This window comes from Phodopus roborovskii, unplaced genomic scaffold (assembly GCF_943737965.1).
Source record: "Phodopus roborovskii unplaced genomic scaffold, PHOROB, whole genome shotgun sequence".
In the NCBI taxonomy this organism is placed as follows: domain Eukaryota; kingdom Metazoa; phylum Chordata; class Mammalia; order Rodentia; family Cricetidae; genus Phodopus; species Phodopus roborovskii.
The window spans coordinates 3,384,363-3,506,258 of record NW_026126638.1 but is presented as its reverse complement, the minus strand read 5'-3'; the positions used below and the strand labels follow the sequence as shown (position 1 = coordinate 3,506,258).

Below are 121,896 nucleotides of genomic sequence, written 5' to 3'. Positions count from 1 at the left end.
TGTATGGAAAGAGATCCATAGTCGGACATCAAAATCCGTGAAAGACAAAGAACTTCGAAAGCACAAAGAGAAAAGTGACATCTTGTCTAAGGGATCCTCAGTGGGGCTAAGCTAATTTCATACCAGGAACTACAGGGCGGGCACCCGACACAGTGGGATGCCACAGTCATAGTGCTGAAAGAGAAAAGGAAGTCAACTAAAATGTTTATGTCTGGCCAAACTATACCCCCCCCAATAGAGTAAACTAAGACATTTCCAGATAATAGAACCTGAAAGACTCACTCTAGCAGGTAGGTCCTTCTGAGAATCACTAAAGGGAGGCCTTTAGGTGAACAGAGAGAGAACCAATAATATGAAAAACATGAAGGAATAAAGCGAACTGGTAGAATTATACAGTTAAATATGAAAGAGAATATAAATGCATTTTTTACGTTATATGCCTTTAAAATAAATATTTTTTATTAATTTTTGATGATTTCATACATACATATATTTTGATCATAATCACTCCAACTGCTCCCAAACCTACTCCCCTCTCAATACTCTTTCCCGAAGGATCCCAGGCATAGCCCGTTTGCTCTATGAAATCCATCCAGTTCCATCTCTTCTCAGAAACAGAGAGGCTGGCTGCCTCCCCATGGTCATCCTCCCTTGTGCCTGCCCCCAGAGAGAGAGAGAGAGAGAGAGAGAGAGAGAGAGAGAGAGAGAGAGAGAGAGAGAGGCAGAGAAAGAGAGAGAGACAGAGAGACAGAGGCAGAGATAGAGACAGAGAGAGACAGAGGCAGAGACAGAAAGACAGAGACAGAGAGAACGCACCACCTCTGGCTGGCTGCCATCCCCCTTCTGCCTGCTCCAAGCCACAAATGTAACCACCACCAACACCCTTCTGCTAGGAAAAGGAGTTTCTGGGGAGTTGTCTCCAATCTGACTGAGAGCTGGGGCCAGCCTATGAAGGAAATGACTTTGTCATCAGAGTCATCACAAGTCATCCTATGTACTGGAGCAGAAAGCTGCCCAGCCTCAAATAACCCATCCTATCTTTAACTGGTAGGGTCTGGGGTGGGAGCTGTCCTGCTGAGATCATGGCACATAGGGGTAGATTCTGTTAAGCATCCTGCATGGGCTCTCTGGTCCCTGCAAATGCTAGATCAGAAAAGGAAAAAAGCCTGCCAAGAGCAGGTGGGCACATGCCTGATAACTACCAGGGCTCTTTGGTAGTGGGGGGGGGGGTCTGAGGAAGGGGCTGTAAACCATGCCTAGGAACTCTAGCTTGCTGTTTCTCCCTGCTTTTTTGGCTGTGTGGAGTTGTCCCTAATACTCTATCCTCTTAATGAGTCACACCTGTTGGGCCACCCACTTTCCCTGGAGCTGGTCCCCAGCTCTTTGGCTGTAGACTTGGAATGTCAGTCACTTGCAAAAGAGACCTCTGTGATCTTCTGGGCAGGACAAGGATGGACTTTTTAGCACTCAGACAATCAGCACTGACCAGCAGCAGGGTGACAGTCAGCGCTGACCAGCAGCAGGGCCCTTGCAGGTTTCAGATCATCCCTGAGGCCAAGCATCCTCTGCTGAAGTCAGTAGCTACAGGCAGCTCACTTCTCAAGTACCGGAAAATGTCAACATCACAGCTGCATTTTAAAGAGTACAATCTCCCAGAATAAAGGAAAATGAAATACAATTAAGCCACTAATTATGGACCTAGTATTGGGACCTCCTCCCTTACCTAGCTGTCAATCCACCCTGTCAATAATCAAATGTGATTTTCCAAAGGGGTATTTAGAGAAACCCACAGAAAACACCCTTTATGCAGTGATACATATCTTACTAAGACCCTACAGAAATGGCCACCCTTCTTCAGCCATACATGGCTTCCTCTTTTGGTTTTCTTTTGGTTTTTCTGTCAAAGTTAAGTAGGAAGCACACCTGTTGTGTGATTCCAGGCATGGAGTTGGCACCCACTATTGACCCTGCAGTCAGAGTTGAGGTTCATCAGGAGCCACACTGCAGAGACCCCAAGCACAGATCCAGTGGCTGTAGCGGTTGCTGGGAGAAGTTGTGATGCCTGTCATTCAGGGACTCAGGAAGAAGCAGGGAGACACTCCAGTGTCTCAAGGTCCCCGACATGTGTGCCAAGAGCAGCTCTCTGGTTTCTGGAGAGCAGGGGCCAAGCAAGACAGTCTACCCCAGTGTCACTCAAATGGAACATCTTTGGCCTTCAAGAAGCATCAGGTTGCCCCTGCGCAGTTGCCGTGGCAACCACAGCGCTCAGAGACTTTTGAGGGCATGGAGAGAGGAGAAAGGAGGTGGAGAAGGCATGTGGTGGTTTTTCTGGAAAAGCCCATCTGCTCCTTTCCACATTGCTGGAGGGGCAGAAGGAGGGAGGAATAGGTATTGGGATACAGATGAGAAGGGGGAGCCGATCTGAAGGTACAGAAAACGGCAGCTTTCTGGCTACAGGTGCTTCCTTCCATTAGGGGAGGCAAATCACCAACAAGGACAAGGCAGGGTGGGTCTTGCCAGGTGTAGCTGCACAGGACTCCAAGTTCTAGGTCAAGTGGCCATGTGATCTTGGCCTTTGCAGAACTGCTGGCTGAAGACGACTGTGGCCTGGTTAGGATGGCTGGGGAGGGTCTACTGTCAACCACAACAGGATTTCTTCTTGGCAGGGGGGCCAACCTGAATGATGTCCTTCCTCACTGTGTCCTCTTGCTCTTTGAGTAACCTTGGCAGTGGGAGATTGGGAGAGAGGAAGAGATGGTGTTAGCAGCAGAGAAACTGCTAGGCTGGGGGCTGGCTCCGGAGACCAGCAACCTTCACCTGAGCACCAATGTTTAACCTCTGACCACACAGGCGCATGACTATAATCACAAGGACAGAGAGATCAGTCACCATGGACTCTTCCTTCATGTCATGGCACCTCCGTAACCAAACCGCCCTTGAGCATCTGTCCCTACCAGCAGCTGTGTGACTGTATCAGTCAGAGCCGCATGCACTTGCTTAAGGACCGAGACTGTGTCTCTGTCTTGGTGACCCCTGCAGCCAGCAGGGTAACAAACACATCTGAAGCTCAGCAAATGCCCATGACTGGTTGCCAACTCTGCAGAGATGGCGCCTGTGGTGGTGGCTGCAGGTTAAACATGGGAGGTGAGAGGTGACAATGACAGGGAAGACCTCCCTCCCTCTGTGCTTTCCAAGCCCTCTCACCAACTGTGCCTCCTTTGATTTTTCACACCCTGTTAGTTAGGCAGGGAAGGTGTGACTAATTCCACCCCCAACCCTCCCAGGCAGGGCTTCTCTGTAGCTTTGGAGCCTGTCCTAGAACTCATTCTGTAGACCAGGCTGGCCTTGAACTCACAGAGAACTGCCTGTCTCTGCCTCCCAAGAGCTGGGATTAAAGGAGTGCACCACCACCACCGCCCAGCATGACTGATTTTCTTACACTCCCAGTGTAGTCAGTGAGTCAGTATCAGAGCAAGGTCTAGAACTTTCCCCCTCAGTATATGCCATAACCCATAGCCTCTCTAATATGTAAAAGACTTGTTCTGGGGTTTTGAATTACTCAAAGTCAGGTACTTTCGGATGCCCCAGTGTGAGTGCTGAGTATAACAGGGCAGCGTTGGCTGGAGGAATGGACAGAAGCTTGAGTGTTGAACACCCCCCCTCCCCCGTGTAGTTTGGTTTCCCTTATGTTTGGTATAGTCAGGCGCTTGGGGCCTTTTTACATGGCCAGGCCTTCCAGCCCCATTCCTGCCTCGATGAGAGTCCTGCTTGTTTTACTTTTACAGAGCCCCATGGTTCCTCACTCTCCAACCAAGAGCCCATAATGTGAACTCCACTTGTTCCAAAGATTGCTCTCAGCCAGTCTCATTGTAGCATCAGCCAGTGCTAAGGGGGGCTTCTGATAGGACACTATGCAGGTGCATTTTCTGGGCAAATGGCAGCCTCTGAGACGGAAGGGGACTGACCACAGTAGAGGCGACAGGCAGCCGTGATTTCTTCCCATCACTACTGTTTCAGAAGGCTGCTGTTGACTCCCAACATTCCCCTATAAAGTCCTAGTTATGCCTGCACTCAGGGGCTCAGGAAGACATAAAAGGGGGCTCAGATAAAGCCTGAACGGGTGCTGGGGAGGGAAGGCAGGCGACAGCTGGGCTAACTGCAGCTGGGCTCAGCAGTGTGTTTCACTGACTGGGTGCCCTTCGTACCTGGCCAGGTGGAGCAAGGACTCTTGGGTGTTGTGACCGGAACAGGCGCTGCATTCATAGAAGATCAAATTGTTGTCCTGGAATCACAGAGCAGAGAGGGCATGTGGAGGGAACTGGAGGAGTGTGGGACAAGAGGAAGCCGAGGAGAAGGCCCAGCCTCCTCTCCTGACCTGGCTGGTTTCTTTCTCCTTAGGTTCCTAATGGGTGCTGGTTCCATATGGCGATATGGGCAAACCATAACAAAGCTATGACAAGAACCTGGTGTGGGCTTGTGCCTTACACTTTCTTGAAGCTGTGACAAGGGTGTACTTGTTTGTTTCAGGTTCACACCAGCCTTTGAAGCAGGTGGAAAGGCCAGGGTAGATAACGCTTTTTACCATTTTCCAGGCAGGGAAACTGAGTCTAGAGAGGCAATGTGGCACATTAGTGCCTGCTCAAGTCAGGCACTTACTGAGCAGAAGGGCTCCCCTAAAGCTGCTGTAACAGCACACGGCTCCTCTGTGGACCTTGGATAGATGTCACGGGGCTCCAGTAAGATTGTACTCTGGCTGTCCAGGCTGTGAGTATAGGTATATGGGGCAACTGTCAATCACTCATTAGGCAGAGGGGGCTCTTGACCAAGGACCCCATGTCTGCTGATCGCTTCCATTGATGGGTTGCTTACTTCACAACAACAGTGCTAATGGATCCTAGCTCTGGTTTGGATGCTCTCCCTGCGGAGGGTGGTGTCTGTGGTGACTGGGGCCAGGTGACTGAGGCACTCGGAAGTTGAGCTCAGGAGGCTTTGAAAACAGTGGCTTCTAGCTCAGCTCTCCTTGCTCACACCAGAGATCCAGCTCCAGTCTATGCCTTGTGCCCTGCATGCTTTATTCTTCCTACTTTGTCCCAGTGCTGACTCTGGAGAAGGCTATAAGAGAAGCCACTTCAAGGATGGAGGTGCAAGCTAAACCTGGAACACACAACTTGTCTTCCAGCTTCAACTGCTCACCCTACCACACTTGGGGCGAGTCAGTCATTCAGCTTTTGTCTGCATGTTTTTTTTTTTTTTTTTTTTTTTTTTACCAATTGAAAATCTGAAAAGTTATATGGACTGTGGGGCTTAGCTATATGGTAGAGTCCCTGTCTAGTTCATATGAAGCTCGGAGTGTGGTCCCCAGCACTGCACAAATAGAGCATGCTGGCACACATCCAGAATCCCAGCACTTGAAGGTAGAAGCAGAAAGATAGAGTTCAAGGTCAGCCTGGGATATAGGAAACTTTGTCTCAATACAAAATTAGAATCAACAAAGAAAGAGGGAGAACATAAAAGAAAATGGGATAATAATCATAATTCAGGACTATAATCTTCAGCTCAAGTGTTTTTACCTACATGTATTTGGAAATTCAGAGTTTCTAATTTCAGAAAGGTAATGCATATATGCTACATATTATATAACACCCTCAGCAGGTCTGGGACAGCACTCTGTAATCAAATGTATTAATGGTTCTTCAATGAGACACTTGGATATTCACTAGACGTGAGATAAAGTCCACAAACAGCTTCTTGTCAGTTCCAGGCAGATTTCTTGCTAGGTGGAATGCAGAAACAAAACAAAACGAACAAATAAACAGACAGATAGACAAAACCCCTCCTATCGTCAAAGCATTTGGATGTCAGAAGTGTGGAGGTGCCCAGTGACCGTCAGACCTTCACCCTTCATTGATTCTTACCATCTGTGCTCTTTTCGGGCTCTGAGATTAAGTCCTGTTTTGAGTCAGCAGCTCAAGAATTGTACATCCCTGTGTGGTGGGCATTGCTCCTTCCAGGTATACAGTTCCATGAAACCAGAGGCAAGAAAGGAGCACAGGGGAGCCTTTCTGCACCCCCACTTTCCACTGAGCCCTGCTGCCCCAATGGCTGATGCTTATTTAGATACCTTTCAGACTTTCCAGCACCCTTGAGTTTTCTTCAGATCTCAGCCTTGAGGCTCCTTATGTCAAAAACATCTCACAGCAAACACATTCTGCAGCAAAGTGGTCCACACTGCTGCCTGGTGGGTGGTGAGGTTTTCAATCTCAATGGTGATCAAGTGGGGATGCAGATGATGGAATTCCGGTATCGGAACAAGATTAGATGAACAGTCTCCTGCTTTCTTAGAACTTGTAATTCCATGTTCCACATAAAAGGGTTTAGGACAATTCTCCTACCTGGTGTCCCCCAAGCAGTTCCATCTTAGGACCTCACCTCTCTTCCCACTTATAAACATATAGGAACTGAGTCATTCCCAAGATGCCAAGATACCCATTTGCTCAATTGCTTCCCTTCAACGGGGCTTCCAGAAGTTCCTACCAAGGCTCTTGAGCTTATTCCTGAATACTGGGCAGGGGTGGGGTGGGGTCCTTGTCCAGAAAGAGGGAAATATGGACTTTTTACCTTGGCCAGTTGTTCCCCCAGGCCTCGGGGGACTTCCCGCTCCTTCTCATTGTCAAGTTTATTGCCCAGCAGCAGAACAGGAATTCGGTCTCCCACAGCCTCCTGCAGAATAGATCCATCCCTCCATTGAGAGAAGCCTCCCTGGATGATGCCAGACAGCAGGCTCACAGGGCTGCCTAGAACGATCCAGGCTCGTGTGAGAGCCCAGCAATGCAGAGTGAGATTGGAGTCACCTGAAGGTCTCTATTAACCACGCTTCTGCAAAGTGTCGGGCCTGTTCCCCCACCTCCCCCCACTCCCCAGCCACGCAATGACCCTTTCTCTTTTCACCTTCCTTTTGGCTCTTGTATAAAGCTCATTGACTCCCCACTTGTGCTGAGGAGGTAGCAGGATGGAGTGGGGGGGGGCAGTGCATGGACACCAAGGGATTACTATGACTTTCTCCTGTATCACTGGGGCCTTTGCTAAGTGCCCAGACCCAGTCTAACAAAGCAGAACAAACCTAGGAAATATATCAATGCAGGTTGAAGCTGGTCTGTGGTTGCTTTGAGGAGAGGTGGCATCTTTGAGCCTCTCTGATATTTAAGTACTTGTCCCTCACAGCTCTCTTCCTCCCCACCCAGCTGTAGAGCTCCCATGCTCTCGAGGTTGATCAAACAAGGTTGTTCTCATAACTTTCCGGTGCGCAGTGCCTGTGCCTTGACCCCAGGTGTGGGTGGTGCATGACTTCCTCCCATGCTTAGCTGGTCCCCTGGCTTGGGTATATAAGCCCATCACTCTCTGTAATAAAAGGCAGCAGCTTCCTCTTCACTTCTCGTGTTGGTCTGTTAAGTGTTTCAATCCCAACACCCTCCGCCAGCTCGGTACTCTGGCCACACGGGTGCAGCAGACATCCAAATCTGAATCATCGTCCTGGGCCAAAGAGCTCCTTAAGTGGCTGCTGGTAGGCTAACTGGGGGAAGGCACTAAGGACTCACATTACTGGGCAGATTTAAGGAGGAGCTATTTGTCATAGCAGCTGCACTGCTATGTCCAGAAGTGATGACTTCACACAAAGTGACACCATGTTTATTCTTGTAGTGGCTGTGGCATATCAGCCATATCCTGGGGGCTCTGCCCTATATGCAAAAAGGGGTGCTACATGTATGTCCTCAGAGGCAGAGCACTGTGGAACACACAGTCACACAGTGAGTAAATTCAGTAATGTTCACATTTAAGAAGGTTGTTTTTACTTTGTGAAATACTTAATTAGAGGCTTTTAATCATAATTTGGTAACTAAGTTACTCACCATAGCTAAATGGTTTGCTCAACAGAGGGGCTGCGGGAGAATAGTCAGTTATAAACCTAAGTTATGGCTGTGCCAAGAGTTTCACCACCCTCCCTCAGCACCCCTGATCAGAACACCTGATCTAAAGCTTAAGTGCTGTTAGCTCTGACATTCAATCCCCTCAATCTGCACATTCATGTGTTACTGCAGTTCAGTGGGAGAAAGTAACCCTCAGTTGCTAAGTGGGGACATTAGGTTCAGAGGACCACAAAAGCCTATACAGCCAGGAGATGAGACCTACGAAGGCCACTTAGTATGTGGCTCCATCATTCACTGAACTTTTTGTCTAGATTCATATTTCTAGGGAACACTCTGCAGCTTGGTATGTTACTAAATAGAATGCTCTAGAAACAGTACCCACCAGCAAGAGAGTGGTTTACGTTCACAGTGATGTCTCCTGTCTTCTGACCCACTAAAATAAATCACCTGCGTAGTTGACAAGAATCATACCACCCTTCAATCATTCTAAAGTGAGAAAACCAGCTAACAGCATGCACAGACTATTGTGGCTCCCTATTAGCTGAGGGTTAGTTAATGGGAATACCCCACTCCATCTTGACTGCACAGGCAACAGAGTACTTATGCAAAGAGTTTTTCACATAAAAGGAGGAAAGAGGAAGATTCGGGGAACTGGGCCAAAAGACTTGCTGTTTAGAGCACACGAGAAAGATATATTTGTAGACTTATGTGTGAGGAATGACTAAGGTTTGTGGGATTTCTTGACATGGAAACTCTGAAAATATGAGCATCAGACCTAAAATCTTGGCATAAAACTCCAACCCGGATTTTATTAGTAGATGGAATGGGTCATGGCTGCAACTTGCTTGCAAAGGGGAGGGTGGACACTTAGGGTCTGAGTAGGATGGGGTGAGGCCCGTGTCTTGTGCCTGATATGTACCTTCTGCAGAGCATCAACACAAGAGCTCTCAGGGAAAAGGACTAATTCGTTTGAGAGCTATTCCTAGACAGAGAAAGGGGAGAGTTTAGAAAGAGCAGAGAAACAAGCCAAGCTCCCAGCTGCATTCCATTCCCATCTTTTGCTTGCTCGTCCCTGGCACAAACACGCAGGGCAACTCACTTCCCCTCTGAGGGCTGCCCTCAATACAGACAACAAGGACCCAGCTCCAAGATAAATGAGATCACATAAGGCCAGAGGACGTGCTAACTGTGACAGCAGCAGCCCTCATGACCTCGGCCCCATCACCCATAGAGTGATAGGAAGGGCTGGCTTGGATGTCAGTCTTGGGATCCTCCCTGACCCCTGAACTATCTCCCTGAAGTCTATGCCTTCCTTATTTCTAAACAGGTTCTCAGCTTGTCTGATACTACTTGGTACAAAGAGACACATAATTAACTATTAGATGTTGCAACACTTTTCATTTTAAATTTATCATTATTTAATTTATCATCACTTCTCATAATTATTTTGGTACTGGATATGGAATGCAGGGCCTTTCCCATGCAAGGCTGTCTCTCTCCCACTGAGCCACGCCTCTAGCCTGACATCTCCTTTTCAAAGTGCAAAGTGCACTTCTACTAAGCCTGGGAGACTTGGTGAACAGCTCTCCTTACCCTCTATTGTTGTTAATGCTCTAGAATCCCAGAATATGCACCACAGGCCAGTTTGATGTCTCTTAATCCATTGGCCAGGCACACAGTCTGTCCTTAGGAGGCTGGGCGCTGCCACCTTCCCTCTGGATGAATCCTCCAGTAGTTCCTGTTCTCTGAATCACTAGTCTCGGATCCTTAAAATAGTCTATGTTCTAGAATGTTCTAACAGAAGTCTCTCTACACCTTTGATTGCCACAGCTGCCTTTCTCTACATTTGAGTGTGATGAAAGATAGATTTGTTGAAATTTAAGATCATCCAGCTCGAATTTTACAGAACAACAGAACAAGAGCTGTCAACTAGGAGCAGAGGACTGTCACTCAGCCCTGGGTGCACAGCTGCTGAGTTGAGCTGGTGTGTGTGTGTGTGTGTGTGTGTGTGTGTGTGTGTGTGCACGCGCGCGCGCACACGCATGCATGCAGGTGCATGCCTGAATGTGTATGTGTGAAAATCGGTTTGCTGGAGGCATGAAAAAGCACTTAGCTAGTAGGATGTTGCTATTTCTCTGAAGCCAGAAAGAAAATTTTCTCATCACATTAAAGCATGCCGTGATACTAAGAAAAAAAATGACTGCAAAATTATATCTTGAGGGTTTCCATATTTATCCACCCCCTGGACTATGAGTCAAAACAAGATTTATTTGTATAGTTTGTTTTAAACTGTCAGCGCTTCAAGTTCAACTTGGAATGGGGGGGGGGAATCAAACTGCTATTTTTGTTCCCTGCTGTACATTGTCACCAAGGACAAAGATCACAGACTGAGAGAGGGAAGTGGATCAGAGCCTCTCCAGATGGAAACCCTGTTCTGCTTGGAGACCAGAGCAACAAGGCCTGGAGAAGAGACCAATGCCCCTATGTTTCAGGAGATCCTAGCATGGCCAAATGAAGAAAGAAGCGCAATGCAGTGGCAGAGATAGGGCTCCAGTAACTGCCTCACAAGCTGTGGGTACCTTTGGACAAATCACTTCTTCTCTTTGTCCTCCAAAGTGAGGTGTATATGTATGTGCACACGTGTGTGCATGTGCATTGTTGTTGCTTGTTTACCTCAGAGAGGTTCTGGTATGGGTTCACCTTTCCATCCATTTTCTACTTCCTTAATGTATAGGCTTTACAATAAGGTGCTACCTGAATGATTACAAAAACAAATCTGAACATGAACTTCAATAAGTGAACTAGATATTGGAGATTTACAGCCTAGACTTGGGGAACACACCAGACTGTAGGGCCCTGCATGGACTTCAACTTGCGAGCAGATTAATTAGAGCTAGGCAAGCAAGCTCTCTCTCACTGGGGCTCATAGCCCTTACCCTTGGTGCGATCTGCCTGATCTGCCTACACTGCTGCCACAGCATTAGGCCCAGGCCAACTTTCAAACAAGACAGATTCTACTATGTTTAGCTCAAGAGAATGCCTCTGCCCAAGTATGGCTGAACTTACAGATGAACAAATCACCAGAAACAGGTAAGGCAGAAGGGGGAAAATATCCAACCTAAGACAGGAAGGTTACAGGCCTGGGTGACCTCTCCCATGATGGGTAAGGAATTATGCTGATGTCCTCTGCCGCCTAAGACAGGTGTTAGTTTATAATAAAAGAAAGGGGGCCCTGCATGGACCCCCAGGCACCTTGAGCAAGCCTGAAGCTGTTGGCTGGAACATCTTGCCCCAGAGTTGTTACTGGTACTCTGTCTGATTTGCTAACACACATCTGCTGGGGAGGAACTAAGCCCGAGAGCTTTCACACTTGACCCTTGATTGTTTTCCACTATGCTGTGAGTCATACAAGCCCGCTCCTTTTCCTCAATAAACAGCATTCCTGTTGCACGAATGACCCGCTATCTTGTCTTTTATTTAAATCTCTAGGCCTTCGCCTGATTAGTGGAACAGATTGTAGCTTGGGTGCTACACCAGACCACAGTGCTGTACCCAGGTCTATGAGCTCTTCCTGACCCAAGTCCTGGGAACTTCACATATCTAGTTTGTCTATGCCTTAACATGGTATGCTTCATGATCAACTGCTTTCTTCTCCAAATTGAATGCTCAGTGACATTTTCCTAGAGGTGATGAGAAGGCGTGTGGGCTGGGGATGCATCGTTGGCAAGGACTCAGTGGCTCACGGCTCACATGGACTATGGCCCAAGCCTCTTCTGAGCATGGCTTGCAGGCAATATGGAGCCACCTGGTTTGGTGAGAGCTAAGAGGCGATACAGGAGAGGTGTTGTGAAGGCAGAGCCACTTCATCACACAGGACACTCCTGTTCAGAAGGACTGATCCCCAAGGATCTCTCACTCTCAGTGTGGGGAAAGTGGGACCCGGAAGGTGGTACTAGGTCAGTAGCATGCACCCTTGGAAGGCAGTGAGGTAATTCTGAGTCCCTCATTAGTTCTTTTTCTTTTGTTCAAGACAGGGTTTCTCTTTGTAGCCTTGACTATCCTGTAGACCAAACTGGCCTCAAACTCACAGAGATCCACCTGCCTCTGCCTCCTGAGTGCTGGGGTTAAAGGCGTGCACCACCACTGCCCAACTCTAGTTAGTTCTTATAAGGGAGGTGTCATAAAAACAGCGAGCCTGGTCCCTCCAGTTCTCTTCCCCTCCTGACCGCTTTCCACCATGGTGAGAGCCACCACGATGCAATATAACTCAGAAGGTCCTGGCAGAGCTAAGCCAGCCCAAGCATCCTGCCCTTGGTCCTCTTGAACTGTGAGCCAAGTGAGCTTTTCTTCACTTTTTCTGGATATTTTTTCCCATAATGAGAGCCAGAGCATTCTCTAGATATTTTCTTAGGTAACAGGTCTCCAATAGCCTTCAAGCTAGAAGGACCTTCAAGCCTCTCTCATTTTACACTCCTGCCCTGTCATCCCCTGCCCCGCCCCCACCTCCAGGAGGTCAATGCTATGCACTGTAGAATTTGGGTGGGGACAGTAGTACAGGGTCCTGTCCCTCAGTGAATGGTTGTCCCAAGAGTCAAGGCCAGGAAGCAGCTGAGCTGACAGGGTAAGAAGTGCTTTCTCAGGGAGCTGCATCTCCTGCCCTGAGCACCTGTCTCCGCCCCCCCCCCCATCTTCCAGGACCCCATCTTTCCCATTCATGGCAAACAGCAGAGTTTAAGACCTTGTTTCTCCGAGCTTCAGGTGGCCTGGGGGTGGGGGGCACTCGGAAGGCTGGCCACCATTCAGTTAATAACAAGGCTTCAAGCCTTGAAGGCTCTGATTAAAGCTCCCCCCACCCTCCTTCTCCAGGCGAGGGAGTTGGCAAAGTACTCCCAGCTCTTTGAAAAAGTAAGGTTCTCCACAAATATAAAGTACTTATTATTTTCAGTTCCCCTCAGATCAAATTAGGTGTCAAGTTTTAATCTATCACCTGACACCTCTGATTGCCGGTTGCCACGGCAGAATGACTTAGCTTTTCAAGAATGGGGGAATAACAGCATCCATCCACACCTTCAACGCACAGCCAGCCCTTTGGCACAGCCTCCTACACTCCTTCCTGAGCCCTGAGCTGTGGGACAGGACGCCTTTCCTAGTGCAGCCTCTCGGGTCCAGCGAGTGCTGGGCACACAGCCCGTGTTTGGAAAAGTCTTGGTCAAGGCTCAGAGGTGCTTTGAAAATGACTCAGAGCCTTGCTATTCTGAGAGTGGAACAGCAGTGCTGGCTTCCCTGCAACATGGTTAGAAATTGGGAATCTTGCATGCCTGCACCTGTGAGTGGATCTGCCTTTTAAGACCCCAGGGAGACTCCCAGGTATGGAGGATGTTGAGAAGCACTTATTCATGGTAGAAAGGATGGCAGCTGAAAAACAAAACCACCTGGGAAGCTGGGTTTTTTATTTTTATTTTTTTTTTAAATTTCCAGGCCCTGGGCTGGTCCATCTACAGTGAAGGCCTTGCCTTCAGTGTTTAGGTACTGACACTTCAGAGTTCCTTTAGAGTTCATCAGCACCTTCTGTCAAACTTGCTTTAAAAGGCAAGATTCAAGCTACAAATTACCCACACTTAGAAGATTCCCAAGTTAGCAATGTACAATTTACCACCTCAGCCTGGTGTCTAAGCCCATGGGTGATTCAAGGCTCCCGTGAGGTGAGGTACTTGCCTAGGAGAGGTACACCTTGCTCAGCTATGCGAAGGACCAAGCTCATACTCAAGTCTGCCATGATATCTTCTACGATTTCTTCCTGCTGACCAGATACAGCCTGATCTTTAGAGAATAGTGACACCCCTAGTCACAGCAGAGAACACAGTCTCATGTTTACCTCCATTACTGCCATCAATACCAGATATTAGGACTTCCCAGCTCAGATCCCAACTTGGGTGTGTGTGTGTGTGTGTGTGTGTGTGTGTGTGTGTGTGTGTGTGTGTGTCTGAGGCTAGGGGAAGAATGAATAGATTTAGAGAAGTTGCAACTCAGCTTCTTCACTTTGAGATGTGATATATTATACTAGATGGTACTAGACTGACTGTTTTCAAATGGAAACCCTCCTGTCTAACAGCCCTGTGTACAGGCCTCCAATGTACAAAGCTGGAAAAAGGCGAGCAGATAGTACGGAGAAAGGAGAATGCCGGGCCCTGAATGGTGACCATTGGCGAAAGGAGAATGCCGGGCCCTGATGTGAGACTACTAAATCTTTCCCTGTCCTGCCCCACTTCCTAGGGAATGTCAGCCTGGTTCCAGGACTCCAGGGACAAGGGGACGAAAACTCACTGGATTAAATCATCAGTAGTGTTTCTCCTGGTGCTGCCAACAAACAGAAAGTAGATCAGGAGGAAGGGGAGGGACGTGGGAGAAGGGACAGGAGAAGAAAAAAAAAAAAAAAAAAAAAAAAAAGGTGAGGAGGAGAAGGGAGAGCCAGGAAGCAGAGACAAGTCGGGCAAGCCCAAGACCTTCCAGGAAGGCGGCTGCTCACCTCCACGCTGCTCAGCCACTGTCGAATGGACAGGAAGGATTGCTTGGCTGTGAGGTCATACATAACAACCACGCCGTCGGCCTTTCGGAAGAACTGCTGAGTGACACAGCGATATCTGCCATGAGAGAGCCAGCATCAGGCTTGGCATACCTTGCTTGGGGACCCTGGCCTGGGCCCTGGGTGTGCAGCACCTTACCTCTCCTGCCCAGCAGTGTCCCACAGCTGCAGAGCCACCTGTGCATTGTCCACAGTGACTGTCTTCACTCGGTAGTCGATGCCTGCAAGATAAAATAGGCCTGTGAGAACTGCCTCGGTCATGGGCACCCTCACTTCCAAGTTAGGAGATGATGCCTCCCTGTCTGGAACCGCGGCAGGTAACCTTCCCTGTGGGGCAGTGTAGGAAAATGGACGGAGCACTGCACAGGGGGCATGAGATCTGAGTTCTGGTCTTGTTTCAGACTGCAGGGCTTGAAGACGTCGCTGAACCCGTCTTAGCTACAGGCTCCTCGCTGTACCATAATGTACGTACTCTCGGACACTGGATGAAGTCATGTCAGGGCCCACGCAACATGCAATGAGCAGATGACTTCCTATCTGGGGTGATGCCTGTCACCACCTTTATTCCGTGCCTTCCTTACTCTGTAGCTTTGTCCTTTCATTCTTTGCTTTTGGTGAAACTACTTTCAAAATGTCCCTAGTAAATTCAAACATCCCAAAGGGATGGAGCTTACGTTCATATTCCTATCAGATAATCCAGAAGAGGAGCTTGAAAAGGAGGAAGGCGAATGGAGAAGGAGCAGGGGGAGGAGAGGAGGGGTTTGCAGATAGCAGAAAGGACAAAGAAGAGGTAGGAGAAGGGGACAAAGGCTGTATTCACCCCTGAGAAGGGTCTAGGACTCTCAATCATCGCGAGGCCATTCAGATCACCTCTTCAGTTATGTGACCCTCCCTGGGCTGGACTGCCCTTCTTTCCTCCCCCTTCTCCTCTCCCTCTGGCCATGAGCTGACCCCTTTCATCGGCCTTTCTCTCTCCTGTGATTTTCAGAATGTTTAAAATGCATAAAGATTTTTTTTAAAGTCTTATTATTTATGACTCCTGTTTGCAGAACTGGAAGGCATCCCTTCCCATTTTCACAGATACCCAAGAGTCCTTGCCCTGCAGGGAGCAGGAGCAGTACAAGGAACAAAAGCCTTGGCAGAGAGTAGCAGGAGATACTCAGCAGTTATAGAAGAAGCAGGAAGTGGTGAAGGTCACCCCGGGCCTCTTTCTTCACAGAGAGGAATGGATTCATCTGGGTGAGAAAATTAGAACGTTTTTACTGTATTTCCACTATTTTCATATAGGCCTCCATCCTTCAGTATCCCCAAGTCACCCATGAGGGTTATAATTTACACACGTATACACACACACACACACACACACACACCATGGACATATGAGAAATTGCAGTCAAGCTTCTTCCCTTCCCTGGGCTGGCAGCTAGGCTGAGGTTCCCCAGTCCATTCTAGCATCCTTACCTGGAGCATAGGCTGCCTGGAGCTTCCTTTTGCCAGGCATCCCATAGCCATGTGTACCCATCAAAACAGATGACAACTGCTAGCTGCTGAACCGGGGGTGAGTTTTCTTCTTGATTAAAAACATGATAGGCAGCTAGGGAAGCGTATAAGCAAGAGCTCAGAGGCAGCTAGAGAACATAAGGACAACATAAAGTGAGGATGGCATGACAGTCACAGCACCCAGACACCATGGCAGGAGAACAAGAGTTCAACCAAAGAGGAGGTAGAATACTGTGGGGCAAAGGGCCTGGGACACGTGTTTTAAGACCATCTGGCACTCTAAAGGTCCAAGCATTAGGAGACTTGGGCCCTGCCAGTGCCAGGCAGAATGACTTGATGATGTCATTTCACCTCAGTTTTTGAGACTCAGTTCTTTGAGGGGGTTGGAGGTTTGAAGGAACTAAATTGGAATTTCATAATCTCTAAGTTCTGGAGGAACATTCCATGATGGCGTGAGATATCCTTCCACTTGCAACCCAATTAGATGTAACAGTTGAAGTAAAGAAATCTCCAGTCACTAGAAGTGTGCTTTGGAGGTGGTATGGGTTAGACTTGAGCTGAAGGGTCCCTGGAAGGTGACATTAGCCTTTCTGGTGAAGACTGGCCAGGCTGTCACCATGCAAAGAAGGGGAGGGGATGGGCTATGTCTACAAATTGCCTCGCAGGAGGACCCTAACTTCAGGAATTCCCTACAGGACTTGGGGTGAGCACCTCACTAGTGGTCAAGAGAGAACAGAAAGCATTCTATCAGGACATGCCTTGGGCTCTGGGCTGTGATTAAAGCAGGGAGGTTAAGCAGACATGTGGAGAAGTGGGCCTAAGCACTGGGGACGAACGCTGGCTGCCAGGGAGATTTGGTCTCTGATGCTCACTCTGATTGGGCCTCTGTCCCCTCACAATCTGGCTGGATGTGAACAGACCATTCCCAAGGGTCTTTCCAGCTTCAGGGCTCCACAAAAACCATCAGCGGTCCAAACACCTGTTCATGAAGGAGCAGGCAGAGTTCTGAGGTGGAGCAGGCAGAAGCAAGGGTTTTACACACCAATTTCTCATAGAATGTGGGAGACCGGGAAGTGACCTCAAATGACAGATGTGAGCCTAAAGAAAAGCCCAGTGTTTGTTGCTGAGTGGTATTGTGGAATATCAGTTGAAGATGTGTTACATTCATTTATGCTGTGGGACATTTGATTAATGATGCAAAGATGTGTTTCATCCTTTATGTTGTGTTTGTTTAACTCTGTTAAGCTATGTTACTTCGTCTGTCTAAAACACCTGATTGATGTAATAAAGAGCTAAATGGCCAGTGGCTAGGCAGGAGAGAGACAGAGGTGGGAATGCCAGGTAGACAGAATAAATAGAAGGAGATACAAAGAAGATTGAGAAAGGGGAGGAGAGGAGGTCATCAGGGGCCAGTTACACAGCAAGCCACAGAATAAGCTGTAAAGACAGGTACATAGACTAGAGAAAGATGAAAGCCTGGAGGCAAAAGGTAGTTGGGATAATTAAGGAAAGTGGGCTAGAATCAAGCCAAACTAAGGTGAGGCATTCATAAGAATGAATAAGACTCCGTGTATTTACTTGGGAGCTGGATGGTGGGTCCCCCAAAGAACAAAGAGTAAAAAGTTACCAACTACAGTGTGGAGTCATAATTGCTGCTCTGGATAAGGGACTGGCCAGAGCTCTGAGTGGGGTTTGATCTGCTGTGGCCTTGGGAAACTGACTCTTTGGTGACACATTATCCTAAAAGGAACTTATTTCTGTTGCTGGTATGACAATTGCTCATCAACTCACACACAGAACAAGGTCAGGCACACTGGGCTAGAGAACTTGCCCTGAGAACCTGCTACTGCTCTGGCATGTTCATGCCTCATGATAAAAAAACCTTTGGGCTGTCCTCTTGTCAAATTGTTGGAATTTCCCGAAATGTGTGGTGGCCTCTGGGGAAGTAAAAATGGGCCAATTTTCTTTATCAGAGCCTTTTGTCTCAGGCATGAGGTTGGGAGTAGAACTTGACTCCATTGTCAGGAGAGACATGTGGCTTAGAGATGAGCCTGGAACTCAAAAAGCATCTTGCCTGTCACCATGAGCCCCTGAAGAGCCCTGACTTGTGGGTCCCACACTGGAGGACCCTCTAGGAAAGCCAGCCTGTCTGCCTCCAGACACTGCCGTACCTCCTTGCAGTTAGCACCCTGGCTTCTGCTCAAAGGATGGCTCAGACTGTCCTGAGTTTGCATCCAGTGCCTGCCCTGCCTCCTTTCATGTCTGATACTTTGTATTGGGGTGTCCACAGTCTTTATGTGGAGTAACCCAGGAGGGAGGGACAAGGGGCAACAGCGTAAGAAACGGCTGGCCAGGAATCACAGGGCACCGAAGCATGTGGGATGATACTGTGGGTAGAAAAGATGATGGATGAGCCAGTTCAGGATGAGAGGAAAATGATGAGTTCCCACACACACACACACACACACACACAGGGAAAGGCCCCAGGGCTTGGGTTGTTTGCCCTACAGAACCAGCTTGTCAGAAGCCAGTGGTCAAGGGTGGTCTGGCCAGAGACCTGGGCTTGGAAGCTGGTTCCAATCCTTTCTTTTTCACATAAGAAACATCAAAGGGACTGTGTCCTCTTGAGGTCACGGAACTGGTCAGTAGCAGTCAGGATGAGTACCTAGGATTTCCAATGTCCCACTCACTGAACCTTCCCAGTCTTTCCTGCCCACCTCAAAAGGCAGAAAAGGGACCCTACCACTCACAGGTTGCTATGTGCTTACAATGCAACATTGTTAGGTCATCATTGAAAAGCTAGATGAGGGGCTGTGTGGATCCAGTGGTGGTGTCAACACTAATCATAGGAATGTGTGTAGGGCTCCTGATCTCTCTGGACCTAAGTTTCTCAATCTATCAGGCTGATCACAATGTGAAGACAGGTTGAAATGGTGGATATGAGGTCATGGCCAGTGCTTAGATTGTATGACTACATTGTCCAGTTCAGTAGTCTCATCAGTTCAGATAAAGAGGCATGGCAAGCATTCACTTTCATCTTTTGTTGAGTGACTCAACTTGGTAGGATCTGAAGGGTTAACGTGCCCTTGATCCTGCCACACACTCCAATGTCATGTGCAGTTTTGGGTGAAACAATTAAAAACCTCCCTTTGAATAAAGTATTGTCCGTAAGTGGGAACACATTCAGCCATGGCTATCTAATGGCAGCTGAGCCTAATACACTCACTCCTACAGTTAATTTCTGATGACTCTTAGCAGATCCGGGATATGGGACAAATCAAGCTAATGTGTAAAAGAAGACTTGCATGGTTCCCAGTTGTGCATGTGACCACAGGCCTAAGGGCAAGATGGGCAGGGTAGGCCCATAGGAAAAAAAAGTTGGGGGTAGTAGGTCTTGGCTCTGGGGGAGTTCTTATCAGATCTTGGGAAGCATGAAGGTTCAGGGTCCCACTGATTGAAACAGCAGTGGAGGGCTAGTGAGACGGCTCAGTGGGTAAAAGTGTTTGTCAAGTCTGATGACCTAAGTTTGATCGCCAGAATCCACAAAGAGAAAGGAGAGAGCTAATTCCCTTAGACTGTCTTCTGACCTTCATGCTTGTATTCTCTCTCTCTCTCTCTCTCTCTCTCTCTCTCTCTCTCTCTCTCACACACACACACACACACAGAGAGATTATTTGCAGAAATAGCACAAGCTAGATGGATAGGTGGGAGCCCACAGAGAGGATCAAAGACCACACGCCCACTGCTGTCAACCTCAACTCCTAAATACAAGGCTGGAACTATGAAGCACTCACCACCACCACCACCACCCCACACACACATCATAAGCATAGCAGCCCAGCAGTGCCAGGCAGACGGGAGGGGGGCGGGTTTCTCCTTGTTCCTTCTAGCCAGTGCCGCCATTCCTCCCATGAGCCTTTATTCCATCCTCGAGAAGAGAACTCACCCACAGTGGCTGCCATGCCTATGGAGAAGCGACCCTCACAGAGCCTCCTCAGGAAGGATGTCTTCCCCACAGCAGAGTCACCCACAAACACAATCTTGAAGAGTCGGTCTGGGGTAGAGGAAATGCTTTCCTCCTGTGGATGGAGACAGTCTGATCACCTTCTGGGAACGGCCACCAGCCCCTGCTGCTTCCAGGTTGCTTTTCATTATCCACTGAGATCCCAGCACCAGGGAGGCCACTTCTGCCCCAGAATACACCTAGCACTTGTCTTAGAGCATGAACAAGAGATTGTTAGGAGAAATAACAGCTATTCGCGCACATTCATGTGAAAGGCCTGTTACTGAGCACTGGGGGTGAGAATGAGAAGGGGTCCACGGTCCCAGAAAGCAGGGGCAGGGGAAGACAAGGGTGCTGTTTGTTTGTTTTGCTTTTTGTCAATGTGACATAAGATAGGGTCATCTGGGAAGAAGGAACTTCACTTGAGAAAATGCCTCCATCAGATTGACCTGTGGGGAAGTCAATAGGACATTTTCGTGATTAATGATTGGTGTGGGAGGGCTCAGTTCACTGTGAATGGTGCCCCCCACACACACACAGGTGATCTTGGGTGCGACAAGAAAGCAGGCTGAGCAAGCCACGGGAAGCAAGGCCGTAAGCAGCTCTCTTCAGTGGCCTCTGCTTCAGTTCCTGCTTTCTGGTTCCTGCCTCGTGTTCCTGACCTGACTTCCATCATGACTGTGAGCCTAAGCTGAAATGAACCCTTTCCTCCCCGAGTTGTTTTTGGTCATGTGTTTATCACAGCAGCAGAGAAGCAGACTAGGATCACAAGGTAGTCTTTGGAAGGGAGAGGGGAGAGATGGAAGACCACAGGGCTGGGGACCTGCCTTCCTTTCACTTGACCAACCCTAATGATGCTTGCTGAGACTCAAGAAACTTAGGAGACTCCAAAAGCTCTAAGACTCACACTCCTTAAGGTCACATAAACCAGGCAACTTGTCTGGAAAGGACCCTTTCTGGAGGGCTCTCTGGAGGAAGTGCCTGAAAGTTGTACAGGGGGCTCCAATGGTACAGCTCTCTGGAGTCCTCCCCTTCTGGGGTACAACTAACTTTGTGTTATTTACTCATGCTCTGGTAAATAGCCCCAGTTAGCCTACTAGTTCTCTAACTGGCTGGGATCACTTCTTTACTTTGCCATAGATATCTATAGAAAGCAGGTATTAATGGTCATGTGTAACAAGTACGGTTTTTCTGCCTGCTGCCCGGTCTTGTCCTGCTACCACGCCACCAGCCCCAAATAACACACAGAGACTCTGTATTTGATACAATACTGTTGGCCCGGTTACTTGTTACTTATCGGCTAGCTCTGCCTTTAATTATTAACCCATTTCTATGTATCTTCACATGGCCTTCTCTTACCGGGAGGCGGCTGGCGTCCAGCTCTCTCCAGACTCTCCATCTTGACTCCTCCTTCCTACTTCCTATTTCCTCCTTGTCTCCTAGTCCCTCCTATCTTCCTTTCCTATTGGCCAACAGTGCTTTATTATTAACCAGTATGAGAAACATATATATATATAATGGCATCTCCCATCATCTCCTCTTTTCTGTTTAAATAAAAAGAAGGGTTTTAACCTTAACATAGCAAAATATATAACACAACAGTTATCAAATAATCACAGTTAACACTATTTAGTCCATTAACATTTAGCAAGATTTGAAGAAAATATTCCATCATCTATCCTATCTTTGTGTGTCTAAAGTAACTTATCTTTAATACTAAGGAAAACTATGACTATAACTATCTGTCTTCAACTCCTTCAAAGACCACAGAAGGATAATATATAAGCTCTAGAAATGACAGAGACATCTTGCCTTTTCAGTCACCCGAAGTTCTTCTGTAATCTTCCATCTTCAGCCCATAGGCCATAGTATGTCTGACAGACTCTCCAGTAAAGCAGAAAACTTTAAACTGTCTTCTTTATTGGCAGTTTGTCAGTCACTTTTCTCCGTGTCCTGCATACTGTCTCGAAGACTCTTCCATGAAGCAGGATCTCTGTAGCAATGTCCATCTTGAATCAGGAGTCACTTTCCTGTGGGTCCTGCATGTCCAGTTTATACATCACAAAGTCAAACAGTCCAGACAAGAGCAGTATCTTGTCCAAATGGCTAGTCTTGCCATATTGGAAGCAAACGTCATAATGCATTTCTTCGATGTCCATCTTCCTTTCTGGTGCAGGTGGTATTGCCAAGAGCAATTGTGCCTCATTGTCAAGAAAAACCCTAAACCATTTTAAATGCCATTTTCTGTAGGTCTTTGAAAGGTTTGAAGAATTCCTATCTATCTCAAATACATCTCTGCATATCTAGAAAACCTAACTCACCTAGCTATAAGTTTTGACTATTATAGGTAACTATCTAAAATCTGTACTAAAATATACATTACATTTCTAAATGAGCTATATAAACACAACATCTAAACAAGAGGAGAAATATACTTAATCACAAAATTGACCTTAAATGGTATCAATAAACGAAAATCCATTCCAAAACAAAGTATTCATATCTATACCATAATTCCCTTTTTACCTTTAAAAAGAATTGGCTGTGATCATTACTCATTTATAACCAAGTCCATTTAAATGAAAACAAACATTTATAAACAATATTTGGGAATTTGGGCGTCGTTCTTTCCAAACTACTTCCTGCTGACAGGGGGCGCTGTCATGGGGGATCCTGAGAAGATGGCAGTAGTCTGCATGGCTGCCTTGTTCAAGCTGTTTTGAATGTTGGATCATCAGGAACTCTGTTTCAGGGGGCCTGGCTTGATCAAACCACATTAGTCTGGAAGGAATCCACAGCTTTTTATTTTCTGTTGAAACAAAAATAGAAATCCTTTTCCCAAGTAACTTGTCCTTAGACTTAAATTTTTGAGTCAAAACATTTTTAAAATATATAAATTGAATTAATCCAGCAACATTTCCTTTATCAATTGTTGTTATTTTCTCAGTAGTCAAAGAATGCAGAGACAACACAATAGCATACAGTAACCAGATTCTCTCTGAGCTTTTCATCTTTATGTGGCTTTATTATTACTCTGTTTCTTTTACTTTTTATTTTTTGAGACAGGGTTTCTCTGTGTAACTCTTATCTGTCCTGGAATTCACTCTGCATACCAGGTTTACTTTGCAAATCACAGAGATCTGCTTGCCTCTGTCTCCTGAGTGCTGGGATTAAAGGCGTGTGCTAGCAACACCCAGTTCATCTTTGTCTCTTTAAAAACATTTTTTTCATGTCTACGTATATTTTTAAAACACACTGTAAACCTTTAGAGGTTTTTCTTAATATGAATCTGTCTTTACTGTAAATCTTTATCTTCGTCTGGCCACAAGTCTTTTATCTGGTAAAGAACAACATTGCTAAAATGAAAGTCATAGCTGTGTCAGCCGCGGTTTACCAAAGATGGTGGCGGGTATTTTACCGCCAGCATGGAAAGCTGTGCTCACCGCCTTGGTCTGCGCTGCCACCCAGAAAGCATGCTACCTGCTTGGAGATGTGGTCACTGCCATTGCCATCTCTCATACACACCAATAAATTGTTAGCAGAGTTATTTAAAAGCTGTGTAGTTTTTTGCCGATTATGCTGAGTCAGGAATCTTCCCTTAAAGGAGCCGCGTGAATATCTGCTTGTCTCTAGCAAGTCAGAGTCCAACCGAGAAAAATGCTGCTACCAAGAAACCTTGCTTGTCTCTGTTCTTTTGTTTCTAAAACCCTTTTTTAAGCTTTTGTTAAATTTTAAGTGGAAGTTCTTACTAGCCACGTGGGCGCCATTTGTAACGTGTACGGGTTTTTCTGCCTGCCGCTTGGTTTTGTCCGGCCTCTGTGCCGCCAGCCCCAAATAACACACAGAGACTCTGTATTTGATACAATACTGTTGGCCCGGTTACTTGTTACTTATCGGCTAGCTCTGCCTTTAATTATTAACCCATTTCTATGTATCTTCACATGGCCTTCTCTTACCGGGGGAGGCGGCTGGCGTCCAGCTCTCTCCAGACTCTCCATCTTGACTCCTCCTTCCTACTTCCTATTTCCTCCTTGTCTCCTAGTCCCTCCTATCTTCCTTTCCTATTGGCCAACAGTGCTTTATTATTAACCAGTATGAGAAACATATATATATATAATGGCATCTCCCATCAGTCATGTGCCCCCAGGAGAATAGCATCTGGGTGGGATGGAGGCCCTCTACACATGGAGTCTCTGCACATGGCCCTTGTATCCTCTCTTCAATTTCGGTTGTTACATAGTCACCTGCCATGGATAGCCACGTGGTGATTTTCCACCCTTGTGCTGGTTAGAATCATCTGGGAAAAGGACCATTGAGGGATGACTTCCTCCCTCAATGGCCCGTAGGCAAAGCTGATGGCATGTTCTTGACTGATGATTGACATGGAGAACCCAGTCCACTGTGGACAGTGCCACCCTTGGACAGGTAGTCCTAGGTTGTGTAAAAAAGGAAACTGAGCAAGCCATGGAAAGAAAGGCAGTAAGCTTTCTTTGCCTTGAGTTCCTGCCCTGACTTCCTTCAGTGATATACTATGACCTGGAAGTTGTACGATAAATTCTTTATTCCCTTTTAGTTGGTTTTGGTCAATGTTTTTGTTTTTTTGTTTTCCCCATGGCAACAGAGAATCCAAACTAGGACACTCTTCCGCTCAGGAAGGTGGGAAGTCTCCACAGGCTTCCACATGTTGCTCTGTTCATCGAGCCCCAGAGAACAAAGCATGACCAGACTGCCATCATCCTGGGACTATGACCGGGATGGCTGAACTTTATCTGGGGCAGGAGGTAGTATGAGGGACACCTCCCACACGCAGCCATTCCTTCTGGGGCACTAACTCATCACACGCCTCATCTTCCAGCTCAGCTCAGTGCTGCCAATCAGAGGGCAGGCTCTTTAGGGTGGATTTAAAAGTGGATTTGAAGGAATTAGCTTATCTGGTTGAGCAAGTGCTATAACAAAGCACAGCTGATATTAGCAGAACTTGACTTTCTGAACAAAACCCCATAGGCTTTGGGAGAGAAATGCATAGTTAGAAAAGAATTTAAGGTCAACTATAAGAATTTAAGATAAAATTAAAACAATGCCCTCTGCCCTATTTTCTTTATCCATTGAATACACAAGGCACTGGCTTCTGCCTGTCTCTTGTCTAGGTGCCTCCAACTGTCATTTGTTTAAGCAAAACGTGCCAGAGCTGGCACAGGAAAGAGGTGGGCATGTGAAATCCAAGATGTGGATGATAAAGATGGTGATCATGGCCGTGACTGTACCATTGCCTGGCCTTCATCCCCTTCCCTGGGAAGAACTCTGCTTTTCAAGCACCCACCATGAATGTTCCAGATACGGGTAGCTAAATCCACATGAACAGCTAAATCCCCCTTTCTTGGGGACAGTCTGTCTGTCAGGTGACAGACAGGTGGACTGTAGGATCAGGCAAGGTGAAGGAAGCCTGGTTATCACATCCGGGCCTATGCTGTCATTGTCCTTCCCCTCTTACATGCTTAAAAAGCAGAGTTAGGGTATGTCTAAGACATGAAGGGTTTGACCCCACTACAGACCCCGAACTTCTGTCTCCAACACCACAAAACTGATAGACAGACAAACAAGCAACAATAACACCCAGAACCCAAGTCAGAAAATTAAAACCTCCAAGAAAAAAATGATACATTCTGGACTGGCAAGATGGCTCAGTGGTAAAGGCGCCTGCCACCAAGGCTGTTAGCCTGGGTTCTATCCCTGGGAATCACATGGCAGAAGAAGAAAACTGACTCTTGCAAGTTGTCCTCCGACCTCTACTCATGTGCTGTGGCCATGCATGTGCCTACACATTCATAAATAAAGTGAATATTTAAAAATTAAAGTCATATGTTTTAATCTTTAAACTTGGGAAATACAGAATTGGAGGGAAAAAAGTCAAAATTTTTTATTATCTGAGATAGTCACTACCCATGTTTTATGCATTTTTCAGCCTTTATAGATATATGAGAAAATATTTTATTTAAATGGGTTATATATATGTATATAATTTATTCTAGTTATCATAGTTATTTAATAACAATACAAATCTCTCTGAGTCACTAAAGATTTTTTGGAATCGTAATTTTAGCAGGTATATAATAATCTACTAAATTATTGTAATATAATTTATGTCCCTATAGTAGCATTATTTTTTAATGTTTTTCTAGTCTAAACAGCACTTACAGTCTTGACCTTTCACTAGGAGTAGAAGTGAGGGTTGAAAGGTCATGACACTTGATTCCTATTACCAGATATTCTTCCGAAGGGTGGCATTATCTACACCTCACAGAGGTCTGCCTCAGGGCAGCCTTCCTCACAACTGACCCTCTTTATTCTCTCTGATGTTGTATCAAGATGGTGCCACAACCTTGTGAGGAGACGTGGGGCCACCAGGTCCGCTGAGAGAGAAGAGCAGTTACGGAGCAAACAGCTTCAGAGGCAGGTTGCTGGGTAGCCTTATGCTAAGATCCCAGCCGGAGGCTGGCTACCTCAGCTTCTTCCCTCTGGGGACCAACTTCTAGCAGTGCGAAAACATTTGTCAGGCCCATCTATCAGACCACAGTGAAGACAGGCCTCAACGCACAGGAACACAGTCTTTCCCTGTAGACCTGTCTCTTACAAACCTCTTGGTCACATATTATGATACTGGGTGATATCTTGGGATGACTTTAATACTGACTCATCTGTGCCCATTGAAAGTGAGTGTAGGCCCATGTATTGAAGGGAGTTGGAAGGGAGTGCAGAGGTAGAGACGGACCCACCGGCTGGGGGCTGCCCAAGGGAGGTGCCGCTTGAATACAGCCATCACATTTCTAGAGAAGCTTTGGAGGATGAGGGTGAAGGCCAAGGGCTGGATGGCCTTTTCCAAAGATCAAGTTACAAACTAACAGAGGGACATAGTCCCACAAGGCAAAGAGGAGTCGCCCTTCTAGAGAGCGTTTGGCAATAAGAACCAAGTGCCATGACCTTTGAACCACTCTCCTTACAGAATTCAGAGGGAATCTGAGTGAGGAGATGGAGGTGTGCAGAAACATACTGGAGGGAGGAATACACGGGACACGGGAACGGAAGAGGCTTAGGCGGCTGACATCAATAGAAAGATGACGGCGCAAACACTTGACAAAGCTGTACCAAATGATCACTTGTAATGGATCTTAGCAGACACTGACTCCAGCAGGTGTTCAATAAATGCTTCAGATCTGACTTAGAAGACAGAGAGTAAAACGGAAGCTAATGAGGAGAGTCTCTGCGACGCTCAGCTGAAAAGGTATAAGGAAGGGAAGCTGGCCTCCTGAGTGTCCTTTGGGGGCTCCTGGGCTCAAAGATAAGGGGGCAGGTCTCAGAGGCATTGCCTGGACCCTACCTTGTAGAGGGCTTCTTTTCCAACAGGCTGCCCTCGGGGAGACGTAGGGATGAGTTCCAAGGCTGGAGCTGCCATGCTTTGCCCTTCTGCCCCCTGGTCAAAGACCTCTTCTTCTTCTGGGCATTTGCTCAGTGGCTTCTCAAAACCACCTTCCAGGAGCTGAGGCAGGGGGTCTTCCTCAATGGAGATGATTCTGCGGAGAGCCTGGCGACGTGGAAGCCCAGTCCCTGGCTCTCCTGTTCCCGGCTCCTCCTCTGCCAGGAGATAGGCACTCAGGCTCACAGAGTTTCTCCTCCTCGGGATGCCGAATGCCTCATCCTCCTCCACTGACTGGCTATCAGGATGGGGGCAGGAGGAAGATGAGTAGAAGATGATAAAATATCAATATGGAATGGAGAGATACTTGCCAGCAGACAGCACGGAAGAGAACCCTGGGGAAGGAGGAGGAGGGGACACCAGACCCACCACTCAGCTCATTTTTAACGACAGCCTTATCGGGTTGCCTCCTGCTGCTGCGGTCACTGCCAGTGACAAAGATGATGATGAAGATTACTACCAGGTACCAAGTAAAAATAAAGGCCCTGTCGTCATGTGGTACTGACCCAAGAGAAGGGCCAATGCAACAAACAACACGAATGTATTCTTAGGACCAGGGTTATTTAACGGAGAAGGCATTGAAGACAGGAATGTGCAGGATTGGAAACACAGCACTCTGGGAGAGCAACAGGGTGGTTGGGCTGCGCTGCCACCATGTGCCCTCAACTTCATGTCATTACGGAAGGACATCAACTCCTCACACCTCAGTTCCTCCACCACAAAACAGGGTCCATCTACCTATTCATTCGTAATAGAATGCTTGAGAGGGATAGCCACATAGCATACACCCACACAGGGCACACCCACACAGGGCACACCCACACAGGGCACCCTCACACAGGGCACACCCACACAGCACACCCACACAGGGCACCCTCACATAGGGCACACCCACACAGCACACCCACACAGGGCACCCTCACACAGGGCACACCCACACAGCACACCCACACAGGGCACACCCACACAGGGCACACCCACACAGGGCACACCCACACAGGGCACACCCACACAGGGCACACCCACACAGGGCACCCTCACACAGGGCACACCCACAGGGCACACCCACACAGGGCACACCCACACAGGGCACACCCACACAGGGCACACCCACACAGGGCACCCTCACACAGGGCACACCCACAGGGCACACCCACACAGGGCACCCTCACACAGGGCACACCCACACAGCACACCCACACAGGGCACACCCACACAGGGCACACCCACACAGGGCACCCTCACACAGGGCACACCCACACAGGGCACCCTCACATAGGGCACACCCACACAGCACACCCACACAGGGCACACCCACACAGGGCACATGCACACAGCACACCCTCACACAGGGCACACCCACACAGGGCACCCTCACACAGGGCACACCCACACAGGGCACATGCACACAGCACACCCACACAGGGCACACCCACACAGGGCACACCCACACAGGGCACCCTCACACAGGGCACACCCACACAGGGCACACCCACACAGGGCACCCTCACACAGGGCACACCCACACAGGGCACACCCACACAGGGCACATGCACACAGCACACCCTCACACAGCACACCCACACAGGGCACACCCACACAGGGCACATGCACACAGCACACCCTCACACAGCACACCCACACAGCATCCCTCAGCCATGTAGGAGTACTGTTGCTGTGGGGGACCTCCTCCCACCCATGACAGACGTCCCCTGACTCAGAGGCAGGTCATTATGAATTGGCTTGGATCAGAAAGTGCTTGTGTCCCCCTTCGTCTTCTTCCTGTCTGAGTTCCTGAAATAGAGGGAGGAGCAAGTGGCCTCGAAGACTTTGGTGCATACTTGCTTCTGGAAGCATTTGGGTGCTGCAAGCAAAGAGGACAGTAGGAAGCGGAAGGGACAGGGCAATCGGAGCACAGAGGGAAGCTCAGGCTGTATTTTCCAAGGGTTTGGAGTCTGCACAGGTCTCCAAAATCCTGGGTTCCTTCTCTGTCTTGGTGAGCAGTTCAAGGTGTTTCCAAGGAAGCAGGCATGTTCTATGAACACACGTGCACGCACATGCACATGAGTGTGTGCCAAGGATTGCAGAGGGACCAGCAAGGCAGCAAGTGCAAAGGAGAAGGGGGAAAGGAACTGAATCAAGGGACAGAGACAGGGCAGTTCAAGGGAAGCGCCACCGGTCCTAACCCTGGCTTCTGGTATTCGTTCTTCCTAAGGTCAATAACAGGAAGGAAAAAGAAAGCCTAAGTGAATCCATCACTCGCTGACGCTAGCTGTGACTCGGAAGGACAGATTAAGACAGCGTTTACTTTCAACAGTAGTAAATTGGTTTGGCTAGAGAGCAAAAGATTTATAGCAATTCCAGCATCTTTCTCTCTGCTTATGAAATAGGTTAAATAACAGCCCACTGGCTTCTGTCCAACACCCTTCCTGTGTACAGTACGGAGCCCATTACCTGACTATTTGGTTCAGAACACAGTATCCTCTCCTTGTCCATTCTTAGTTGCTTTTATATGCAGTGTGAACATGAACATACCCATGTAATCAGACACACACACACATACACACACACACACACACACACACACACACACACACACACACACGACACACATTTTCCCAAAGGTTTTTAACCAAAAAAGGAAACAACCATTTAAGTGTGCCCTAAAATGGAGCTCTTCTTGGAAAAAGCCTTTTATTTGGGAACATCTCAAGTGCTGTTGACATTCTGTAATGGCTTCAGCTTAGCATGTCTAAGCTCATTTTTGTTTTGCCACCAAACATTTTCTGCCAGCAGTAGAGAAGAGTGGCTGCTTTTGCCAAAATCGATATTGGAATTCTGAGTGCACGCTTTGATGTTTAGTGGATTATTTTCTCTTTCTGCCACTTGGCTGTGAGCTCATGAAGGCGGGAAGGGTCTATTTTGCACACCTCTGCTCCAGTGACTGGCACAGTGAGGCCACTCAACACCTATCTATTAAATGAGCATCTGCTAGTGGATGACAGAGTGGAGGTGTCACAAAAGTGTCAGATGCAAAGTAGATAATCCACAAATGACTGTCAAATCAATCAATCTAGAAATGCATTCCATTCTGAGAAACCAACAGGCTAACAAACACTAGAGTAGAAGTTTGGCTTCCAGGCTATACCTCATTATTGAGTTGTTGAGAGATAACTCATGATAATCTGGCCCAGGGGTTTCTCTGATCAGCGCATTTCCACCCCAAAGTCACTTTTACTTTACACTTATCTTCAGTTCATGCTTACACATCTTCTCTGTGAGTGAGTTTACACATCTTCTCCCCCAGTACTGGAGGGACTAGCTGCCCTGACCTCTCTGTGTCCATCCATGTGGACACAGTACCTGTTCAAAAGAGGAGGGGGAGGGGACTGGCTTGTCTGTATGATTGAGCCAATCCTTTCGGTATCCAAGCTCAACTCATGTGCCCTCCAACAGCAACAAAACGTGTTGCCTTTGAGTCAGTTAAATATGAATCATTGGGATGATCTGTCAATCACAAGCCCTAATTTTGTCTCTAAAGGGTTTCAGCTAATGGTGATTCTGTATGACATTTAAATCAGCTCACAGCCAGTATAACTATACTCCAGAACAACCAAGTGGATCAATAAAATGGAGCACTGCCCAGCCATTCCCTCCATTGCTCCCTCCCTGATCATCTTCTCTTCATCCTCATCCTCCTCATCCCCACCCCACCCCCATCTCGGTTGTTGGGCAGTTCCCATCAGCCCCCCTCTCTGCAGTCCCACAGCAAGGCAGGATAGCCTCAGAGATGGTATCTGGCCTACAAGTCTGCTCTGCATAGTCTCCCTTCAGCTTGGATGTGACAACAGAGAGAGCCATGTCCTCCAAGATTCAAGGCAAGTGAGTGAGACTGACCTCAGACCTTCCTCGTAGAGCCATACTTCAAAGGCCAGTAAATGTGGGCCCAGAGGCAGCTCCAAAAAGGGTGTGAGAAGAATGAATGGAGGGAGGAGGAATGGTGGCTGATGACTTACCTCCTGAGATTTTCCCTGCCATCCACATATTTGCCGATCACAGAGCCAGATCTCTGCTTCCTGCTTGTCTTGGAAGCAGCTGTGTTTGCCTTGGCGGCCTTATCTTTCTGCAGAAACACAAAATGCCCTGAGATCCACGCCTGTGGATCTGTCTCAATGCTTGAGCAGAAGTGAGGGAAGGCTCTAGACAGGCCTCCAAATGAGAGGCAGGACAAGTTCTGCCACCCAATCCCCAACTAGGATTCCTCGGTCTCCTTTCCAGATAACTACTTAGAGAAGGGAATACAGAGTGGAGAGCCTGGGCCTCCTGTGTCTTTTGTCACAGGAACACTGGTAATTTGCAAGAGATCAAAAAAAGAGGACAAAGGTATTCACTGCATAAGGAAATATTTACAGGATCCAGAAGCTCCTGCATTTTGAGTCACCATTTTCCTGTGGCTCTAATAACCCTTGTCCCCAAAGTCCATGAGGTATCAAGCTAGGGAATCACCCAGAGGGGCAGTTAGCTCAGGGCTCTGCCCACCATACCCTCACTAGCCTGAGGCCTCTGCAGTTATCTATGGAGCAGGCTGGATATGGGTGAACATTCCAGATACCTGTAACACAGACCCTGAGAGGAGCCGGGCTCTGAACCCCTTTGCCAAGACTCTGGAACAGACGTCATCCAAGAGTCATGGGGCACCAGATCACAAGAAGAGCTCTGCCTTAATCAGCCACCCCATGCTTCCGGGACTCATAATGAGAGAAGGAACTGCTGAGCCCCAAGCACCCCCGAGGGCACAGCTTTAATGACTACAGGCAAATCTTCAATTACTATTCTGCATCAGTTGGGCTCTATCCCCTTTTCTTTGATTTCCTCCTGGTGCTCTTCCCTCCACCTCCTCTCTTTCAAAACAACATGAGTTTGTCAGGTGAGGGGATTAGGATGGCATCTGGTTGAGGGTTTAAAAGAAATCGGTATTTCTTCTAACACAATTACAATCGTTATCATCATCAGACGAACCACGCACGTGTAGGCTTAAGTCTGGCTCTGATGGTGCACACAGGTGGGCAGCCGACACAATCACTGCTGGCCGGTAATGTCAAAGAAACGGTGTTGACTGGCACCCTTGGGACAGCAGCCTAAGCCAGGCAGGGCCTAATTCAAGGCACATCAATCCTCAGAGGCTGAACGTGTTGAGGTTACTGCTCAGCCAACACCTTCTCCGGGGACACAAGTTCACGGCATGATAATCTTACAATTACGAAGTCCTATCCAGCTGCCCTGCCACTTCAGGGACTCCTGTGTGTGCTGTCTTAAAAGGGAGGTGAAGAAGGAGGCGCGGCATTCTAGAGACTCTTCCGTGCGCCACACCGTGAAGCCCTGTGACACTATTTGGGAAAGTATGCTGCACCGTGCTCAGGTACAGGAGAGGAAGGGGTCTGTATAGAGTAGGGGAAAGGTTGTACATGAGATCAACTGTGTAAATAGCTATGTGTGCATTGTAAATTTGTTTCTGACAGCATAAAGTTTGAGGCTTTCATCAGGAGATAAAAAATTTAGACAAAAGAGCAAACAGAGCGTTTCCCTTCAGGTGATGGGAATTTCACTGCGCCATCTCACGGATGGAATTGTCACATTTGCATCCAAGAAATGTATGGCTCTTCCAAATATTTGAGTCTGATTGTGCCAAGAGGAAGGCATTTCCCTTCATAGAAAATTTGTGTGTGGTTTTACCTTTTTATTGTTGCATAGTATCTCAGGCTTTCATCCTGCCTACATAGACAGGACCCAACATAATGTAAGTGCCAGGGCAGTCTTGATCAGTCCTGAAATTGGTCAGATTGCCCCTGGGCCTTGTCTAACTCTGCCCCAATCCAAGGAGAGCACTGGTAAAGCAATTACCTGAAAGTTTATGTCCCGTTCATCCCGGAGATGTTTGTTTCTCTCCCTGTGGACAGGAAGGGAAAGTTGTTCAAACATGGACTCTGCAGCTGACAGGTCCAATGGCATCCCATTAGCCAGCCAGAAGGATGTAGGAGAAAGGCTGATATGAAGGCCCAGGGATGTGGCTTTGGACAGAGGAGAGCTCATATGTAAATCCTCTCAGAGGCAGGGGGATAAGACTGAGTGTTCTTGTGACACGCTGCCCTTGACGAACACTCAGCCTCTATTATTTGGGGGGCAGGATGGCATATCCCCTTCCAGTGACAGCCAGGCCTTTGGAACAAGTCTGGGGAAGGGGTGTGGAAGGTAAACCCAGACAATGGCAAAGCGAGCTGCTCACACCTGAAGAACCGACCCTCTTGCTGGCCAAGCAGTAAGCTGGCAACTTGAATGAGGATTTAGAAGGCCTTCGAGCTCGCCCTTTCATGGCAACGCGTGCTTTCTGTTTTGTTGATATGTTCCGTGCAGGGACAGGAGCGAAGGTTAAGGAAGTCACACCTTACATTCTAGCCATGGTTCTTGTCTCACCAGCACTTCAAATTCCAGCAGTCCCCCCACTTCACCCCTCCCCCACCCCCTGCAGTCTCTCTCTCTCCTGAATCCTTGGTGATTTCACAGATGGGGAAACCTGCCATGCCTCTTCCTTCATGCCTGCTTAACTGTAGCAACCGTGTGACGGCACAGAAAGGCTTCAGGCATGTACACCTGAACCTCACAAATGCTGACCTCCGAGAGAAAGACTCATGAACACCTGTGGAGTGCCATGGGCATTTCTTTACATTCATTCTCTTTGGTCTGTGGTCTGTCCCTCCATTATTATTATTATTATTTCTAAGTACAATAGAATGAAGAAAAACAAGTTTTTTTTTTTTTTAAACAAATAGCTAAAACAGTGTCCTTAGGCATCTTGTTCTCTTCCTGAAGCCTCCCGAGAACAAAGACCTTGTCTCCAGTGGAGTAGGACACGGCCACTTGGGACCCCTTCCATCTCCCAACCAGGGAGGCCTGGTTCGCCTCACTCTAAGCAGAACACATCTCAAACAGCAGTGGCTTTTTTAATTCTTCCCCACTAAAAACATCAGACACTGGCCTCATCTTGCTGTCACAAAAGCAGACCCAAGATGTTTCAGACGTACCTGGAAATGATTCAAAACCACTTGCACTTTGAACGTGGCAAAGCCCTTTGTCAACACACAAGGCCATCAGCAGGTACACCTATAGAAAACCTAGAGGAACCCAAACCTTCCACCTCCTCCCTCTGCGTGTGCCTTTCTTGGTGGTGAACTTTGAGTTTACTGCAGTGGGTTTTAGAAGCTGGGGAAATCCTTTCTCAGCCCTATGTGTGATTCATTTACTCATTCCGTGGCTGAGGTAAGAGCCATCCAGACATGGATTTTATTTCTCTGACACCAAGATGCTCTTGGTTGATTCCAGAATTCAAAATACCTGACGGATTCGATGCTTTTGTTGGAGGCAAGAGTGTATGTATACTTGCCATAGAATAGCTGCCTATTCAGACCTACTCCTTCTCAACTAAGGGTCATGAACTGTCCCATAAGGACACTAAGGATGAGGCAGAGCCCGACACAAAGAGGGATGAATTTTAGGAGAAGGTGGGCACGTGAGTAGATGACTACATAGCTCCCAGTGGGTAGCACTCAGCAATCCAAGCCATATGCTGGTGGCTGGGGGAAGGGCAGGCAGGCACTCTTGATTACTGTGGGATAGATGTACACTATGTGAAGGTGTATTGCTGTTATTGTGTAATAAAAAGCTGAATGACCAATGCTAGGCAGGAGAGTACAGGCAGGGCTTCTGAGCAAAGAGAACTCTGGGAAGAAGGGGGTGGGGCACCAGCCAGACACAGGAAGCAGGATGAGCAGCGCAGAGATGAGGTAATGGGGCTCATGGAAGAACGCAGATTAAAAAATATGGGTAAATTTAAATCTAAGAAGTAGTTGGGAACAAGCCTAAGCTTAGGCGGAGCTTTCATAATGAATGCCTCCATGCCATTATTTGTGGGCTGGCAGCCCTGATGAGAAAATACTATTACACTTGGAATCAGTGTTGTTCCAGAGTACAGTCAGGGAAGGCCTGGACAGACGCACCTTAGGAAATCCAGCTGCTTCAGGAGGCCAGACTTCTCCCTCTGCAGAGTCTCTGTCACTCGGTACACTTCCCTGAGGAGGAGGCAGACACAGCCAGGTGAGTGGCAGTCATGGGAAGGGAGGAGGGGGCTCAGCTATGTCATACAAGGAAACAGCAGCATTTTCAGGGAGGCTAGGAAGGGGAAGATGAAGGGAGGGAGGGAGGGAGGAGGGGAGCTGGGGAGGGGGGAGGGGGAGGGAGAAGAAATGACAGAAGTGGGCAGCACTGGACTTAAGTTCACAAAAATGCCTCGTCTTTGCCTCTGTGCTCTGAACCTCGGCATAGAATCAAAGCACCTCTCCATCTCACCACCAAGGCCCCAGAGTCCCCATTTTCCACAGCAGTGAGGTTCTCTGGCGGAAAGTACCCAACAGCCTCATAAACTTGTCACTTTCCATCTGACTGTGCTCACCCGGCTGTGAGGACAGTCACCCCTCTACCACCTCTCAAATGTCATTATTGAGCAGTTGACATCAACATCCCCCTGGGGACCCTCCCACCAAGTGCCTGATAATTTCAGCCCTTAAGCGTCATCTGTGTCTTTCCTTTCTTTTTCTTTACAGAATAATTACAAAGTCATATGAAGACCATAACAGACTGAATAAAATTCTAAGTTCACCTCAGACAATCCTAATTAAGCAACACAACTCTGCCGGCTCCTGCAGAGATGTGGATTCCTCACACTTTATTACCAATTATATTTAATTTCAACTTAAGGGAAAACAGTGTATTATTTCCCATTATACAAACTGGGTCCCTGAGCCCCTGTCTGGGAATTTGCTCTGCTTTGCACAACACATACAGCCTTGCCTGCTCCTGTCTGGGTCCTGGATGCTGAAGAGGCCTGTGCCCAGCTCAGGGGGCTCTCCTACGCAGTTCCTACTGCTGTCTGTCAGGGACATCAGAGAAGTTGTCACTTGCTGCTGGCAGGAACTCACTAGAGGGCTGAGGTCTGTGTCTTAAGTGTTTGACGAGAAAGCAGTTCATAAGTCTCGTGCTATTTGGGTATTTTCTGCCTCTGTGTACAGCACCAGGACACACACACACACACACACACACACACATACCACTTATGCAAATACATACTCATCTGTCTGTCCAGTGAACACATGTATCTTTGGTGATCGGTATACATATATATGCACACATACAGATATAGCCAGCACAGTTTTTGTGTATTAACGAAAGGGCATCTTTAAATAGTGGCTCTTGGATATTTGACTGACTAAACTTTTAAGTCCCTCTGAGCTTGAGGTCACTTCTCCCTGAGTGATAGCAGACTGGGAAGAAGAGGACCAGCTGCCTTTTGTTATAATCCTTGGTGAAAAGTTGGTAGTTTTTCTCAGGGAGTTGCCGTTGGCTTTATTTTCAGGAAAAAGATGAGCTATGGATCATTCTACAAAATATGTTGTTAATTAAAAAAAGACAACATAAACCTGTATGTCTGGCTGGCTGCCGGTCTCTAAAGGAAAATGTTTGCATAAAAGTGTGTGTGTGTGTGTGTTTATGTTCACGCATATATTTATATGTGTGCATGTGTATAAGTCCTTACTTATGAGTGTGTGTGAATTTGTGTGTATGCGTGTGCTTATATGTGTGTGTATGAGTGTGTGCTTATGTGTTTGTGTGTATGTATGTATACTTATGTCAATGCATGTGCATATATTTATGTGTGTGCATGTGTTTAAGTGTATGCATAAATGTGTGTATGCATGTGCTTATGTGTGTGTATGCATGTGTATGTGTATGTGCTTATATGTTCGTGTGTGTGTGTGTGTGTGTGTGTGTGTGTGTGTACATGAGGATGTATTTGCACATGCACAGCAGACTCCAGGATCCAGAGAGGGGTCAGGGGAGGAGACAGACTTCTCTTGGGGAGTCATTCTTTTGTATCTTGTCTTAAACTGTATCTTTGAGATAAAAGTTAATTAAAAATCAGCTCAGAGGTGCAGCTTTTCAGCCGCCCTTCGTTTTTGTGTTATCTCACTGCTTGAGGGTTTTTTTTTTAAAATCTCATCCCCAAATCTAGTTTTCCTACCTTCAGTGTTTTCAGAGAATGGGAAAATTAATTTTGTCCATTTGGAAAGCTTGCTGATAAATGATTGTGTCTGTTTACTCCCTGTCTCCTCCTTACCCCCTCCCAGCAGCTCTGAAGCAACATCACATCACAAGACACCAGGGACCCTGGCAGAAGGAGGTTTGGACCCTGGCCTAATCTTAGCTGGCTGTGTGACTTCTCCGAGCTGCCGGTATGCCTCGGTAGAAATGAAGGCAGTGAATGGAAGCTGAGTCTCCATTCTCCAGAAAATGAGTCCCCTGGCTTCTCTGGGTGGGGAAGGCTCTCTTGGGCCCATCACATCCAGAAGACACTGCCAGTTCACAGTTCATTTCCTCCTCATGCACTTGCCTCCATCTTTTCAGAGATCGCATCTCTGGATTCGTTAAGGAAGGTTAGATGTGTGAAGGCTTCCAATTCCCTATGCTCAGCTGTGATGCTCCCCACAAGGCTTGTTTCCCTTCACTGTCTTAATGTTTCTGCCTTCAGTTGTTGGCACTTTTGATAGCTTGGTTGGATTTTGAAGTGCTTGACTCCCTAATTCTGTCATAAAGTTAGGTGCCTATGCCTTGGCACCCTACTCTCAGACAGAAAGAGCTGACTCCGCCTGTTGGTAATGAAACACATGGTCCCCGCAACACCAGCATCAAGGCAGTGGCATGGGGGCTGGGCTTCCTTCTAAGTCACCTTCTTGAGAGACATTCATTTATCTTACAATTTGAGATACCTTACTAGGGTGACATTTCTGGGTTAAACACATTTTGTCCCTCTCATCCAGTCCTTCCCAAAGGGTTCGTGGAAGCATTTTGGATGTACCCCACATTCCAGAATCTTGCCAGCACTCACATAAAGTCGGGGGCTTTCATTCTGAACAAAGGCACTTAGGATGTGCAGAGCCTTAGTGCTGGTCAGCCTATCGTCCCATGCCCTGAAACCAGACCACCAGTACCCTTGGTGTCTTTCAAGCCCACAATGACCCGTGAGTGAAGAAATGAAGAGTGACTGAACAGAGTGAGTCCTGATCTTAGCTGTGAATGGGTGTGGCTGGAAGGCTTATTATGCTCTCGGGTGTTAGTAGGGTATGTGAGCATTTAACATGTAACATCAATCAGACTGACAGTATACCGGCCACATGAGGATACAGTGTGATCGAATGAGATGAGGTCAAGTTCTTGATCTTGATGAGATGTGCTGAAGGCCCAAGGTACCCAGCATGGAATAAATTGCAATGCACATTTTTCAGGAGAGGATATCGTGAGTATGTAGGTAAATGAATGGCCAAATAAATAAGAGAGTTCCTGGCCTGGTCTCAGAGTCCTTAACTCTCAAAAATCTTAAGTCCCCAAAGATGAAGGGCTGCTTTGGCACCATGCCCTCCACTGTAGGTGAAGATGCATTCCATCTGCTGTCGGGCAAGGCTCTGCCTCTTTCTAGCTGCCTAAGCATAATGGCTGAACACTAAGAGCAGTGAAAGGAAGCCAAACTTTGAGAGATGTGGGCTTCCTTGTGGGCTCAGACAGTCTTCTCAGAGAAAGTACTGCTAGAAAAAAGATGGCTAGGGATTTATTCATGATTCCAGAGCCCTGTCACCATCAGTCACATTATCCGATGACCTCAGAAGCCTTTTCGCTTCTGAGGCTTCTGGTCTCTAGCCTTCAATGGGTACCAAGAGCCATCTGCTCCTTCAGCCTCTGCTTGGGCTGGCTTCTTATGTGTGGGTAGAATAGCCAGTCTTTCTATCTGCATAATTCATTTCCAGAGACCAGGGCCTTGATGACTAACTCTGATTGTCACCTTGATATACCTAGTAAGAGGGAACTTTAGTTGAAGAATTGCCTCCATCAGTTGGCCCATGGGCATGTCTGTGAGCCATTTCCTTGATTACTAACTGATGTGTAAGAGCACAGCCCACTGTGGACAGTTTTGTTCCTAGCAGATGTGCCTGGCATCTTCAAACAACATGTTGACGCTGAGCTGGAAAATGATCCAGTAAGCAGCACCCTCCCATGTTCTGGTTCAACTCCCACCTCCAGGGCTCCTGCCTCTTTTTGGTTTCCCATGAGGACGTACCATAACCTATAAGCCAAATAAACCCTTTCTACTCTCAAGTTGGCTTTGGTCAGTGTTTTAGCACAACAACTGAAAGCAACTAGGACAAGGGCTGTTTCTTGTGAATCTCTGGCCATACCTAGCTTTGCTTAGTAGTTGCAGATTCTTGGAAGAGGGTTAGAGTTCTAAGGAGCATCAGGAATGTGTGTGTGTGGGGGGGGAGGTCATGCTTGTCACCCCAGAATTCAAGAGGCGGAGGCAGGAGAACGATAAGATCAAGGGAAATCTGGGCTACACAGTGAGACTCTGTTGAAGAGAGAAAGGAGAGAAAGAAACCTCAACAAATAAGAATCCTAACTCTCCAGCTCACACACAGGCCAAGAAACAGATCTTTGGGATGAAAGATCCCAGTTCCCCACACGGAGCAGAGTAGCCCAGAGTGCCTGGGGCTGAACTCACATCTCCTTCTCCTGCTGTAGCTCACAGGCCTCCCTCTGGAGGCTCTCCAGCTGCTGCTGTGCATCCTGGAGTTCTTGGGAGGTGCGCTCCAGCTCACGGGCCAGCTCCTGGTTAGTGAGTCTCAGCTTGGTGTTCTCGGCCTTGGTTTCGTGCTTGTCATTGTGCAGAGCTGTGCACTGGCCTTCCAGCTACAAAGAGGGGATAGAGGAAGGATGAACAGGGCCATTGCTGGCTCAGCTCCACACTGTCTTCAAGCCCAAGGCAGCACTGTTCTGCTCCAGCACACCCATGCAGACATTTCTGCGGGCAGGAGTGACTTTCATAGAACATTCTGTCCTCCCAGTCTCCACATGGGACTGCTAGAGAGGCCTGGGGTGGCTCATTGTGTAGGATTGCTAGCAATGAAAATTCCAAAGATGACCTGTGTCTTCCCTCCCAAAGTCAACATGGGCAAAAGACCTCATCTAAGTCCCTTTTGTCCTCTAAGCCAAATCTTTGCCTTGGTCCCTAATGAGGATAAAGAACAGTTAAGTGGCCACTCATCACAAAGCCACCTTCCCTGTTGTGAACACAGATAGGAAATTTATCCATTTCTTTTCTCCTCTCAGAAGCCCACCTCCCTTCGTCTAAGAGACAGCTTTACCTGAGTCCCACGGATCTTAGAGATTGTGGAAAAAAAAAAAACCTAACCAAACCAGGTCAAACAGATCCCATGCCTTTTCTTGCATCCCTAAAGCAACTTAAAAATGTGCACGTTGATAACTTCAGCTTTTCTCTGCCGGTGAGTAGGCTTTGTTTGTGGGGCTTCCAACCCTCTCCAGACAAAGCAGCACACGAAGGCAAATAGATCATAATAAATTTAGTTTCATGAATGTGGCCAGTGAGGGGAGAAGAAGCCACAAGGAATGTCATAAGCCTCTCATGAGGCTCCTGTGTTATCAGGCAAGCGTGCAGTAATTAAATGGAGTGGCAATCTTTCATTTGAGGGATAAATTTAATTGCTATGAATTTGATGCATAACGGAGAGGACGAGAAGGAGGAGCCAGGCCATGTATGACTGTGGACCGAATGTGGAAAGGCAGCAGGCAGTTAGTTCCCAGGGTTTGCAGCCTCTTGCCACAAAGAAGAAAGAGGCCTAGACCTAAAGCTTAGCAATCAGCAGGGGCAATAGCCCCAGCCTCAGCAGGGGGATCTCTGAGCTTATGTTTGCATGTTGCTAAAAATACTCTTCTCTGATCCTAGGAAAGCCTTGTGTCTGGGTCTGTCGAGGGCTGGATTTCTTCCAGGACCAGGCAAACTGAGACTGGAGGCCAATGGTACCATGACTCCCCTCCCCCCATGACTTCTGGCTTTCCTGAGGAGGCTGCTGAGCAAGACACTAGGGCAACCTGGTGCCATGATCCAGGCTCCAGGCTCAGCTGCCAGCTTGCAGAGGGTACCACTCAGTTTGTTTCTCTGAGAGGGGAGTGGCCTGTGCTTGCTGTATCCCAGAGGAGGTCATGGGCTCTGTCCAGGCACATGAGCAGTTTTTTGAAGTCTTTTCCAGATGGAGTTTTTGTCCCCAGCTTTGCCGAAGAGGACAACTATGTCTTCATTCCCCCCTGAAGTACAAGTGTCTCGCAAGTGTCTCCGTACTCCCTCAGGTCCCTCCTTTCTTCTGCAGGATGCCTGACCCAACCTCAAGGTTTAGCATCCACAATTACCTTTGGGTGACTCATGGGGACTTTTCTAGGTTAGACACACATTCAGGGTCATCTGTGACTTGGTCTTAAATTTAAATTTTAAAATAAATACTTGAAGTAGTTTTAGCATTTTGTTACAGGACCTCGCTCTAAAGCGAGGCTCCACTTGAAACTATGCCCACAAGGCTATCCTGGAACTCACAGTCCTTCTGTCTCCCCAACGGCGCGAATACACGCATATATCAACATATCCACCTTGTGGGACTTGAAATGAAGACACAGGCAGACACACAGGTCTTCTCTGGGCAAGTTTAAAATCCATTCGGGAATGGCAGAGGGGGTGGGGCAGAGGCGAAGGCCAGCTGGCCGGGCTGAGGGACCGCGGAGTGTGTGGAGTCTGCACAGTAACCTACCCTGCTCTGCTTCTGGAGGAGGCGTTCCAGCTCCTGCTCCTTGGCACTCAGCTTCTTTTCCAGCTCCCGACTGCGGGCCTGGAACCTCTCTGTGTCCTGTGGAGCCAGAGGAGAAGACAGTGGGTCCTACACCCAGCGCATCTGGCTTACAGCCTTCAAAGTATGCACTCGAACTCCTTCATCAGCGGGGCCACCAATCCTCCTGAAACCCCAGACCTCAGCAACCCGCTTACCCCACCACTGAGGACCCATAAGACCAAGTTAGTGCTCAGAGATAAAGTAGGAAATGTGAGTGTGACCACATCCTGAGGCGGTGCCTTACCAAGCTTTCCCACCCAACATGAGGACCTAAGGACATCCATTGCCGGAGCAGAACAGGGAGAAGAGGAGCCTGAGTCTGGCTCATTGGCCAATCTCCCTTTTATAAATATCTAAGATGGCCTCCAACTTGGAGACTCTAGTTCACCGTAGACACTATCTCTGGTCCCTTAAACCACACTAGTTCTAGGCACAGTGCATTTAACACTCAGAGAAGTCCAAAATGAGTCAGAGAATTCATATCCAGAAGAGCCTGCGTGTGCTATCTACCTCCCCATGGGCATTACTCCTGCCTCCTGGAGGATGGGAGTGCTCACTGCTCACCCACCATGTTTCAGGTTCCTGGGCCGTGTTCCTCCTGATGTTTCTGTCCTGCATTCAACACCCTCATGCCCTCGCACCTCAGACTGGGCTTCTCCACAGAGAACTACTAAGTCCTGAGGGGACAGATGTGATGTCTGGCTGTAGTGTCCCAGACAGAATGCGGTTTCAGAGGCAGGCCATGCCCAGCAGAGCCAGGTCACTGGAAGGCTTTGAGGCTTTCAATCAGGAAACTTGGGGTTGAGTCCCTACACTGTTCATCTTGCTTGCTTCGTGTTTCTGGATTTCAACAGAACAGAAGCCGATAGCCCTTTGCTTCCAGCACTGATCCACCTATGCCCACCTATGGCAAGGTAGGGACACACCCACACACCCACCCACACACACACACACACACACACACACACACACACACACACACACACCAGGGATTACTGGAAGCCCCAGGATAGCCCAGGGCGGAGAGAAGCCTTTGAGAGGGGCTAGCTATGAGGTGTTACACTGATGACTACAGGGGTTATGGCTACCACATCTGGCAGAAAACAGTTGCTCCTAGCTCACAAGCCTTAGGCCACCTTTGTTCAAAGGCTCATGCCTCTTCTGGTGATGTGACCAGCTCCTCTGCTCACATCAAACAGATCAATGAGCAGAGGAGATGCAGGCAGACCTGTGTCCATCCTCATCTGAATCGTGTGCAATGGCCCCCATGGGGTCCACTCAGTCTCTGCCCTCACCTTTGTTGGGAAAAAAAATCTGCTTTGAGGAACCAGCTTAGTTCACTCAGCCTCTTTTCACAGAGCAAGTGCCTCAGGAAATATGCTAGGACAGCAGTCGGTTTCTGAATCCCATGCACCCATTCCACAGGGCACATATGTTATTAACCCTGTAGGGACATCATTGGCGGGTATCTCCCAGGCTGGAGTGGGAATTTTTCCTCATGATCAAATGTACTGACAGGGGTATGGCCAGCATCCAAACTCTGGCCAGAGGCTTTGGTCTTTTATATGATGTCACAGGCAGAAGCATCCTTATCCTAACTCCAGGGACAGTAAAAGTCTGCATGTAAATGTTTAATGGCACTGCCAAAGCCATCCTTGGAGCTTTCATGTTCCCAGCCAAAGTTCAAGTGCAAGCACTGAGCTCTCTGGACCAGGCATTTAGAACCGAGAAGGGAGGGGCTGGAAGGGAACACAGCACCAGAGCCAGATCATCAGAAATGATGCTAACTTGTTCTTCATTTCTTCCCTGCAGCCTCTGCTCACTCCCAGCCCCCATGCTTGAGCCCACCCTTTGTTTCTGGAAGCACACCTGAGCTACAGCCATGACCTGGGCAGCAGGGACAAAATGTCCCCAGAGCATGTCTCCTCTGTGTAGCCTGTCACAGGATGAAGGGGGTAACTTTCCTATTGCAGAGGTGGGGGAACTGGTGTTGTTGGAAGCTATTTTAGGTCTGATGGGACATGTGTGAATTCTGTTTGACACACACACACACACACACACACACACACACACACACACACACATCCAGTTTCCCTGAATGCTGGAACACTCAGAAGGGTTCAAAGCACCAAGCGACAATAGGGGTGGTCTGGAAATACTGGCAAGCCTCCATGAGCTCTGGCCAGATATTTCTGGAAGGCATTCTGATTTTCCTGCAGTGTGAATGGCATCTGTGATTATAAGTGGAGCAGCGGTGTGGATAATCCAAAGCAGCGGAAAATTGAAATCTGGATCAAGTGAAGAGCCTGGGACAATAGCCTGGGCTTAGCGCTGAGAGGCAGCAGAGGCTGCGACCAAGACCAGCGGCCTTTTGCTGAGAACTCGTGGAGTGAGGGAGACGGTTGCAGGAGGGAGGATAGTTCCCTGGGTTTCAGTTTTGGTTTTTCAAATAAGATGCAGCAAAACAGACCTTGCTTAGCTTGGGCTTGGTAGAGGAGAGTGTCTTCATCTTTCCAGTCCTCCGCTCCAAATATAACAGTAAAGGCTGGAAAGGTTTAGTGAAGGAGTGCACCAGGAAGGGGGTGCGCCAGGAAGTACAGGGGCGCACTAGGAACAGGATGCTCTGGGAATAGGGGCACATGGAGAAGAGGGGGTCATGAGGACCCAGGGTGCCTTAGGAACAGGGGTACGCCAGGAACATGTCTGCAACAGAACCAGGATACACTGGGAACAGGGATATACCAGGAACAGGGGCGCACAAGGAATGTGGGTACACCAGGAACAGGGGTGCAAGCATCACATTTCCTCTCTCGGTGCCGAGGATGGCGGTCTTGTTTTTCCTTGGTGATTGTATTTTCCAGTTGTCTAAGAGGAAAGGGTGGGCAGCCTGGCCTCTAATTGCTGTCTCCTTTGGGGCTGCTGCTTGAGGACTAAAATGGGCTGGTGTGTTTTGATGGGCCTGCTATACAGGTACAGGGCTCTCCTGAGTGACACCCAGTGTCCAGGTTGCTTTAGCTGCAAAAGTATGCTCTGTGATCCATCCATTCCACCCACCTTCTTTCCCCCTCCCTTCCTCCCTCCCCTCCTTCCTCATCTCCTTCATGCTCACCCTTTCTTCTCCTTTCCTCGCATACACCAATGATCCATTCATTTATCTTTTTCCATCCATCATCCCTGGCTCCCTCCCTCCTTTTCTCCCTTCTTTTCTGTCAGTTCATCCACTCACACCCCCATGCATTCACCTCCTTACCTATGCAACTACCTATGGGGCATCTCTTACAGTTCAGGCATGTGCTAAAGTCTCAGGCCAGGTTAGTAAGCAAATGAACTTACACGGTAGTAGGAACAGACAATGTGGTAAAAAAAAAAAAAAAAAAAAAAAAAAAAAAAAAACAAGTACATTGATAAATGGCCTGAACATTAAGGCAGAAGAAGGCAGTCACAGGAGTGTGCTGGGATCTTAACGGGGAAAGGTGTTCAGAGTCCGAAGGCCAAGCAGCCATGCGCCAGTGCCAGGCCTGGAGGACAGTACTCACTTTCAGGAGGAACTGCTCCCTTTCACTTCTGATCTGCTGTTCCATCTCCTCGTAGAGATGCTGCATTTCTTCATCATATGCTGCAATTTTCCTAGAAGTGAGAAAAGGAGAAGCTGACAGGGTCCTCCCAAACATCCTGCAGCCATAGTTCCTGGAGATGAGTCCCTGCGGCTGTGAATGGTTGAGGGGCTGCCTGTGTCAGGCCAGGCCAGGCTTCAGGATCCATCTTTCAGGACTGACTAACCAGACAAGGCTGCAGCTCACAGAGGCCAGCCGCTAAACTGCGACTTGGACCCTCCCCTGTCTTCCAGACCACTGCAGGACCACCCATGTGCTCCCCTGTGAAACTGCCCAGATCTCTTCCTGGACTCTGCTTTACTCCAGCACTCTTCAACCCTACTCCCTCTGATGCCTCTGCAGGGAGACAGTCTGAAGTCACACCCTGCAGGGATTCCTTGCTGCCCATATCTTGGTGAGTCCTATTTCCAGTTTGGATGCAGTCTCTGCTTCTCTACATCAACCCTGACACTGTACCAACAGAGGACCCTCGTGAAATTGTGAGCTTAAGTCCATGCCGTTCACAAAGATTTCATGATGACCATGTCCTGCTGCAAAGGACAGGGCCTTGTGCCATTCCAGGAACAGAGCCACAGATGAAGAGCAGGAGACAGGTAGCTCTGGTTAATGGCTGGTAATGACACTGAGATGACCTACCCCTGCTCTGACTCTAAGAGCCCACAGGACATGGGTAACAGGATAAGCACACGCCACTGTGCTTGGCTTTTTTAAATTGTGGGTTCTGAGGACGGAAATCAGGTAGGTCCTAGTATTTTCCAGGCAAGCACTTCACCAACAGAGCCCACGGTAACCTTGTTTTCATAACTTTTCTCTAGCCATGAACTGAGACTTTCTCTCTCTGGCCCCTACGTCCCATACTCCCCCCCCCCTTGTAGAAAGAAACCCAGCTTGGTATTGTGGCTATCAAGAACCATTTTGAATATATAATGCACACACACACACACACACACACACACACACACACACACACACACATTGTCACTTGCCACTCTAAACTCCAAGATGGCAAGCCCACTCTGACCTTCATGGGTGGCTACATTATTAATGGAAGAAGCAGCCCTCACTGTCAGCCCTAAGAAGTTACCGAGGAGACATCGGAACAAAATTTAAAGGATGGGAATATAAGTATCCCCCTGAGCCCTTCATCACTCTACCCACATCCACTTGGGACTCTGATCTAGAGCCAGGCTTCCTGTACTGCCCCAGGCTTTGCCATGGCCCAATCACTGCCCTTGACTCTTCTGGGGGAGAGGGCTTCACCACATGCACATATCAAGCAAAAAGCATGAGCCATTTTGACTGGAGTCCTTACAGCTCTTCCGAAAGTACACATTGGACCCAAACCAAAGAACTAGAATGAGAGCCATGGTCAGGGTCATCATCTCAGACTCTGAATTCCAGGTCACAGGTCTCCCCTGAGAGCCAGAAACTTGAAGCAATTGCACAGTGGGTTCAGAATGCATTGAGCAGGAGATGCTAGTCCTTCACAGACCAAGGCTGTCTATGAATCTGCTCAGCATCTTAGGAATGTCACATTTCCTCTGGGCAGAGTAAAGCACCTCTTCTTGGAAATGATAGGTGTAAGAGCTTGTTACTGTCTCTCTCAGCTAACCCATCCTAATAGAAAAAAAAAAAAGTTGTGGAAGGAAAGGACCATATTGTGAAATAGGATCACCTCAAGGTCAGGAGCGGACACTTTGGGCCCTGCTCATCTTTACACTCTTGAAACAGCCCAGATGCTGGATGACAAATGGCATCAAGAAAAACTTCAGGCAGCAAAAGTCAACTATATAAAAATCAGAGAACCAATGAAGTCGGACGAGAGCAACTTAAAAACTGATTTGGCTCTGCTAAAGCAGTTCTAATTAGAGTCATTCATATAAGCTGTTTACCATCTATGCCTAATGGCCATACCGGGCATTAATTCTATGATACCATTAAATGTATTATATTAATTTTGCTCTAAGTTTTACTTGGTTAAATTAATACTCTTGATGTTTTTCCATGCTTACATGACAGTTTTCTTGTCATGAATTAACTCATTTTACAACCATTATGAGAAAAATAAGTAAAAGCAGACAGTCTCTGACTAGTATCCAGTGCTAGCCCTCCTTTGCACAGTACCCGGTGCTAGTCCTCCTTTGCATAGGGCCAGATGTTAGCCCTCCTTTGCATACACCCAGTGCTAGCCTTCCTTTACACAGTGCCCAATGCTAGCCCTCATTTGCAAAAGCTGGTTCTCTTGCAAAGGAGTCCTGGGACTTTAATGGACAGCAGTGATGCTGGACCCGTCCAGACCACTCTATGGACCCTGGGAGATTTCTGCAGGCCCAATGACAACATGATCCTTCTAGGTCAAAACACACCAAGTCCCAGAAGATGAGAACATGAAGATGCTATTTTCAATAAGGTATCACTAAGCCTGCTCATCTCCTCAGTGTAACCTTGAACAAATGCTCTGGTGTCTTCCCTTTCAGGTAGCCTCTGCCTAACATTCTTTTCAGCATTGTCAGGATGGACCAAGGAGAGAGTGAATGCAAAAAGCATCCAGGACCATAATGCCCTTATAAACACATGGAGTCATTTATTCTTGTAATCGAGATCAGGAGCCGTGGGACAAGGAGAGGAAGAAGGTCTCCCTTTTACGGATGAAAGGGCTGGGTTTGGAAGAGCATCGGAAGATGAAGAAAAGGCTTAGATGCTAAGATCTCCCATCAGTAGAGCCCACCAGAGGCTCTGGCTGGGTGTATCAGGAGCTACAGAGCTGCAGTGTGTGTGTCTGCGGGAGCTCCACAGTAGCTGTGAGTGCTGTAGTGGTCAGAGACACCCCCAAAAGATCTGCGCATGTGTGGAGCAGCAGCCCAGCCAGGCATGCCATATTCTGCAGGCAGAGTAAAGAGATGTCCTGTGTCGTCTACTGATTCTGTGTGTCTCTGTCTCTGTGGTTTCAAACCCACTCCTACTGCACAGCACACGCAAACACAGGCAGATCCACCAGTCTTTCTGCCCTCACTGACTGATACCTTGTGCCTTCATTTGACCATTTTGCATGGGATTGTAAGTAGTCCTGGTCTATGTGGGTTTCACTGGTGGCTGAGACAGTCTGTTAAGTTGTGAGTGGCCAGACCTTTACATTAACCATAATGTAATAATGCGTTAACCTCTTGGACTCAGGAGGTTAATGCCGAACACCAGCAACAACCCACCTCACACTTTGGGTATCAAACTCAGATGCCAACAGACCTTAGTGAAGGAACAGTAGATTCCAATGAATTGAAGAATTCCACTTCTTCTTACTGGTATTAAATTCCTTTCCATGGGGTTACAGAGATGGCCTAGCAGTTAAGAGCACTGCACTAATACCATATGGTTTACTACAGCCTGTTACACCAGTTCCAGCAGATCCAATTCCCACCTTCTAGGGTACCTGTGTGAATGTGATGTACATGTGTGTGCACATATACATAAATAAAAATAATAAAACCTTTACAAGGTAACTCTTGCTGCTATTTACACTTTTTATACTTTCTGTGACTGGGGACAGGCCATCTTTCTGAGAAGTCCTGTGTTCTTTGGAATATTCTGAGTCACGTAGTTCAAGGGGATGTCTTGGATCAGGACACGCCTTTCTCTTCCTCCCTCCTTGTTTTATATAGAATCTCATTTGTAAGCCTCCCACCCCCAGGCCTCTTTGAACAGACTTAATCAGGCCACTGGAGCCCCCAACCATATGTCCAGTGCCTGAGTGTGATGTGTGCAGAGTGGCGTTGGCTATTGCCTCTCTTACTCTGGAAGGTGCATGTATCTATTCATGCAGCAGAAAATCAGCATTAGCTTTGTGCTTGACAGACACATGACAAACTCTATGTGTTGTTTTCCCTTTAAAGACAGCGCTGTTAAATTCTGACTCCCCAGCCTCTGCCTCTGTGTTTTGGCCACAGGAGAATACCCCAAGTGTCATTCTGTTAGATGCCATGTTTATTGGCGTTATGTTAATGAATCCCACTTGGCCATCCAATGTCCTCAGTGACCTTCTGTGTTTTATTGACATTACACATTTAGCCTCTGTTGAGAATATAAGCTAAATTATCCATGATACTTTTTTTAATGACTTAGTTTAGCAGAGAGTTGTTTTAATAATTAAATTTGTTTCTTTGATGACTTCATGTATGCATTGATTACTTTCACCTCCTCCCCATCAGCTCCCTCCCATCCCTATCAAGCTTTTGTGGATTGTTCTCTCTCTCTCTCTCTCTCTCTCTCTCTCTCTCTCTCTCTCTCTGTGTGTGTGTGTGTGTGTGTGTGTGTGTGTGTGTGTGTGTGTATGGGGCCCATAGGGAATGAACCCAGGTTTTTGCACAACCTGCCTAAGTACATTACTACCAAGCTATGCCCTAACCTCAGAAGAATATTTGTTAAGATGTGTTAAGATATACGAATTTTTATTTTGTTTCTTATTCTATGGTGTTATAGTAAAATAGTCCAGAATATATTGGGAAAGTGTTCATGGTTTGGAATCTATTAACCTTTTGTATGTAGCCAAAATCATTGTTAATTTTTATAACTTCCATAAGAAGAATACATATTCTCTTTTGAAGATGCATTATTCTACATTTATTCTTCAGCTTGCTGCTAGACAGTTTGAAATGCTTCCCGCCTTTTACTGCTTGCCTTTAATGCATTTTTGCCTTAATAATGTGTCAAATCTGAGGTGTTTCTCATCTTTGAATGATCTATTTTTAATCTAATTTTTTTCTGAAGGTTTCTCCTTGTATACATTACTGCTATATTACTTGGTGCATTAAAGTTTATATATTTAGAATTTTAAGGAGGAGTACTTGGATGCATGCATGCATGCCTCTGTGTGTGCCTCTTTCTCTCTTTCCCTCTCTCTCTCTCCTCTCTCTCTCTCTCTCTATCTCTATCTCTCTCTATCTCTCTCTCTGTTTGATTTGGTTTGAGACAGTGTCTTGCTCTGTAGCCCAGGCTGGCCCCACATTCAGGGCTATCCTCCTACTTTAGCCTCCCAAGTGCTGAATTGATGGGAGATGTCATTCTACAAATATGTTTCTTGTATTGGTTAATGAATAAAGCACTGTTGGCCAATAGGAAAGCAAGATAGGTAGGATTAGGAGACAAGGAGGATTCAGGGAGAGGTAGGAGGAGAGTCAACATGTAGAGGCTTGAGAGAGCAGAGGTCCAGGCCCTCTCTCCAGTAAGATAAGACCAAGTGGAAATACTTAGACTGCTAGAAATGGGTTAACATTTAAGACAGACCTAGCCAATAAGAAACACTAGTAACTGGCCAACAGCTTTATATCTAATACAGCGTCTCTTTGTGTTATTTGGGGCTGGTGTGGCTGTGGGACCAGGTTGGCAGGAAAACTGTCCGTAACACTGAATCTTCTTTCTGGGTGGAATTTTATATTGCCATAAAGTAGACCTTCGTACCTTCTTTTATTTATGCTACTGTGTGGTCATAACTGGCCAATGACTCTTCTCCTAGCCATTCCTAAGACACTCCCTGCCCCACCCAACCCCCAGTGATGGCCAATTATCCTGTTCTCTGATATCTACTGCCAGTCATTTCAGGAGGAGGAGACAGAAAAGGTACATGGGGAATTCAGGAAAGGGGGTAGGAGTTCTCAGTGAGACAGAAGAAAGTAGTGTGGTAAAGTAGCCATTAAGAATCAGCAGCCATCATGAACACTAACATGTACTCACTCTCCTTCTTAGAAGCCCCTGTGATGGCTGGATCGTGCCATAGAAGGAAGGCACCATGATAGCTTAGCTGAGCGCCCACTTGCGGAGACAGCTGTGCTCCCATTATGGTTCATTAGACCAACAACTGGGAGGCCTGGTTCTGACATCTAAAAGTCTTCTGGCCTTGGCCAAATCACATCGCACCAGTAATCCCCAAGTTTATACATCTGAAAAATCTGAATGAAGTTGTGACAGTTAATGATGGTAATGAGTTTAATTTGAGGTTAAAGGTATTGCATGTGAAAATACCTAGAACAGGTCATAGTCAGAACCAGAGCATAGTTAATAAATTCTAGCTAAATAAAGTCCCTGGGACCCCCATTTCGAGAGTCGCAACTCCATAGATTCTTTAACATCAACCAGAGGCAAGTGGAAATGGTTGGGGAACCACACATCAGTGCACATAGGAGGAGAAAGGATGCATGTGGAAGTGGTTAGCCACTGAGAAGTAGACAAAAGCTGTGGAGGATCGGCTGGAAGAGTAAATATTCAGAGCTCACATCACCTCCAACTTTACAGTGCTGACTAAGCCCTTCTTTAAGTATCGCTATGAGCAGAATCATTTAGACAAGCTCTGCTCTGCACCACAGGGATCTAGACTCTTAGAACGCCAAGTCCAAAGCCACTGTGGTACAGGGAGGATGGACCAGGAAGAAGTGGCCGTGTACCATCAAAGAAATCCCATAGTCTCTTCATGGGCTCTGGGCAGAAGACACTCTGTGACCTTGGAGTCCTGATCAGAAGAATTGAAGGGAGCTGCCTGTCCTGCTGGCGGGGAGGGTGCTAGAATTTCCTGGCTGAGCCTAGGACAGATAGACAGGCAGGGGCGGTCACTGTTATAGACCAATGTTGTCGAAAGGGCGGTGTAGGATCTGAATGGTGAGTCCTATGGAAGCCAGGCTGGAAATCCCAGTATTAAGTCAGAGAATGACATCACCTGAGATGTCTGACTGTGGCAGATGTTCTCTCCTGCAGGATTATCACTAGTGCTGTGTATATGTGTGCGTCTGTATCTGTGTGTGTGAGAGAGTGTGCGTATGTGCATGTGTGTTTCTCTGTATGTGTGTCTGTGTATGAGTGTGTATTTATGTGTATATCTGTGTGTGTGAAGATGAGTGTGTCTGTATCTGTGACTATGGACATACATGTGTGTTTCTCTATGTATATTTATGTCTGTGTGTATGAATATGTATTTATGTGCAAACTATGTGTGTGAATATGAGTGTATATGCATGTATGTCTGTGTACATGTGTATATGTGTCTGTGTGTGAGAGAGTGTGGGTATGTACATGTATGTTTCTCTGTGTATGTTTCTATATATGTGTCTTTGTATATTTTTCTATGTATGTGTGTTTACTTATGTGTATATATGTGTCTGTGTCTATTTTTCTGTGTATGTGTATGTACTCATATGTATATCTGTGTCTGTGCGTATGATATTAGGCAAATGAGTGCTAAGGATGTGAGCAGGAAGTGAAGAAACCCAGACTTCAGTGTAAGTTCCGGGCTCAGGGCTGCCGGGCCTTGGGCCTTTCTAAGATCATTTGTAAAAACTCAAAGGTGAGGTGTAGTTAGCAATAACTTACCCTGCCAGCCTCCCACGGGGACTGTGAAACTTAATTGACCTTCACGAAGTGCTTTGCACCTGAAAGATGAAGGTGCTGCAGGAAGGAAACATTAGCACTCAGTACCCTATGGGGGCTCCAGTTAGCAGCAAGCAGGCCCCGGCTCCCTGCCATGGATCCTGCAGACAGGTTAAAATACTATTCCTGCTCCCTTTCTCCTCAGCCTTTCCTTAAAGGTGTTGGGGATTTCGAAAGGTCTCTGAAGCCTTTCAGTCCATCAGCCCAGGCTTCTAGGCAAGGGTATACTAAAACCATCCAAAGACTAAACAGTGTCTCCCTTTTCTAAGTGAAGGCATGCCCGCACACTTAGAGAGATGTGACAGTGCCCTATAGTTTGGACATGCCTCATCACGAGCTTGAACTCCAGGCTGCCTCAAAATCTGCTCCTGGCCTAGGATGGCTATCATTCTGATGTCATGACTCTCTGGGAATGGGCATGGCTTAAGCTCCTGGTTTGCAGTCTGGCAAAGTGTGGTTGCAAAGACAGTGAGCCCCCTCACCATTGCAGATGCAGGGTAAAAGCTCCCGAAGGCTATACAGCCAGCAAGATGCCTCAGTGGGTGGGTAAAAACACTTCTCTCACAAGCCTGGTGACCTCAGTTCAATCCTGTGAATTTATGGTAGAAACAGAAAAGTGGTTCCTGGAGTTATCTTCACACACACACACACACACACACACACACACACACACACACACACACACAGTGACACGCAGCTGCTCTCTAACTACAAGTAAAAACAATGTAAGAGATTTTTAAGGAGAGTTCATGTATTTCCATTCCACACTGTTTTTACTCGTATGTGAAATCGGGAATGAGCAGGCGTGTAAGGGTCAGGGAAAAGAGAAGAAGCCAGGCTCTGACTCAGGACAGAGTGTGGGGGTAGAGGTCACAGTTCCCCCACTGCCCACCACCCCGTCATGCTTCCTCCAAGAGGCCTCTGGTGTGAAACTGATAATGTAGGTTTGTAGCAAGGCTTGCCAGCATTCCCAAATCGCCCTGAAATCTAACCCAGGGCAAGCGAAGCAAAGAGTGAGGTGCAGGACCAACAGCATTACAGGACACTTGATGGACGGACAGAAGATGGGAGAGCCCGGGTGCCCTTCTTCAAAAACCCAGCAATGCACCACCCACCACAGGGCGCCGACCTTCAGCTGGAGAATGCCTGAGGGAAAAATAAATAAAAGGAAGCAGGTCCTCCTGCAGCCAGGATTGTGTCTAGAGACTCACCACCGCCCCCTACTGCCTTTGTCAAGTAACTGCAGTCTCTGAACAGCAAACAAAAACCCTGGTTAAGGTTTTTCACTGTCCTTTGGGGTCAGTCTCTGTGTATTAGAGTACAGATGAATGGAAGTAAAGTTCAGCGAAGGGGTAAGACTGACAACGGATTTCAGCATAGATGGCTTCTTCCTAATTGATTCAGCTATCCTGTGTAAACCACCTCTGCAGCATGGCTTCATCCCAAAAAGCAAACCACTTTTCATGGGTCAGGTCTGCAAATTACGGCTGTGGCATGCACAGAGCACAAAGGGTCGTCACCTTGCAATTCGCTCACAGGGCAACGTCAACAATGTGTCTCTGCCTCAGATCACATTATGCTCCTAAAACTGCTGTATTTGATTAAGGTGGGCATCACCAATCATCCCCTACCATGACAAATGCGCATGAGCAGACCTGCAGATTAGAGGGGGCAGCTTAGATTACAGCTTCTGTGGGCTGGAAATAGAAAGAAACTAGCAGTCTGCAAGGGCCATGGAATGCCGCCGAAGCTCTCTGGAGCTCTATGGATTCAGACTGCCCTTTTTCAACGTTCATTTGTGCCTGTTTTTTTTTTTTTTTTTAATCTTGGATTTTGTGGGTGCCTTCTGGAGAAATAAACTAGAGTAACAATTCTCAATGTGTGATCTGCATCTTACTTGTTCCACAGCCAGCTAGGTGCACTGCCACACCTAATCTCAGGCCAGTCTCTGAGACTTACATGTTTAGTACCCCTGGGAGAGGGGTCTAGGACTCTGTGACTCACTGTATGTTCTCTGTTGATTCCAACACAAGTGAATATTTGTGAGCTACCAACTGAGGTCTTCCAGAAGGCAGTGAGCACCTGAGGCATGTCAGGGTCACCTGTCATATACAAAACATATTCTATTTGGAGTTGAGGCCAAGGACATGATGGCTTCCCTCCCCCGCTAAAGTTTTCCTGCCTCTAGAGCTCTGTGCCAGGGAAGATAGCGATTGGAGGATGAGGGCTGTCCCAGCAGGGTGCCTCTCCTACTGTGTAATATAGGCTATCTCTGTCTTGGCCCTTTCCTGAAGTTTGCAGAGGCCACTCAGGGCTTTAGATGGACAAGGTGAGCCTGGGTAGTTAAGGAATTGAGGCCAGGGACAGAAGGTAGACATGGTGCCCATCAAATACAAATGTGGTTTCCATGGACGCAAACTAGGAAGCAAGGCCACGTAACTATGGGGATGAGCCTGGGCCAGACTGGCAAGTCAGCCTTGCTGGCCTCTGATCTTCAGGAAGCTTAAGGCCATCCCCCAGCAAAATATGGCATATTCTCAGACTGATTAAAAATAAAAATTTAAAAAATAGACTTCAAATTCTTACCCATGGTCAAGTGAGCCAGACACCCTGAGGTAGGATCCTGGCATCCTCATGACTCACAAATCCATCTGAATCCACCAAGCTCAGTGTAGCTTCATTGCTCCATATCATTCAAAGACTGCTAGCTTCTTTCTGTTTCCAGAAAACAGAAAGTGCAGAGAACTCTTTCCATGGCCAGGAACTTCCTAATTCTGGCAGCCAGAAATTCTCCCACAGGGCTAACAATCTATAGCTCTCATTATGGTATGGGTATGAAATGCCCCCACAGGCTCATGGGTTTGAACCCTTGGTCCCCAGCTGGTAGCACTGTAGATCTTTTAGGAGGTGAGGCTAGATGGAAGTGGGTGGCTAGGAGGTGAGCGTTAGGGGTTACAGCCTTACTTGTGTTGAATTTGGCTCTTCCCTCCCTCCTTCCCTCCCTGACCCCATGCATGTGAATGCCCCTTGTGTGTGTGTGTGTGTGTGTGTGTGTGTGTGTGTGTGTGTGTGTGTGTTTTCTGGTCTACTGAGATGAGAATAAACCATTGCACACTTACTCAAAGCCATCCTCAGCCATTACTTCCCAAAGACTGACTGTACATCCTCCAACCATGAGCCCCAAATCAGGCTTTCTTACCCTAAGTCACCTGCTTCTTGCCAGGTAACTAGTGAACCCCTTATGCTAGAATGTACAGTTCCCTCAATTTCTGGGAGTGTGAAAGATAGCAGCTGGTGTATCATGCCACACCCACATCCTCAGAGAAAATCGAGGCCCGGAAGGAGCAGTTCTCACTGAACACTAGGCAGAGGACCAGGCTCTTGCCTTTGATCGTCTTTCACCCAGCCTCATGAGGCTGATGTTACTTCCCAATGGACACAGAAACACGGTAGGAGATCGATGCTTCCAGATACGTCTATTTCAACCATATCCATGGCAACAAGGGGAGGCAGGCCCAGGTTTCTGACAACACCCTGGCACACTCTGGGGTTGGTCTCTGATGTCAGTGCTTTCCTGAGCATCCCTCTTCCAGGGGCATCTTCTCCCTCCCAAACCTGCGAATAGGTGAGGTGGATAGGACACTTTCCGTTCACTGTAGCAAAGCTGTGACCCAAGGTTTCCAGTCCAGCCTGCGGAGCTGAGAACGGGCATATGTGCCTCCAACCAGAGGAAGACCAGACTGGGCATTGCTGGAGGAAGAGGCAAGCTGTGAAACTTACAAAGACAAGAAGCAGAGACCATTTACACCTGTGGCCATGCTGCCCCAAGCTCCAGTCAGGATTTCCTGGTCAGTGGTGGGCAGGGTTTTTTTTTTTTTTTTTTTTTTTTTTTTTCAGATCTGCCTGGTCAGAGTGACCATGCACTCCTCAGGGATGGTGACTAAACTCAGAGCCTGGCATAGAGGAAGCGCTAATTAAACGCTACCTACTGGTAACACATATGTCAGTCAGTCCAGGATTGGGAGGGGGGAGGGGACAGAGCAGCCATGGCTTGTTTTTGTCACTTCCAGCCTCTGTGACAGGCGATCATTTCAGATCGAATTGAAATGTCACACCTGTCCTGAACGAGAGCCTGGCAGAGTTGGAAACACATTCTGGCAGCTCAGAGGGACGCAGGGTTCCCAGGAGGCCCTGGCTCAATTTTCAGCTCTGAAACCCTTCCCTTCTCTGAACCTGCTTCCTTCTCCGAAGCTTGGACACATCCTCCCCTAACAGCTTCCAAGCTTGAAGTCTCACTTTGTGACATTTGCAGAGAGACCATTTAGGAGTTCAGTACCCCATTTCCAGTTTCTTGTCTCATTCCTGAGCTGCCAAGGTTATGCACGTGGTCACTGACAAGGCGTGACCCATTTTTTTTTAATAGAAAAAATAAATGAGACTTTTATAAGTCTCTAGCAGAAAATCTCATTGTCCCACAAAACACATTTTTTTTTTTTTGTTTGTTTGTTTCTGGTAGGTCACAATCACAAAAGGTCTGAAAAACAATTCATTCACACATGCTGGCAACAAAAGAGCCTATGCACAGAGAGGGAAAGCAAGTAGCTCCTAGTCACACAGCTTGTAAGTGGCCAGACCTGGGCAAGAACTCCAGTTCTTCCTCTGTTCTGTGTGGGTTTTCTACCCACTGCTACCTCAAGTGCTCTGGTCCTGTAGCCAGAGTCCCTCTGGGTGAGATTGGCAGACAGAAGAACCCCCTCCCGCCACCCGCCACCCCCCACCTCCATGGGAGCCGGCCATGATTAGCCTGGGCCAGCAGGACTACAGACAGGTGATGGTCAAGAAGGGAAGGAGATGGATTTGAACATGTGGCCTAGAGTGTCCTCGACTTTCATCTCAAGAATGCTGAAAGCAATTACTAAATTAGGACTTGCAGCCACTCTCAGATGGATCCGGGGCTAAGAGGCCCCACAACACAGCAAGACTGCCTTTCCCTGCAGGAGTGGGGCCAGCAGAGGCGGCCCTGTGTGTGACAGCATGAGCCAGGCAGGCCAACTGCCCCTCCATTTAGGTAGTACTCATCCTCCTTAGGGAACAAATTGACCGCCTCCCTGGGTGGGGGCGCTGTCTTTGTTGTGGCTCCACTCAACCAGCCATCAGTGCTGGGGTCAGGAAGAAAACTAATCCTTAGCCCTTGCTTTCCAGATGTGGAAACAAGGTCTAAAGAGGCCAAGAGACTTGAGCAAGGTAACAGCCCTCTGGTTGCCAAGCCCTGCAGAACTCACCCCAGATGTCCTGGCTGCCAGCCTTGCTTCTCAGGTATACACACAATGCTCGGGGACACCATGTCAAGATGCGGCCTGGAGATGCCACATCGGGAATACAACTTCACCTAGGCAAAGCTCAAACTCTCCCTTTCAGTCAAACAAATTCCCAAACTGCCCAAGATGCTGCGGACAACAGTCATTATTCCCTTGGCATTCACAGTGTTCTAATACGAGTGTGATGCCATTGGCTCATCCAGCTCTGTGAGATGGACACTGCTGCCGTGTCTGTCTTGCGGGGAAGGAAACTGAGACTCAGAGGCTAAGCAACTTCATGTATGTTTCACAGCTAGTTAACAGGTGGCAGAGCCAAGATTTAAGCTGGCTTCTGTCTGATTCCAAGTTCCCTCCCCATCCCTTTCTTTTTCCAAGCCTGGTGGGCTCCCTGAAATGCTCCTAACAATCTTCTAGACGTCTACCTGGGTATCATTCTGCATGACTTAGCCTCAGTCTTACCGAAGAGGAGTTCTAATGCCTTTTCCCCTAGATGTAGCTCTACCCTTGGCAGGTTACTTTGCCAGAAAGCACAAGAGAAAAAAAGGTGTGGCATAGTGCATACCCTGCAATCCCCCCAGCAACACACACTTCCTCTGGATGGGGCGGTATTCCAGCCCAGCTCCTCAGTAACTCTGGGGAAGAAGTATGTCACTGGGCAGGTGCTCTGCAGAACCCCACCCCCAACCCCAGCAAGAGGGAGGGCTCACGGAGGAGTCACAGAGAATGTGATCAGTCTGGCTCACAGGAGAATGCCAAGGGACATGAAGGGTTCTATTAGGTGCACCGCGCTCTGCCCCGCTCTGCCCGCTCTGCCCGCTCTGCCCGCTCTGCCTGCTCTGCCTGCTCTGCCTGCTCTGCCCCGCTCTGCCCACTCTGCCCGCTCTGCCTTGGGTCTCAGCCTCCGCTTTAGGGTGACTGGCCACCCTTGGACAGCCAATTCCATGTTTCCAAATGCGGCTCACTGTGCATGTTATATCACCAGGAGCCAGGACAGCCTCCTGAGCACCTTAGTTATCTGAGGGGATCCACCTCCACCGGCTGCCTCTGATCTGATGCACCTGCCTGTGTGGACCCTTGATTGGCAGCAGTTTCTTGGGGGCTCTTTGTCCTGTCTTATGACTCACTGTGGTGGCAAAGAGACTCCTGAGAAAGGAGGCTACAGTGGGGGGGGGGGAAACATTCTTCACTGCCCCTTTACGGATATTCTGTCTCTACAACGCAAGGGATACTGGGAGTTGGGGAGGGCCAGAACACTAGCGCTTTACTGCCTACAGATGGGCCTGTCCAGGGCTCTGGGCTATCTACCTCTGAATCCTGCACCCACCACTTACAAGCTGTGCATTCTTGGCTATGTTACTTTCTGAGTCTTATTTTTTCATCCGTAAATGCGGGTAACTGTGGATAACCCCTATCAAATGAGATAATGTACATAAAGTATTTAAAATAGCTTGTAACAAATATGGAGTACTTAATAAGGATGAGCTGGGACTGAGAAGCAGATACACCGTGCTAACCATAGTACTCTGACCCTCTTTGGGAGATAGTGACAGAGACATTCTTTAATGAGCCCATGAAAAAGACAGAAGGAGGTGCACGCCCGGGACAGGCAGAGATGGGCACCTACTTTCTGAGGGCACACTCCAGTTCATTCTTCTGCTCGTGGGCTTCTTGGAGCTGAGCAAAGATTGTGGTGAGGAGGTCTTCGAAGTTGGACAGCAAGTGAGGTTCGTCCTTCTTCAGTTGTAGCCACAGCTGCCTGACATCACTTTCACTGAGAGGGACAAGAGACATTAATGAGAAGTAGGCAAGTGTGGTCCTGTGGGAAACATGTGGGGTTCCAGACAGGGGGATGAACAGCTGGAAACACCATCCCAGTCACCTTAAAAATAGCAATAGCAAGAGTTTACGGCACAAAGTGTTTGCTGCGCACTGCCTCCCTTCATCCTCACTATGACCTGGGATGCAGGTGTGGCATGCTAGGACCATTCCCTGGTGCAATGACAGAGTGCAGGCTCACGTTCAGCAGCCCGACTCCTCCTGTGCTGATCTCTCCCTGAGCTGCTTCCTTCCTCTGTGATGGTCATGACCGACTGGCCACATGGAGCATGCTTGGCAATGTGCTTGCCAGCATCTTGGTAGTGAGAGGGGACTGGAAAGCAGTTGGGTAGGGCCAACACTGAGAGTTGGAGAGAGGCTGTCACCCCTGGGAAGGGTGTCCTCATGCCTGAGAGGTGGACATGCTGTCTTATGGATGGTAGAATATTGTAATTGTCACTGCTGGGAAAGGAGGCAAACACACAGCACTCCACTGGGACCTGGTGGCACTGTGTGGGGTCTGGCGGGGAGGGGGGGCAAGGAAGGGAAAGAGTGAGTCTGGAGGATGTGCACAGACAGACAAGTGGGAAGTCAGACTCTGAGGTGTGCAGGAAAGAGGTGGAGTGACAGGTCACAAGAATCACCCAGAATGTTGGGGGGGAACGTTCACCTAAAGGAACAGCAGAGAGAGAGGCCATGATGACCCAATCACCGAAAGGAGAATGTAGACAGCTGCAGGTGTGAGCCTCACAAATATTCACAGCTGCGATTGAAGTACACAAAGCACAAATCTGACTTATCCCCCATTCAATCCTAAAGCCAATATGATTGGAGGGCAAGGCCAGGCACTCCCAGGATAAACGAGAAAATCTTTCAGACTATTGTAAACACTATATTTCAGAAGCTTTGCTCAGAAGTGATGTTGGGTCAGGTCATGTCAGTAGTGTTCTTGTGGCACAGATAGGACTCTCTGTATCCAACAGAAAAAACTACCGCTGACTGAATCCACTACCGGTTAGGGGATGATCATCGCCCATTCCCCTTCTCCCTTCTCTTCTTTCTTCCCTTTGTCTTGCATTTCCATCCTTTCTAGTCCATTCAACATCTACCTATTCATTGAGACCATCCAATTGCCTGCCCACCCATCTATCCATCAGTCCTCCATCCATGTCAGGCTGAAACCCTCTGAAGGAAAAAGGAATCATCCTTCTCGCATGTTATTTCCATCTAGCCACAGCAACATGAAAGAAATGAACACTGGCTGAATGTTTCAACTTGTGACAAAAAGTCATATCTCATTAATTGGTAAAATCATTCTACCAGACATCGAAGAAAAGCTGTGTGTCTGGATGCCCACTTCTGGATGCTACCTACCTCTTGTGGTACCACTAAGCAGTGTAGGTTAGAGAGGTCCAATGAAGTCAACCAGTCCATCTCTATACTTCTAGAATAACTCACAAGTGCTCTATTGAGCAGTAGACAGCTTAGAAGCCATTCCAACCTGCTTGTGCTTCTTGTCTGGGGTTATACTATCATGAACAGATCTCCTCAGGTTACAGAGTGAACTCATCAGTGAGGATGGGGACTATCACTGTCTTCTCCCTTGACCTTTATAGGCCATTCTAGAAACCATCTTTCAGACATTCCGTTTTATCTCAGTTCTACACAGGTATTTGACATGGTCCTCGGTGTTGTAGAATATTAGTTAAAGATGTATTTCATTTGTTTATTCTGTGTAGTATTTAATGATGCAAGATGTGTTACATCCATTTATTTATTATTATTACCTTTATTTTTTAAGACAGGGTTTCTCTGTGGCTTTGGAGGCTGTCCTGGAACTAGCTCTTGTAGACCAGGCTGGTTTAGAATTCACAGAGATCTGCCTGCCTCTGCCTCCCAAGTGCTGGGATTAAAGGTGTGCACCACCACCACCCAGCACGTTACATTTTTTTTATGTTGCGTTAGTTCAACTCAGTGAAGCTGTGTTACTTTGCCTATCTAAAACACCTGGTTGGTCTGATAAAGAGCTGAATGGCTAGTAGCAAGGCAGGAGAAAGAATAGGTAGGGCTGGCAGGCAGAGAAAATAAATAGAAATCTAGGAAGAGAAGACCAAGGAATGAGAAGAGGAGGAGAGGAAGATGTAAGGGGCCAGCTATCTAGCAACACAGCCAGCCACAGAGTAAGAAGGAAAGAAAAAATATACAGACATAGAGAAAGGAAAAAGCCCAGAGGCAAAAGATAGAATAATTTAAGAAGAGCTGGCTAGAAACAAGCCAAGCTAAGTCCAGGCATCCATAAAAAAGAGTAAGATTCCACTTGATTTATTTGAGAGCTGAGTAGTGGCTCCCCAAAGGCCAAAAGAGTAAAACAACAACATCTCTGTGTGACATCTGTAGAGCACTGACTTAAGAGCCCTTCAGGAAGGTGGCTGGTAGCCCCTGCTGTTTGTGACAGTGGTCTGCTCTTGCCACTGCTCTCTTCTTCCTCTTCTTACAGCAGGAGGCTTTTGTGGAGTTCCTGGCAGTGGTACCTGGGCTCTGGCCTCTTGTCCTAGGAGAAGCGGAGTCACCTGTCTGACTAGTGAGTTCTCCCTGATGCCTATCTGTGTCCTGAGCACCTTCCTGGGTTATTCACAGCCCACCTTCCTGCCCTGCTGCTGGTGGCAAGTTTCACTTCCTACCCATCCTCCTCCACCAGCCAGACTCTCTCCTGGGCCTTGGTCTGGCCCCTTCTTGCCTGATGCACACTTTTGCCAGCCTTTCTCACCTCACATTAAACTGATCTACCATGAGCAGGACACTTCTCTGCTGCCCTTGCTGGGTCACTTCCCACCCTAGGTCCTTCCCTTCCTGAAGGCATGACTCTCCCTCTAATCATTAAACCATTCCCACCCTGCATGAACACACATCCAAACTGTCTCTGACAAGGGGCACCCTTTGCAGGGTGAGCAGACCCACGGTCTGTGATGATGACAATTAACAGCAGAAAGTGGAGAGCATGGGAGAGAGGCGAATAGGAATGGGTGGGGCACAGCATAGACTTACTCTTCCAAAACCTTCTCGGTTCCAAGTCTATCCATCAGCATCTGGAACTGTGCTTCCTCGTCGTGTTCCACACCTTCCGCATCGTCACCCCCTCTAGACTGATACACCTTCTCCTCTTGGAGCTGAGCCACCTGCTTGCCAGCTTCCTCCTCACTTTGGCTATTTTGACTGAAGAAGAAATGACCTAGGAGAGTAGAGAGCAAGGACTTGGGTCAGCCCAGAGGGACTAGGCTTCCTCTTTGCCTGGGAATCTTGCAAAGTTTGCCCTAGAGAGGCGAAAAGGGTCCCTCTATAGCAAAGATCCATGGCCAGTCACTGCATCTGGAGATTGTGTTCTTTGATCTTCCATTTGCATTCTGAGAGAGATGCCAGAGCCTGGAGACAGTGTCTGGGAAGCAGGCTGGCCCCTCTGTGAATCTCTAAAATTAGATGTAGTGCATGTGTCTTTGGGGGATGTAGCTCAGTGGTAGAGCATTTGTCTAGTGTAACCAAGGGTCTGGGTTCAAGTCCCCTCTCCAGCTTTACCTCTCAGTGCAGAAAGAGGAAAAGATATGCTTTTCTTCTCGTTATTTTTCTTTGGTAGCAGTACTTGGACTGCCACCCCGCCGTCTGCACCACTATATATGTATAGGCAACTTTCTCAATGTTCATGCTGGCTGGCATGACAGCAATGTGCCCCATCCTTTCAAGTCAATGAAAAGCTCCAGGAAGCCAGGAAAGGCATCTGGTATGTTTAAGGAAATAACATGGCCCTTTGTGGGAGGCAAAGAGATGGAGAAATTGGCCCACTGGCTCATCTCATCTGGAGGTAGGATCTGGATTCTTTATCACACTCCCAGATCTTAGTTCTCTTTCTTCCTAGGACCTTGAGAATGACTGAGCTAGTCAAATCTAGGAATTTCTCTCATAGCTGCTGCCTCTCAGCTGGACTTAGGCTGAGCTATCTTGTTATCACACACTTTTGCTTGCTTATTTTGACTATCAAGGCTGGAAAGATGGGGCTGAAAATCCTGGCACAGCTTCCTGCTGATGCCAAACCTGCCTGAGCTCCCACATGGGGGCCCTGGCGGTGACAGTCCATGGGCACAGAGGATGCTGTGGTATGAACAGTCAAGGTGGGCATGTGAAAAGAGCCCAATGATCTATCTACTCTCTCAACCTCTGGCTCTGCACTTCCAAAGAGAGAGCAGAAAAGCTCCAGAGACAGATTCCAAAAAGAGGTGGAGGGAACAGGAATATGTGTTACACAGCTGCAGGGAGACTTCCAGCCCTGTATCCCCAGCACCCATAAGAACTTACTGAATCCAGTAGTGAACTCCTCTGGGGTCAGAAAGCCGTTGCCATCAGCATCCAGGGCATCAAACACATGCTCCAGTTCCTCCAGACTCAGGGGTAGCTCCTTATGTAACCTCTGAAAGCAATCCAGACCACACTGATCAGCATGCTGATGGCCGTGGGGGCTTAGAGCTTGGCTCAGGTCTGCAAAAGCCGAAAACACTGTCCTCCCTCTCATATTTGTGCAGGAACCCTTTAATGGGTGCCAACTAATGCAACTGACAATTTTCTATATGATTTATAGAGAAACATATGTATGTGTGTATCGGTTTGCATTGAATTCTTACGCTACCCCTTTGGGGTGAATATTAATATTCCCATTTTAAAGATGACGTTTAAAGCTAAATTGCCAGTTCCAGGGTCATATAGCCAAGGAGTTGACTCTAGGTCTTAGCACTGACAAGGAGCAATGCTGTACAGGACTGAGTAGCTCTAGGTAGATTCCTTGAGGATGAGTTGTTCTGAAGCTAAGTGAGACCACAGATGGGAAGGCTAGTACACCATACCTGGCATCTGGAAACCACTCAATCAAAGCAGGATGGGAAGTAGGGCCTGTCAGCACAGGCCTGTAATCCTAGCTAGTTGGGAGGTTGAGGCAGGAGGATGCCAAGTTCAAGGCCAGCCTGGGTAACTTTGTCAGACTTTTTCAAATTCAAAAGTAAAAACAGGCTGAGGATAGAGCTGAATTGTAGAAAACTTATATAACCTGCACAAGGCCCCAGGTGTGACCCTTAGTACAAAATAAATAATAGTGGGAAAGGACAGAAAGAGGAAGAGACAGGTTCATGGACCACCTTGACAAGCCAGGTTTGGTGGCATTGCATCGTGGTCTCATCCTCTGGGTATCCCCTTTCCTGAGTCATGTTACCTCTCCTATTATGTGGGTCTTCCTTAGTTATGGACATATTTGGTTATTTAGCCTCGAAGATGCTGACTAAACCCCCTTCTAACTGCAAATGACACCGCGCACACAGTGTTGTACAACTGTCCCCTTTGGCTCTGATTTGAATGTGCAATGTCCCCCACAAGTCCATGGGATTAAACACTTAGCCCCTCAAGTGAAGGTGTTGTTTCAGGAGGTTGTGAGAGCTAGCTGGTGGAGGTAGGTCACTGAGGAGGGCCTTGGGGATTTAGAGCCTGCACCCATTGACAGCATGAGGAATGAGGGAGCTGAGCTGTTGACACTTCCCGCTGGCATCTGTCTGTCTGGTGTGAAATGGCCCCAGGCCAAAGCAAGAGTCCTCCTGTCCCTAACAACCCATCTCCAAGTGAGGAGCCCCAAGAGACTTGTTACCTCTCAGCTGGCCTGCCTTCTCCTGAGGGACCCAAGGGCCAGCTGCACAAGCCACTCCTGTGCCAGCGTGCATGGGGCTTTGCAGGAAGGGACACATGTGGACAGTCAGAGTCGGCAGGTGTGACAGCCCATGACACACCTGGAGGGAGTGCTTGGCTCATGGTCTTTAAGCTGATGAGCCACAAAACATCATTTGACTGTTCTGTACATTAACAGTGGCATTTAGGACATGTTACCAGGTGGGAAGAGAGGCTAATGGGAAAGCCATCTGGAAGAGCTGAATTAGATATGAGCTTTTCAAAAAAGGAAGGAAAGGGAAAGCACATGCAAAGACTCTAGCAGACAACAACAGCCCATAAACCAGCTGTGGCAAGAACCACAGGGAGAGAATTCAGGGTGGGAGAGTGTTGGTTTTCCAAGTAGGAAACTTATTCGGTCCATTGGAAATGAAAGAAATCCCCCCTGGAGGTAGAATAAGTCTTCCCTGGCTCCCATCACAGCAGGATCCCAAGGCTTTCTTTGGGATTAGATTTCTTTCCTTCCTAGTGAGCTTCAGGTTGCTGGGTCTGGCAGATAATTGATAGCCTCCATTATATTTTGGCTGGAAAGGATCAGGAAGGAAACCCCAAGGTCAGAAGGACCCTCAAGCAGCCTTCCACCCCCTACACCTGCCTGTGTATGCATGAACGCATGGACGCCACATCAAGTCTGCAGATAGCGTGAACCAGGCAGGGGTCTTCAGATTCAGGCTCAGCCACCTTCACCAAGCATGTGGTTACATGGTTTCAGCCATGCTCAAGAGACACTCACATGGGAGAAGAAACTAGAGGAGGGCCATTTTTACTGCCAGAAGTGCACACACTCTTCCTTTGGACATCTACAGCAGTCTGATCAGACTTGTTTCTTGCCAGGGTTATGCCTCAGCTATTCTGAGCATCATTAGGAGAGCTGAGGCTGTATCTCTCTCCATCCCATGACAGACTGTGATGTCCTTGGCTTTAGTAGGTTGGTTGCTATAGACTGTGTCTTCTCAACTTCTGGGAATGGGCCATTTCATTCTTGGGAGCAGTTGAGGGGACACAGGGACAGGGGAACAAGGTAGGGGTGTCCTAGGCATGATACTCCTAATGCTAAACCTGTCATTGCCTAGTTTTGTATGGTCAGTAAGGTAAGAATGGCTTTTACATTTCTAAGTGGCTAGAAGAAGAAGAAAAAAGGAAGAGTCGTAGTAACACATAAGAAATTACATAAAATTTAAAGGTCACTTCATAAATGTCATCTTTTTCAGTACTGGGACTTGAACCCACAGCCTTTGAGATGGTAGGTAAGTGCTCTAACATTGAACTTCATCCCCATCTCCTTTTAATTTTATTTTTGAGACAAGATCACACTGAGTTACCCATTGGGTTTGAGCCAACAGTCCTGCCTCAACCTCCTATGTAGCTGGGTTTACAGGCATGCACCACAACACCCCATTCATGTACATTTATGTGATGCTAGAGATTAAACTTTGGGCATCATCACTGCTAGCTAGACAAGCACACTCAGGTGATCCACATCCTCAAACCCGTGTGGCATACCCTGTCCTATAGTTTTGAGGCAGAGCCAGGCAAACAGCCCAACATCAGGCAAGAGCCATTGACTGTACAGAGACCAGGTCCCCACACAGTTTGTACTAGCAGCAGCTGCCCACATGAAACTCAAAGCAGGGACCCTTCTCACCTGCATGTCCGACCTGGCGATGAAGCCTTTGCCCTCAGAGTCACATGTCTGAAAGAATTCCTGTGCTTTCCTCCACATGACACTCTGGTCTGGCACCTGCTCCTCCACCTCCAACCTCTCTGGGTGGTCCAGCCACTCCGTGCAGGCTCCACTTTCCCGACACACATGGCCTGGTATCTCGGAGCTTGAATCTTCCCTTCTCTTGAGGGTGGCCATCAGACCTGTGGATTTCTTTGTGGGTTTTCAGAACCTGAACAGGGGAGGTGGGAAAAAGAAGTGTGTGAATACGGTGGAGCGAGACAGAAATAGAGCAGAAAGGGAGAAAAGTGGAGTTCAGAGCTGGTCACTGGCATGTCCTGACATCTCTTAGCAACCAATTCTTCATTATCAAGAGAGAAGGGATGAAACACAGGAGATTGAAAAGAGGTGGGCTAGAAGGTGCCCTACACTCTCCAAACTTAAATACCCACACAACACCAAAAAAAAAAAAGACGAATGGACACACAAATTGTAGTGTGTGCACACAACAGAAGCTACTCAGCACAAATGGACAATGACCTGGATCTTGAGTAACAAAAATGGGTTAGATTTCAACTAATCACACAAACACGAGAAGCCAAGGAAGAATACGTGTCACTTGATTCCGCTTACATAAATGCACGTACAGTTGTTGTCCACGTTTGTTATTGCATTTGATCACATTTATGGAAAATGAAAATGAGCAAGACAGAAAGACGATACAGAGTGAGGAGGGATGAGAAAGGGTAGATCTAGGTTACAGGCAGATATGATCACTGCCTTCATTTCCTGAGTGCAACGTGTGAATCCAGACAGACTACATACATGCAGACAAAACAACCTTACACATAAAATTATATGTTCACATACATATGCAATAGACTAGGCTATCGTGTTTAGGCCTGAGGAGACAGAAGAAGGTAGCAGCCCCAATACAACAGTAATTCTTCATCTTCCTCCTCCTCCTTCTCAATACACTCATTAAGTTATTGACATATGAAAAGCTGCATGACTTTGAAGTCAAAAGCTTGATAAATTTTAACATAGATTTGTGTGCATATATGTGTGTGTGTGTGTATGGTGTGTGTGTGTGTGTGTGTGTGTGTGTGTGTGTGTGAATGCAAGCAGTCTTCCATATATGGGTGTTCAACATACATGGGTCTGCATGTATGTCAGTACATCACATTTGTGCAGTGCCCGTAGAGGTCAGAAGAGGTCAGTGGATCCCCTAGAACTGAAATGACAGACGTGAGCTGGCACATGGGTGCTGGGAACAGAACCTGGGTCAGCAGGAGCTCTGAACCACAGACCCAGTCTACTGTCTCTAACCCAGAACCCTGGTTCTTCCTTTGACATTTAACTCCATCAAGGAGAAAAATTGTTGAACTTAAGCTATTCCCCTGTGGAAACTTCAAGACTGTGCAGTTCCTCATGTTGTGGTGACCCCCAACCATAAAATCATTTCACTGCTACTTCGTAACTGTAATTCTGCTACTGTTGTGTATCGTAATGAGTATCTGATATGCAGGACATCTGATATATGACACCAAGGCTGAGAATTGCTGCTCTAAACACACAGAAATAGGGCAGAGCTCCTGGGGAAGGCTACTTATCCACTGTCATCCAGCCTTCTTTCTCTTCCCCTGAGGAGCCTGGCTTGACTTGAAATCTTTGCACAGCTTGTTGGGTTTTCCAAGGGTAGGGGGGCGGGTATGTAAGTGTTACTGCTTCCATCTCAAAGCAAAGGAGAATTCCTGTTCTGAGCTCAGCTATCTCCACCTGGAGAGAGCCCAAGGAAGCCTTAACCTTGGAGATGGACAGTGTTCTTGTCTCCAAAGCTTGCTGTTAGAGGGGCTGGTAAGATGGTTGGTTCAGTGGGTAAATGTACTTGCCATGCAAGTCTAGTGACCCAAGTTCAATTCTCAGGACCCAGGTAAAGGGAAGGGAAGAACTGGCTCCATAAATCTGTCCTCTGACTATGACACTCATCCGGTGGCATTTGTATGCATGCACAGACAATAGTAATGTTTGTAATTCAAGATTTTTCATTAGACCAACAGACAGAACAGTCACAAAAAAGACAGGCTAAGTTACACCTTCCTTGCAGCCTCCTGGCCCCCCTCCCTCCCTCTTTCCTCTTGACTGAAGACAAAACCCAGGCCATGCCATGCTAAGTACATCCTAACCCTGAGACACATCCCTCAGCTGATCATACTTTGCCCCTGCCTGTGGCTGAGTTTCCAAACCACTCTTTGCCTCCTGAACAATCCCATAAAACCACTTCACACGCAGATGGAAATTATCCAGTCCTTAAACATTTCTAGGAAGATTTCCCAGTTATCCAAAGTAATTCTAGCAGCTTAACTGTGTAATCAGAAAGTTTGTAGATCAAGCCTAAGTCCCTCCTGAGGGTTTGAAGTGAATTTCTCTCTTAATCTGGCTGCAGCGGCTACTTCTCTCCTCACTATACCTGATGCCTAACTTGAAGGTGGCCACTGAATCACGTGGCTTCCCCTTGAGTCCCTTCTGCAGCTAGCCGGTCAAAGCCCCAAAGCATCCCTGGGAGCCACTCAAATCTCCTGAACTATCCAGGTTTCAGTGGGAGGGGAGCCCCACGTGCACTGGGACCCCAAGTTCTCAATGACTAGCTCAGAGATGGCACGGTTGAAAGTAGACAGTTCTTGCCAAACAACAGACTACACATCTGCCCACCCTGCTCCTTTGCTGGGGAGAGAAGTAAGGGTGAAGTGACCACATTTGAGCTTCTGGGAGGTGGCACAGCAGAATGGGAGAGCCAAGTTGTCCCTGGTTCAAATCCTGCTTCCATCAATGCCTAGCTGTGTAACACTAAATGAGTTAGGTGACATTTTCACGATTCCCTTTTCCCATCTGTAAAATGCAGGAGGCAGGGCAAGAAGAGCTGGGAATAAAAATTATCACCAAGAGAGAGAACAGATTTGCTACATATGTTGTTGAAATCAGACTGGCTTCCTTCACCTCAGTTGTATTTTAGCGAGCCAAACTAATGAAGCATACATCTCAATTAGTAACTTTTCTGTTGCTGGTATAAAATGGCAACTTCCAGAAGGGAGAGTTTACTTTCACTTACCCTTTCAGAGGGATAGGAACCCACCATGGTGGGGAGACAAGGTAGCAAGAGGCGGGGTGACAGCTGGACTGAGACGCTGAGAGCTCAGGTCCTGAACCGCGAGGGAGAGAGAGACAGAGACAGAGACAGAGACAGAGAGAAGCAATGAAGGCTTGTTAATCTCGAAGTGACATATTTCCTCCAGCAAGGCTCCATTTTCTAAACCTCCCAAATGGTGCCACCAACTGGGGACCAAGCCTTTAAATGGCCACGACTGGGGGGGGGTGTTCTAATTTCTCATTCAGTCACGTATATCTTCATGTGCTTTCGTCTCTTTACCTCTCATATGAGAAGGAAAGAGAGCAAGCACATGAAGAAGAAAATCAAAGTTCATTAATCTAACACGGACTCTCCAGCTGGATGGAACATGGTGCCGTGACCTCACCCACACCAGACCACCAGGAAGGGGACGAGCCCCACAAAGGGTCAGGTGAGCGCAGGTGCCATTGGTGAGGCCATCTTCCCTCTGGCAGCCTGCTGAAGCTTATGCAATCCTCCAGTCAGCATCCTTTCTCCTCAAATTAGGTCCAATTTCCATGTTCTCGCCTCCAGGGAGACAGGAAACAGCTGTCTTACCTCCATGAAATAATTCTTCCAGGTTCGGACAGCTGTTATTAAACCCCCCCTCCATACTCCCCTGATCTATTATAAGATACATTAAAGGCCCCGGCTAATGGCTTCAGGTCTCACCAAGATGGTTGCTATTCACCCTAATTCCTCTAATAATTAGTGGTTGTAAACCACTTTGAAGATAAAAGGCATTTTATAAGAGCTAAGTCCTATTATGATTAGCTTGCCAATACCTCCCTCCCAACCCTGACGAGCACATCAAAGACAAGTGCAGTCCCAGTAAGTTATCTGCTGCTTAATTAGATGTGTTTCAAGGCGGCTGGTATATATTAAAGACGCTGCTGCAAAATTTATCAACATTAGAAGAGTGGCTGCTTTCTTCCTAATGTGAACAAGCTCCTTTCAAAGGCTGTCAGTTGGGATGCCTGTGAGTCAGGAGAGGCCCGAGTGCTAACGCAGACTCCAGGCTGATGATGAGGGAGAGCACTCTCAGCTCCTGGCTTTGCCTAACATCTTGTCAACAGGATTCTACATACCCTGCCTTTTGATTTTGCAAGCACGCTGTGATGAAAATAAGAAAAGGCACGGGGTTTCTGCTTCATAGACGAGGGCCATGCATAGACCACTGCTTTGCATGGGTTTACGTCAGTGTGGTGCAGCCAATCAAGTGAAGATCCCAGACCAATAGTAATGGATGCGCCGTGATTGATGTCCCACTTGGACACTCTCAAACATTTGTGCACCGTGACCGGGCTCCCGGGTGCTCTCGCTTCTCATCGCCTGCACCTGCGCTTCTTACAAAGCAGACTCAGGCTACTGGGGCTATTTGATTCACAGAAGCAGAGCCAAAAATGCCTGAAAAGTTTCCTCAGTGCTTCAAAGTGGCTTTCATCTGGTGACCAACTGGTGTGTGGGAGGGAAAGGCTGGTACCCTTGTCTTGGCGAGGGCAAAGGCTGTGAGCTGTACTCCTAAACACTTGGCAGGTCCAGTGGCTGGAACCTTGTCCGAGCTCTTGCTTTGGCTTCTTGCCCTCTGCAGCCTGCTCCCCTCCCTCTTACTGGACTATCCCGGGCATACTCCCTCTCGGAAGCACCCACACGTAAATAGCCCTTTCCGGCTGGGCTCTGGCCAGCCCGTGCCAGAACAGCACCCCTGCCTCAGCACTCAGGAGTAGTTTGCGTATTTGTTACAGAGAGCAGGCTCCTACATTCTCATAGCTCTAAATCGTCCTTTCCAAGCCTCCACCCTTCAGTGATCTTTCAGCCTTATGCTCCCAAATCCTGGCTCTGACTTCAAGAAGCCTGTTTTCTTTTGTATCATGATGCCCCAACTGTTTCTCAAGGAAGTCTTCATGCCTCCTTCCCAAGCCACGCGGACATTATGAAACCAGGCAGGTGCCATGGAAGAAGGAGAGGCTAGTATAAGAGTGCTGTTTCCTTGGTGAATTTACACTGTCGCAAGGGAATGAGACGCAAATAAAGGGACAGAGGATGTGAGGAGAGTCACACGTGTTATGAGACCTCTCAAGGTGCTACCCCCAAATGAAGCTCTTCCCCGATAATTCTCCACACAGTTTTAACTCTGGCTTGGGTCATTTGCCTATCTTTATGACATTTATCCATTAGTTTCCTTCTTCCTTTCTTCCTTTCTTGGTGGGGCAGGATGCAGCTCACATCTGGATGTCACAGGGAAACTTGCATGGGGCCTGTTATTTCTCCACCATGGAGGACACAATGATTAACTCCATTGTCAGGCAGTTCTCATTTACCCAACTTTTGAATCAGAAGGTATTAGCAAATGTTTAAGGAAAGCCAGTTGTCATGGAGATCATCCAAATGGGCAAATAATGCGGTCAGAGGAGCTTTCATTTAATTTGGCTTGCCCTGTCAGCACCAGGTTCAGAGTTGCCTCCAAATCCTGCTTCCGGGATCTTAAGTAATCATTTTAGTGGCAGACCATGGATTCAACTTCTGTCCTCTTTAACATCTCAGTTTCTCTCTCCATGAAATATGGGGCTATGAGACTTTACTTTGCAGAATTGTTGTGAAGAATTATGTATATTGACCATTACAATACTTGGTATATAATCAGCATGGCAGAGTAGACAACTGCTACTTTTAAGAAACGTGTGTGTGTGTGTGTGTGTGTGTGTGTGTGTGTGTGTGTGTGTGTATGCATGCATGTGTGTGTGAACTTGAGTGCTGGTGCCTACAGAGGCCAGAAAGGGGCACCTGAAACTGTGGAGGTGAAGTTACAAGGAATCATGAGCTGCCCAATAAGGGTGCTGGGAAATGAGCTCTGATCCTCTGCAAGAGCAAGGAGTGCTTTTAACGGATGCACATCTCTCCAGTCTTGCAACTGCTAATTTTACGCCCAAATGTAAAGTCGAACCAAAGAGCATCCCCACACTTTGGTGTGGTTCCTTCCCCAAAGGTCCACAGGCTGAAGTACTACTGAAAGGTGACAGACTGGTGAGTGGTTAATGCTCATCCCTGGGTTGGCTCTAGCAGTGGGTCCATTTCCTCCGAGTAGCCACTATGAAAGGGTGAGCTGCACCCTGCATGGTCCCCAGCTCTCTCTTCAGTTTTGCTATCTCTGTCTCTCTCTGTCTCTGTGTGTGTGTGTGTGTGTGTGTGTGCGCGCATGCGCGTGTGTGTGTGTGTGTGTGTGCGTGCGTGTGTGTGTGTCTCCTTATATTTCCTTCCCCTTTGTCTATGCTAAGTCCTACTAGTGCTTAATGACTTGGCCCCCAACTATAACAAGAATGTCAAGGGTTGAGTAGCCAATGAACGTTAGAAACTCATTCCTCATTTGTTCCTTGAAACAGGGACTCCAAGGTTAGACACCATCATGGTTGAGTTCTGGTGGCATCCCTCTTCCAGTGACAGATACTGGCTTCTTTCAGTGCTTTGGGGACTGTCCTGGAACTTGCTCTGTAGACCAGGTTGGCCTCGAACTCACAGAGATCTGCCTGCCTCTGCCTCCCGAGTGCTGGGATTAAAGGCTGTGCCACCACCCCCGGCTCTGATTTTCTTCTATATCAGCAGTGCTCAACCTGGGGGTCGAGACCCCTTTGGGAATTGAACAACCCTTTCTCAGGGTTTGCATATCAGATACCCTGCATTCCAGATATTTACATTACAATTCATAACAGTAGCTAAATTATAGTTATAAAGTAGCAATGAAAATAATTTTATAGTGGGGGCAGTCACCACAACATGAGGAATTGTATTAAAGGGCCATGGCATTAGGAAGGCTGAGAACCACTATTCAATATTTTCTCTCTCTCTTTTTTAATTACAGTCTATTACTATATTTACAATAAGGGGAGAGGAACATCTTTGTAAATAACAAGATTGGTCTCTCTAACATAAGTGAGTAAGAAACACATTTCAACCAAGTGGGCAGAGGCCAGACTGTAGGGTGATGCTGTTTCCAGTTTACAAAGCAATTTTTCACAAAGACATGTCCTTGGAGATTTACAAAGCTTTCTCAAGGTTACATAAGAAACAAGTCTTAGTGTGTGAAGAGGATTCTCGAGTCCCTCTCTTCTAGGCAGGTGTGCATTCCATTATTCCACAGGCTGCTTGTAGCTGACCTTGCTTCTATTTGTAGCTGGAACCTTCTGGAAGCTACTGAGCACCTGCCACGGTTTGAATATGAAATGCCCCTCATAGACTCAGGGGTTAAAGCCCAGGTCCCCAGTTGGTGGCATTATTTGGAAAATTCTGAAAACTTTAGGAGGTGGGGTCTACAGAGAGAAAATCACTCACTTGGGCATGTCCTTGGTGATATCCTGACCCTGGTCACCTCCTCCACCACCTCCTCCTCTTCTACCTCCTCTCTCTCTCTCTCTCTCTCTCTCTCTCTCTCTCTCTCTCTCTCTCTCTGTCTCTCTCTCCCACATGCATACCCATGTGCTTTGCTTGCTGTGCTCCATGAGGTCCCTATCACTGCCACTGTCACCATGATATGCTCTGGAGAGTATGAGACAAGCAACTGTGCACTGAATCCTCTAAAAGAGTGAGCCAAAATATGGCCTTCCTCCCCTAAACTGCCTGTGCCAGGTATGCTGAGCACAGCTACGCAGAATCAGCCAACAGGATACCCCAGGGCCTACCCGCTCCTCTGTACTCTTACCCTCAGATACACTCACACTTGCACGTACTGAACGCATCTTTCCCCCATCCTGCCAACTCCTAGTTATTGTAGTGACTTGGAATCACTCAAATAAAAGAAAAGGACGAGGCAGTATGCAAGCAGCCAGCATCAGGGGAGGCAGGACTGGGGTGGGATGGGAGTCATTCACTCAGGATCCAGACAGACATCGCCTCTGATTACAACCAAGAGAATGTCAGACAGATGTTCAACTGTGGAGACTGAGATGGCTAGATGCCAGCTTGATTCTCAAAAGATGTGTGTTCTAGATGAAGAGATGGCAGGCACAGCAAAGTGAAAAGTTAGTTAAAAACGGGGTGTGCATGTCTAATAATGAAACGGCCCCTTTCCCATCTTTGTAACAAGATGGGTAACCACCCAGCTGATGAGAGATGTCCTAAGTCTGTTTATGATTATCTCCTAGAGAGGTCATAGAAGGCTAGGAATTGGGGGAGGGGTGGGTACAAGCAGTGATGTCAGAGCCAGCTAGCAAAATCACAATGAAGGAGCTTCAGGGGATGGATGCCAGTTCTATAGGACAGGATGCCAAGTGTATGGGGTGAGGGGGGGTGACAGATGGTGGCTGAAATGTCAGGGTCCTCTTTGGAGGAGGAGGGGCTCAATGCTCACCTTAGAAAGGGATGGATTTAAGTGTTTGGTCCTGTTCCCATTTTGTCTTGTGTGGGTGTGGGTGTGGCAGGGGATGAATGTGTATGTGTAAGAAGGTCAGAGGTTGACATCAGGTATCTTCCTTAATTGCTTCTCAAACTTTTTGTTTTTTCAAGACTGAACCTGGAGCTCACAGATTTGTCTAGACTGGATGGCGAGCAAACCCCGGGATCCTCCTGTCTCTGCACCCCAGCGCTGGGGTTACAAGTGCTCGCCCCTAGGGTTAGAACTCAGAACCCCAAGCCCTCGCAGCAAGTACTTTACCCACTGAGCAGTCTTCTCAATCCCAGGTTTGGATATTCCTTGGAGTGATCCTATTTAGAAAGCCTTGAACAATGGCTGGGGAGCTTGCCTCGGGAGTAAGCCCTTTCTTTTCCAGATGGTGCTGGCTAGATTTCTGGCCTCTTACCTGTTCTGGGCTTGTCTTCAGGTTGCTAAGTTATCTCTCAGATGTGCTCTGAAACACTACGAATGTTCAAGGCTGAGCAGGGCAGAGTGGCCAGTGCTGAAGACACCTGGCTAGGCCGGGCCCTGCACACTGAGCTTGTCCTGTAGAACCTCCACAAGCACCGCCTAGAACTTTTCTGGTGTTCTGGTTCAGCTGGGGCACGTGATTTGGCTCACAATATATCTTTCAGGTGCCTTAGTTTTTCCAGGGAGTGTCTCTGTAATCCAGACTATGGTGAACTCCCTGTACACATCATTAGCTGAATGTCAACACTGATAACCAGAAAACTTTCATATGACATTTTAGGGTCCACAAAGATGCCTGCCATCTACACCCATCATTTATGAATTACTGTCTTATCTGCAATACACAAACACTCTCATATGACTTTCAAAGATTGCACTATCTCATTTGCAATAAAAACATACCAGCAGTCACAGCTCCTGGCTGACAGCTGGTGGAAGGCTGGGCCTGGGCATGCAGATGTCTCACCTGGACCCTTTACCTTCAAACCCTTCCTGCTTGGCACAGTGGCCTTCAAATGGGTGACGAGAGCCTCATACAGAGGCTTGAGAGACTGTGCTCAGCTCCCACATGACCCCCTCAATGGGTATTGTTATGTTTTCTTTGTTCGAATAACACAGGACTTTGGATTTAAGCAGCCTTAGGTTTAAGTACTAGCACAGCGCTCAGCATGTGTGTGGCCCACAGCAGTTACCTTTAGATTACTTTAGTCACTGAACATATATGTAAATATCATATATGGTAAGGTCACGGTGAAGGCAATGAAACGCACCCCATATGGGGTCCTCAGCAAGGGGCCTGGTGCATACTTGGTGTTCACCGGATGCTAACTGCATTGCTATGGTTTTCAATTTTCTGAGATGTATTTCTATTGTATGTGTGGATGTTGCCTGCATGAAGATCTATGCACCATGTGTATGCAGTGCCCAGGGAGGCTAGAAAACGGCCCCTGGAACTGCAGTGACTGACAGTTGTTAGCTGCCATGTGGGTACTGAATCCAGTCCTGACCTTGGACAAGTCCCTTGGCTTCCAGCTCCTCCTGTCCTCACTGGTGCCCAGGGGGTCACCAGGCCCCCACTGCTCGCTTCTTCTCAAAGGTGTGTGTAGGCTGGAAACACTGTTCTTCCCCACCCCCCTCTCTCACCTCATTGTTCTCCATTGCTCCAATGGAGCACCAGCCCAAACCAGGGATTTGTCCCGTTACAGACAGTCTTCACTTTGAATTGATATCCCACACTTTTTATCGGAAGTCAAAACCTCATGATTTTTTTCCTGACTCTCACAAACTTTCCTAAGAAATATTGAATTCTAAAATTGGCTGCTATGGAATTATGCTTCTGTACACTCTGAATATATTACTGTCATTGGTTAATAAAGAACTGACGGGCCAGTAGCCAGGCAGGAAGTACAAGGTAGGAGAAGGGCGGAGTCAGTGGGGATGCCAGGTGACACAGAGGGAACAAGACATGCTGGAAGCCAGGTAAAGCCACGAGCCACATGGCAATACATAGATTAACTAGGAGAAAAGGGTTGTTAGTTAGTAATAAGACTGAGCTATTGGCTGAGCATTTATAATTAATAATAATTAGACTCTTTTGTGGTTATTTGGGAAGTGGCTGCCAGGACGAGAAAACTCTGCCTACAAATGGCCTCCAAAAGGTCACATTCCTTTTCGGCGGGGGGGGGGGGGCATGAATTACAAACATCCTGCCACACCCAAATAATAAACTCAGACAGCAAATGGGCTCATCTCCCTGCATCTGCTTCCACACCATGCCAGCCTTACCAGGGAATCTCCCACATTCTGTTTCAAAAGGCAGGACCCGCAGCACATCCTAGCCTGCCTCTCCATCACTGCCCGTGACCTGAGGGGCCCTGGTGCTGAGAGCTTCTCCTGCTCTTTACCCTTATGCACTTTGCTTCCTTTCCCCTGTGGCCTGAAGTGTGCGTTTCCCTCCTGACCCTGCTCTAGGCTCCTCACACTGAGCTTTTAGGAAAACAGCCATCATCTCTCTTTGCGAGCCTAACCCCAGAGCGTCTTGAGCTATAGTAAACAAGAGTTTGTGAATGTCCAAACCTCACTGCTTCCCTCTGGGCAGAACCAGAAGTGCTTTGTATTACAGGGCACTAAAGTGGCAAAATCAACCGTGTCGCCCCAAAGCAACACCACCAAGCATGGCAGGGCCGTCGAGGCTGCGTTGGGAGAATCTGAACAGGATGTAGAATCCACTTCACCCCGGGCGGGCCGGACCCAGTCAGCTGCTTGGCCAGGTCAGGATTTGGTCCCTCTCCTTAGCCACTCTGCTGAAGGGCTGACAGACCAGGACTTCCTGGTTCTCAGACTCAGAGAGGGTCCTCCCAGCAGGAATTAAGCAGGTGCTAAAGCCAAGCATGTTCACCTGGAGGCTTCCCATTGGCCATTGCAAAGGGACTCGGGTTCAAGATGCTGTGTTGAGTAATGGCATCATGAAGCCACTGACACAGGGCTCTTTTCTGTTCTCAGTAACTTACAGCCCAATTCAAATAAATGTGTTAGAAACTGAAACTAGTCAGAGAGAGGAGGGAGGGAGGGAGGGAGGGAGGGAGGGAGGGAGGGAGGGGGGAAAAAAGAACAGAAGAAAATCAATGTGAATAGTGGTTATCTGTTTATTGGGCTTATGAGGGGGCACTTTCTTCTTTACTGTTTTATATACACACTTATTACTTTTATAATAAAGTGTTTTTCAAAAGAAATTAGGACAGATAATAACAGACAATGATGAGGGTAATGGGTTCAAATGGAGAGTAGGGCACATAGACGATGAGGAAGGCTAGTCTGGGTCAGAGGAGTGAGGAGGCAGCAGGAGGGTGGAAGAAGCATGGGGTGTAATCAGGAAACAGAAGGAGATGATAAGCATCATCCCAGGATGGTGTGGGAGGGTGGGAATGGTCCAGAGAGTCAGGCTCTGGCCTGTGCCAAGTGGCCCGGCAGTTTATTCTCATGGTCTTTGTGTTTCTTGTTAAGGTCATTGCTTCCTCTGTATGACCCGTGGTTGTTTATATCTGAGGCTCATTTACCTTCAGAACCCAGTCCCCAGACCTCAACAAGCGCCTGGAATCTTTGAATTCTAACAAGGCTGTTCCTTTACTTGTAGAGTGGATGTCAGAATGGGAGTGCATACAGGAACGTGTAGCAGGCATTAAGCCAGACTCCTTAGCTGCCTTGACAGATCCTAACCAGATTCTGTGGGATACTGTCCATCCTCATTCTCACACTGTGCTCTGCACTGTTAGGTAACATGCCCAGGGTCACACAAACCGTCTTTAGAGTAACATGCCCAGGGTCACACTGACAATCATTAGAGAGGCTGGAGCATTCTGGAGACAGTATGGAAGCTGGAGTTAAGGAGAGGGAAGCAGGGACCAGACCAGCACAGGACAACAATCTAGATCTAGGAACTGGAACTTCTTAAATGTGGGCTGCAGCCTTGCATAGGATTGGGTAACAGAGCGTGGGGGTCAGGAGAGATTTGGTAACAGTAAGAAGGTTTCTGAACACACAATGACCAACAATTAATTCAAGATCAAACATGCAATGAATCCAAAGTGTATGTATGAGTCAATGCTTGCTCATGCTTCAGGGCATGACTTCTGAGCAGCCTTCCGAACACAGGTGTGCACTTTGTGCTACACATGCCATCACACCAGGCAACCCTGAAGAACGCAACCCAAAACACCTCAGCTCAGATGTGAGATGACCACATGTCACAAACAACATGCTTTTACTGCACATGCAACACTTTCTCTTCTTACAGAAACAATGGTTTAATTGTGGGAAACCAAGTCTTCTATCACATTCTTTAGTGCATTAAATTATTATTGCTCTAAATTGTGTCATATTAGACACTTGGTTTTAGAAATTGGTGTTTAGGGTTAGTGAGATGGCTCGGTAGGTCAAGGTGTCTGCCGCCAAGCCTAACTACCAGAATTCAGTAAAAGAAAGGACTCCAGAAATGTACCCTCTGAGCTCCACACACATGCTGACACACACACACACAAATAGTAACTAGGAAGTAATCAATTTTTAATTGGTGTTTGAATTGCTGACTTAAGTTTCATTTCAAAATTGTCAAATGAATTTTGGCCTGGGATTAGGACAGACTTTGCAATGATTTCTGAAACCATCCTAAACATACTTCTGCCATTTTGTACTCTGTATTTATAGAGGCAGCATTTTTAGTATTGGTGATTGTAAAATCAAAATATTGATTGAAGGTGCAGTGTAAAATATTCAGTCAATATTTAATTTTTATGTAAAAACAAACACACACAGCTGCCTTGCTGGCATGCAAAATCTCTCTCCTCTTTAATAAATAGAAATATTATGTTATCAAATAACTGTTTCAAAATAAATTTTATTTTCTCAGGTGAAAAAGGTTTGTGAGGATAAACATTTGAGAGACCCTAACATAGACCAGCACAGGCACTAATAGAATTGAAGTAAGGAAAGGGGCTGGGAGGTTTAGTGCACTGCTGTGGCTGATGGCTGTTTCTTAGCAACCGCATCATGCCTGCTTACTATCTCTGATGACAACACAGGGGCACATGGTACCCACGGGGACTAATCCTTTACTTAGAATAGCTCCTGCCTATATAAATACAGGACTGTGGTTCCTGTAGGCAGGCTATGACCAGTATCCACCTGTTCTCCTATCCGTTATATTCCTCATTAAAAGTGGTCTAAAGAAATCCATGAAGATGCTGATATAGCTGTCCCTCACTACACATGTCAACCCATCCCAGGCTCCAATGAAAGCAGGACTGGGATGGAGTGGGGTGGTACAGAAGTGACTTCTGTTCCCATGTCATTCACAAACCAGACCAGGCCACCTTTGCTAATTTTTTTCCCTGCTCTGAGCCTTGGATTTCACCCGTGAATGGCTTGGGCTAGACGAGAGGATCTTTGTAATGCTCCAGGCCTTTGGTTATATGTTCTTGTGTGTGGGTGGCCATGCACCCTCCTCAGTATTTCTGCCCATGTTGATTAAGAGATCCCTGGTGCAGCCAGACCTCAGAGTCTTGTTGCTAGTCTCTGAGCCCTCTGAGGCCAGCATCTGTCTGTCTTGCTCCCAGTAGGGTTTCTTGTGGCTGAGCCTGAAGGAGTTATCAGTGTCTGGTGTTTGCCATGCCCTTTCCTTGGAGGTCATTTTTCTCTCCATGACTCAGTGCATCTGTTAGTATGCCTTTATCTGTCCTTCCAGCCACTCTGGGGATGCCCCCTGGTTTTGCCAAGCGGCAAGGAGGCATAGTTATTGCTCAGTTGTACCTCTGTCCTAGAGGCACAGGGAAAGTGTCCCAGGAAGGGCTGGCAATAGCAACAACGATCGTGTGTTGGTTTGGGCTCTATCCCCATTCCTAATCTCGGCCCCACATCACAGTCTCATGGGGCGGGCCCTTCTTCTTACCCAATATAATGGACTAGAATGGGGAAGGGCTTCCGGAAGCAAGATGATGTTCAGAATTATCTCCCCCTAACTCCTTTCCCACCTAGGGAATTCCAAAGCTGGTCCTCACGACACACAGCTTCTTTCTAGTCTGTGTCCAGCATCTCTCTCAACATTAAGACAGGAGAAACTCAACTAAAAACAAACTGTCACATGATCCAGCTATATTACTCCCAGGATATACCTGAACGACTCTTTACCAGGGTACCACAGAAGCATGTTCACATCTATGTTTATTGCGGAATTAGTCAAATAGGGAAGAGGAAGAAATGGAATCAGTCTAAATGCTGGTCAACAATAGATAAAGTGACAAATACAGTGTGGTGTGTCTGCATGGTGGAGTTTATTCTGCTATAAAGAACAGAATTGTCACATTGGGACAATGAGTGGACATAGAGATCATCAGGCTAAATTAAATAAGACAAAGACTACCTGTGTTCTCTCACATGCAGGATCTGAATAAGACTGGCAAGTAGGCAGGGAGCACACTGGGGGTGGAAAGAGTCCAAAGGGGGTGGGAGCAGAGGGGAAACTGGGAGTCAGAAAAGAAAGACAAGTAATGAGTGCATTTCTCATAGACAAGAGCCGAGATTGGGGCGCGCGCGCGCACACACACACACACACACACACACACACACTCCACATGCAGCATGAAAACAAAGGGAGAATCAGGGAATCATTTAGGGGAAGGGAAGGGGGAAGCAGTAGCAATCTACCTAGCAGTATCAGATGATCTCATCTATCCAAAGAAGGAAGAACTCTCCCTCTGTAAAAGCATTATTCTTACGAATTGAAACAGATGTGTTCCCACGCCCTCTCTTCATTTCTAGGACAATGGGCCGTCAAATGTCAACAAAGCTCACAACTAGACACTAAGAATAATGCATCTGTTGCTCTCCTTCCCCTACCCCCCCTTCCTGAACCAGGCCCCGCCCCTTCCCCTAGTCAAGACATTGCTGTCCCTAGATGTTTCTTTGCCAGGTGCATTTAGAAGACAGTATCATGGAGAGGTGACATCTCTGCTCCCACACTACTGGCCCTTTTCTGCTCTCACTATTCCAAATCAGGCCTGGGAGTCACATCCAAGAGCCACTAATGCAGTCTGTGAATTTCTGTACAGCAATCTGGAAGCCTCTCAGCTCCTCTCCTGCTGAGCCAGTCTTAGAGTCAGGCAGGACTCTGCTCTTGGGCTTCGTTAATGAAAGTTTCATTGTGTAAGTCTGCAGGAGGCAAGACATGGAGCTGCACTCCTGCATCCTGGAGATGCCTCCACACATGAGATAACTGGCTGATCATTAACTCAGCACACTTCCAGGTTAACTGTTCTCAGTCCAGGCTGGTAGCCTGAAGATGGGATGCAATGATTCCTTTGGAGAAGTCTGCAGGAAGGGATACAGGATTTACTTCAACAGCAGACCCTCCCAACAGACCTTCAGGGGGTGGGACATAATGATCTGCCCACATTCACGAAAATGCCTGTGTGGGACAGGGGAGCATGCCACTGAGAGCTGGCTCGCATGCCGTTTAATGATCTGACTGAGCAACAGAAAGGCAAGGGGTCAGATGTGCAAACTGAAATGTGTGCTCTCCCATGCACATAGCACAGAATGTTAGAGACCCTTTAATGCTGTGGTTTCCCAAGTGCTGCATCTCCACGGCAGATGCTTGGAGACACCCACATTTTACCTCCCGGAATAAAATTTCCTGATGATCTAGTCCCACCGTCTGCATCATTTAGCCCTAATTGAAGTCTTAAAGGGGGAAAACCCCACAACTTTTAGGATTTTTTTTTAAGAAGTTGTATTGTTTAATTTATGTGCATTGGTGTTTTTACCTGCACATATGTCTGTGTATCACATGCCCATAGAGCCAGAAGAGGGAGTCAGATCCCTCGAGACTGGAGTTATAGATGGTTGTGAACTACAGTGTGGGTGCTGCGAATTGAACCCAGGTCCCCCAGAAAAGGAGCCAGTGCTCTTAACTGCTGAGCCATCTCTCCAGCCCCCTAATCCACAATTTTTAATGGCAGGTAGGTCAATATGAAGATGGTCACAATGACTGCCTCCGAGACACGTGACCAAGCAGTCAGTGCGCACACAGCCTGACAATGGACACTTTTAGACTGAATGGAAGACTGGTGGGATCCGCTAAGTAACAGCGTAGGAGGCAACAGGATTTGTTTTTCCAGAGTAAGGCTAAGTGATGGTAAATCCCTTTCCAGCCTGTGCGTGAGGGGAGGGAGAAGGAAATGGCTTTAACGGAAGCACAGACGACCAGAATCACCTACAAATGGACAAGCAGAGAAAGCAAAGGAGGGTGTTATTCATGCACACGGCCTAAGTGCGGTGACGTAAGGAGGTGCTATGATGCGATGTGGCACGGGTCGTGACAAACACATATCCCCAAGCGGAAAGTTTTATCGACGTGGTTGAGACATAACTCAATCTTCACCATTTAAAATAAAAAACGTACGAGTCCCGCTCCTCTGCCTTCCAAGTGCTGAGATTACAAACATGCAGCACCACGTGGGGTCTCATGCATTGCTGGGGATGGAAGCCAGAGCCTGCACCATGCTAGGCTATTCTCCCAGCCAAGCTACCTCCACAGCCCCTTGACTTGCAGTCAAAGAGCAGAGAGCTCTCAGTGGGACCTGGGACTCACTGATTAGGCTGGGCTGGCTGGCCGGTGAGCTCCGCCCCAGGACCTGTCAGTCTGTCTCCCCAGTGTTAGGATTGCAAGCAGCTGCTACCACACCCAGCTTTTCTCTGTGAATACTGGGGATTAAACTCAGGCTCTCAAACACTATGCCCACGGAACTTTCTCCCCATTTGTCTCTTTGTTGTCATATAGAGGGACAGGGACAAGTGTGGCACTGCCAGAACCCAAACTCTGACCCTAACAACTTCCGAAGCACCTCTTCCCAATGCTGCAAACCAGTGGGTGGCTTCCTGCTTTCACAGGAACTACACGCTATGCTGGGGCCTTCCGGTTCAATGAGTGTTTGGAAATGCTCTAATCTAGACAGATTGTGTGAAAGGGGAAAGGATCCACGCCACCTCAAGACTTTGCCATTTATACTTTTCTATGCCAAGGAAAGGTTTCCTGGGCTTCTGACATAATTTCTCTGACAACTTAGACTCTGCCCTCTAGGGGGCAGCACTGACCTCATTAGGACAAAGCTAATTTCTCTAAATAGTAAAGCTGGAAAAGGTTGGGTAAGCCATATATTCTGACTCCCTTCCCATTACTAGTGCCTTCAGGACAGGAAGGGTACAGGACACATCTCGAGCCATCACATGGAGATCGGCACAGAGACAGGAACTAGAAATGTCCTTTGACTTAACCCTACCAGGAGTCCATAGTCCTTTTCAACCCATCACAAGTGCTTTCTAATTTCTTAAGCACAAGCAGGAGACCTCAGCAAGCACTCGAGGCTGTTTCAGCACCTTCATTTTTCTACAATGTCCCTGCCAGCATCAGCTGCGGTCACAGGCCAGAGCATTGTCTGAGAAATGGCGGGCTCCCTCCCCGCCCGCTCTGCCTGCAGGCTGATGTGGTTTGTTGCTGCCACGCTCGGAGAAAGAATAAGCGCAAAGCAAAACCCAGTTATTCAAAATAACCACAGACGCTAGATGCTGCTGCGTGCAAACTGGGGGCCATGGGGGGGCGGGGGTAGCATCAGTACAAAGCCACCAAAGCAACAGCAGCAGCTCAGGCCTGCAAATCTGAAGATCCCGTCTCTGGGGATGTTGCAGAATACTGTGACCCATCAGTCATGCCTTCTTGGTCCTGACCCTCCTGTCCTTTGTCCAGTGACTGCCCGGTTTCATTACCTTCATTGGGAAGAGGTGAGTGTCCAACGAGGAGGCCACCCGGCTAACAGGCTAGAGAAGGAATCTGAAAAACTGAAACCAAGCTCAGCCCATCTGGCAGTTGTCATGGCCAGTCACCAGAACTGTGGGCAGAGTGGCTCAACACCTCAGCTCACAGCCTCCCCTTCCGGGCCCCCACTTCCTTCCTGCATCAGGCATTGTTAAAAAATAAAAGAAAGAATGATGAAGATCAGCGAGGAACTGCCCACCACCTGCTGACTGCAGGGAGAATCCTTTTGTCCCTGAACCAGCTGACACATCTCTGTCATTCCAATGCCACATTTACCTGGTTACCCTGCAGCTTTCTGCTACCCCATCCTAAAAGAGCTATAGGCATCAGGATGTTACTCTTTCATCTTATCTCTCAAGCTAGTGGCCTGGCATGCAGAGGTTGCTCAATGTCCATGTTTGTGGTCCAAAGGAGCTGTGGATGGGGGTGAAACTTCTTCACTGAGGCTGTGTCCTTACCTACTATTGCCCCACATGAGGTTCTGGTTACCCAGCACAGGCTAGTGAGCTCGAATGATTTGTCCCCAGCAGGTGATGCTGCTTTAGAAAGTTCTAGAATCTTTCAGATGTGGGGCTTCGCTGACAGATGTAGAGTGGTAGAGCTAGGGGTTATGATTTGTAAAGGGGTTCTGGGCTGAAGCTCTCTGCTTCCTGGTGCACTGAGATGGGAGGAAGCCATGCTGCAGGCTCCCTCCACCAATGATAAAAGCCAGCCCTCTGCCATGCCTTCCCTGCAGGGAGCCAAATAAACCCTCCTGTCATATGCTTCTTCTTCCCAGGAATTGGAGTGAGAAGAGACAAAAGTAACTCACACATAGTTCTTCCCATTTTTATTGCTGGTTACTGAGCCACTTCCCAGACAATACTAGAGCAACCAGACAGCCCAGTTCCTTCTCTTCTGACTTTGGGATGAGGGCATGGACCTCACAATACAAATCAAGCTCAAGGTTTAAGACAAAGAAAGAAATGGCCCAGCTAGTCAAATAAGATAGAGTCCCATTTACAGAGAAGCTGGCCTTCCCCTTTCTGAGGGGAACACATCGGCCTCCTTGGCTCTTGTCTTCCACTATGGATGATGTAAGCATTTAGAGTAAGTTTCCGTCTTAATCTCACTGCGATGCCAACAGGCACAGGAAAGGGTGGTTGGGAAGATGCCACTTGGAAGCAGCTGGTATCTGGCTCCGCCAGATGTTAGGGTGGTATTAGAAGTCAAATTATGGATCCTTTGGCTACTTCAAAAGTAACTCAGACATTTTAAATGTTATACATGTTAAGACACAATACAAAACAGCAGTGAACTCAGGCCAGCATTACCTATGACACTAAATGACTTACAATACCCTGACAGTTGCTATGCAATGGGGTACTAAACATGGGACTCTCCCAGCTGGAGATGTGGCTCAGTTGGTAGGGTACATGCTGAGGGTTGTTCAAAGCCCTGGGTTTGATGACCAGCACACTGCGCTGTGGAGATCCACGTCTATAATCCCAGCATGTAGTGCCATTCTTGGCTACATAGTGGGCGAACTCAAAGTCAGCCTGGGCTACGTCAGACATTGTCTCATCAAATGAAGGAAACTGAGGAAGCCGATGGGAAGAAAGCAAGATGAGTTAAGTGGGGAAAGGTGAGGGTTAGAATGTACACAGTCTGCTATGACGCTACAAAGAGGAAATGGATAGAGCACTGATACCTGCCTGCAGTCCAGCACTGGGCAGGCTGAGGCAGGAGGATGATGAGTTTGATACCAGCCTGGGGTAAAGACACCTGCTACAAAGCCTCCCCTATGGCTGAAGGAGAGAACTGGGTTCCACTTGTGCATTGTGATACACACACACACACACACTTACACACACATAACATACACACACATACACACAGATACACATACACACAGATACACATACACACATATACACACATATACACATACACACACCCACACACTTACACACACATATACACATATACACACACACAGATACACATACACACACACACTTACACACACATAACATACACACACATACACACAGATACACATACACACACATACACACATATACACATACTCACACCCACACACTTACACACACATAACACATACATACACACACATACACACAGATACACATACACACATACACACACATATACACGTACACACACATATACACGTACACACACATACACACACCCACACACACACACATATACACATATACACATACACACAGATATACATACACACACAGATACTCATACACACATACACACACATATACACATACACACATACACACACACTTACACACACATAACACATACATACACACACATACACACACATACACATAAACACACACATGCAGATACACATACACACACATACACATATATGAAAGAGAAAGACAGAGACAGAGAATAAATAAATGTAATTTTAAAAGACTTTTAAAGGGAAAAGGCTGGAAGCAGAAGACATTTGAATTAACTTGTATTTACAGAAAGGAAAAATGGGAGTGTGTGGGGCTGAAGAGAGGGCTCAGTGGTTCAGAGTACCTGCTGCTCTTGCCAAGGACCTAGATTCAATTCTCAGCACCCACATCCGTACAGCTTATACATCAGCTCATGGGGGATCCCAAAAGCATTCTTCTGGACACACACACACACACACACACACACACACACACACACACACACACACGTATATACAGAGAGAGAGAGAGAGAGAAGGAGAGGGAGAGGGATTTTAAGAAACAAATCTGGACGGATGCATAAGAAACTACTAGAAACCTACTAGGGGCAGGTCAGGATGTGTAAATGAAGCAGGAACAATACCTCATTAAACGCCTTCTGTAATAACCTGATTTTAAACTAATAGGCCTGGAAATAAATGATGAACATGAAAGAACACAGTCAGGCTTCAGATGCCCTGGTGGACTCTGGCCCATGCCCTTTGCATTGAGGTCTCCTCAGATGTGAGGAGCAAAGTTAGCAGCAGAGGGGCTGAGTTCAGGTTTGGGGAGCAGCAGGCTGCTCAGCCTAGCAAGGCACTGATTGAACCCAGCGGCTCTCCTCCCCCAGGGATGAGGGACCCCTGCATAGCCTCCTGGGGGGATATTTTCTGCCAGGACTCAGTTCCCCAAGACAGAGGAGACGTCTGAGGTTTCCAGTGCTGGGCAGGTGGCATTTCCAAGTGTCCCTCAATGTTTAAAGTGGCCTTGTTCTTTTCTGTCATGGTCCCTGACCTACTTGTCCTATGACATGGGAAGTGACAGGAAGTTTCTGTTCTTGAGCATGGTGTTGTGTGGTAGTTCCCTGAACCCCAACCATAGCACATCTCTCTAGACCTTGTCAGGAGCAGAGGCCATGTGCTCCTTCTGGCCTGACACTTCCAGGCAGCACAAAGGGACACGGTTGACATTTATCCCTTGCCCTTTCTTATGTCCCTGTCCTTGTCACAGAGAACAAATTAATGTTACTGGGATGAATTTTGAACTACAAAAGAAGGCTCTAGTGAAACCCCAGTGGTTACCCCAGTGCCTCAGAGTACAATGCCATTTAGAAAGGAGATTGTGGGGTGTGACCCGTTAAGATGAGGTCATGCTGGAGTGGAAGGGCCCCCAAAGCAAATACAGCTATATTCTAATGAGCTGTTCCAGAAGGGCACACAAGGATTCTAGAACACTGTATGAGACAGATGCAAATTGGAGCAATATGGCTGTGAGCTAGGGTATACCTTAGCTTGATGGAGATAGCCAGTAAATAGGGAGAGGCGGGGAGGGGCCTCATCCACCAAAGAGGGAAAGAGGGAGCGAGAGCTGGCAGGCACCTTGATTTCCCACTCTCTGCCACCAGCTCTGGGGGACGGGATGTTTGTGTTAAAAATCTCCCAGCTCGTGTTTCCTTACAGCAGCCCTAGGAAAGTCAACCTCAGGATGACCTCGGGTCAGGTACTGTCACGTCTTAGCCTGTTCTCAACAGAGACTGATGACAACACTGTGAAGGGAAACTCTAGAATCTTGACTGGTCAGATTGTTTTATAGGAGTGCCTCAAGAAACCATGATTGAATATTGCAATTGTGGAGAATAGAGAAGAAATAAAATAGCTCATGACTGCTCTGAAGCAATTGACATTCTGATGGAAGGTTCTAGGGAGGCATAAAATACAACCACATCATGAGGGGCCAATGAGCCTCATCTCATATGTTCTCGCCCCAGCAGTGGATATCCCAGAAGCCACTCTCAACTGCTTGTCACTGTGCTGTCCCCTCCTGGGATCCACCTCCTATTGCCTCTTATTTTAGCTGCTCCTAAAACCTGTGCCTGCAGAGGGGCATTTGTCAGGTCTTCTGGGCATGCTTTAAGATGCCAGGCCGTCTTCCAATTTCTGTATCCTGGGAACACCCTGACTATGGCCATTATCTGCTGTCCTTGGTACAAATCTCCCCATTAGCTTCACACCCACTCTTCCTGGTGGAGGACATAGGGATTGGGGCGGGGGGAGCAATAATGACCCATTTGTAGCTCTAGGGAACTCTCTCAAAAAGACTGGAGAAGATACAGGTGATTCAGAAGCACACTTCAGAGTTGAGAGAGACAGAGACAGAGACAGAAAGAACAGAGATCTCCTTATCATCATTCAGAACATTTATTTGGCCCAGTTTCTAGCATACCTGACATCAGGAAGTCCCTGTTTCCCAGGAACAACCTTGTACCAGGGCTCAGAATATCTGTTTCTCCCAGAGTCTTCCAGAGACACTGTCCTGGGAAAGATATGGCAGAGTCAAGCATCCATCAGAGGTCCAGGCTGGGCTCATGGAGGAAGAGCGGCACGTCACCACTGTCCCGCCCTTGATAAGCAGCCGGTGGCTCAGTGCCAGCCTCCTGACAGGCAGCTTAGGTCAGTGCATGGCCTGTGGATAGAATGGAGAGAAGAGATCCTTGCTTTGACTTTGAGATGCTCACTGTTGACTATTAAGGCAGAACAGCCTTGGAGTAGCTGAACCTTCATCCTGGAGCAGGCTTTGAGTGAGACAGCTCTGCTTCCAAAGCAATTCCAGCCATCCCTTCCTCTCTTCTCATACACTCTGGATTGTGGCAACCTCATCACCTGCCCCAGAGCCTCAGCCCATGGGAAAAAAAAAAAAAAAAACAAACCAAGGCCCTTGCAGTCAACTAGGTGAGGGGAGCTCCTGACCTATTCTCCAGCATGAGACATAAGAAGGCTGCCAGAGAGTTCCAGGCATCCTTCCTATGACGGTTGTGTGATCTCATACATTACACAAGACTCCTGCAGCCACATTGTGACCAAGAGGCAGAAGCATGAGGGCAGAGTGGAAGGAACCACGACCCTGATGGTATCACTGAGTCACTGGACCAGACAGACACTCCCGTTCACCTTCCTCAGACTTCTATGTAGTAACTACCATCATTTCAACTCATTTAGTTGGGTTTTTTTGGGGGGGAGTGTAGCCTGCAGCTGAGATTATCATAAGAGATGTATACACCAAGACCACTTTCCAGAGTCACAAACATGTGACCCTGACTACAGTACCCCAGACTTCAATATCACGTGACATCTGCTTCTTTCCTTCCTTTTCAGGGTCCTCAGTCCTTTCCCATTTGCTGGGCCCATTTGATTTTTGTCCATGCAATGGTACACACTACAACATGTTCAGATTCAATGATTTAGGAGATATTTTTTACCCCATCTGATATATATATATATTTTTTTCCTCCTCTGGACTTCAGGGACTCAGAAATGAAGATTTGAAGATAGCAGGAAGATCATTCAAAATTAAAGAATAGACCAACTTAGCCAAATGTTTAAAAAATATCCAATAACTTAAATATATTTCTGCAGTTCTTGCCATTTTGCAACACTTTAATCAACAACCAAGACAGGAATTGTGAAATACACACACACACACACACACACACACACACACACCCTTCTCTGGGGCCTGCTGGCCATCCAGTCTAGCTGGATTGATGAGTTCCAGGTTCAGTGAGACCTGTCTCAAAAAGTAAAATGGAGAACATCTGAGGAAGACATCTGATGTCGGCCTCTGGCCTCCACATGCACACATATGCACTTGCACACACATGCACACACAGGGACTTGTACACCCATATACACACATGCACACACAGGTACTTCTACATCCATGCTCACACATGCACTTGTACACGCATACACACACATGCACTTGTATATTCATGCATAAACATGCACTTGTACACCCATGCACACACATGCACTTGTGTACTCATGTAAACACATACACTTGTACATTCATACATACACACATACACTGGTACACTCTTACACACAGTCAGACAGAGAAAGAATACTGTGTGGCCCGACTTTCGTGTAAAATATAAAATGCTGAACTCATAGAGAAAACTAGAAGAGTAGTTGTCAGTGCCTGGGTGGATGCATAGGCAGGGAAATGTTTGTCAGAGGTGCAGCACTTTGGAAATGAGTAAGCTTATGAACTTAGGAAGGGGGACTTGATCTACGCAGTGTGACGACTAGAGCAGCCACACTAGGTGCACGCTTGGCCTGCTAAGAGAACACTCTCCTGTGATTGTTTTGTCACTGATGCTTGTCTTCTGTCTTCTCTGCTCTCTACTCACATGTACGCTACTTGTTAGTTATAACCCAGCATCCAGAAAAAGCCCAAGATGGAAGATGGTCTCATTTAGAGGACACGCCTATACATAATTCTGGCTTCTTTACACCCCTCCATGAACCATGCCTACTGAGTTCACCAGGACCATCTCACTGATAGCACAGTGGTTTTTCTAAACTTTAAGAGCTGTATAACACATAAGTCTACGGCCAACACTCTCTTTCTTCAAACCATTCCCCATCTTCTCCACCCTTTGGAACATAAGCAGCTAGCTTTCTTCTGTCAGAGTCCCTGATAATATGTACAACCTTGTCACATACCCAAAAGCAAAAGGACCATATGACCAGGGACCAAAACCTCCAAAGCCACAAGTCAAAATAAAGTCAAAATAAACTGTGTCTCTACAGGCTGAGTGACATGTGATTCTCTTCATACCTCCAGCCATCTTGCGTAGTTTTACACAATTTCTTCAAATGTTAACATAGCAGGACAATTACAGCTGATAATAATTACCTTAACATTTCAAAACAACTAACTGAGAGCATTTTAAATGCCCCCAACCCCCACAATCACATGCCTGTTGTGGTTTGAATGGGAATGCCCACCCCCTCCACCAATCACACAAGTCTGCTATGGTTTGAATGGGAAATGCCCCCTTCCATAGACTCGTGTGTTGGAACACTTGGTCCCCAGAGGGTGACACTGTTTCAAGGGGTTATGGAAACTTTAAGAGGTAGGACCTGGCTGGAGGAAGTAGATCTTTGTGGGTGGGCCCTGAGGGTTTTATAGCAGGGCCCCACTTCCTGTTTGTGATGGTGAGGTGTTTTAATTGTTGTTGTTGTTAATGATTTGTATGTATGTAGTTATGTGCATAGAAACACAAGTACCCATAGAGACCAAAAGTGTCACATCCCTCTAGAGCTGGATTTATGGTGTTTTTTTGAGCTACTTACATGGTTACTGGGATCCAGCTCAGATCCTCTGAAAGAACAGTATTTACTCTACTTAGCTGCTTCCAGTCCTTGCAATGGTTAGCTATGTCAACCTGGAGTCACCTGGGAAGAGAGCCTGAATGAGGATGTGTGGGCATCTCTGTGTTTTGTTTGTTAATTGATGGAGGAAGACCCACTGCATTCTGGGAAACTCCATTCTCTAGGCAGAGGGTACTGAACTACTTAAGAGTAAAGAAAGCTAGTTAAGTACTGGAAAGCAGGGAACATTTTTGAGGCAAGGTCTCTCTCAATGACCTTGGCGCTCCCTTATTGGCTAGACTGGCTGACCATGAAGTCCTCTGGGTCCTTTTGGCTCTTCCTTCCTCTGCCCTTCAGTGCTGAGATTCTTAGCCTGCACTTCTACAGAGTCCTAGAGACCTGAACTGGGTCCTCGCTCTTTACCCACTGAGCCACCCCACACTCCCAATAGGATGTTTTGTTACTTTACAGTGGGTCACATTTGAGTAGCTTGCTTCTCATCAGCAACAAACATTCTGGAAGAGGAAGGTGGAACCCCTCCAGCATGTAAAAACTGTATCCTCTCAGAACAAGAGGAACAGTGGCATCAAGAAACAAAAGCCACCACGTACAGCCCTCGTTGGAGGGCAGTTTCTGAAGTGTATTTCAGAGAGAAGACCTAAATGGAAGATCTGAGAGATTAAGAACAGAGAAAATGAAAAGGCTTTCTTCTGCCTGTCTTGAGGAAATAGTAGATTTGCTATAAGATAGATCCGTACCTCACTGCACCTCTTACTGTCAGGGGAACTGGAGCCAAGTCACTTCGTGTCTCAGAGTACATTTCTTCATCTGAAAAACGCACACAACGGTACCAGACACAAAAGGACTTTGTGAAGAATAAATAAAGCCAACACACTGAATAGTCCCCGCTCAGCTTCTGATCTGCAAAGCGAATCCCTTTGAAAATAAATGAGCAAACCAACAAGCTCTACGTGGCTCTCAGCGAAGACTGACTACGTCTTCTTTGTAGCTCTTCATGAGATAGCGCCTGCTGCGGAGCGGAGCCCAGTGAGGACACCTTCCATAGGTCCAGGGCAGTCCTGGAATCTTTTAAACAAACATACTTCTGTTTTCTTCACTTAAGAAAATTTGCATCTGTATATGTGTACACTGGAAGGATGTACCCTGAATTCCAGCTTAACTCTGTTTTAAAATAATGCAGTGCTTGGATTTTATATGGCTATAAAATCCTTACTGGCCCACACTCACTGTGCAGCCCAGCCTCTCCTCTCCACCCACCTGTCTGCCTCCAGCCTGACTGCCACAACCTCATCCTGAGAGACACCCCCACCCTCACCCCCACCCATGCCTTGACTCTCAGTTTCAAGATCTTAAATGAAGAAGCCCAAGCAACAGGAAGGAACAATAAAGGCCAGCACAGGCGTCCTAAGACCAGAACTGACACACTGACAGTACCATCTGATGTTCCCATGTCCTTGGGCAAACCATTCAGCGTCTCTGATGGTCTCCTTATCATACATTAGACACAATAATTTGATCTTAGTTGTAGAGCATTTTGCAGCTGGGAGACTACACGTTTCCATAGTTTCATTTGAAATGCTAAATGCAGCATTGACTATATCAGGCCTAGTGTTTAAACCCCGTGTTTTGCTATAAAAGCAGGGAGGCGGAGCCTGGCAATGGCAGTGTGAGCAGCAGACAGCATCATGGGAAACATCACTTTCACCATGTACCCTGTGGGGGGTGGGCTCTGCAACTGTTGTGCCTACACTTGGATTCTGATTCTCACTTACTAGCTGTGTGTGATCATTAGTGCTGCCAGCTGTAGTGAGATATTCACCTTGTCCGAACCTGTGGCATAGACCACGCCCATGGGGGTGGAGACAGGGCTGGAGGTGACCTGGGGGAACTAAGGCTGAGGATGGGGCTCGGAGAGCTCTGGCTTACAGCACGGGGACAGGAGCACTTCCAGAGGCATCCTTGGGACCAGGAACCTGCTGGTGTTCATCTGTCTATGTTGTGAGTTATTTCTCCCTGAATCAACACCTATTTGGCCTATTTGTTTCTCCTGGTCCTTATTAAACATCAATAGCCAGCCTGGTAGGTTCTAAAATCATCTAGTTTATGGGCCTCTAGGCAGGCCTGTAGGGAGGAGGTAGCTATTGTGAACGAACTAGTTACGATAGGAAGACTTGCCCCCTGTGGGCGGCAACATTCCCTAGCAGGTATGCTGAGTCCGCATGCAGCGGAGAAAGCAAACTGAGTGGTGACACACTCCCATTGCTCTCTGCTTCCTGCCTGAGGATGTTGTGTGACCAGCTGCTTCAGGACCCCACCGCCTTGACTTCCTTGCCTGGATGGATTTTACCTTGGACTATATAAGCAAAATCCATACAGCCACAACATACCCTTCCTTCCTAGAGCTGTTTTTGTCAAGTATTGAGTCACAGCCAATGTAGTAGTAACTCTCTGTGTGACCTTAAGTGAGTGGCTATGCTATTCTAGCCTATGTTTCCCCCTTCATGGTACAGAGCTTTGCACAGGGTGAATGTCAAGTGAACAGGTCTGACTGGCATCTACAGGTCAGGTGTACAGGTATCCAACCATCCATATGCACTTCCTGGAACCCCTCTTTTATATCCTGTATTGTGGCCTTCACCCTCCACACCCCTCAACAAATATTTGCAAAAGGAGGGGCAGACTCTGGCTGTCAGGACACACCAAGCTCATTGTTACAGCCTCATTTCTGAACCCCACAGATGCCCTCTGTTTCACCAGAGTCTCAGCCAGTGTTGGTGGTGGAAACAGCCCATGGATCCAGAGAGCCTGGACCTCTTCCTTCTGAGAGTCCTGAACTGATAGGCTGGGAGTCCTGGGCTATGAGGCAGTAACCGAGCCTCGCTGCCCTTGCTGGACTATGCAGGTCACAAAAGCCATTCAGGACTGAGCCAGCACTGACTGCCCTGTCTTAACACATGGATCATTACTGTGGCCCAACATAGAGTGGCTGGGAACTTCAAGGCTGTGGAGTAAGATAAATGACTCTTATATTAAAGGCTGGCGAGATGCATAGTAGAACATTCCTGAAATCCTAGCTACCTGGAGACTGGGAGTCTCCAGGCAGAAGGATTTCAAATTCTAGACCAGCCTGGGCTATACTACCCAACCCCCCCAAAAAAACCTTGACAAATTAAAAGGCTTTATCTTGGTTAAAGACTTTCACATTGTCGCTACATCTTCACAGCCTCCCTCAGGACATGAAGGACCAGTATTTTATAACTGAGATGCCTAAGACCCACAGAGTGAGTGCTGAAGCCAAGCTTCAGCAGGTTCTCCTTGCCAGCACCTTACGCTACTGGTGGGTCTTAGGACTTGCCTGCCCACCTGCCCACTTCTGTCTTCGGTAGGCCCACATCCTGAGGCAATGGCTCGGGGCTCCCATCACATTACTTTATGCAACAAGATCGGGACCAGACAGGGTGGCAGAAAACACGGCTTAAAGCTCAGTTTATGTCAGAGACCAGAAAATGAGAGCTCTCCCTCAGGAGCCCAGTTGAGGGCTTCTGGAGTCTTCCTGGAGTTTATAGGCCAGGCATCATCAGTCGTGCACTGGGTATCACACGTGTACTGGGCAGTGTGTCTCCTGAGCAATGATGGATCAGTCAGCTGAATGTATCACTATGTTCTTTCTAGGGCCTCTCTGGGATAGCCCAGCCCCAGAGATTCACAGGCTGCAGATAGAGCTCCAGTGGGTAACTCCACAAAGTGAGTGTCTATACGAGAGAGGTTAGGGCAGAAAAAGTTATAGACCTAAGCCAGGGCTAAAGTATAAACAGCTGGCTTAGGTCCTGTAACATGAATCTGTCGCCAGAGAAGAAGGGAAGGGTGTCAGTAGAGAGCTGCTCTCCAAAGATGGCCCTGCAGGCTTCCTCTCTCCTGTAGGGAGCCAGGGTGCAGCAGGGGATCGGTAATACAGGTGAGATGCTTGCAGGGTAGACAGCCACGCTGGACAGGGTGTAGGAATCCAGACCTCGTTGTTAACTTCTCCGAGGCTTGCTGTGCTCACTGGGGAGGTGGGGTGCTAAGACACGCTGACATGACACATGGCTTTGTCCTGGGTATAGACCTGTGACTGTCTGCTGGGTATCTGGTGACTTCCCCTGCTGACCTGCAGACTTAAGCCGCATTACAAAGTCAGAACCCTGGAGCTCAGACTGAACCCTTAGAATCTGAGCGCTGGGCCACACAGCAGGGGTGGTGTGGTCAATGGAGAGGCCATGACAAGCAGCAGGAAGTGGGTTGAGGGACACATCCCAGAAGATGGAGAGCCTAGAGAGAGAGCCTGCAAGAGACACAGGAAGTAGATAGAGCTGGTAGTGTCTGTGGTCAGGACACACTCTGGGAATCAACAGCTTTTACCTAAGCCAATTCTGACTCTAACTACGGCAGGATAGATAGAAAGAGGTGACAGAAAAGCCAACCAGCCACACTTGAGAACAGAAAGAGGGATGGTGCCCCAGCTTCTGCATACCAGGAAAGATGCAGCAATTCTCCAGAGGCCTGGAGGGCTACTACAGTAAGCTAAGCTCACACTTGTATAATATGCTTGTGATTAGTGGAAAAGCTTAATTTAGTAGTTTGGTAAATTCCATTAGGAGCTTATCTGTAGCGTATAATTAAGCTATTTTTAAGCAAATCCTTTAGGCTCGAGGCTCTAGTTACAAATTTTAATGGAACGTAGTTCACATGATATATACCCCAATCCATCATTTGGTAGAATATTTTGGATAGATGCTAATGTGCACAGGAAGACAGTTATGTTGGTTTTATGTAATAGCAACCCTGTTTCGACCAATGAGGAGGGGTCAGAGAGCCCAGAGTGAGGCCTGGCCCCAAGGCCATCTTGCTGTGAGGGAGGCTGAGACACCATGTCAGACAGGGACATCCCACAGCCAGTATTAAACACAACCCTAAGAGTCTGGAATGTGACTATACTTAGTTAAGATGATAAAGTTTATGTTACATATTTTTTAAAACATGGAGATACAAAACAAACAAACAACAAACAAACAAACAAAAAAAAAAAAAAAAAAAAAAAACATAACCCAAATCCCAGCCCCCAGGCAACCAAAGAGATATAAGCAAACAGTATAAGGCAAGTCTGCCAGGAAGGTGGTGTCAGTAGACACAACACCAGAGGCCTGTGTGTCATGGTTGCCATCTGGCCGACATGAGATTTCTCTGCCAACTCTTTCTTTGTCTTCCCTCCTTCTCTTCATCCCTTCTCTCCACCCCTCCCCCCCCCCCAGCCCACACCTTGATATGCAGGCCAGGCTTGCCTTAAACTCAAGAGCCTTCCTGCACCCTCTCCTGAGTGCCTGGATTATCTTTACTGAGGATAACTGTCAGTCTGTCTCCTAGAAGCCAGCCCAGGCCACACCACCACAGAAAGACCCAGGGCTCCTTGTAAAGATCAGTGAACCCTTCCGGGCCCTCCCCATTCAAATGGCTCCACCCACAGAAATTAAACTCCTGAGAACCTGGTCCCCTCTCTGCTTTCCTGACCAGTGCTCATCTGGGAACCACGGCTGCTGTCTCTGTTACCACAAAACCTCACCTTGGGAAGAAAGCCTCGGCTGGCTCGGTCCTGCCCAGACCAAGGCCAATTGTAAAACATCAGCACAGAGAGCAAGCCTGGCATGTTTGACCATTCCTGCAAACCTCCCTGATGCTTTTGTGTCCCCAGAAGGGTAAAGCCTGCTGTGGCCATGGGGAGGGCCAGAGCTGTCCCTGGTGGAAAGGTTGACACCTTCTAAAGCACCATGGCCTTTGGTGCTCTAGAAGCTACCAATTCCCAGGGCTCCAGAGCATCTCCCATTGCCCCTACACTAACGTTAGAGCATTAAAGTCCCACAGCTCAATGGGGAGCTCTGCTGGAAACCAGCCAGAGAAATTCCAGGGCATGGTCCCCTCCAGGAGCCCTTCAAGAGAAAACACTCTTAAGTATCTACTGAAACCCCTTGCCTGCTGACCTGGCATTTCTCATAAAGTTCTGCATTGCACGTGGGTTATGCCAGAGGCTAAGGCTGCCCATCCTTCTAGGCACAGCGTGCACACCTCTAAAAGCAAGCTTTGGGGACATGTTCTGGTCACTTGCCTATAACAAACATCTCTGAGGGTGTAGTCTGAGTTGTGTCTCCCTTGAATTCCTCTGTTGAATGCAAAGATGAATCAGGAATCATACATGTTAGAGAGGTAGCCACTTTTGTCCCCGCCTTCTGGAGAACTTGGGATTAAAGTGGACACCAAGAAGATGCAGCAAGGGACAGAGGGCACCTGGGCAATGGAGTTCAACAGAAAACCTTAAAACAGGTAAAGCCACCACAGGGAGCCTTGGCCACTACGCTGCTCCAATCCCTGGGCTGAGCATTTCAGACAGGCAGGAGAGCTTCCTTATTTCACTAAGGAGGAAGGAACTTGGTTCTAGTGGGCCAGTGTTGAGGACACATTGCTGGTGAGAATCAGAACTGGTCCTACGTTATGCGTGTTATGCATTCAGAGGAGGTAGACAAATGAGTGATTGTGGAAATGGCCTTGGAGCTGAGCTTCCTGAATTCACATCCCAGCTTAGTCCCTTATTAGCTGTGTGACCTTGGTAAAGTTATTCCACCTCTCTGTGTCCCAGCCTCTAGTTGTGTAAGGCAGGTAGGCAATAACCATAGTGCCTAACTCACAGGGTTTCCTAAGGACTGGATGTGTATGTCCATCAAACTCTGAGCCAAGTGTGGGGCATTTCTCTGCATCCAACTTCCAGCTGTGGGGCAAAATCGTTCCCTTTCCCCACCGTACCTGCAGAGCTTCCCTGTGAGCAGGCTCCTTGAGAAATATAGTGTGCCACTGATCCATCCATAGACTGGAACACTGGCTGGATCCAGATTGACCCAGCTCCACACCAAGCAATCTCTAAAGTAAATAAAGTGAAAATAAACCAATCTTGCAGGTAATGGGAGATTTTCCTCTTGCCTGCACTGGTAATTGAGCCATTGTAGCCTGTCTCCTATTTTCCTGGGTGCCCCTGAGAGTTAGTTAAAAGGGAACAAAGGCAGCAGCCTGGTCAAAACCACAAACGCAGCTTCCCACTGGATGCCAAGTGGGTCTTGGTGACCTGCGGCTCCCGTGCCAAGCCTTACCCATGTCCCTTCTCTGCCTAACTCTGGCAGGACACAGAAACCACAGATCCAGGAAGGTACTAGGAGCATAAATCAGGATGCCGAGGTCACCAGTAACACTTCTGGATAAAGTACCATCTCCATGGCTGTGGTTTAGATATACAGTGGCCAGTTGCCTTCCAAGATTTCAAGACATTTTTAAAAAAAGATGGAATCTACCACACACACTCTGGGCTGCTGCCAAAGATGAACCCAGGGCCTGCTTTGTGTACGCTGAGCAAAGGCTCCACACTAAGATATAATCCCAGGTGTGTGTGTGTGTGTGTGTGTGTGTGTGTGTGTGTGTGTGTGTGTGTTGTGATTATTTTGTCTTGTCTTGTTCTGTCCATTTTGAGACAAGATCACACTGTGGCTTAGGGTTGCCTTGAACTTTTTATGTGACCTCAAATTCAGGATCCCCCTGCCTCAGTCTCCTGAGTACTTGCGATGACAGGCGCGTACAAGCTAGCAAGAAAGTGGGGTCTTGAATCAAGTTTAATGCCAGAAGTAGGACCGTCAGAAGGTCTCACAGGGTAAAACCCTAGTGGCTTTATAAGAGGGAGAGAGACATGCAGCCCCTGTCTCTGTGTCTCTTCTATGCCTCTATGGAGACGGTGATGCCCTGTCCCACTGTGATAATCATCATCAGCCAGGCTGGATTTGGAATCACCTAGGAAACACACCTTTGGGAGTTTCCAAAGAGTTTGAACTGAGGAGGGAAGACCCATCCTGCACTTAGGTAGCAGCATTCAGCAGACTGGGCTTCCAGACTGAGGAAAAAGGGGTGGACAGCAGCATTCACCTCTCTGCCTCCTGACTGTGGGTGCAGCCTGACCAGCTGCCTCCTCTCCTGCTGCCGTAGCTAGATCCACTCTTGCTACAATGCTTGCTCTGCATTGATGTACTGTACCCCCAAACTGGGAGCAAAAACAAACCCTGCCTTCCTCAAATTGCCTTTGTTGGGTGTTTTGTCACAGCAGTGAAAACTCTCAGGTAACACTGACACCAAACCAGTGGCGTGAGAGCCTTGCACTTGAGACCTCCAGAATGATGAGCCAGAGTAAACCTATTTTTTCCCCCAGACTTACACAGTCCGATGTTACATTTCTATCAACAGAAAACCAACTGATACACCTGCCCTCCCACAGCTCTCCCGACTGGCCCTTCGTCTTTATCTCTTCCAGGTGAGTCCCATCTTGGAATGACCCTTGGCCCAGATACATGCCAATAGTGACCATGGAAATTGGAACTTGCTACTGCTTCTCAGAATCTGCTAGAAGTGTGTGGGTGTGGTAGAGTATCCTGGAGTCTGACTCCACCACCCTGAACTCCCTGCCACTGTAGATCCCTCCTCAGTCACCTGTCCAGGATGTGTCAACAAGCAAGCAGCAAGAGAAGAAAATGTCCCGCCAGCCTTCTGAGGAAGCCAGGGCAGGGCGCCAAAATCAACCCACACAGGGAACACGTTCTCCGAAGAAGAACCTGCCACAAGAGAAAATCTTATGCTCTCCAGGTGGCAAGGGGCACCCACATGTGACTTTGCCCAGGCAGGAAAGGACCTTCAGAACCCCTTCTTCAAGAGGTTCAGTGTACCTGCCTCAGCCCTCAGGACACCTCACTGATGAGGCCAGAACAGAGCGGGCTAATGGCCAAGGTCAACCGTTCCACACAAGTGTGTAGTTGGCAGAGCACCGAGTGCTTCCTCCTGTGGCCACAGGTGAAGTCACCTGAAAGGAGCCATTCAGAGCCGCTGGGGGAGTGGGGGGGGGGAGGGGGCGGGGTGCACAAAGCCTAAAAGGTGTAGTTCCAGCAGGGACAAAGCTGCTTATGACAAGGACTCTAGATTTTTTTTTAATTTTGTTTTGGTTTTTTGAAACAGGGTTTCTCTGTATTGCTTCAGAGCCTGGCCTGGAACTAGCTCTGTAGACAAGACTGGCATGGAACTCACAGAGATCCGCCTGCCTCTGCCTCCCGAGTGCTGGGATTAAAGGCGTGCGCCGCCAACGTCCAGCACACAAAGACTCTAAAGCAGCCAATTTGCCTGGGTTTGAACCCTACTCCACCCATTGCTGAGTGAAGAGAGCAGAGGAGGAAGGACCAAGTGGACACAGGGTGCCCTGCCTCTCCCCCACCTAAGTCCCCTGCAAAATGGGGTGTGTTGGAGCTCCGGCCTAGAAAATAGCCGGAAAGTCCCTGGGACGTACCTGGGACATCCTGGACTTGGTTGTCATGAGGAGCGTCAGGGTGGCAGAGTTCACCCTCTCCTCAGCGCTCTCCCTGGCACTCACAAAGCGTCAGAGTGTGGACAATACTCCACAAGGTTGCCTTGCCCTTCTACTCATTGTGTCGACCTGGCTGGCCATCTGCTTCCTGAGGGACAGGGACCCCAGGTCTCTAATATGTATGGCCCCGCACACGGCTCCGCACAGGCCAGCAGCTGTCCACATCATGAACCCTGCTGACCCTTGCTTTCTCTCCCTACTTGGTCTCTCCACCTTCTGCTCCCACACTCACTCATTTTGTGCCTCCCCTCTGTGCTGGGGGGGGGGGGCTCTGCAAATCCATGCACATATTTTGCCTTTACTGGGGGCTTTCTGATCCTAGACATGGGGGGGGGTCAGGTTCAAGCTCTCTCAGTAAACAGGCTAGTCAAATTCACTTAGAAGAAACAAGGCTGTGATGGGTCAAAGAAGAGATACGAACACTAGGAAGACAATGTATTGTGGTGTGTGTGTGTGATGTGTGTGTGTGATGTGTGTGTGTGTGTGTGTATGTGTATGTGTGTATGGCATATGAATGTGTGTGGTGCTAATGTGATATGTGTGTGATATGTGCTTGTGTAGTGTGTTATGTGGTATGTGCATGTGTGTTACATGATTTTATGTGGTGTAAGTATGTGTGTGGTATGTGGGTGGTGTGTGATTTGTGTTTTGTGGTGTTTGTATGTGTTTTTTGTGTGATATCTGTGTGGTATAAGGTTGTGTGTGGTATGTGTGTGTGATATGTGTTTGTGTGGTGCATGGATTGTGTGTGTGTGTGATATGTGTTTATATGTGTGTGGTATTTGTGTGTGTGTGTGTGTGTGTGCGTGTGTGTGTGTGTATGTGTGTGTGTGTGGTTATGAGCTGAAGAAAAGAGAACACCAGCTGCAGGTGGCCCACCTGGTGCTGGAAGCTGTTTACATACTGGCCTTGGGCTGTGTGGTGGCGTGGCCTCGGGCTGTGTGGTGGCATGGCCTCGGGCTGTGCGGTGGCGTGCCCTCGGGCTGTGTGGTGGCGTGCCCTCGGGCTGTGTGGTGGCATGCCCTCGGGCTGTGTATTGGCATGCCCTCGGGATGTGTGTTGGCGTGGCCTCGGGCTGTGAGGTGTCTATCACAGTCATCTACCTGTGGAGAAGGAAAAACCTGAGACCTGGAAGCCACAGGGTGTCTACTCACTTCTGTCAGTCACTGACAATTGACCAAAGACGGACTTTCTGAACTTCCAGTTTCCCCATCTGTCCTTCCAGCCAATGCTGTGACTTGTGGCTGCTCCGTTCCTCGCACAGCAACTCATAATATTCTGCAACTGTATATTAAGCCCTTTTATGGGGTGACATTGGAGGGAACCAGGCTCTGGAAAACTGTCATAAACAGAAGTCATTCTCCCTAAGGAATCTGCTGTGCACTGTAGTCTTTCCATGTGGAGAAAAGCAAAGGGTTCTGGGAACTCAATGACTAATGCTGAGTCCCTGAACACCACCTGACACCCTCATCTCCTGCCAAGCTCTTCCAGCCACCATGCCAGTGCCCCAGCAGCCTGCAGGCGCATGCTCTGTTCCAACAGCAAGCCACACAACTGTCACAAGCGGCCCCCAAGTTCTTGTCCCAAGGCTGGGCTTGCCTACAGGCTGTGCTGACAAATGACAAGTCTCTCAACACCGGTACTCCTGATCCTGGACCCGGTTCCGCCTGTACCCAAGCACTGGGATCATTCCTCTATCTTCACAGGTCTCCTCCTCCCTACTTCCTTGGCTTTTCTTTTCTTCTTTTAAACTTTAAGCATGTGTGTGGACAGAGAATAAATTTCAGGGTTAGTTCTCTCCTTCTGCACGCAGGTTCCAGGGATGGGATTCGGGTACCAGGCTCAGCAGCAGGGGCTTTCACCTTTTACAACATCTCACAAGCTCCTCCCTCTTAGTCTTAAGTCTTGGTCCTGACACGTTGTCACTGACTCACTTGGTCACTGGAGTGGGTCTCAGATCATTTTTGCCATGTGACCTCGGACAAACTGCTTCACCTTTCTAACTCTAGATTCTTCTCCTAAAGTATGGGGGACGGTAATGATCTCAGGGAGGTTGTTGGGGTGATTAAACAGGGCTGTTGAATCCCAACTACACCTGTCTGTGTCTGCCACCTCTGATGGTGCGCCTTACTCTGCATTCCCACCAGCCCTGCTCAGTCCGCACAGTCCCTTTCCCAGGTCTCTTGTCACCTCAAGCAGCAGTGGCTTCCAGCTACAACTGTCACAGATGCCATATGTTTCTGAGCCCAGCCCCACAGGACTAATCACAAAGCTCTGATCCCCTGGGCAAACGCTCAAGGCTCCTGCCCTCTGCCCCCTGACCCCTGCCCCATGACCCCTGCCCTGTCCTCTGCCCCCGACCCCCGACCCCTGTCCTCTGCCTCTGCCCTCTGGCCCCTGACCCCTGCCCTCTGCTCCTTCCCCTTGCCCTCTGACCTCTGCCCCTGCCCCCTGACCTCTGCCCTCTACCCCAGCCAATGATCCTTAATGTACTGCACTTGCCATCATTACTGGTTCCCCAGCACAATCTCCAAGACTTAACTGAGGTGCCCCTCTCCCTGAAACGTCTAGACTCAGCTTCCACCTCAAGATCTGGACTAAGGACCACATCTGGCTTGTCATGCCAGTCCCACACCTTCCAGAAGGAGCAACCCTCCCTTCTCTAACACCCCCCCCCCGAGCACACTGTACACACACACACACATCCAGAGAGAGAGAGAGAGAGAGAGAGAGAGAGAGAGAGAGAGAGGCCAAGGGACCTCAGAGGTCACATCTCTTTTGCAGCATCCCCAAACACAAATTTGTGCCTGTTACCTAGGAAGACATGCATGCTCATTCCACCTGAAGAAGGCCATGAATTCTGGCTTCATATGGGACGACTATCCTGGATGTACACCCCATGGGCTTCTTCCAGAGACGGGATTCACCACCTTACGTGCCAACCAGGTTCTTCCTCATCACCTGTCACCTCTGTGGTCATCTACAGCCCTGAAGTCAAAGGCTAATGCTGTAGGGATTCCTGATTTCCTCCATAGAGGAAAATGGTAAATCCGACCCCCACCCCCGTGTGGTTTGAGGCTGGACATACGGAGGCAGAGACTTTCCCACAATCGAGGGTAGAAGTCACTATATTCTGGCACACCAGGGTGTGGTACACCTGTGTGTGCTTATACACACATCTGGGACAGAGGCAGCACAGGCCCACCCAATACACAGCCAGAACCGGGAAGAAGCTAACCCCAGGAGCCACTGGTTCTCTGACTTCCCCCTCTACTCTGGAAAGCTTTCTTTCTCTTTCTCTTTTTCTTTTCTTTTCTCTTCTCTTCTCACCTTTCTCTCCTTTCCTTTTCTCCCTCCCCCATCTTTTTTTTTTTTTTTTTTTTTTTTTTAACTGTCTCTGAGGGTTTTTTTTCCCCACGTGGTAGCAGGCTCAACCCTGTGCCGGCCCACATGGGCTCTCGGCACCTCCCCCTGTCAGGCAGCAGCGTGGGTTTCTAGTCACTTTATCTCTATACGCCTTTGTTTCCTCTGCGAAACAGTCTGGGGATGGCTGGAGGGTCCTCGGAGGCTCTTTCTAAGCCCGGTGCTCCTGGGCTCCGATAGTTCCTCTTTAGGGTGCAAGGTAGAGAGTCTAACTGAACTGGGTAAAAGAAGTCGGACCAGTACTGAGGAAGTCAAGGCCGAGGTCCCTGTGGCCCTGCAGCCCAGGCCAGCCTCTCCCGTGACCTCCATGAGCTTCGCTGCTCTGCTGGAAGGAAACGACATGGCCTCGGGACCCAGCAGAGAGACTGGGATGAACCCTCCCAAGACCTTCCTCCCTTTACCTGGCAGGATGTCTAGTGCAGGTGTCCGAGCTGTCCCCTGTCTTCTTGGCTCACGGCTGTCAGGAATTCACCTGTCCCACTGTCCCCGCCCCACCCCACCCCTGCTGCGAGTCTGGTCCAGTCCCAGCAGCACCCTGCTCCACAGGTTCCAGGTTCTACACCAGGGTGGGATCCCAGCCCAGAAGAGCAACATGTGACTGCCACTGCCTGCAGCCTAAGTGGCGAAGGCGGGGCCACCGCTGACAGTGTGGAGCCCTGGACTTCCTGTGCCCTCCCTCTGCTGGTCCTTCCGAGGGCCCTTGCTCAAGGAACCAGGCGGTTATGTCTCCAGAGCCCTCATAGCACAAAATGCCTGGGCTTTGCCGACCCAGGGAACAGAGCACATTCACCGCTGAAAAGCCAGCTCCAGCTGGCCTCTCTGCACATAGAAACAGAAAGGGATTTTGTTCTTGATTCTTGTCTGTCTTTGTTATATATTCTACAGAGGGTTAGAATACTTGTATAATTAAATCCCATGCAAGGAGTGATTTTTAACAAAGCACTCAGTAAATCTTCAAAGGCTTCCATGCTAAAGGATAACCCCTCAGCCTGGTCCACAAGGTCCCCTGAACTCTCCCAAGCCACAAACTCATCTTCCAACCTCCACCCTGGTGACTCTGGTGACCCCGGTGATCTCCTCATATATGCAGCTCAGCACTAGGAATGCCACCTGTTGCAAACACTGCTTGCCCTTTCTGGCTGCAGAGTCCTCTGTCTTTGCCTAGAATCCTCCTCTTCCTTCTCTTCCTGTTGAAACCCTACTCATCCAGGCCCCCTGAAATGTCAGCTTGGGGACCCTTCCCCAGACTTCCCTCAGAAGATGGCCTAGTCCTTTACTAGGGGGAGGGTGTTCTCCTCTGGCAAGTTTATACATTAGTACCCTTGCTCTACACACACACAGACACTCTAAACCCAGATCACAAACAGACAGAAACACACACTCATTGGCACAAATTACCACAATCTATCCTTTCTTCTCGCAGCCAGCCAGCGGCTAGCTCACCGTTCCCCTGTCTCAGGAGTTCCAGAAGTGACCAGTGCCCTCTCTCTCCTTCCTTTCCTTCCTTGGAATCTCTTCCTCTATGCTCTGGCTTTCCCTTCCATGTTCTGGAGCATGTCTGCTTGGGTTGGCCCCCAGTGTTGGGAAGGGGCGATATGACATATAAGCTTGAGGGCTTCTATGTCAGCTGGGTAGCAAACCTGGGTCTCTAGGCTGTGCCAAATGGAGAGCCCACCGTTGTTTGTCAGCTATTCCTAAAAAGGAGGCCCCTTCTCCACCAGACCCAAGACAAGAGGTGGCTGCAAAGCCATCTCATTCCCATTCTATAAAGAAGAAACTTGAGGCACCTAAGGTCATGGCCATGGTCATCCTTGTGACTAACACTCCTTACTTTGCAGGGTTGGGTTGCCTTCCATGTCTACAGCCTTCCCACAGCATAGCCGTCATTCGCCTCTCACAGTTTCATGAGATAATAATTGGTTAATTGGTTAAGACACTAGTAGTCAAGAGCACAGACTGAAGCCCACAGATGTGAGCTCCATCATGGCAGCTACAGCCTTGGCAAGTTATTGAACCTCTTATCAGTGGATGGCTAACAGGGCAGTGGTTTCTGCATCATGGACTTTCTAACCCTATGCCTATAGCTCAGGGGACATCACAGAAGGGAAGGGGGGATTGGAAGAGCCAGAGGACCAGGATGTCTGCTGCAAAACAGTGTCTTCCATATGTGACAGGGATCTGCACCCATGCAATCTTAACAGCATGGTCACTCAAACGAGACAGCACAATGGCATCAGTTGACATCCCAGCATGTGTGTAGGAAGTCTCACAAGGCCCTACCCCTAGATAAAGATCTACTTGCAATTAATAGCTATAGAGATAGGGGAAATGAGTCTTCTTCAAGGACAAGTTTCCCGATAGGTTATCTATCCAACACCAAGTGGTCAGCACTAAACACATGGACATGTAAACAACACTGAATGAGCTCAGCAGGTTGTATTCGTATGTACATGCGTGTGTATGGGTAAGTGCACTATACAATAATAATCAAAGAAGAGGCGATCATAAAGTTGAGAGGGACTTTTGGGGACATGAGAAGATCTGGAGGAGGAGTGTGGGGTGGAAATGATTAAATATAGTCCTCATGTATAAAATCCTGAAAATAAAAATAAAATAAATGTTAAAGGGGGGCTGTTTTAGGAGTCCTAGAAAATGTCTTCTAAGAGGGTTAGAATGGTAGCTGGTATATGAGAAAATGCCAAGTTCTCCTTTCTTACTGGTGACTTTTGTCACGGTCCGTCATCACCTCCCAGGTGGAATAACAGGCGTACACTGGCTGTGGCTAGATGATGCCATCTAGGGCTACAGGAACATGTTCATTTTTCTCTACCAATTAAAAAGTTAACAGGCAGAAAGGACTCTTGGGGAGTCCCAGCAGAGCCACCATGCACAGGGGAAATTGAGTCCCTTCCTGGGGTTCTCTCTGTCTCCTCTCTAAGAGAATTTCAAAGTGACATAAGGACAGTTTATTACAGCGCAACAGGAAAACTCCAGGACGGGCAAGCTGTAAATGTTGTAGCTGTCCAGAAGAAGATGGAGAAGGCAAGCTGCCCTAGTGGTCAGCGACATGGCAGCAGGCAGCCCATGGCAGGAGGAGGGGCAGCTTTAGAAAAGAACAAGGAGGCCCAAAGCATTAGTTGGGGAGCTAATGCTCTGCCAGCATCTGAATGAAAAACACAGAAGGGAAGAAAAAGAAATAATTACCCCTTGGAAGGCAGGCAGACCCAGCCAAATGGAAGTCAAGCTGGCTTAGCTGACTGAGGGATAGGAATTCTGGGACGGAAAAACACATTATCTTAATGTGAACCCACTTTCCTAGAGGTGGTTTTCTAGCCAGGTCCCTGACTTGTCCCGTTGCATTAGCCTTTAAGGGAGGAGACAGAGATGTGTCTCCACCTACAAGTAGATTACATTCTTTACATACAATAGGGAACTGCTCTCATGGGAGCTGATTTTTCTCACCCAATCCCATGTGCTCCGGTCTCTGACATCATTCTGCTTCCTGTCCCCTTGGCACTGTACCTAATGACACTTAATCTGTCTAATGATATCCTGTCTAATGTCAGACTGTCATTTGGGGATGCTGGTCCATCCCAATTTATGGGCACTTCAGGACAAAATGCTAACTGTGCCTTTATGGTGATATCTACAATTTGCAGATGTGATTCCTTTTCTAGAACTGCCCAGAACCAGCCTGAGAATGAGTTGAAGGTCAGCTGGTGCACTGGACACTCTAACTTTTCCCACAGCTGAGAAGAGATGGAGAGAAGATGACTCGCCTGTGTATGCCCAGGAAACTGAGGCACAGCAGGGCTGGCCCTAGGCTATTTATCCAGGATTGAATACAAGAACAATCAGAATCCCTGATTCCTCATTCTCCGTGATGATATGACCTTCGTGATCCAAGACTGACCAACTTTGACATTTTTATTCTTTACTTGGCATCTCCTAGGTGGCAAATAAGGCCCAAGCAAGGCCAGCTTTATTGGAGTGTGACCTATGCACTCATATATAGAACCTATAATTAGAAGGACTTGATGCTTGATCTAATTTTCTGCTATCACTTTCTTAATGACGATCTTAATCATTTTTTGAACAACAGGCCCTGATTCTTATTCCACACTGGACCATGCAAATGAGTCAGCTGAGTGTGGCCCTTTCCTTAGAACCATTCAACATTGCAAGAAGTCTGCCACAGGGCTGATGCAGTATGGCAGAGACCATGGGAAGACAGGGGTGTGGAGTAAGGAAAAGAATCTGGCCATGTAAGACTTACCCAGGCAATGCTCTCCAGCTCCATACCCTCCCCAGCTGCTAGCCAGCCACATATACTCTCTGTGTGTTAGAACGGTCTTGGTTCTGGTACTGTAGGGGGAAACTGTAGCCCTAAACAGCAGCTACAATCCCAACAGTCCTGTGGGCTCACTGCCAGGTCTTGACAATAATAGGAATACCCAGAAAATGTGGACTCTAGAAGCCCTACTCTTTCCATGTGTCTCTTACCCACACTTCCTTGCTTGTTCAAACTCCTGTTGGCTTTTTGTTGTCTCTGCCTGGCCAGACCCAGCCAACTTCAGGAAAAGGACAGCAAAAGTTCATCCATGCTGCAGAGCAAATGGCAGACAAAATCAGTGGGCTATTCATGCAAATGGCACGTGGGTGTTTGGGGACGGATTTGCATCCTGCTGGCCTACATGCATGGCATCTAGCAGGCGTTTGAGTCATCAGTGAAGTGAGTGCAGAATGGGTAGATGCATGGGGCAAGGTCTGGGAGTCTGAAGGTCAGCCAAGAATAGAGGCTTTGTTGTTTGTAGTCTGTCTTCACTTTTGTTTAGCGGGGTGCTGGATGGTGAGAATCATAGAGAGGCTCTTGGATGTTCCCAGGCTGAGGCTAGGAAGGGATGGAGAGGGAGCAAAAGCCAATGGCCCAAGTTCAGGAAGAGGCAAGAAGGACTAATGAGCACAGGTGAGGTGTGGGAGCCCTAGAGTCTCAGCAACTGGGTGGAAAATAATGATGGAGGAGTGTAGAGAGCCAGGTGGTGAAGGGGAGAGACAGAAGTCCTGAAAAGCGATCCCCATCTTTTCTGGGATACAGGGAACCAGGCAATAGGAAGGGGTTCTGCACGGATAATCAGAATAAGTGACATTTAGGTACTTGTAACATAAGCTGTTTCCTCCTCGGGAGTTCGGGAAGGTATGTCTTAGACTGGTTGTTTTTGTTGTCACTCTAAGAAAATGTCTAAAGCTGGGGACATTGTCCAGAAAAGAGGCTTATTGGTTCACAGTGTTAGAGATCCAAGAGTCTGCTCAGCCCTGTAAGGGACTTGAATCCCGGATAACAAAACAATATGGTGGATGGCTTGGTGGTCAAAGCATGCATGTGATGAAAAATTAGGAGGCCAGTCATCTGTCTAGGACTCAAACTGTGCTCTGGTGTGAGAACGCCTCTCATTTCTCTAGCAGAGGCCCTCCCAATGAATGACCTAGCAACCTTTCATTGGGCCGTCTCCTAAAGGTTTCACTGCCTCGCAATATCACCACACAGGACCAACTTTCTAGCTTATGAGCCTTCAGAGACACAATCCCACCATATCCAAACCATAATGGGGGTACCCAGTGGGCACATGGGCTTGAAAAGCATAGGGATTCCACTAAGGACATAAGCTAACCTCTCCTCGAGTCTGCTTTTACAGCAACATTCTTTCTGGCATCTCTGGCTTGTATTTTCTCACTTAGTTCCTATTTCTTGGTCCTCTCAGAGGGAAGAGCTGAAAGACCAGCTGTCCCAGGACAAAAATTCCTCTGAGGTCTCTTCCCCTTATCACAAGTGGCTACAACTGTTTTCCCCACCAGGTGGAGGCCAAAGCAAACCATCTTTCAGTACTGACCCTCCTGGATACGTGCAGCAGCCCAGCTCCACTTCTCAGAGCCCCACGCTGTCTTAAAGGTCATGCCCAGCAGCTGCTGAAAGCCATGGGCTGGCCAGCTCTACCAAAACGAACAAACTCGAGAAGCAGACAACCCTGTATTCACATCTTCTGCTTTTCTCCACCAGCGACATGGTGGGATTGGTGGGATTTTGTATGAAATGATAAGAGGAAGTCAGGCTATACACGTGCTCATAGCTATTCTGAAGAAATGAGATAGGAATGAAGGCCCTCCTTGAAGTTCTTGCTCAGGCATGGCCTCTCTTTATGAGAGTCTCAAATCAGGACTCCTCCAGAAGCCAGGCAAGCAAGACAAGGTTTTCTACTTTCCAGCCAGTAGTCACACATCTTGTCACTCAGGGTTTCTATTGCTGTGATGAGAAACCAGAACCATGGCAACTCTTATAAGGAAAACATTTAATTGGGTGGCTCACTTACAGTTTTAGAGGTTCAGCCCATTATCATCATGATGGAGAACATAACAGCATGCAGGCAGACATAGTGCTGGCTACATCTTGATCAGAAGGCAACAGGAAATGGTCTGTGACACTAGAAGTAGCTTGAACATAGGAGATCTTAACGCCTACCTCCACAATGACACACTTCCAACAAGCCACACTTAACAATGCCACTCCCTATGAGGGCCATTTTCTTTCAAACCACCACAAGTTACAAAGTCTAACATGAGTCACAGAACCAATTCTGTACAACACAGAGGAGTGACCAAAAAACTAGACCAAAAAACGCCAGCCCGTGAGTGGCCATGCCAGGATGCATAGCTTCTATTATGGTTTTGATATGATGTGTTTCAAGAAGGCTCACATGTTTAGGGTTTCATCCCCATCTGGTGATAACTTGCTGGGTTTTGTAAACTCTAGGAGATACAGCCCAGGGGTAGAAACCAGGTCACTGGGTATATCCTGTCCCTGGCTCCTGTCTGTCATTTTCTCTCTACTTCCTCTCCATCATCGGGGAATAGCCACTCACTCCTGTTGCCATGATCTCATTCATCATGAACCTAGGATTAACAGAGGCAGTCTATGAACTAAAACCTCAGACCCCATAGCCAAAATAAACCTCCCCTCCTGTGAAGTTGCTTGTGTCAAGTAATTGTCACAGTTAGGAGTCTGATTAACACAATTTTCTTCCAACTCCACCCCAAGTGGTGCTACCTGGGTGGGAACTGTCTGACATGGACTCTTTTTTTTTTCTACCACAAAATTATAAAGCTCATATTTCTGAGTGTGTGTGTGTGTGTGTGTGTGTGTATGTGTGTGTAAAATCATGGTGTCCTCTAAAAAACAATGCATAACCCTAAGATTCCCAGTGAATTGCTATAGAAGCAAAGGTGAGTAGAGACAGAGTTGAGGTTGAATTGAGTGCCTCATCCCTAGCAACCTGCTGTTCACAAAATGTTTGAGGAAGGGAAGTACAGACAATGTTCACTAATTTTGCTTTCTTATGCATGCACATACATTGACACAAACCCTCAAGTCCAAGGCTGGAGCCCTGGGTCAACAATTAAGAGTACTTGCTGCTCTCCCAAAGGGCCCAAGTTTAACACCCATTACCCTCATCAGGTGGCTCACAAAACACCTATACCTCCAGCTCCAGGGCAGGCAACACTCTCTTCTGGTCCCTATGGACACCTGCATGCATGTGGTGCACACACACATACACTAAAATAAATGAATGAATCTCAGAAAAAGTACAAGACTCCTAAATCCACCCATGAGTCTCCAACTTTCCATGTAATAAATAGGAAAACAAGAATCACAGCAAGCAGAGGGTGTTATGTGTCACAGAATGTCTTCAAGCCTAGAGTCTGGTGGCCAACCAACTGCCCAAAGGCAGGAACGTGAAGAAAAGCTGCTGGAATAGCTCCAAATTGTTTAATTTCTCTACAGTTAAGTCAGGAACCACCAGTGGTTTTAAGAACATGCTTTGGTTTTAATAAAAGAAAACAAGAGCTGGTATTTCTAAATTGGTACACTCAGCCAATAATAGATTTTAGGCATCAAAAATCATCCTGTCTACCAGCTTGTAGTTTTTTAAAAAAAAAGATTAAAATACAAATTAATTGATCTATTTGGAAAATCTATGGCTATCTCTTGACCCATTAGAATACAAAAATAATCAAAACAACATCTGCTTGATATTATTTCTAGGACAAACAATTGAGACACCACAAATAGCTAAGGAGATGGAAAATACCAGCATTAGGACAGAATTTTACTGCTACTTCCAAAGCCTGCACAAATGCACCCTCCTGAGTCCAGTGAGCTTCTGCTGCAATGTGTTCACCTTCATGGCTCACAGCTGCCCCTCCTAGGCACAAGCACAGCTTAGACCTTCATCTCCTCGCTTTGACTATGACACTGGCATTCCATTTTGGTTCTTTCCTCTACCCAACCTTCCAGCCTAAGCATAGCCGCCAAATGATGACACTGGAAAGCCCAGCCCTAGACATTCCTCTTCCGAGAACAACAAACATCTTTCCGTGGATATAGCTTCTGTGTTTGCAGGCTGAGACTCAAAGTCCTTAGGTTGGTCTTCACAGCCCTCAAGAGCCTCCCCGTGTGAGGTTCTCCTACTCTCCCACAAGCAGGCTATACAGAGCCCAGCAGCATTTTCTAGTAGCTATGCCTTGGTAACCTGATTTATCTCTGCCTGAAGGAACCTCCTGGCCATATCTACCCAAAGTGTAGTAATAGATGCAGCTCTGGTCTTGCCTGCTACATGAAGACAGAAGACATTCCTGGGACCTCACAACCAGAGGAGTTTCCCTCATCCCAGTCCTGACCAGTACATGATCACACGCACCACACATCCAAGTTGTTTACTGGGTAACTGTGGCATGGAAGGAGGTTGAGAGATGGTGAGTGTTCAAAATGGTTTTACAAAGTGTGTGTGTGTGTGTGTGTGTGTGTGTGTGTGTGTGTGTGTGTAAGCCAGAGCAGCTCAGTGAAGTTGGTTCTTCCCTTTTACCTTTCTGTTGGCTTCTGGGGATCAAATTCAGGTTTCTGGGTTTACAGGGCAAGCACCTTTACCCATCGAGTCCTTCCTCCAGCCTGATAGGTGGAGATTTAAGAAGTATTTAGCTTTAAATGATCCAGGAAGTTTCTTCAAATTCCTCATCTCACTAAGGCAGGGTGTGACTATCTGTTAAGATTGTAGTGAAAAGGAAATGAAACACGTCACATAAAAAACAAATTGTCCAGTGTGTGCTTCCACAGTCAGGACTCTCAAATGGAAGAGGGGGAAATGCAGAGGTCAGGGAGGTGGATTAAAAAAAACAAAAGAAAGGGAAAACAAACAATGTTTTCTCTTCCTTCTATCAGAGCTATAGGCTCCATCGCCTCACTTTAAGAGGAACCAGCCCACATTATCATCCTTGGGCACAAAATTTGGGTAGTAATAATCCAAAGACCCTGGAAAATGTAGGATTGATTAATTTTCTAAATATTTGGTGTGTGTGTGTGTGTGTGTGTGTGTGTGTGTGTGTGTGTGTGTGTGTGTGTAGTTGCCCATAAAGACCAGAATAGAGAGAGCGTTATTGTCCATAAATACCAGAAGGGAGCACTGCCTCCTGGAGTTGGACTTACAGACAGCTGGGAGCCTATAATTCAGATGCTGAGGAAATTCTGGCCTCTGAAAGAGCAGTGAGTACCTGGGTCATCTAAAGTTACTAGCTGATGCTGAGCTGTGTTAGACATTATCATGTTCAAGATGGAAGGAAATGCAGAAAGTCCCTGTCCCAGGGAGAGTGGACTGTAGAAAAAGAGCTATCGGTGACAGAATCCAGACTAGACAGTGTTCTGCCCAGAGCCCCTCCCCTCCCACACACCCTTCTTGGGGTCAGCAGACTGAGCTCAGAGAGCCGCTGCTAATATCAGAGAGGCGAGAGGTTAATAAGCTATTTTCTCGAAGGCAGTGCCGATGCTTGCTCAGAACTGCCAAGAACAATCATGCTGTTCTGGAAATTGACCAGTGGCAGGCAAAAGCTGAGATGTGTTTGCTCACGAGAACTTCTGTCTATAGAGTGAAATCATTGTGAATCTGTAGTATTCATAGCTCCTCCCCACTCCTCTCTCCAGCTCTGTGGCCTGATAGCTCCACCCAGAAAAGGCAGGTCATCAAAGCCTTTGGCTACCAGTAGACACTCTCACTTGATACAGAGTTATGTGCTAGTTTAAGAGGCAGCATTAGAAGCAGAAGACAGATAGGGCCAGTAGCTCCTCTAGTCAGAAATTGTATGGCAACCCCTGGCCAGGTGCCTGGCCAGGGTATTCCTGATTGTGAGCCCAAGGTTGTGTGCATCTATTTTACAGACAGGAGCAGCCTAAGCACCCTGGCCAGGGGTGACCATCCATGTACAGGTGCTTAGAGACTCCTGAGGAAACTAGAAACAAAGGCAGCCTTGGTGGAGGGGTCTACAATCTACATGGCTTCTTCAGGTCACTTACAGATTCCCCCAGCAGGGGTTCAAGTCTTGCTTGAAAAGCCTCTAGACAGACAAGTGGAGACATTAAATTACCAGAATTAAAAATCAAAACACAAGAAATAAAGCATCAGTGTGTGTGTGTGAGAGAGAGAGAGAGAAAGAGAGTATGTGTGTGTGTGTGTGTATGTGTGTCTGTGACTGTGTATGTGTATGACTATGTATGTGAGTGTGTGTATGTGTGTATGAGTGTCTGTGATTGTGTGTGTATGTATGTATGTGTGAGTGTGTGTGTGTGTGTGTGTGTGTGTGTGTGTGTATGAGAGTGTGTGTGACTGTGTGTGTGACCCTATTCCCCATGGAGAATGTGAATAAACATCTGCTCACCCCAGATACAGAGCCTACCACAGGCCAAAGTGAGGATGCCACCAAAGTTCATCTTCATGAACCAATATTTCATGGGGTTACTTAGAAAGAACAGAAATGACTCAAAGATACCGTGTCATCAAAAGCCCACCTTAATGTGGTGGCAGCTCATGAAACAGGAAACCTGGAGTAGCAAGCAGAGCAGGCAGGCACATCAGCCGGTTGAAGAGCAGCCTTCCTAGGGAGCTCAATTGGCCACAATCCCTTCCACTGATCTTTGCTTCCTTTTGGAAGCCCAGCTTGTCTGAAAGTGTCTCTCACACTCCTTTCTTCTTCCTTCTTCTATAAACTTAGAGTGGCAGGGGTTGGGGGCTGGGGTGAAGTGGGGTGGGGTGGACAGGACTGAGTGTATCTGGTTAGTTTCAGGAACTTCCTGGGGCCTTTGAATTGTTTACTTCTCCAGTTTAGCAGGCTTCCTTATAAGATGGAATTAATGCTTTTAGCTTCCCTTAGAACATCCTGCCTTTTAACCAACATTGTTGCAAGATGAAGGGTTTATCTCAGAGGACATTGCCCCAAAATGCAGCCACATCCACAGATGCATATTGCTGAGGTGAAAGACTGAGGTCTTAGCCAAATAAGTTACTATACAAGCACACAGGACACCATCGCCACTCAAGAGAGAGTGTAAATCCATGGTGGCTTTAATGGAATATGCACAATACACAGTGTCCAAGCCCAAGCAATGCAAAGAGAGAAGATACATACAATCGTGTTCAGCAGGAAATCAAGCATCCACCAGAAATCACCTCTGAATGTCACTAGATGTTGGGTTAACAGGTAAAGTCAGGAAAGCGTGCATTGTAGATATGTTTCAGAGCTAACGAAAACTCTACTTAAAGTTGTAGGGAGTAAGATTTCAATAAAAAGAAACTATACAAATGGATCAATTTTTAAAAAAGTGTGGAAATGTGGCATTCATTTTCAAACTAGTTAAAAAAAATAAAAACCTGTCAACCAAGATTTTGTATCCAGTCAAGTGATGCTTCATAATGAAGGTGAAGTAAAGACTGGACAGGTGACTTCCCAGAAGGGTCACCTCATAAGACATTTATATATTTGCCCATGTCCTCCACAGCACCTACTAGCTCTTTCTTTCAAGTCCCTACAATGGTTCCTCTTTAACTTCCTTGTTTCAGATATTCCTTCAGGTTTTATATTTACATTTGAAGATTAAGAGCTAAACAAATATAAATATAGGAGCTAAAAAGTAGTGTTTGTGGTTTTGGATCTGGGTTGTCTTGTTCAGTATAGTATTTTTTTAGTTGCATTCAAGTACTTGCAAATTTCACAATTTTGTTTTTCTTTACAGGTGAATAGTATTCCTTTGGTTATCTCTACCACATTGTAATACTCATTCATCTGTTGAAGGACATTTAGATTGTTTCTGTCTCCTAGCTGTCCTAGTTAGTTTTGTTTGTTTGTTTGTTTGTCAAACTGACATATAACATGATAAAATAAAGACCCAGAGACAGATATTGGGGTTCACGATTCAAGCTGAAGATCAGAGAAGTAAAGCAGCCAAACCGGTATACCTTACCTATACCCAGCTGAAATGGCAATCTGTCTCCACAAATCCTCAGAGGCAAAAGCCCTCAGCTCCTGTCTCCTCCTCTTCATATTCCTTTTTCTGCCCAGGCAGATCCTCCTGCCTCCACCTCCCTAGTGCTGTAATCAAAGGTGTGAGCTCTGTTACTCTTCACTCTTGTGTAGGCCAGGGTGGCCTTGGCCTCAGAAAGATCCATCTGCTGTCTTCTGAGTCCTGGGATTAAAGGTGTGTGCCACCACTGCCTGGCTTCTATGACTAACTACTATGGCTGCTTTGCTATTTTGATCTCCAGGGGCTTCAATGAATCATAAACAATATATCACCACACTGACATAAGTTAAGAGTCTTGCGGAAGAGGGAACATCAATCGACAATAGTCCCACATAAAATTGGCCTGTAGAAACCTATGGAGCATCTTCTCTATTAATAATTGAAGTGAGAGGGCCTAGACTGTAGTGAGAAGTGCCACCTCTGGGTGAGAAGGCTGTGTAAGAATGCAGACAGAGCAAGCCATAGGGAGCAAGCCAGTGGAGCCGTGTTTCTCCATGGCCTCTCCTTCAGCCTCTGCCTGATTTCCATAGTAACAAGCACTATTTGAGGGATGCAAACGGAAATAAACCAATTCCTTTCCAAGTTGCTTTTGGTCATGAGCTTTATCACAGCAAACTAGAGCACCATTTATGAATATATCCTTTCTTCCTCTCTATTTTATATGTGTGGGTGCTTTGTCTAAATGTGTGCATGTGTGCCACGTGTCTGTGGAGACCGGAAGAGTGCACTGGATCATCTAGAACTGAAGTTGAGGTGTTTGTAAGATGCCATAGAGGTGCTGAGAACTAAATCTGGGTCCTCTGGAAGCAGCCAGGGCTCTGGAACGCTGAGCATATCTCCAGCATCAGTTTTCACATGTTTATTGGTGGCTTCCTTCACAGGTTTATACCTTAAAGGTAATCAGGGTGACTGGGCCCATTTGGCATGTTCCCACTATCTGGAATGGGGACCAGATAGTCCTACTGATCAAGGCAGCATACTTGGTGTAAAGGCTGAGTGAATGCAGAATTACCACAAGGCTGTTACACAGTGATGGACGAAGTCAGCACCAGCTCCTTTGTCCAGGCACTCTTGAGGAAGGTGGAGCTTCCCAGCCATCTTAGTCACACCATAAATATTTTGCAAAGAACACTCGATATGCTAACACAGTAAAGAAAATAGAATCACACAAAATGATCAGTGTGAACCAGAGAAGGCAGAAAACGGGGTCAGGGGTGGGGGGTTAGAAAATAGTCATTGAACAAATGAACACAGTAGAAGACAGTTATGCTTGAGGTTGGAATTGAAATGATTTTAAATGTGAAAGGTCTGGATATATAAATAACAAGAGATTGTCTCAATGAGGAAAGAGAGAGAGAGGAAGAGAGAGAGAGGAGAGAGAGAGAGAAGAACCCTGACTATACATCTATAAGAAACTGACTTTAAAGACGCCAATAGATTAAAGGATAAAGAGATACCAGATAACAGCAAGCAAAAGAGAGGAACAGTACTTATACTGATTTATACAAAGTGCACTACAGAATAAGAATGATTAGCAGGAGTGCGAGGAGAAAGACAGTGATAGAATGAAAGGATTGTTCAGGCCCTGCTGCGTGCAATTGACATCAGAGTGTCAAAACAGGCAAGGCCCAGACTGATAGAACTTAAAGGAGAAACAAACACACCCACTGTTGTGACTGTAGATGTCAGCACCCATCCTGCAGTGATTGAGGTCCAGCAAGCAGAAAATCAATAAGGATATAGCGAGCTGAATAGCGTCATTAATCAACTGAATCTAATTGACATTTATAGACTATTTCATCCAGCAACAGTAAAATGTCCATTATTTTCAAGCTCCTATGAAACTCTCGCCACAGCAGAATACATTCTAGACCTGTAAACAAACCATAACAAATTTGAAAGGATAAAAAATCATACCAAAGTATGTTCTTACTACAATGGGATCAAACTAGAAATCAATAGCAGAGGGGAAAAAAGGAAATACTAAAAACATACATAGGACGGACACACACAGAAGAAAAAATGTACACATTTTTAATTAAATCAAAATTAAATGCAACTTCATCAAAATGTGAAGGGTGCAGGGAAAGAAATCAATGGTGGACAGATTTACCTCACTGAATGGGTGCGTTGGGGATGGAGAAACACCTAACCTAGAAGTCTGTGTATCCACCACAAGGAATTAGCAAAGGGGAAGGGAAATTAGGTGCAGAGTCAGAGTTTCATAAATTAAGATGCAAAGTTCACAGACTGGATGACATCGCATGATTAAGACATCAAGTTTAAGTGAAGCGTGCTGCTGCATCTTGTTGTGGGATACGTGTACACTGTGTGAAGCTGTATTGCTGTGTTTGGTGCAATAAAAAGCTGACCAGTCAATAGCTAGGCAGAGGATACTGGTGGGACCTCCAGGAAGAGAGAGAACCCTGGGAAGGAGAAAGGTGGAGTCACCAGATACACATGGAGGAAGCAGGATGGTCAGTATGGTCAGCCATGCAGCAAAATATATATTAAATAATATGGGTTAATTAAGTCATAATAACTAGTTAGGACCAAGCCTAAGCTAAGGCCAAGCTTTCATAATTGATAATAAGTCTCTATTTCATTACTTGTGACCTAATGGTCCAAAGAAAAATCTGACTACCTGATCTCAGCGCTTGGGAGGTAGAGTCAGAAGCATCAGGAGTTCAAGGCCACCCTCCAGTAGGCATCAAATTGGAG

The 121,896-nt window shown here is 47.5% G+C and overlaps 1 protein-coding gene across 2 annotated transcripts; it reads right to left on the bottom strand.

Moving 5' to 3' along the window:
* Positions 1–443: 443 nt before the first annotated feature.
* Positions 444–68,106, bottom strand: Cracr2a (calcium release activated channel regulator 2A). 2 transcript variants are annotated; one of them, XM_051173175.1, is made up of 17 exons: positions 67,861–68,106; positions 64,809–64,920; positions 63,510–63,693; positions 60,274–60,420; positions 45,847–45,937; positions 42,233–42,328; positions 40,138–40,325; positions 35,534–35,605; positions 33,384–33,429; positions 31,499–31,605; positions 27,387–27,720; positions 19,955–20,087; positions 14,648–14,729; positions 14,452–14,566; positions 6,619–6,720; positions 4,206–4,282; positions 444–2,722 (listed from the first exon to the last, which is right to left on the bottom strand). In XM_051173175.1, the coding sequence occupies exons 1-17, from the start codon at positions 68,074–68,076 to the stop codon at positions 2,638–2,640; spliced, it is 2,187 nt and encodes a 728-aa protein (XP_051029132.1). In that variant the 5' UTR covers positions 68,077–68,106; the 3' UTR covers positions 444–2,637. The 2 variants fall into 2 exon arrangements, with proteins under 2 accessions (XP_051029132.1, XP_051029133.1); XM_051173176.1 differs by lacking the exons at positions 444–2,722; positions 4,206–4,282; positions 6,619–6,720; positions 14,452–14,566; positions 14,648–14,729 and adding an exon at positions 15,545–15,743.
* Between the last annotated feature and the right edge of the window lie 53,790 nt (positions 68,107–121,896).

Excerpts from the sequence above, each read along its gene's own strand:
- Cracr2a (XM_051173175.1), bottom strand. The coding sequence starts at position 68,076 with ATGGCCACCCTCAAGAGAAGGGAAGATTCAAGCTCCGAGATACCAGGC. Across the intron at positions 60,421-63,509 it reads ACCGAGAAGGTTTTGGAAGA|TGAAAGTGATGTCAGGCAGC; the intron begins GTAAGTCTATGC and ends TGTCCCTCTCAG. Across the intron at positions 14,730-19,954 it reads AGGCATGGCAGCCACTGTGG|GCATCGACTACCGAGTGAAG; the intron begins GTGAGTTCTCTT and ends TTTATCTTGCAG.